General features: G+C 31.6%; 7 protein-coding genes across 17 annotated transcripts; 5 read left to right on the top strand and 2 right to left on the bottom strand.

Moving 5' to 3' along the window:
• The first annotated feature begins 6,147 nt into the window (after positions 1 to 6,147).
• LOC114389388 (receptor-like protein EIX2) lies at positions 6,148 to 9,497 on the top strand. 2 transcript variants are annotated; one of them, XM_028350050.1, is made up of 2 exons: positions 6,148 to 6,607; positions 7,403 to 9,497. In XM_028350050.1, exons 1-2 carry the CDS (start codon positions 6,220 to 6,222, stop codon positions 9,403 to 9,405), a joined length of 2,391 nt encoding a protein of 796 aa, XP_028205851.1. In that variant the 5' UTR covers positions 6,148 to 6,219; the 3' UTR covers positions 9,406 to 9,497. The 2 variants fall into 2 exon arrangements, with proteins under 2 accessions (XP_028205851.1, XP_028205852.1); XM_028350051.1 differs by lacking the exon at positions 6,148 to 6,607 and adding an exon at positions 6,701 to 6,808 and having other exon boundaries at positions 8,605 to 9,497.
• Positions 9,498 to 35,163: 25,666 nt separating this feature from the next.
• Positions 35,164 to 38,960, top strand: LOC114389101 (cytokinin hydroxylase-like). The gene is made up of 4 exons (XM_028349698.1): positions 35,164 to 35,502; positions 35,752 to 35,981; positions 36,536 to 37,150; positions 38,291 to 38,960. Exons 1-4 carry the CDS (start codon positions 35,235 to 35,237, stop codon positions 38,714 to 38,716), a joined length of 1,539 nt encoding a protein of 512 aa, XP_028205499.1. The 5' UTR covers positions 35,164 to 35,234; the 3' UTR covers positions 38,717 to 38,960.
• An 11,282-nt stretch (positions 38,961 to 50,242) lies between these two features.
• LOC114390579 (tripeptidyl-peptidase 2-like) lies at positions 50,243 to 70,499 on the bottom strand. Of its 2 annotated transcripts, none has more exons than XM_028351360.1 (34): positions 70,163 to 70,499; positions 69,060 to 69,138; positions 68,884 to 68,957; positions 67,994 to 68,103; positions 67,810 to 67,890; positions 67,155 to 67,241; positions 66,650 to 66,792; positions 65,750 to 65,900; positions 65,545 to 65,667; positions 65,281 to 65,364; positions 65,000 to 65,187; positions 64,705 to 64,879; positions 64,480 to 64,601; positions 64,306 to 64,385; positions 63,194 to 63,252; positions 61,443 to 61,597; positions 59,562 to 59,740; positions 59,015 to 59,127; positions 58,777 to 58,947; positions 58,227 to 58,355; positions 58,042 to 58,142; positions 57,848 to 57,965; positions 57,311 to 57,390; positions 56,357 to 56,429; positions 55,782 to 55,867; positions 55,652 to 55,703; positions 55,442 to 55,576; positions 55,185 to 55,256; positions 54,402 to 54,494; positions 54,095 to 54,190; positions 53,373 to 53,471; positions 51,983 to 52,075; positions 50,885 to 51,127; positions 50,243 to 50,653 (listed from the first exon to the last, which is right to left on the bottom strand). In XM_028351360.1, exons 1-34 carry the CDS (start codon positions 70,365 to 70,367, stop codon positions 50,495 to 50,497), a joined length of 4,008 nt encoding a protein of 1,335 aa, XP_028207161.1. In that variant the 5' UTR covers positions 70,368 to 70,499; the 3' UTR covers positions 50,243 to 50,494. The 2 variants fall into 2 exon arrangements, with proteins under 2 accessions (XP_028207161.1, XP_028207162.1); XM_028351361.1 differs by having other exon boundaries at positions 50,885 to 51,094.
• A 2,375-nt stretch (positions 70,500 to 72,874) lies between these two features.
• LOC114390855 (protein NLP7-like) lies at positions 72,875 to 77,544 on the top strand. 2 transcript variants are annotated; one of them, XM_028351762.1, is made up of 5 exons: positions 72,875 to 73,290; positions 74,025 to 74,596; positions 74,836 to 74,883; positions 75,020 to 75,956; positions 76,244 to 77,544. In XM_028351762.1, the coding sequence occupies exons 1-5, from the start codon at positions 73,050 to 73,052 to the stop codon at positions 77,407 to 77,409; spliced, it is 2,964 nt and encodes a 987-aa protein (XP_028207563.1). In that variant the 5' UTR covers positions 72,875 to 73,049; the 3' UTR covers positions 77,410 to 77,544. The 2 variants fall into 2 exon arrangements, with proteins under 2 accessions (XP_028207563.1, XP_028207564.1); XM_028351763.1 differs by having other exon boundaries at positions 73,151 to 73,290; positions 73,997 to 74,596.
• Positions 77,545 to 78,235: 691 nt separating this feature from the next.
• On the bottom strand, positions 78,236 to 90,545 carry LOC114391167 (cleavage and polyadenylation specificity factor subunit 2-like). The gene is made up of 18 exons (XM_028352178.1): positions 90,323 to 90,545; positions 89,643 to 89,811; positions 89,355 to 89,451; positions 88,295 to 88,421; positions 88,098 to 88,213; positions 87,775 to 87,869; positions 87,534 to 87,685; positions 87,156 to 87,213; positions 86,975 to 87,082; positions 83,332 to 83,581; positions 82,478 to 82,662; positions 81,723 to 81,812; positions 80,982 to 81,080; positions 79,810 to 79,941; positions 79,681 to 79,725; positions 79,374 to 79,541; positions 79,048 to 79,122; positions 78,236 to 78,921 (listed from the first exon to the last, which is right to left on the bottom strand). The coding sequence occupies exons 1-18, from the start codon at positions 90,469 to 90,471 to the stop codon at positions 78,820 to 78,822; spliced, it is 2,217 nt and encodes a 738-aa protein (XP_028207979.1). The 5' UTR covers positions 90,472 to 90,545; the 3' UTR covers positions 78,236 to 78,819.
• Positions 90,546 to 94,061: 3,516 nt separating this feature from the next.
• Positions 94,062 to 100,652, top strand: LOC114390415. Of its 8 annotated transcripts, XM_028351153.1 has the most exons (12): positions 94,063 to 94,435; positions 95,571 to 95,672; positions 95,822 to 95,953; positions 96,308 to 96,390; positions 96,580 to 96,885; positions 97,474 to 97,562; positions 97,659 to 97,762; positions 97,853 to 97,952; positions 98,196 to 98,271; positions 98,376 to 98,490; positions 98,679 to 99,210; positions 99,723 to 100,652. In XM_028351153.1, exons 1-12 carry the CDS (start codon positions 94,195 to 94,197, stop codon positions 100,225 to 100,227), a joined length of 2,385 nt encoding a protein of 794 aa, XP_028206954.1. In that variant the 5' UTR covers positions 94,063 to 94,194; the 3' UTR covers positions 100,228 to 100,652. The 8 variants fall into 8 exon arrangements, with proteins under 8 accessions (XP_028206949.1, XP_028206950.1, XP_028206948.1 ...); XM_028351148.1 differs by having other exon boundaries at positions 94,062 to 94,435; positions 96,041 to 96,885; XM_028351149.1 differs by having other exon boundaries at positions 94,062 to 94,435; positions 95,822 to 96,390.
• A 1,745-nt stretch (positions 100,653 to 102,397) lies between these two features.
• LOC114391120 lies at positions 102,398 to 107,814 on the top strand. The gene is made up of 5 exons (XM_028352111.1): positions 102,398 to 103,986; positions 105,577 to 105,635; positions 105,895 to 106,023; positions 106,241 to 106,376; positions 107,317 to 107,814. Exons 1-5 carry the CDS (start codon positions 103,282 to 103,284, stop codon positions 107,620 to 107,622), a joined length of 1,335 nt encoding a protein of 444 aa, XP_028207912.1. The 5' UTR covers positions 102,398 to 103,281; the 3' UTR covers positions 107,623 to 107,814.
• Positions 107,815 to 108,171: the final 357 nt, after the last annotated feature.

Below are 108,171 nucleotides of genomic sequence, written 5' to 3'. Positions count from 1 at the left end.
GATGGAGTGGCCTATGGTTCAAGTTGAAAAAGTGGGGACCTTGATATGGATTTGGTGGAGTTGTCTGTGGTTTGTCTAGAAGATAATTTTTTTTTCTTTTCTTTTATTTTGAATACTAAAAATTTGATCATTTAAAATTAGTTATAGGTTCAAATTGCATGTAATAGAAGACTTGAATTTAATAATGCAAGACTTTTTTTGTTGTTTATTTGGCACAAGAATAAATTATATTTTTTTGTAGATTATTTAAGTGATCTCCTGAATTATTTTTTTAAAATATTATATTGAACGTGAGTATTTTTATGATTGCTTAAATTTGGCACTTAAAATTATTTAAAAAGTAAAATGGAAATTAAAATTATGTTGCTCCTATTAGTATTTAAGTTGATAACTTGTAAAGAAAATAAAAAATATGATACTAATTTTTATGATAAAAAATTAAGATTCATTTTCAAATTAATTAGAAATAGACAATTAACACAACAAATATTTCCAAATAATGATAATATATAAACTGAAAAGCTTATGCATTAAGAATGCAAATCTTCATAAGTTAGATATTTCAATAAATTATATATTTATTTTTCTCTTATATCACTATTCTTAAAATATCACCACACAAGTAAATGAAATTCAGACAAAGACTTTAATATATGAAGACTTGTGGTCTAACAATAAAATAGCTAAGGCCATAGATAAATAATTTAAAAAAACATGCCACACTTCTTGGTATATCATATCCTCTAATTTACTTTTTAAGCTAAATATGATCTACAATATATGGAGAAATTTGGACCAAGACTTATAAAAGAAAAAAGTTATGATCTCAATAATTATGGTAGACCAAGTTAAACAAGCATTTTATACTTCTTTGTATCTTACTAATTAATTTTTAAAGAAAAAGAATATAATATTCAGGCTTAAATACAATTAGAAATAGACGACACAACAATCTTTCCGATTAATGACAATGAAAATTAGTTTTTTTTCACATATAAGAAGAATATTATTTTGTAAATTAAAAAATAGATCAAAATTAAATAGTTAGATTGAAACGAAAGAGTCTTTTTTTATATAGATTTTTTAACCGAAATAGTCTTTAAATTAGATCATTTTCCTATAATTGATGTATTCATCATTTATAATTTTTTTCCTTGCTTACTTAATTCTAAACATTTGTTGTCAATGATAAGGAACTTGATATGAAGGTAATGTAGTGACCTATGGTTCATGTTGAAGAAGATAGAGACCTAAATATGGTTGGCTGTGGAGTGTCCTAAGATTCAAGATGAAAAAATGAAGGACATTGACTTGGACTTGATGGAGTAGTCTATGGTTCAAGTGGGAAAAGTGGGGTCCTTGATATGAATTTGGTGGAGTGGGAAGTGGTTTGTCTAGGAGACTAGACAATTTTGTTTTCATTTCTTTTATTTGGAATAATAAAAAATTGATATTTTAAAATTAATTATGGGTTCAAACTGCAAGTAATAGAATATTTGAATTTTATAAGGCAAGACATTTTGTGATATGAAAGTGGTAATATATAGGTAGTATTTGAGTAATGCTCATGAAAGCCAAATTAGAAGCCCTGCAACTGCAACCAAACTTTCTAACAATCTCTTCCCGATATAAGATTCTCTATTCTTAGCTGTGGCCGTTTCATCTGTCCCTTGCTTTCTACCATTCTGGGAACTTCCTTCAACTGAATGCACAAAAGAACACCAATTGTCCACTAAAGAGTTATATATTATTTCTCGTGGTTATTTATTTATTTATTTATTTTTTTCTAGAGCTTAGTGTTCATGTGGAGAGCTTGAGACGGGTGGAAGACTAAGTTTCAAATGAAACTTTTTTTAGTAATTGTTTTACAAATCATTAGGTGATTTCTAATTAATTAACAATTTAAATTTTTACACTGTGTATCAAAATTAAACTCATGTATTAACAGCATCAAAGTTATTTTCGTTCTAATTTTGATACTTTTGTTTTAATTAAGTACTACGTACTAGTAGTTGGCATTCTCATTATTTTATTATACGTACATTCTACATTCTGCTTACAACTTGCAATGAATGGAAAAAGTGGAGCTTGGACATCATTTGTCTGCATGACATTCACACCACTCACAAAAAGTGATTGGAAATTTTTAGACAAAATAGATAAAGAATTATTAATGTTCAACCATCATTGGAAGTGGAAAGTTCATTATGAGAAAGAAAAAAGAAAGCTCAAGTTTTCAACTTCTAGACATTCCATGTAGAGATAAGAAATGACAGTTCATAGAAAAGAAAAAAAAAAATGATGGCTTAAAGATCTTTATCTTTGTGAGAGTGTTACCGCTTGCACCTCCATGCTTGCTATGCTATCATTTACTTAACAAAGGTGTAACGAAAGGATTGATTTAAATAATAGTTAAAATTTGAAGACTAATTAAACCAAATTTAATTACCTTTGATTTAAAGTATTAAAAAAATGATTAATATTTTCTTAAAATGAAATTTCATTGATTTAAGCAATTTTATATTGTGATCTAAAATATTTTTTTTCTTATTTTAGTATTCGATCTGCATAAGAATAAATCATATTTCTTAGTAGATTATTTAAGTCATCATATGAATATTTTTATTTTATTTTTAGAATATTATATTGAACATGAGAAATTTTATGATTGCTTAAATTTGGCAATTAAAATTATTTAAAAATTAAAATGGAAATTAAAATTATGTTTCTCCTATTATTTAAGTTGATGACGTGTAAAAATATACAAAATATGCTACTAATTTTTTTTAGAAAAAAATTAATATTCTTTTTCACACTTCTTTTTATATCACCAATTAATTTTTATATAATAAAGAAAATAATATTCATGTTTGAATACAATTAGAAATAGATCACACAACAACCATTCCAAATGACGATTAAATCTAGTCTAGCTTTTTCATATATAAGAGAATATTATTTTATGAATTAAAAAATTGATCAAAATTAAATAGCAAGATATGAACGAAATAATGTTTTTTTATATAGATTTTTTAACTGAAATAGTCTTTAAATTAGACCCTTTTCCTATAATTGATGTATTTATCATTAATATATTGTTTGTGGCCCAGGCTATGGTTCAAGTTGAAGCCAGAGACCATAACATGGCTGGACTTTGTGGAGTGTCCAAAGGTTCAAGATGAAAAAATACAGGACCTTGAGATAGACTTGATGGAGTCGGCTATGGTTTAATTAACAAAATAATATTTAAATTAATAAAAGTTGAACTTTTAATAAAAGGCTTGAATTAAATAATAGTTAAATTCAATACCAAATTTTGTAATAATTAACAAAAGTTGAATTAACAAAATTTTGTAAAAGACTTGAATTAACAAAAAGTTGGACTTTTAATAAAAGACTTGATGGAGTCCATGAAATAGAAGACTTGAATTTTTTTAATAAAATGTTGGACTTTTATTGTTTAATTAACAAAAGTTTAACGAAATGATAGATTAAATAATAGTTAAATTCAATATAAATTTTTTTTTATATAGGAATTTTAAAAAGGGAGATAGATAAAGTAAATTCAAAATTATTTCCTATTCTAAGAATTAACTCGGGAGAATTGGATAATAAAGTCAATAATTAAAAAAAGGAAACATCATAAAAAAAAAAAAGAAAAAAATCAAGAAAGACACTTGCAGCAGTATAAATAATAGAAGTTTTATGATTTATATGCAGAAGCAAGAAGCACTTATACAATTAAGTTGTTTTCTATATATGCGTTGCAGAAGTTGAAGAAGGCAGAGACCTTAATATGGGTGGACTTTGTGGAGTGTCCTAAGGTTGAAGTAGTCTATGGTTCAAGTTGGAAAAGTGGGGACCTTGAAATGGAGGACCTTGACATAGACGTGATGGGGACCTTGATATGGATTTGGTGGAGTGGCCAGCGGTTTCTCTAGGAGACAATTTTGTTTTCATTTCTTTTATTTTGAATAATTAAAGTTTGATAGTTTAAAATTAATTATGGGTTCAAACCACATGTCATAGAATGTTTGAATTTTATAAGACAAGACTTTTTGTTGTTTACTTAACACGTACAGGTTTAACGAAAGGATTGATATGAATAATAGTTAAAATTTGAAGACTAATTAAGTCAAATTTAATTATCTTTGATGTAAACTACTTAAAGTTTTAAAAAAATCATTAATATTTTCTTAAAATAAAAATTTCATTGATTTAAGCAATTCTATACGGTAAACTAAAATAAAAAATGTTTCTTGTTTTAGTATTTGGCACAAGAATAAATTATATTTCTTTATAGATTGTTTAAGTTATCGTATGGATTTTTTTTTTAGAATATTATATTGAACGTGAGTACTCTCATAATTATTTAAATTTGGCACTTGCAATTATTTAAAAAGTAAAATGGAAATTAAAATTATGTTTCTCCTCTTATTTAAGTTGATAACTTTTAAAAAATATAAAATATGATACTGATTTTTTTTTTGATAAAAAAAGTTAATATTCTTTTTACTTCTTTTATATAACTAATTAATTTTTATATGATAAATAAAATAATATTCAAGTTAGAATACAATTATAAATACATGACACAATTACTTTTCCAATTGATGATAATTAAATCTAGTGTTTTTTTCCTATATAAGAGAATATTATTTTGTGAACTGAAAAATTGATTAGAATTAAATAATTAGATTGGAAGGAAATAATTTTTTTATAGATTTTTTAATAGAAATAGTCTTTAAAGTACACCATTTTCCTATAATTGATGTATTCATCAATTAATTGAGTTAGATATTTCAATAAATTGAATATTTATTTTTGTCTTCTATCACTATTCTTAAACTATCACCATAAATGAAATTTAGACAAAAACTTTAATATATGAAAACTTGTGGTCTAACAATAAATAGCTAGGACCATAATTTTATAATTTAAAAAACATGTCACACTTCTTTGTAGATTTCTAATTTACTTTTTAAGTTAAATATGGTCTACAATACATGGAGAAATTTGGACCAAGACTTATAAAAGGAAAAACTATGATCTCAATAATTATGATAGATCAAGTTAAACTTCTTTGTATCTCACTAATTAATTTTTAATAAAAATAAAATAATATTATGATTAAAAAAATAATTAGAAATAGACAACACAACAATCATTAATGACAATGAAGATTAATTAGTGGTTTTCACATATAAGAAGAATATTATTTTGTGAATTGAAAAATTGATCAAAATTAAATAGCTAGCTTGGAATGAAATAATTTTTTTTATAGATTTTTTTAACCAAAATAGTCTTTAAAGTAAACTCTTTTCCTATAATTGATTTATTCATCAATAATATTTTTTTTTCCTTGCTTGACTTAACTCGCAACATTTGTTGTCAATGACAGGGAACTTGATATGAAGGTAATTAGTGCAGTGACCTATGGTTCAAGTTGAAGAAGTCAAACCTTAACATCATGGCTGGACTTTGTGAAGTGTCCAAAGGTTCAAGATGAAAAAATGGAAAACCTTGAGATTGACTTGATGGTGTAAGCTATGATTTAGAAGACAATTTTCTTTTACATTATTTTTAGTTTTGAATATTGAAAATTTGATAATTTAATATTAAATTTGATGAAATAAAAGACTTGATTTTTTCTTAAAAAAATGTTGGACTTTTGTACGTAACAAAAGTTTAACGGAAGGATTGATTAAATAATAGTTAAAATTTGAAGTTTAATGACACCAAATTTTCATTTAAGCAGTATTATAGAGTAAATTAAAATAAAATAATTCTTATTTATTTTTATAAAAAAAACTGTACCTAAAAGAATGTTTCTTATGTTAGTATTTAGTACAAGAATAAATCATATTTCTTTGTTATTAATTTTGATTTTTTTATGAATTTAGTGTATATAGGAATTTTAAAAAGGGAGATAGATACAGTAAATAAAAAAAATTCGTATTCTAAGAATTAATTCGGGAGAATTAGATAATTAAATGAATAATTTAAAGAGGCCAGCATAAAAAAAGAATGGAAGAATATTTTAGTATTTGGCACAACAATAAAAAAGGTAAAAAAAATAATGAAAGTGAAGAAAAAAACAGGCAGGGCAGCAGTATAAATAATAGAAGTATGATGATTTATATGCAGAACCAACAACTACACTTGTTTCGATCAGCTCTAAAAAAAAACACTCGTTTTCTATATTTGCCTTGTGTGATCATGAATTCCTCCATTTATATTCTTGTCTTTGTCCAGCTTTGGTTGTTGAGCTTACCATGCAGAGAGAGTGTGTGCATCCCAAGTGAGCGTGAGACACTTTTGAAGTTTAAGAATAATCTGAATGATCCTTCAAATAGGCTTTGGTCTTGGAATCATAATCATACCAACTGTTGCCACTGGTATGGAGTCCTCTGCCACAACGTCACTTCCCATCTTCTTCAGCTTCACCTACACACTTCAGATTCTGCTTTCTATCATGACTCTGACTACGGTGGTTTCTTTGATTGGGAAGCTTATAGGAGATGGAGCTTTGGTGGAGAGATAAGTCCTTGTTTGGCTGATTTAAAGCATTTGAATTACTTGGACTTGAGCGGCAATGATTTTGAAGGTATGTCAATTCCTTCTTTCCTTGGGACAATGACCTCCTTGACTCACCTCGACCTCTCTTATACTCAATTCATGGGGAAGATTCCATCTCAGATTGGGAATCTCTCCAATTTGGTCTATCTTGATTTGAGTTATACAAACCTATCCAAAGCATTTCATTGGCTACACACTCTCCAATCTCTTCCTTCTTTGACCCACCTATATTTGTCACACTGCACACTCCCTCACTATAATGAACCATCCTTGCTCAACTTCTCATCTCTGCAAACTCTCCATCTTTCCTTCACTAGTTATTCCCCTGCCATTTCTTTTGTCCCCAAGTGGATATTCAAATTGAAGAAACTTGTTTCTCTTCAATTAAGGGGAAATGAAATCCAAGGTCCGATTCCTTGTGGTATTCGAAACCTCACACATCTTCAAAATCTTGACTTGCCTTTCAATTCATTTTCATCTTCTATACCTAATTGCTTATACGGTCTTCATCGTCTCAAGTCTTTGGACCTAAGTTCCTGCGACTTGCATGGGACTATTTCTGATGCCTTGGGAAATTTGACTTCTCTTGTTGAACTTTATTTATCAGCTAATCAACTTGAAGGAACCATTCCAACTTCTTTGGGAAATTTGACTTCTCTTGTTGAACTTGATTTATCAGCTAATCAACTTGAAGGAACCATTCCAACTTCTTTGGGAAATTTGACTTCTCTTGTTGAACTTTATTTGTCAAACAATCAACTTGAAGGAACCATTCCAACTTCTTTGGGAAATTTGACTTCTCTTGTTGAACTTGATTTATCAGGTAATCAACTTGAAGGAAACATTCCAACTTCTTTGGGAAATCTCTGCAACTTAAGGGTGATAGATTTATCATATCTCAAACTCAACCAACAGGTTAATGAGCTTTTAGAAATTCTTGCTCCTTGTATTTCCCATGGACTCACAAGACTTGCAGTTCAGAGTTCACGACTTTCAGGCAATCTGACAGATCATATTGGGGCATTTAAAAATATTGAGCAGCTATATTTTTCCAACAACTCAATTGGTGGTGCTCTTCCTAGATCATTTGGAAAACTTTCATCATTAAGATATCTCGATCTCTCTATGAATAAATTCAGTGGAAATCCATTTGAAAGTCTTGGATCACTCTCTAAATTGTTATTTCTTCATATTGACGGCAATCTTTTTCACCGAGTTGTCAAGGAAGATGATCTTGCAAATCTTACAAGCTTGACGGAGTTTGGTGCATCGGGGAACAATTTCACTTTAAAAGTGGGTCCCAATTGGATTCCTCATTTTCAACTTACCTATTTGGAAGTGACATCATGGCAATTAGGTCCCAGCTTTCCATTGTGGATTCAATCACAAAACAAACTTAAATATGTTGGACTATCTAACACGGGGATTTTCGATTCTATTTCCACACAGATGTGGGAAGTACTTTCTCAGGTTTTGTATTTAAACCTCTCTCGTAATCATATCCATGGTGAGATTGGGACTACATTAAAGAATCCAATATCTATCCCAACTATTGATCTAAGCTCAAATCACTTGTGTGGTAAATTACCCTATCTTTCAAGTGATGTGTCTCAGTTAGATCTTTCAAGCAATTCATTCTCTGAATCCATGAATGACTTTTTATGCAATGATCAGGACAAGCCAATGCTATTACAATTTCTGAATCTTGCATCAAATAATTTGTCAGGAGAGATACCTGATTGCTGGATGAATTGGACATCTCTTGTGGATGTAAATTTACAAAGCAACCATTTTGTTGGGAACTTACCCCAATCCATGGGTTCCTTGGCAGACCTGCAGTCTTTACAAATTCGTAACAACACACTCTCAGGAATATTTCCATCCAGTTTGAAGAAGAATAACCAATTGATATCCTTGGACCTTGGGGAAAATAATCTTTCAGGAACTATTCCAACATGGGTTGGAGAAAACCTCTTAAATGTGAAAATCCTCCGCCTTCGATCAAACAGATTTGGCGGCCACATTCCAAATGAAATATGTCAGATGAGTCATCTTCAGGTTTTAGACCTTGCACAAAACAATCTGTCTGGCAATATACCCAGCTGTTTCAGTAACTTGATTGCCATGACAGTAAAGAATCAAAGTACAGATCCTCGTATCTATTCTGAAGCACATTATAGTACGTCTTACTCTTCGACGCAAAGTATAGTTAGTGTGCTACTATGGCTGAAAGGAAGAGGAGATGAGTACAGAAACATTCTGGGTTTGGTAACAAGCATTGATCTGTCAAGTAACAAATTATTAGGAGAAATACCAAGAGAAATCACAAGTCTAAATGGATTGAACTTTTTGAACTTATCCCACAACCACGTGATTGGTCATATTCCACAAGGCATTGGTAATATGGGATCATTACAGTCCATTGATTTTTCGAGGAATCAACTTTCTGGTGAAATCCCTCCAACCATTGCAAATTTGAGCTTTCTGAGCATGCTAGACTTGTCTTACAATCATTTGAAGGGAAATATTCCAACAGGAACTCAATTGCAAACCTTTGATGCCTCCAGCTTCATCGGCAACAATCTATGTGGTCCACCACTGCCCATAAACTGCAGCTCCAATGGGAAAACCCATTGTTATGAAGGAAGTGATGGGCATGGAGTGAATTGGTTTTTTGTCAGTATGACAATTGGATTTATTGTGGGATTCTGGATAGTGATTGCTCCTTTGCTGATTTGTAGATCATGGCGGTATGCCTATTTTGATTTCCTTGATCATGTGTGGTTCAAACTTCAATCTTTTCGCTTAGGTAGTATCACTGTTTAGTGTTGCTTAGAATACTCCGATGTTTTATCGTTGTATTGGCAGGTTGATCAATTTGTAGTCATTGCTATCTTCTTCTCTTTTTTTTTTTCAAATTTGAGAGCCTTATTTAAATTCAAATGCTTTGGTAGTCTCAATGGCATTTTTGGTAGTGACAATAGTAGCCCATATATATATAAATGATTATATGTGTGATACAACAAAATCCAGAATAGATAAAACAACCCATACCAACTATACAAATTACAAGTTAATTATTATTTTTACATATTTTGATGCACAATAAATAGCACCAACACAACAATGTTATATTTACTAATATATTTTTTAATATTAACTATTTTAATATAATTAATAATGTTATTTGAACAACATAGACATTATCTTCATTTTTTTTCCTTCACCGTCTTCACCCATCTCCCTTTGTTACTAAAAAATGTAACAATTACAGTAAAAGTTAATTTCTTATGAAACATGCTTCATTTAGCTTATTTTAAAAATTAATGTGATAACATTTTTAATAGATGAAAATAAAGAAGAGTAATTATTTTAAAAAGAATTATATAAACATACACTTATTAGTATCGGATATGATGACTTTACACTCCATATAAAACAAATTCAATAAACGATACCTGAATCTTTTGTTCATAAATTTAGGGACATGAAAGGTGCATACATTTTTCTAGTAGTGTCACAGTCCTACTATTGTACGTATCCCACTTTTTCTCTTTTTCAGAATGATAGATACCACCACGCATATTGTTTCTGGTTCTATACTCCTTTCAGGACAGATTCCTCCATGAACAGTGGTATTTGGCTAAAGAGTGTTGTGTAAGTACGTATAAAAAAACAATTCGACACGCAAATTTCCAAACAGAGCACTAAAATGGCAATTATTACATACCTGGATATAACTAAATTTGGGTTTATACAACTGACTAATAAGATTTTAAAAAACAGTTTGCCATTGCAATTTCTACTTGATCATGATTTACTAAACATATTCTTTGAGGAGTCTTTGTAATTGCAACATGACAATAATTAATTATGACTGTATCAATTATATTTTTCCATAGTATTTTCCAATACAAAAATCACGAGAAAACTATAACAACAACTGTGGTGGGTGAATGCATGCAAGTGATGCAAAACAAACCTTGGGGTGGGGTCGATCCAATTCAGATGGCTATGACTAGGAGGGATGATCTAGGCCCAAAATGTTTGAACTTTGAATCTACATTTGGGCATATATATGTGTACTCTGCCAATACAAAACAATTATTTTATATTTTTATCATTTAATATTCTGTCTCTCTTTTACACTATTAATACATATACCTTTAGTGAGTTTATCAGATGTGCATCAAGCATTTTTTTTTTCTGTGGCTGTGCAAGATCTTTTACAGTTGCTGATGTGTGTAATTATAACCACCGCCATGATTGGTATGAGCCTCTGTCTAATCTTAAATTAAAGTTTTTCTGCCTTTGATGAGTGTTAAATTGACTCAATATAATTGTTGTAGTTATAAACAATTGTACTTCATTATAAAGAGTTTTTATCTGCAATTTAAGTAACACGTTTAATCATAAAGTAATAGTATATACGTACTCCGAACAATGGTGGAAACAAAACTAACAATGATCGACATGATAGTTATCAGACTAATTTAATAGTATGAATAACACAACAATTAATTCTGGGGGAAATAAAATAAAGTGAAAAAAGTTGTGTAAAAGACAAATACACTTTGATAAAGGGGATCTAAATTGTTTTAAAAAACATGAAACCATATTCGACTTAGCTGGAATTATGGTTAGAGTAACATGCAAGTAACTTTGTTACTTTGATTTTAATGTTACTCCACACCGGAAAAATGATATAGTAACATAACAAGCATAATTAATTAGATTTCTTTATTTTACACAAAGAATCAAATTTTAATTTTCTTTATGATATCAAGAGTCTAATCCATTTGATTCAACAGACTATACGTGAGCTGTTAGAATCAAGAATTCAAAATTAATTTTATTCATTGAAAAATCGTTGAACCCTAATCAATAAGGTTTAATCGTGAGTGGAAGCAGAGAATGGAGAATGGAGACACATGAGATGATGCAAGGAACAAAAGTTTATGCAAGTGCTATCAAGCGACATGTTAGATTGATGGGCTTGTCCACTGGGCCACTCATGTTGGGGGTTGATGTCATAAAGATTTCGTACAACTCTTTCATCACATATGGACCCCTCCAAATACAATTTTTTTTTCACAGTAAAGGGTATCTGCCTTCAATTCAGTTCTCACTATCAGATTAAACTAAACCACTGCTCTAACGAGGCACGTATCATGTTAATAAATTTAGTATTTTTAATGAAAAATTCAAATAAAATATTTCAATAAATAATATACATGCACTTACATGTATAAAAATGTTATTTATAAAAAATTTATTAATATTTATAATAATTATCTTAAAAATTATAAATAAAAAAATATTTTTACTTAGTTAATTAAGAATATCAATAATAAATATAAAAATTGTAAATTATAGGATAATATATATGTGTGGAGACAATACTTATAAAGTTATTGACTTTTTATTTATTTTATTTTAAATTATAGGGACAGTTTGTATTCACATATATTATATTATGACAAGTTAATGAAAAGCTTGTGGGGTAATTGTCTCCGCACTATATAGTAACAGTGTGTTAACTAAAAACTCTATTTTTTTCTCTGTAAATCGAAAAAAACTCAATTTTTTTAAGTGAAATTAAAAATTGTAAACATATAATCATAAATAAGAAATTCATTTAAAAACGTCAAAATACTAAAATTATATATAGCGCCGTTATTTAACAACGATTTGACAATCGACGATTCCTAAGGATATACTGAAACCTGCGGCAAACAACTGAGGCAAACCACGTGAAATTAAGGAATATAATTCTCAAAGAATTAAGGAATTTCTGCTATGTAGCAGTAGTAATTAACTAGTTTTTTTATATATAAAAGGAGCAATTAACTAGTAGTTAAAAAGTTGTTTTGTGAGAGTTTTTGTATTAATATAAAATAAAATTGTATTAGAAAAATTAAATAAATAATGCTGTACATTCATACTGCATGGTCAATAATTTTTATATTAACTTGGCAATAGTAATGAATATTTTTAGCTAAATTTCACAATTTTCGAATTTCATCTTCTTCTACATAAAATGAATATATATACAAGACATTTAAAGCGTAGGTGCTTGTTAGTCCTTCGTGTGATTGTTAAAGCTCAGAAGTTAAAGCGAAAAGAAAAAGAAAATATATCGACAAAGTCCAAATAGTAGGGTCCCAACCATGCTCATCACTTTATTTCCTTATTAATTGTATGTACTGAAAGGCTTTATTAAAAGAGATAAAACTTATTTCAATATTCTGTATTTTGAAAATATTACCATTTAGCTGTTAAATAAGACACCATTATCTAAGAATAATTTGTGTATGTAATGATAGTATAATTTTTTTTACATTATTATCTAATTATAAATAATTAAGTAAGATAAAATTATTAACTTTTATAATTATAATTTTAAAAATTAATCTAATGATAATTTTGTATTGGTCAACGATGTAATTTTTTTATAATGACTTACAATTATATTCTTAATTTAATTATGTTTGCTAAAATTTTATAAAAAATAATAACACGAAATTTTTACAGTTTATCAAACAAAATGTTATCCTTTTCGTTTCTTTTGTTATTAATTTTTTTTTCATTGATTTCAAATGAACAAATAGAATGAAAACAATCCTTCAAGACGTGGGATTTTATTTATTTTTCTTATGGGATATCTATATGCCTGCAACATATAATGATATTGATCCTTTTCATATTAAATTCTTTTGTATGTACAGAACTACTTGCTATATTGGTTTTAGAAACATTTATTAATTTACTTATGTTTGCTAGTGGTATAGAAATACTCTTGGTGCTCACAAAATATTTTTCAACATAATATTTCAAATACATATTTTATTATTGACTAACATTAAAAATATCAAATTATATAAGTATTACACATTTAATTCAATGAACTTCTTCACTGATAATTTCATATTTTTTAAGAAATTTCAGTAAACTTTTAAAGTGTGTCAGATAAAGTATGTTTGGTGACACTCCTTTTGTAAATATTGTAGATGAATATTCCTTTTTCCACTTCTTCCCGACTCTAATGGAATGAAGAGACGATATTTTTTGTGAAATGATATAGTTTACTCCTTAGTTATGGACTGAACTAAAGAAAGAAAGTGAAATATAATATGGACAATTCCAATATGTTAATTTGTCTTATTTTACTTGAGCTCGGAAAATATCGAGATCTGGCAGTGAAAACTTCTGGACATTGAAATTATGGTAATTGGCTGTGATGCCATCAACAACAATCTATGGATTAAGAAAGAAGTACTTAAGAATATCAACCATTCATGACTACAACTGGAACAGAGTATATTTTTATGTCTCTAAAAAAGATTAATCAACTTGGCTGTTGTATTTCATTCTATAACATTTCGACATGAGCATAATATATAAACAAAGTATAGTATATGGGCTAATAATTGCTTTCAAACAAGTTTATTTTCAACAAAAATTTACTATAAGCAAAAAAGTAATAATCTTAAAAAGGCATAATTCTAAAAAACTAAATCAACAGGCAGACTAATTAAGACACAAACTGATACTTCAATGAGAGTCATTAATTAGCTATATGCATGTCTAAAAATCATACCAAGAAAATTAAAATCTACACAATTAATTTATGCAAGATGATAATATATACAATCATTACATAGAGTACCAAAAACTTTTTAACAAAACTAACAAACTAACATTTACCAATAAAAAAATAAGAAGATGAAAGACTCAAAGTAGAGTTTCACATATATATTAAAAGATTCAGTTTTACCTTAAATGGATCAAAGAAAATTTAAAATTGATGGAAAGTTCCTAAGGGATCGCATGATCCAATAACTGAACCCCTTAAAGCAAACCTAAATCCAGGAATTGCATGCAAGATTCAAGATTGCAAGTGCAGGCATCTACAAGAATTAGATCAATGCGATCCCTTTGGAACTCTCCACCCACAATAAGGCACCACTACTCATCCACCATTAAACAACTTTCTTCTTCTCCAAATTCAGGACCAGATGAGCTTGTATTGTGTATGTGGTGTGGTCCAAAAAGTAGTTGTGGGTTGGTTTCTGATTTATAGAATAACAAAGAGAAAGGGTGGGGGCTATTGGTGCCAAAGTTATGTCACTGTGAAGTTTGTTTCACTTCACATTCACTTGGTGTGACATGATGAAACGTAGATGAGTACGCAATGTGTGTGCTTGCTTGCCCTTGTGAAATTACTGAAGCAGCTTTCACTAGTATTTATTATGTGAACGTCAAACATTCTTCTACTGCGCGCTTTATCTTGTCTCTTCATAGTTGCGCTTAAATAGTAACACCTAGCAAGTGCGCACACGTACGTCTATACTTTATTATTATAATAGTGTTAATATATATATATATATATATATATATATATATATATATATATACACTTTCGATTTTATTTAATTTTTGGTTTATTGTGTGTGTAATCATGTGTACAATAGTCTAACATTAGTGTAGAATATTCTTTTGCTGAAAACCTTCTCAAGAAAACTTGTATTTAAGGCAATGATTCAACAACTTTTGATTTGTGTGGTGCATTCTTATGAGCAGTTGTGGAGGCATCAATCATGACATCCAGCTGATTAAATACATACTAAAGGTCTATTCGGCTTAATTAATACTTCAAGGAATAATCTTGTGATTTGTGAATAAAAACAAGAACATGTACACACTGGTATGGACCCGGCCAGGTGTAGTATTTAATTTATTTAAGGGAATTAATAAAAAAATATTAATCTTGGGTTAAAATATCCTACTACTAATCTTTTTCTTTATTTTTATATATAAGTATTAGTTGTGTTTTATATTTTTAAGATATTGTAGACATGATTTCGTATTTGACATTGTAGGTTCAGTTTTTATTTATTTATTTAGAATAAGATAAATGTAAGTATAGATATATTTTTTTAACTCTCAAGACATTTTTTTCTTGAACTGAAATAGCGTCCTATCTCTTTAAATTTTATCTACCAAAAAGAATGAAGATTTATAGAAAAATTAATAAAAAAAATTATAACTATTTTTTTTAAAGATAATATAACAATACTTTTAATAATTTATAAGTACGCATGAGAGAGAAGGGAAGAATTAGTCTTTTATTTAAACGTATTAATAGAAAATAAAAGATACTTTGTTTTTGTTTTTAGTAATATAATATTTAACTAGAAATAGCGCCCTTAAATGTACAGCATGTATAGTTTTTTTATTATCGGTTCAAGTTCCAATAATAATACCGCAAAAAAAATCAAGAACAAAAAAACCAATGCACAAATATATAGTTTTTTTTATTGTGGGGAAAATGCAGAAATATATAGTTGACATACGTCTCGAGGCTGGAAGTTTAATATATAGTGACGATGACTAAACTAGGAAATTACAACATTCCTTACTCCTTTATATGTAGGACCAAATCCACACTTAAATCTTAAATTAAAGTTGCCCTTTACTTAAAATCTATTTGTGGCTACTGGCTAATACTATTTTCACCCCAACAAAAAAATATATATTCACTCCTATTAATATCGATCACTTGATTGAGTGCGAAGATCTTTGTTGCTTTACTAACACAATTGAAACACTTGGCGTTTCTTGACCAAGGTAGACAGATCTATTAATGATACGGTTTAGGGTTCCACCTAATTATATATCTCTTCCCCACCAATGTTCATCATAGCCGACAAGAAGTTTTTGGCTCTCTACTCACGATATCCAAATCCTCTATCATTTTATTTAAACCTAGCTGACAAATCGTTTTACTGAGGATACCTCGGTTTAGTCAGATCATAGATTGATGTGGAAACCCCACCTAAGATTCGGTTCAATTTTTTGAATTTTCTTAACTCTAAGCTAGCTTCTATATATTGGTTGATGATATATTTAGTTTTAATTTGTAAATAAAAAAACAGTTGAGTTGATAATTTAAAATTTATATTTTCTTAAAAAAATCTTATGCAATCATGTGATTTTTATAGTGAAAATTATTATGTATACTTGTTTATTAGGCTAAAGCCTAATTAATAAATGTATATTTTTTTATCCATAAAAATTAAAAAAATTAAAAATAACTCACTTATGATACTAAATTAATTGAGCTAGAGATAGATTTCCTTTACTAATAAGTATTTGTATTTAGTTCTCTATCAAATTAATAGAATCTAAAAGATGTTTGTACCAGTGATAACACAAATTCTTTAAGTATATAGTGGTTGTGTGATTCCTAACATATTTGATTATGTGTTTTAGAAAAAATAGGCAAAATTATATTTTTGGTCCTCTAGTTTATCTCCGGATTTGGTCCCCCAGTAATTTAATTCACGAATTGAGTTCTCCTATCTTGTAAAATCGTGCAATGTTGATCCCACAAGTCGCAACTGGACGTTGACCGTTAGCAAGTGATGTTGACTGTAGCGTGTCACATTCTTATTATTCGATGATAACTGTCACGTGTCATGTTCTAATTGGTCGATGAGAATAACAATGCATTTTATCTTTCATGGAATTGACATCCAATAAAAGGACATGTGGCAGTCATCATCCAATAAGAACGTGACAAGTGACAGTCAACATCACTTGCTAACGGTCAACGCCCAATTGTGATTTAGGGGACCAACATTGCATAATTTTATAAAATAGGAAGACCCAATTCGTAAATTAAATTACAGGATGACCAAATCCAAAATTGGAGATAAACTGAGGGACCAAAAATACAATTTTACCAAAAAATATAATGTATGTAGTCCAATCCAGTTAAGCCATTAAAATACTTATAAAGCTATAAGATCATCTTAGAAAACTTCATTGTTACACTCCATTAGAAGAGTGTATCATAATTACACCAACAAAAGGTTACATCATGAGAAATATATATATATATATATATATATATATATATATATAATTATATATATATATATATATATATATATATATATATATATATATATATATATATATATATATCAGAATATTAATTAGAATCTCAGATTCAGAGTAAACTTTTGAAAGGGTCTAGTTAATCTCTTATACACACGCATAAACAATAGGTCCTTTAATATGCAGTGGAGTTTGTTATTAATTATGGGGACCAACAAGATAAAGGAAGATTATTTGCCTTTGATGGAAGATGAAGGTTGCGATCAAACATATAATGCTGCTTGGGAGAAGTTAGGCATAGTCTATTTTCGATGATGACATATTGCTATATGATTAACATTTTAATTCACTACACGGTTTTTTTTCCTTTATTCTCTAAATCATCAAATTTAAGACCCGTGGCCAATTGACATATTTTAACACCACAGACTTGTTGGAAGCTAAGTGCGTCTGACTGGTCTCCAAGTTTTTCTTATTGACTAACTTTATTTGATTTGGTGGTTTAAAAGTTAATCAAATGTTGCGTTCATTCATATAAGGACCAAGAAATGGATTGAGAGAGATGCCTGAAAATAGTGTTCATGTAAATATCAGGAATAATGATTTGTATGGACAATTTTATTTTTGGTGTCGAAAATTCGAAGCATGTATATCAATTGGATCTTTGTTGTACGATCTGTTTTGTTTTGTGGGCTCACATTGTTAGAGTTTAGTTAGATGGGTCCATTTTAAGGGATTGCTACTCTCGTCCATTTTTTGTTATTTCACCTCCAGATTTTCCAAAAAATATATAGACAATTTTACCCTCCCACCTTTTTCTACATCCCCTTTTCTTTCCCTTCTCCTTTGATCACCTTAGGTGCTCTTTCATGACACCCCACCCCCTTCTCCCTTTCTACTTTAACATCACACCTCATTCGGCAACCAACTTCCATGCTTTGAAAAGGATTCAACAAGGGGATTATCATTTTGTTCATTCATGGAGTGAGGTACATGCTTTTTTGAATTTGGATCCAACGGAATTATGATTTCATATTATTAAAGGAAAAAATGGAAACACAATTTATTTTTTGTTCGTAAAAATAACAAAAACAAGATTTTGTTATGTTGTCAACAAAAACATGTCAATAAAAATATAATGTGATGAAGATTGGCAATACAATGAAAATATGGTTCTGATGTATATAATATAGAATGGAATTGTATATTTACTGTAATATAAAGGATAAAAAACTAACAATAAAAATATGTTTCCTTTATATAAAATATACAAAGAAAATACAATTTTATTGTATATTTTACACAATAGAAAATTATTTATGCTAAAAGGGTATTTTGGAAGTAATTTTCAAAAAACACATGGCAACATAAAATTAGGGGTTAGAATAACAACTCCGCATTTTATAACGTGTGAAGAATTATGGATATGGCCTTTGTTTGGAAAAAAAAAAAGCAAGGTTTTCATATTTATTTAAGTTATGCAAACAATGGGTCATGGACCACAAACAGAAAAATAACGGTCCTTGTGTTAGTGGTCTAGCTTTGTTTTATTTGAGTAGATGCTTGTTAGTTCACCAGAGGTTAAAAGATCAATTAATTCAACAATTATAATCAGAGTTTGTTTCTGTTGTGAGTTCTTTTATGATGAGTATTTTGATCGTGGTCTCAGATTTGGTTCTGTTGTCTGGACTTTTCTTAGCTCAGTTTTGGTTACTAAGCTTTATTTTTATGGGTCACGTCTTTTTTGTGGCTTAATTTTTTAATGGTATAAATAGTTGAGGGAATTTTTTTAAGGAAGCAATAGTAGTTTTAAACCAGTTTTAAGCTTTGTAGCTGTATGCTGCTGGCTGGCTTTATCTTAGTATCACTCTTTGCTTTTGGCTAGCTAGGCGTCTTTGCACTACTTGTACGTTGTCACCAAGTTCTATTAATATATATTTTCATCTCTGCTTTTCAAAAATAGTTTTTGAAAATTGTCCTAATTAATTCAACTAATCAATTATTACATTCAATTTTGAATTCGTATACATTCATATCAACACATTTCTTAATTGGTTACCAAAAGTCGTTAAATATCCCAACACAAGAAACTAGCAATTATCCGTTCTTTCCAAAACTTTGGCAAAATATTGTATATTTGCATGTCAATGGTCATAATAATATTTTACCTTTAATTTAAATGTTTACTATATCACACTCATCGACATGTTGCATAATATCTCTGTGGTCCAAATCAAAACCGGAGCATCCTTGTTCACCACATAATCATCTGTTAGAAGGCCAACTTTATTGAAAATGCATAACCAAAACCTGCAATGACTTAACTCTCCCTCTCTCACTCCCAAAAACACAAAAAAAGCAAAAACAAATCAAATTCAGATTCTAATTGTTGCACACCGAAATTCATGAAACTTCTGATTGGATAATGCTGAGTGACACTGTAGAATATTCATTGTCCCCTAGACATTGTGGCCACCGCTACGCAACTTTTACAGTAAGTGTCTCGAGGCTGCTTGTTAGACTCAAAAAAACTGATATTGCTTTAAACTCAACCACACGTTTGAATCCGAGGAAGTTTAATTTCTCCAAACAAATACGAAACAAAGAGAAAACACTGAACGAAACTGAAACTTGCATTGTCGCTGTAGTTGATATAGAAGCTGAGAAAGGGAGACAGAGAAAGCCTTGTATTCGACAACAAAGTAAAACTCCTTGGCTAAACTACTGAAATTAATGCAAAATTTTCTTCTACTCTTTTCATTCCTCAATAAAGAGTAATTTTAAGTAAACATTTGAACGCAGAATCTATAGTTAATACTTATACGATTGTTAAATTCTGTACAAAAAGCTTTACTATATATCATTCTGAAAATATGTTATGAATTTTATATTTGTATTTGATGATGTGCTATCAAACGTATTATTTAATATAGTTTATATTTAATACAACTACTAATACAGTTAAGTTTAATTATCTTTTATTTGTAAAATTTTCACCATTACTTTGTTAATATTTATGGTAAATACATTTACTTTTATGACTGGAATAATCTGCACTACTGGCTGTAAACTTTCCACATTTTCAATTTTCTACCTCATCTGCCCTATTCCAAGATCATGGCCAACTACAACGTTTCCAAAGGTTAGAATATTAGTGTGAAGAGTGGTGGAGCTGAGAGGATTTACAAGCATTTGCATTGAATCCAAGCAAGATGGATCACGTTTTGCAAAGGGATCATCATTAGCCTTTGGCATTGGAAGACCGTGACGAAAAAGAGAGTGCACTAAGACCAAGAGCAAGAGGAGGAAGAAAACAAATGAGGCAATAGAAAAATGTATAAAATAAACAATTTATTGTGGAAGACTTAATTTTGGCCAGCCTCGCTATTGAATTTCACGACACCTCTCTCTCTCTCTCTCTCTCTCTCTCTTGGTGGTGGGGATTACATATCTTCCATGTGTATCTATTGCAAGTTTTGTTGGGTACCTTGGAGGGTTTTCCATATGATTCATATCTATTGCATGTTTTGTAGGGTACCTTAGGGGGCTTGCATATGATTTTCAAGCTTGTTTTGTAGGGTACCTTATGGAGTTTGCATAAAAAGGTATTTAAGCCTTGGATTTAAGGAACAGGTGTAACAACAACTTCAGGCCTTTTTTTTTTTACAAAACTATAAAATCATGAATGAAGTTCATTAAATTAATAAAAAATGAAATGAACAAAATTATTATTTCAATAAATTTCAGTCGGTAATAATAAATTTGTTCGTAAAAATGTTTTAATTAACTGTACTTTACTAATATTTCTCCTAATTCATTCAATATAATCATTGAAAAGAAATGTCAAATTTCGATCAACTATATCACATAGCATCTATTTTTTATTATATATTAGTATAAAAAGGGTTTTTTATTATTAGGAGTCTCAATCTATATATACTTTCAGAGTCATTCACCTTTAATCTAAATTATTTCTACTTTCTTTTATGAATTTTAATTTTTAAAACAAATAATAGTAAAATATTTAATTGAATGTACACATTGGAATTGCTGGGAAAAATACATAAGTGAATACTTATCCTAACGACATAAATGTGCACATACAAGCCAGCAGTGACATTTATAACTGTTGAAAACTATGCTTTTTATGCTAATGGCGTTAAAAGTCCTTGGAAAAAAAATCCTTTATGCTATAAGTGAAGACTTATCTCAACAACTGAAATTGTTGTGATTTATGCATGTAATTGCTCAGATTCATTGGCAGTTGGGACCAAATTGAAGAATTTGTGGAAGGGACTTTAAAATTATGACAAGATGAGCCCATGCAATCCTTAATTGTTGTGGCAGAGCTTGTGACCACGTTAAGTCGTTTACCATTGTTCTTGGAAAGTGGTATGGTATATATCATGTTTTAGGAAACTGACAAAACTTGAGAAACAATTACTGCATGTGTGATCTCAGTCTTTAATAGAATAAAGTTGGAGATTATTTTTAGGTTGTTTTTCTGTTTGCCTCTACAATTTTCCTCATGATTTAAGTGAAGTATATATGCCAGACACATGTTATTTATCTTCCTAGATCCTTACTCCATCGTTGATCATTGTATCACATGTGAAATTTAACCAAAAATGGTGGTTGTTGGTTCTGACTGAAACCAATTTATGATTGGCATATATGCAAAATATTAAAGTTTTATGTGTGGTTGTGGATTTTGTAGTTTATTTTATATCTGTTCAGAGTATTAAATGGTTGCTATGGAAATGTTGACCGGCCTTGCAAATTATTGTTCGAACATTTGATGTGGCATTTCTTATACAAGAATCATGTTTTTTATATAAAGAGCTTTGCTTAAATATATATTTTTAATCAATAAAAGAAGTACTTTCCAGCCAAAAATTAATTAAAAATTAGCTTAAACATTCATTTTAATCATCTTAGTATTAGAGTGTATTTTTATTTAGTATATACTTAAGAGTTTATTATTATTATTATTTCATTTAAAATTTTAATTCAATTAAATTAAAAAAAAATAAGTATACTAAATTGTAACATCTAAAAATTAAGTATACTAAATAAAATTAAATCAAAGTATTGTAACATCTAAATTACATAATAACAAAAATTGTTATAACATAAAGTTATTTAAAATGTTATCATAAAATATTTTAACTATGTGCATAAATTATATAATAAAAAATATTAATATGATTCATTTAATTATTCATTATTATTAAATTAGATTAAATTAAACTAATGATTAATTATTGTAAAGTTAAAATTTCAATTAATAGCTATTGATTTTCCACTTAACTTTATATATAACGGAGGAGTACGTGTTGATTAATTTTGTTGAACAAAAGGAAATTATGATGAATGAGAGGACTAATTAATGAGAAAGGGTCACGAGAGATTTTTAGTGAGGGACTACACATGATTAATGCATGAGAATTATTATTAGATTGAACCAAAATAGATAAATGAAATTTTGGTGCTAAAATTTAATTTGACACCTTGCTGTCAATTGATCATATATATATATATATATATTCTAAATGCAAGAGGAAAAAAAATGGAAGTCCCGTTTTTAAAGAATAGTTATTTAACATCAGATCTTAGTAGAATTTGTCCATGTTATGCTACTGCGTAAAGACAAATATGATGAAACTGCGTCTCCTGACTTTCTTATGTGTCATTTCAGGATAGGATAGTCAATAGTGTCGTGTGAAAACCTACGCATAGCATAGAATATGGATGCACTTTGCTATATTAATTGTTCTGCTTTCTGAAATGTTCACACCCGACAATATTTAAATTAAATGTCAATCCTTGCACGGAACATGTAATCTATTTTCAGAACAGGATGTCACTCACAAGTATATATTGTCACCAAAAGTGATAAATAGGAAGAAAAAAAAAAGAAAATGTGAATGCTGAGATCTTATTTTCGGAAACGCAATAAGGACCTCTTTAAAATTATGTTTGCTTTTAACGTTTGCTTTGACGATGGGAATGACCAATCTGAAGGCTGAGATCTTATTTTCTTAATGACAAATGTTAATCCATGTTCTAAGTAATTAACAAATAAAGAGTATAAAATATATTTTATATACATGTAAAGTTATATTTTTATAATTTTTTTATATATTTGAATGATTTTATTTGTGTTCTCTTATTATTTACATATTATTTTTTTTGTTCCTTAACTAATATAGTAAGAATACATCTTTGTCAAAGTCTTTCAGAAATGTAATGAAAGTTGAAAACTACTAGTGTTATTAGACAGAAACGTGGCAACAAATTGATTGGACAGGATTTAAACCAAGAGCAAGAGTGTAGTATTTTGTTTTCCTTTGATAATGATAATATAATATGTGGTATCATAAAATGAGAGGCAGAACCAATGGGGCCATAGCACCCGTCAACCCTTGAAATTTCTACAAACACTAGTGGAGTGAAAATGTTTATTCTTCAAAAAATACAATTTGACTCATTTAAAACTACGTGTTGACCAGCCGAAAACAAACATGTGTTGAAAAATATTAGCTAGCAATATACTTATTAACATATTTTTAATATTTTTGGTTGATTAAATTTATCAAAAACTACAAAATAAGATATAAAATTTATACAATTATATAAATTTTAAGAGAAATTAATTAATAATAAAAAATATATTAGAAAGTGTCTCGTAAAAGTGCTTTCACGTTTCCTGCAACGTGAAAAGAGGACCACATGCCATAAAAAGTGTCATTTATAGAAGCGTTGACATTTAGACACGCCTATAACTAGCACGAAAAAAATATCATATATATGATTTGACTTTAAATTTGTCTTTATTAGTATACTTTTTGTTAATGAAAAATAAAGTATTAATATTAAAATTATATATTTATATTATCGAAATAATACATCATGTTTACAAGTAATTTTGTTGATACAGAAAAGTTTTTTTTATATATAAACAAAGTTAATATATTCATAAAACGGTACCAGAAGTACCCACTTACAAAAGGCCATGATTCACAATGTGTAACTTAGTTACCGGCAAAGAAAGGAATTGTCATATTTCTCGATACAGAGAAAAGTATTATATATACATTAATTGTTAGTGCACTGTCAAGCTTTTGTATTCTAATTATCCTTGTAGAAAGAAAGAAAAAAAAAAGGCTTTTAAAGAATGTAATTGGACACTTCCTTTACTAATATATATTTAGATTTGGGACAAAGTTAGTTTGTAATTTTATAAGTCATATATATCGGATAAATTATCAAGCTTCAAAGAATTATAAAATTTGAATATATCGGATGAGTTATGAACAACTAGAGTTTACATTAATTGGTAATTATTGAATTAATTACTACCGTTATTTAATTTGTATATTGATATAATTTAAACTTCAAAAAAAAAATTTCTTTATAAGTAACAAGGAAGAAGGAATATAGCTCGTGACATCTCAAGGATTTGTATAGATGGCGTATATGGCGGGCTGTTACGTATTAAACATGCAGCAGCTAAGTTAATTATAGATCTCAAATTTGCTAAAAGATAATTGAGTTCTGGTACAAGAAGCTTTATCTCCTCTACACTAAACAAAAGAAGCAAGCAAAATTGAAAAGGAGAAGAATATGAGAAACAGAACCCCAAGCTAGACAACATTATTTGGTGCTTGTTCACCCCACCTATCATAACTATCAATTATTAGACTGTCTTTGAGATAACCTAAGTTCTAAGAGAGAGGGAAAGGCAAACATTTTGAGACGTATTGAAGGCTAATTTGATCAAATGTAGATAGAGAGAGAGGATAAGGTATAGGGGAAAAAAATTAATTAATGGGGTTGGTTTCATTCATTACTAACAGTGAAAAACTGAAAATAAAATCCCTAGTAGTTAGTTACTATGGTTTAACATATATAAACCACTGGAACTTTTTTTGAAGATAAAACCACTGGTACTTATTCACTATGACTAATTTCTAGTTTGACAGTTATAAACTGTGGCTAATGAATTGTGGTTAAAACCCTTTTCTTACCTTGGGTTAGGTGCCAAAAAAAGAGCGCTATCTTAGGCACTAGAAGCCTAGAAAGCTAGGTCAGTGGTTAAGCACCTAACGAATGCTTAGGTTCTACCCTGCTAGGTCTTCCAACACTTAAGCTAATTTTTATCGTACATCCGTACCAATATTAATGGATGTTCGAAGCCTTAAAACTTACCATAATCATAATCATAATATAAGCATTGAAAGAAGTTGTAACTTGTAAGGAGCATATACTTGGATACTCTAGATCTAAAGGTAGCAATGGACTGTATATATAGAGAGAGATTTTAATTAATCATGAAAAACTAAGTGTATACTAGAGAAGTTAAATTTAAATAATTGACCTTCCCCTTCCAATTTTAATGCATCTATCATTGACTGTGCTGTAGCAACTCCTCTTGATATAGCTACTAATCCCTCTCCTACTATATTTATACCTATAATTATTACCACTAACGTACATATACTCCTACCTCCTTGTGTTTTCCTTCTTGTGATGCTGTTCTGCCTAACACTACCACGAATGAGGTTCCTAATTCTTTACCTAACACTTCTCTTGGAGACACCATTAATTGGACCCGTGATCACAGTTCACAACTGCAGAACCTGTAGGTTGTAGCTACTTCATGAAGGAATTCAGCTGCTAGAACTCAATGCTCACTTCCATGCACGGTAAATAACCAAAGGGAACGATGAAATTAATACATAAACCTAAAGATAATAGTTTACAGCATGACAGTCAAGATGAGTGACCGCCTATAAAGCCTCATTTTTAGATGGATACCATTTTTTTTTATCTAGTTTATATAAATAAAAATTTATATAATTTTAAAATTATATAACTATTTTATTATAAAAAATTAAATATTTTTTTAGTAAATTTCTTATAGGGAGACAATTACTAGTAATTAGTCAACTAACAATGATGTTTCCACTTAACAAAAATCTATCCACAATTTTGGGAAGAAAAAGAATCGATAATTTAAGTATAGCGTTAGAATGTGAAAGATAAAGTATGATATATTATCTTGTTTCATTTATATTAGTGTTAACATAACTATGTAAACAAACATGTCGATAAAAAAATTATAATATTTATGATTCAAACTTTAACAATTGAACTGAAATCAAGCTCTAAGATATTAAATTATTTCAAAATACTTAATTGTTTTATTGTTGCATATGTAACTTAGAAAATAATATTAATTATTGTTTCTACTTTTGCATACACTAAAAGAAACTTATCAAATTTAAAATTGTTAAAATCCTATTTGAAATTTATTGTCACAAAGTAGGTTCCATAATTTTGCTTTGATTTCTATTGAATTTATTTTTTTAAATCTTACCTATGAATAAATTATTAATGATTTAAAAAAAACAAATATAAGGATAAAATTCAAATGATTACAAAGGTACAATTTTTTTCAATTTTCTCATAACATAAAAAATCTCATCAGCCCTGCAGCATCCATGTATTCTTATTTAATAATTTCTTTATTGGTTATAAAAAATGAAAAGAAATTGTAGGACATACCTCCATATGATTACTAATTGCATTTAGCTTACCTAAAGTGAGAGAATGCGTAGAAAGTAAGAATACTTTTACCATTGATTTAAAAATTTTAAATCAATGGTAGATATAATTTTAGTTTCTCAGTTTACACATCATCTCACTTTAAGTGCCAAATTCTTACTAATCGATATTTAGATTTATAGGTCACTCAAGTTTAACTTCGATAAATAAATAAAAAAATTAACATCATATAAGGTGATGGTGATCAACATAACTCGAAAGCCTTTTGATTTTATAGTTTTATTTATCATTGATTGTGTCCACCAATTGATTTGCCACCATATATAAGTCTTGAAATGTATATCTGATTGTAGAGAGAGCTTCAGACTTGTTAGCGAATGGATATAACCAAGTAAATTGAAGTAGGCATAAAAATTGATTTATTTCCGATTTTATTAGTCTCCCTATATTTTCCTTCCACAACTTTCAGTTGTGGGTTTTAGTTTGTAATTTCTTTTTTCTCATTAATTTTTTTTATAATTAAGCCCAACTAAAAATGGGGTTAAACAACAATATTTTAATCATTAATAAAATTTAGATAATTATCTTATTTTGAATTCAATCATTAATGTTATGTTTATTACATTTAATGTTTTATTTTAAATTTCTCTTTCATATCATATATATGAAAAATTATAATTTTATAATTGGTAATTAAAATTATACTAAAATACATAAATATATATGTAATAAAATTATAAAATATTGAAATATTAATAATTATTTATTAATCATTATATTCTTTATTAACCTTAGGAAAAATATATATGGCTGTAATTTTTTAATAATTATTTATCAATTAATTATTTATAATTTATAATTAAAAGCTATACTCTTTATCTATAATTTTTAATTAAAAATTATAATGAAAATGTTAGAAAATATTTAAAGTATTATACTTAGAAGCTTTAAAATATATAAATGAAAACTATTTATCTAAAGTTTATTTTTTAATGACTATTTACCTAAAGTGAATTAAAAAAATAATTATTAAGATTTTAATATTTTATAATTTTATTTTAATTTTAATTATTTACTTCTAATTAACAAATATAAAATTTTAATTTTAAAAGAAAAATTAAAGATGATGTATTAAATATGATAATCATAATATTAATGATAATGATAGTAATAAGATAATTATCTAAATTCTATTGGTTATTTAAAATGAAATTTTTTTAGTCCTATTTTTACCTAGGGTCATTTAGATAGACCCTTAAAAAAGGAAAAAGATTGAGGATTACTAAATTTCAAAATAACTCGTATGCAACATATAGATTCTATCCCTTGCATAAGGCGTCTTTCTTAAAAAAAAACTCCATGAAATATATTATTCTTTAGCTTGCTAGGGAAAAAAGAATTAATCTGACAACTTGAACCGATTCGCGCGAACAAGATTCTCGTTGATTATGTTTTGTTATTGAAAAGTTTTGTCAAACCCAATTCAATATATTCAAATCTCACTAGTTACTTCGCTTGAATTAAATTTTTCTTATACTCTTCGATTCATGTATGCAATCGCGCGTAACGATATAAAATTATTATTTTAATTATTTTATAAAGAATTGAAGATATAATGATGAGTAAATTAAAGTAAGAAAGAAAGAATGAATTTGGTTTCTAATTCAGATCAAAGTAATGGTTCTTTAACTAGCTTGATTTTCTTTACAAACTTTAGGCGACAGTGATGGCATTGTAGACAGAATAAAGTAATTTCACACTTTAAAGTTTAATTAAACAATTCAGAGAATGTTTAAGGTCCACTTTTTTATGAAATGAATAAGTTGAAAAAATTACAGAACAATTATGACTTTGTTAGGAAGAGAGAGAAAAATGCACCGTCAAAAGAGACATTCCATCCGCGGGCGCAGCCTCTAATTATATAGCTGAGTAGTATCTAATATCTAGAACGCAACAAATTAACCTTCCATTTAATTAATTACATGTAATTTTGTAACTCATCTTTGTTTACTTATATACAGTTTACTATTACAAGTGTAACTTTTATAATTAATACTCTGCACCAATGCATCGAACCAATTTCAATCATGTACAGCATGCAGCTTGTTACGAAACTCTATGGTACGTACCAAAATAATAAAGAATTGCTACCCCTCCCATGATCTGTGATATGAGAGACAGTGCTCCACCTAAAGTGTAGATTTGAATCAAAACCCAGCATAACATTTGTATAATTAACCTCCATTTTTAGCTATCTGCCACCAATTCCATAATCTAAGTTTGTTGAGATATGTAGGACAGCTCTCATGCATATATATCAAATGTGTTCCCTAGGAAAAACCATGTTTTTTTCTCACTAACCAAAGAGACCATGGTTGTCAAAACTCTGGAGTTAACTCTTTATTTATAGACATTTTTTATTTTACGATTCTAGCAAGGCAAAATAATTTTTTTTAAAAGGCAAAACATTTCGTTCAAACAAAGCATTAGAATAGCCACTAGAAGTGACCAAGCCAATCCAAAAGTTACATATCATGGTACTGTCCTGTATAACAGCACCCACAACCCAAAATATATAGCCTATACTTTCAATGAATTACATCACTATGTACCCACCAAAAATAAAACTTCAAAAAGACCAATTAAAATCTGATACAATATATAGCACTATAGCACAATGTTGCAAACAACTCTATTTTTTTTGGGGTAAACTCTGGTTTCGCTCTTGCAAAAAACAAGCTTGATGTATAACCAGATAATTAATCCCATTCAAGAGTATACGCGAGACCATACCAGGTGCTCAAGTAATTTAGTGTGTGTAGGACTGCATGCAATTTGTTTGAAACATGGCAAACTGACAATCACAAGCAAATCTTTTGTCTCAATTGAGTTAAACCTAAGTTAAGCTGAACCAGATCGACCTTTTAACATAAACACCCTTAATCTTCCAACATCCATTTCTTTCTCATTCTACTCATTGTTGTACTCTTCTCCTTAATTCCTTCTCATTGTCACCGCTGAGGGTGCATGATTCAATCCTGTAGTAGTTCAAGTTTTTAATGGTTTATGTTAAGTGTATTAGTTCAATAATCATTAAAGCACAAGGCAAATTTAATCACACCATTTCCTTAAAAAAAATTATCACGTCCTTTACAACCCCAATTATTGTGCTCATGAAATATTGAATTAGTTTATTGCGTTTTTCTAATAAATTTTACTAAAAGTTAACTATCCAAAATGTTTCATGAAATATTGAATTAGTTGATTATGTTATCAATTAAAAACAAATGTTATGAGAAATTAATTAAATGATTTGATAAGACTTACAAATATTCAAGGTTCTAGCTAGTTTCATTTGAAACATGTAGTTAGTCCAATAAATTTAGTTTTTAATTCCTACTTTTTAGTCCTTGAAAAATATATGATATTCATGTTTTTAGTCTCTACAAAACTATGGATACAAACATTGCAGGACCCCCCCCCCCCCCCCACACACACACACACACACATATATATATATATATATATATATATATATATATATATATATATATATATATATATATATATATATATTAAAAACAAAAACTATTATATTTGCAAGTAAAACATATATTTAAATCATTTGATAAATAATTTTACATTTTATAGCTAAAATATTAAAATAAATAAATAAAATATAACACTTTTTAAAAGTAGCAAAAAAACTTATTTTAAAATATACTTTAGTCCATTTTTTAATTGTGTTAGCCTTGAAGCATAATATATACATGTGTTGCATATATATATATATATATATATATATATATATATATATATATATATATATATATATATGAATCATAATGATTTTTTTTACGTCAAGGATATGATAATTCCTTGGAACTTCTTAAATTAAATTGACAACAAAATTACTGAATGATATTATTACGATTATCATATATATAAGTTTTAGTAAAAAAAATTGAGTTTAATTTTCATATACGCTTAATTTACAATATTTTACATTTTAATTAATCAGAAATTTAATTTTATATGATTTTTAAAGTAATTATTAAAATAATCAACTAATTTATTATACACGACAATACGTAATTAGATAATATATATTGATTTAAAAAGTATGGGCACAAACATTTTAAATAATTTAAAAATGCTCCCAAAGACTATTAATTTATATATATTGATAATATATTTTTCAATTTGAAGACAATTATAATTATAAAATATTTATATAGTTAATTTGTTTTTGTATAAGAAATATATGAAATAGAAAAAAAAACATAAATGAATATTTCTCTTTCTCTTTCACACATGCACATAAAATACTATTACCTATGTTCCTAAATATAAGACTTTTAAAAAAATTTATTTGTTCCTTTTTATGTTTTCTTCATGTTGTCTTTTAGATTAATTATCATAAATTAATAAGATAAAGTCATTATCTCTCTTATGAGAAATGAAAAAAAATCACTAACACATTAAATATTAATTATGTAGAAAGTATTGAGTTCTAATAATTTTAAGAGTAATTAAAAAAAATAATGTAAATTATTAATAAATTTAAGGCTACTAACTAAATTAATCAACTTTCTTAAAAATCTTGAATTAGTTAAAAGTCTTATAATTAAAAATGGATGTAGTATATTTTTTTCAATTTTATTCTAGATACGTTCTAGGGTGTATCACCCTCACATGTGATGTAAGGGCACCATTTTTTTATCATTATATTCATCTAATCTCACCAATCTTATCCTAGAATTTTCACATCAAATTCCTCCTCCTTCCTAGATCTCCTCCAACATTCGTTCTTAGAACGATTTTTAGCTCGCAACACCATCACCACCCACCTCTGGCATTCTTATCTTATCACTACTCACTTCGAAGAGTGGTCGCTAAAGATAATTTCTAACAATGACATTTCTCTCTCTGAAAAATGAAGACATTTTAACTGAATACTATGAGATATCTTCATATTTTAGAGAGAAGCATTGTCACTAAAAAGTTGCATGCGACGATAATGACTTATGGAGCAAATCTAGGGAGAGAAAGAAGATAAACAATAAAAGAAAAAAAATAGTGTCACCATTGGAAATTACCTTTGATCATAGCTCACAATGACTTGTGGTACGATGATAGATTGTCACAAGAGGGGAATGACAATGATGGGTGGTGAGGAAGTTGTAGCCAAAAATTACTTCTAGCAATGAGTGGAAAAAACATGGGAAGGGGAAGGAGAAATATAATATAATATTATATATATATATATATATATATATATATATATATATATATATATATATATGGTAAGAATGGTGAGATTAAATGAATCTAATGATGGATAAAAGTGGCGCATCCTACACCACGTGAGATGATGGTATACCTAAAACCATCTTTATTCCAAACTAGTTTTGGAGTCAAATCAAACTCATATCTATATGTTGTTTTGGATACGTATTCTTTAATACAAAATAAGGTAACAGAATTATATGCTTACAAAAAATGTGATATTAATTTAGTCTTAGTTTGGGCAATAGGAATGGGAGAATATTTCATGATCTGTCGTACCTTTTTTAGGTTGGGACAACTTGTGTGTGTGTAAAATGATAATGATCAATTACTTGAGTACAGCCTTTATGTGGTGTTGAACACTTCAAATTGCAAAGCATTGGACCATATATATGCTCGAGAAGATTAGATGGCCACAAACAAACCGAACCCTACATATGGAAGCCAATCATATATCATTCCTTTGGAAGTTGTGAGGCCAGCAAATCACTGACCACCCGGCAAAACAATTTGGATGGAAAAATGACAATTGCATATTCTAACGTCTCATGCATATCTGCCATTTTTAAGTTATATAATAGAATTGAACTACTGCATGCATGTGCGTGCATAGGTAATCTTGTAGACGCGTCTATATTTTACATTGATATCTTTTACTCATTTAACCCGTGCGTGTGAGTGTTTATGAATGGTGAAATTTGTTTTAAATAATTTTAATAACACAAGAAAAAAAATAAAATGTAGAAGACTTTTTCAAGTGATGAGATCATTTATTTTTTAATAAACTCACATGACTTACACGTTTTTAATTTACATAATTTTTTATTAAGATTTAATAGTTAATATTCATTCTTTTTGTATAACAATATTCATTAATATTCCTTTAATAAGATTATTTTATGTGATAGTGATGAAACTAAATAATTATTTTTCTTAAATTTCATGATGAATGGTTAGAATCAAAACATACAACGCATAAGTTATATAATTTTAAAACAAAATCATGTAACTTTTTAATTGATCATAAGATTTTAGAAAGTTTTAATTTTTATTATCAATGTATTGTTCTATGGCTTAAATTTACTCAACTCTCACGTATAAAATGACTCTCTTTCTCTAGGTTAATAACTTTCTCTCACACACAGATACACATATACTGATAGACAAATAAATAGTAGGGTTGTGCATGGTTAAGTTTTCTTATATATTAAAAAAAACAAATTATTTCAATGGACTGGTTTGGTTTATCAATGTTTTGAACTTTGACAAAATGGTTTGGTTTTTGGAGAACAAGTTCTAAACTGTTCTAAACCAATTTTCAATTGGTTTTCAAAGTTGAACCTTTTTCTTATTATTGAAAAACCAATTTTTTTTAACCATCTTAGACCAATTTCCTCACACTTACACATATAGATAGATAAAATAGTAGAGTTGTGCATTTTTTTATAAAGAAAATCAAATAAAACTAAACCAAACAGTTTTAATGAATTAATTAGTTTTTAATCTAAAGGTCCTGAACTAGTTTACAATTTAACAAAGTGGTTTGGTTTATGGTGAACCAATTCTAAACCAGTTTTGAACGAAGTTTATTTCAACCAATTTTTTATATTGTAAAGTTGATTTTAAAAAACCAATACACTTTATCTTAAATTTTAATATAGAAATGGTACATTATATCCAAATTCAAATAAGAGAAACATTATTTGTACAATAATTTCTACAATATTATTTTGTGTGTTTTTTTCTCTATTACATATTAACAATGGAGAGAGATAAACACAAAAATTGATATTGTATGAATTGTATGTTTGGTTTGAAAACCATTTTAAATGATTTGACTTTTTTTATTTTCATCGATTTAATTTTTTGTTTCATTTGATTTATGGTCTTTTTTACATAGCCCTGATAAATACATTGATAGATAAAGAAATAGATATGCATACATACATTTTGATTTGGACTAATGTTTTTCGAAAAATTGACAAAAAAAAAGTTGATGGTTTGAATGATATTTTGTAGGCTTAAATATATAATATTTTATTAAGATCGAATTACGGCAAAGGATTATTGACCACATTAAATTTAATATTCTTTTACGTGAATAATATTACATAAAATGTATTATTAAGGATTTAATATTTTAAAAATTTTCTCTTAAAAGATGAAAAGAATATTAAATTTTTTATTTAAGTAGCTATAGGATAAATTTTATTTAAGATTTAAATAAAGTTTTAGTTGTTATGATGCAGAGCTATTTCTGTTTGTCTTTTTAATTATTTTTATATTTGTGTTTTTATAACTGTTTTGGTATCATTTTGTTTATTATTCTTGTTAAGTGATGATAATGTGATTAAAGATTGGAAAAAATAATATTTCTTAAAAACTGAAGATTAAAATAAAAAATATTTCAATATGAAAAAGACTTATAACTAAAGCAAAATATATAGATAGGTTTTTTTGCTGTAAAAAAAAGTCCTAACAAACTAATTAAAATTAAAACAACTCTATATTAATAACAAAAGTTATTTATGCCTAGGAAATGAAATAGTATTTTACGGAAATGAAATGACATTATTCTAAAATATTTTGTACTCCGACCAAATTAGATGCGTCCAGAAAGGGGCAAAGAGTGAGAAACACAATATCAGTCTAAAAGGCCGAGCAACCTCAGAAAATGTTCAAACATTGGTTTGGTCTTCTTCATTGGTCAAAACTCAAAAGCCACGCATTTTTTGCTTCTGCTACCCAACCAAGTCACTCTATAAATAACCCCCATTTTGCACTTTGCTTTTGCATATCCAACACATAGAATTTGAGCTATTAGCATTTATTAACAGCTCCAATTCTGAAACCTTATAAGAGATATATAACCAAAAACTGTGATAGAGATCATGGAGTTCTCAGCACTTGCCCTCTTTTCTATTTTACCTCTTCTTTTGCTCTTGAAACTAACGTTTTCTTGGTGGGTTTCACCAATCATAAACCATCTTAAGCTTAAAAGATGTGGATTTGGAGGGCCACCCCCAAGCTTTCCTCTTGGAAACATTCAAGAGATGAAAAAGAAAACTAGCGTTAGTTCTTCATTGGGGTCCTCTAATCTCACCCATGATATACACTCCACTGTGTTCCCCTATTTTTTTCGGTGGCAAAACTCTCACGGTATGCTTATGCTTAATTTCCATAACATACATAACGTAAATTAGTTTCTAATATGTAAAATAAATTGGATTATTTTCTTTTAAAGCATCCCACCTTAACTAAGAATACCATAAATTATTGCATAAAGTTTAACGTTTTGTTAGAACTCAAATACACGTTTATTTATTTATATACACACAGACGTACTTTGTATGTATACTAGTGTGTATGTATGCATGTATGACTTGTTTTCTTATTTTTTTTCTACAGGAAAGGTGTTTATCTATTGGCTTGGTACAGAACCGTTTTTGTACATTGCAGATCCAGAATTCTTGAAAAAAATGTCCACAGAGGTCTTGGCCAAGAGATGGGGAAAACCTAGAGTGTTTAGACATGACAGAGATCCTATGTTTGGAAATGGTTTGGTTATGGTTGAAGGCAATGAATGGGTTCGTCACCGACATGTTATAGCACCAGCATTTTCTCCTCTTAATTTGAAGGTTCATCTCTTTCTCTCTCTAGCTAGACATATATACTACTAACCTAGAGAACATATTTAATCATGTTAATTAAGACCTAGTTTCAACTTACAATCGTTGCATGACTTTAATTTTCAACAATCAATTTAGACCATTGTGGCATCCTAGCGAAAATTGTCGACACGGCATCATGGTGAAGTTTGAAATGTTTTGTATACAATTTTAAATGCTGTTTGTCCTTGATACGATCTTCATGCTTTACATACTAAATATAGAAACATTACCCAATTTGTTGTTTAACTTTAAGACTCCTTTGCCACAAAAAAGTTAAATAAAGAAAGCCACCTAAGTAACAGCACCTTGTAGGAACCTACTATGACTAGCCCACTCCAAACAAATTCCATTTGATCAGAGAGTTCATCACAAAATTTCCTTCTTTAATTTAATCAAAAATTTTAAGGACAAATTTGTTTTCGTGATATTATCTTGAGTGTCACCAATTGTCAAGAAAAGAAAATTAGTTATCTTTTTATTTTTCTGACACGTGTATATTTTTATTGTGTAATATGATATAGGCAATGGCAAGCATGATGACTGAGTCTACAAATCAGATGATAGATAGGTGGATTGCACAAATCAACTCCGGAAACCCCGAAATCGATGTGGAAAGAGAGGTTGTAGAAACGGCCGGAGAAATTATTGCAAAAACAAGCTTTGGCATGAAGGGGAAAAATGCAAAGGAAGTGTCTGAAAAACTACGTGCCCTACAAATGACACTTTTCAAGACAACAAGATATGTGGGTGTTCCATTTGGCAAGTGTTTCAACGTCAAGAAAACCCTAGAGGCCAAGAAGCTTGGCAAAGAGATTGACAAGCTCTTGTTATCCGTCATAACATCTCGTATGAAATCAATCAAAAGACAAACTCAAGAAGACTTGTTGGGATTGTTGTTGCAAGGAAACAATCATCAAGGTGATGGCAAGTTAGGGAAGACATTCACCACTAGAGACTTGTTGGATGAGTGCAAGACTTTCTTCTTTGCTGGCCATGAAACAACGGCATTGGCTATCTCATGGACTTTGTTGCTTCTAGCTATAAATGAAGATTGGCAAATCCAGTTAAGAGATGAGATAAGAGAAGTGGTCGGTGATAAAGAACTTGATATCAACGTGCTTGCGGGGCTTAGAAAGGTAACACATACTTAATCTCATTTACTCATATGCATAGATCATAATTAAACACGTTATATATGTTCATAATTAATGGGAGGGAAGTATAGCGTTTGTTTGGTTAAATTTGTTTTGCGTTTTAAGATATATATCTTGGCAAAATTTCTACCACATATATATGAATATATGATCTTTGACCACCAAAATTATACTACTATGCCATTAAGTTTATTTAGACTGATAAATTATATATGTCCTTAATTAGGTTAGATGACCTATGCATGCAGAGAATGAGAAAGGGTCTAATTGACTTAATATGGATTCTCACCTTGACTATATACCGTTATTGACCACATATGTTTGAGACATGTAATTGAGTTTAACATTCCAGAATTCATACTACTGCTTTGTACGACTATGTTTAAAACATTAATGGCAAGGATGAGATCGTAGAATTCAAAATCTTGTATATATTAGAGGTTAATTGGTATATTAAATATGAAAATAAATTCAAACACAAGTAATGGAAAAATAAAATGATATGTTGTTATTTAAAAATTACTCAACAAAAATTACTATCAAATTAATAGCTATAGAATTTGAATTTGTGTTTTACCATTTACATTTAATTAGTACGTCTTTTGGTCTTTAGTAGAACACATTAACTACTTGGTCAATGTTCATATATAAGATTCTGAGGTGGGGTATATTGGTCGCTCAAGAAGATAAATAATAATTCAAATATCAAATGGCCCACAATACATTTATATTTGAAGTTTGCGTAAAGTCGGTGTTCTGTTGTGCATGTCATGCTTCAGCACTAAACCCGCACCACCACTTTATGGCTGCACGTATGAGTATGTAGCATGAAATTAACAAATTATCACTTTACACATGGCACTTGGTCAATGATTTGACTATGAATCTTCGTTGTTTCTTTTTATTCCTTTTATTTGTATCATAGCGCGAAGAGCAACCAAAGGTCTAATCAAATTTTGTTAGCCGACTAAACATAAACACGAGGAAAAAGTACAAAAGAGAAGCATGAAACGATAATTAAATTGTAAAATCAAGGGAAAAATTTTAATATTCCAAAATTAGGTAATTAATTAATTACTTCTGTATATAATAAAAATTAACATGAGCTCGTGTGCCATGCAGATGAAGTGGGTGATGAATGAAGTTCTAAGACTCTACCCAACGGCACCAAATGTGCAAAGGCAAGCAAGGGAAGACATTAAAGTTGATAACTTAACAGTGCCTAATGGGACCAACATGTGGATCGATGTTGTGGCGATGCACCATGACCCGGCATTGTGGGGAAAAGATGTCAACGACTTTAGACCAGAGAGATTCATGAATGACGTCAATGGTGGATGTAACCACAAAATGGGGTACTTGCCTTTTGGTTTTGGAGGGAGAATGTGTGTTGGTAGGAACTTGAGCTTTATGGAGTATAAGATAGTGTTAACCCTACTCCTGTCTAGATTTAGTTTCAAAGTTTCACCAGGTTATAACCATGCACCCTCTATCATGCTCTCCCTTAGGCCCACCTATGGACTTCATCTCATAGTTCAGCCACTTTAGTTGAAAGGAAAAGTAATTATGGACACCCAATGTGCTATTATACATTTAATGAGAGAAGATAAAATAAATAAATAAATAACATGGGTATTATAAATATTATGATGGGCCATGATTAGAGAGATAAAGAAAAATTATGGATATTGATTAGGAATTTTAAAAAATATAAATGTTTATATGTGTATTATTACTCTGGTTGTAAAAGTATTTTGTATTTTTTATGTATTTGGGAATTCTATCCTCAAGAGTCAAGTCCATATGTATGAAATAACTCTTTTAGAAGAAAAGTTTCTCTTAAATAAATTTAAGTATTTTGAGAAATTTGAAGATATCTGGATTCATCCAATAATCATATACAAGTATTTTTGTGGGATTTTGTCAATCTTTTTTGTTCTTGGACAATTGACGTAATTAAGAATGAAATTGCCTATGATCTTTTGGACTTGATTTCTTTATTTCACACATGGGTTGTCTCATATATAATCAAAATCTTGCACCTTTCTAATACAAGATTTTGAATTTGACAATCTGCATATCCAAAATGAGTAAGCTAGCTAGCAATGAGTGGAACTTGAAGCCAAATAAACAGTTCTCTTCGGTGTTCTTTGTCACATTTGTCAAGATCTAACTTCAAAAGATGTAAAACATTCAGTGTGAATAAGAAAAATGGAACTGTGTAATTCACCTATTGTTAGTCTTCATTCACGTGATGGGTAATTTTGGCTAACCAAGAGTGAGATATTGACAATGTTGCGCTATCTTCAACACCATTATCAAAATGGCTATTGCTGTTAGTGGCACACCCTAGAATTAGATCTATACATTCATTTTCAATGTATTTATCATTACGAAGAAAATTTTGCAAAAGATATATAATAAAATAAATTTAATGACTGTAACAATTAATGATTACCAAAGTAGATCTTGAAAGGACAAGGGGCCTTTTATACAAATAACATCAACTTCTTGTTCTTTAATTTGTGGAGGATTATGGAACCTAAAGAGAATATAACTGGGTAGGTATATACTATTAATTCATTCTTATTTTATACAAACAAAAACTTATATTTGCTTTTTCACGTTTTGTTAGATTTTTTAAGCATGTGATTGATATAAATTTTTCATTCACTTTGATGACTAATATTTATTAAGAAATTTAACTAATCATTTTTAATAAAATCTCATCTTATAATTGTGTTTTTTATTTATTTATAAGATTTAAACTCAAAATTTTATTTAAGAAATTTAAATTTAATTTCAGTTAAATCAAGATGTATTAATATTTTTGTTAACATATGATAAGTGTAATTAATTATATATTGCATAAAAGGTAAAATTATTTGTAATCTAATTATCTTTCCCCATTTCTGAATTTATATTTTAATTTCATGTTATTTTATGTTTTTCACTACATAACCCGAAACTATAAATAAATATAGCATCTTGCATTTGCAATAGCATTTGTTTCTACCTAAACCCATATATATAATTTCAATTATAATACTAAAATTATGATATTAATCTTTCTAATAGTTTTTCCATTGTGTTGAGTTTATGAGATCGAATTATACCAATGAGTAGGCCGATGAAATGATGTGTTGAGTTATTTCAGTTTAATTAATAGTCTTAAACTTTAGTAAAAAAATATACAACTATACTCAGAATTATCTCTAATAGAGAAAATGCAGTGATCCTAATCACTCAAATAGAATTATTTCTAATGAAAATAAATATAGATTAAAAAAATATGTTTGAGGTCTTTTTTTTTGTCTCAATCTCTTCTTAATTAGTGACTTTTTATGTCTCGAGCTTTATTCACAAACACTTGTTTCATTGTGCATCCATACTATGATTTCAATAATAATGTTTATAAGAAGATTGGCTCCAATATTTCCCCTCCTTTTATTTACACAAATTACCCTACTACCACGTGCCTTTCCATGCACAGACTCAGTCTCAAAATTGAATAAACCCTAAATCCGAAATATATATAACTCGTCTTCAATTCAATTTTCAATTTCAATTCTAAATGGAACTTGGCCCATCTTCAATTCACAAATGTAATTTCTTTTGGTAGGTTGTTTATTCGGACCCACAAAATGCAATCCCTGTCTCCAATCCTATGTATACAATGTCTGTATAATGTCTCTCTATATATAATCCCAAACTCAATCTTTCAGTCTTCAGATTCACACAAAATTTGCCCCACCTGATCCCTAATGTTGATATTTTTTTTTTGTATCTCAAATGAAAGCTTCAAGAGTTTATATCATCCCTTGTTTACCTCAACCTCACAAATCACCGGGTAGATTTGGCCCTACGCGTTTTCATACACTGATTTCCTAATTCAAGTTAGAACTCTGGGCACCCAATTGACTTTGAGAGGAGGTTAAGGGAAGTCATTCCGCATTCTAATCCCATCAATAATAGGGTGCAGTCCTTTCAATTGGGTCACTATGCTTTTATTCTCTACAATTACTCTATAAAAAATATTATCCTTCACTTCAGTAGTGTTAAATAAGCATTCATCCTCATCTCAATTATAAGAAAAAAAAATGTTATACTTATTTAAAAAATTAACTATTTTCATTAAATTAAATCATGTGAGTTTCAATAAAAAATGAACTTTTTGTATATTATTTTTTTATTGAAATTTGATATCAAATATAAAAGTAAAACTTTGACTTTATTAAATGAAAAGTATATTTTAAAGATAATCTTATTATATAAAACAAAATTAGTTGAATTTTAATTATATTTGATATAACAAATATAAAAAAAATTGTTACTTATATTCGGGACAAAGAGAAAGTACTATTTTATAAATTCTCGTCCACTGAATAGTAACAGTACCACTGATCATGAAAGAATTTGTTCAGAATCAAGAGTTTGAATGGATAAATTATCGTATATATCTAAGATGGGTACGATAAGTATATATATATATATATATATATATATATATATATATATATATATATATATATATATATATGCTCAACATTTTGAAGTACATATCCCTACTTAGATCAACTATACAAGCTACTTACGTGGTATACTGGTACATATATAGCATACCGATATACTAATTGTCAAGCTTTACAGCCCACAAGTTTTTGTTTATTCCACGAATTAGTGTGATAAAGCTTTTGCGGTGGTCGTTGATGTCGGAAAGAAACCTAATATCCTGTCAACATCATCAATGCCTGTTACCAAAACAACATTGCATGGTCTGATAGATGGTCTCATCCTATTAACATAAACATTTATCTATCTCTATATTCGTTTTTGAGTAACTTAATAGCTATCTAATCCCTTCGACCCATTAGGTAACTTTATTTCATTTGCAAGGAATTAAGTTTTTAATTTACGAAAAATAGTTAATATTTAATTATGTGTGTAGTAGAAATTAGTTGGGACCATGAACCAATTAGTAATCCAAGATTACTTAAGTAATTTCTTGTGAAATTAGGTTCTGGCATTCTACTTTTATGATGTTAGTCCAATAATCCGGTCCACGATACTTGGATGTAATCTATTCAAAAGCCGAATGCAATATAGTCCATGTGTGGAAGGGAAACTGCAACACTAGGGTACACATTCTACGTACGTGATTTATGTTTTTTTTTCTTTGTTTCATATTGATGTCATATATAGCTAAACAATATATAAAGTTATCTAAAGTAATCCTTATATATATGGGGTAAAAAATAAAGAAAGAAGAGAAATCAAGAACCCCTCTCCCTAACTTCAAACCTTCGTTAACCGTGTTTCAAAGACGTGATGCACATAATAAGAACTTAGAAAGTTAATTTTGAAATGGTTGTTTCCTTTTTGGACCATGGAAACAATCATTCAAACCCTAAGAACAATCGTATGATGGTGTTTCGTATAAACTTTGCTTTTTAGTTTTTATTATTAAATATATGAGAATAATGGTCTTAAAATAACATTGTTTATAGCTTACTTTGTTTACTTTAGACAAGTAAGTATAATGTAGAAATTTATATTAGTATTTTATATCTATATCTATTCTATATGTCAATATAAAGGACAGTACAAAAATATAATTATATATATATATATATATATATATATATATATATATATATATATATATATATATTATAAAACATAGTTATTAATTGTGTATGTTAACACATCAAATTCTAATAAAAGAATGTCCCATTTTTTCTCAAAGTTTAAAAAAGGAAACATAATATTTTCAATTTATGCCTATTACATTAATATATCATTTATATAACTAAAAACAATAACAAAACTTAAATGTGTATTTGTGATAATTGTGTATAAAAAATTCAAACACAAAATTTTAAATTACATCTGATTATTTATAAAAGCTTTATTTTATTATAATTTAATTTTCTACTTTATTTTGTGTGAAAATTTTCTATAATTTTGTTTTAGAAAAATTAAATTACATGTACATGACCGTCATTATGAACTTTTTAGAGTTTATGTAAGTTTCAAATATTATGCACATATCACACATTAACTTGAAAGTTGCAAAAATTATGCAAATTTATTATTGGGAGAAATGTAACATTTCAAAAATAATTCAATAATTATTTAAATAAAAATATCTAAATACATCTTTTGGTAAAAGAAAAGATAAAAGATAGATTAAATTATTTTAATATGTATATTAGATTGTTATTTCTATTTTTAAAAGATGTTAATATATTAGATTGGTTAAAGATAATAGAAATAATAGATAAGGAAAAATCAATTAAACAAATTTTAAATTATGTATAATTATTATTATATAAAGGGTAGACAATTTCTTTACTTAGAATCACATACATAAACGATCTCTTTTGATATTAGTGAGTTGTTCAACGATTGAGAAAAAAAAAATTGGAGAAATTCTTTCGACGTAATTAGTTGAAAAAAATAAATAACAAACAATATGAATTTCTTACTTCAAGAGGTGAGGAAAATAACATGTGTGTGTGTGCGTGTTGACATTATCTAAAAGTTTTATCATTGAATTAATCAATATATAATTTAACTTTATGATCACAATCAATTTGTAATTATTATATTACATGCATAATTGGTGTTATATATGTAGTTTCATTTTTATTAATTTATTTTATTATTGTTGTGGTGTAATTTTGAGAATTATTATTGGATACATGAAATTAGAGAGTCTGTTGGTAAGAATGATATTCTTGTAATTTTGTGAGTTGGTTATCATCTTTTGGGAGGGAATTATAATATATATTTTATTACGAGATTATAATGTTACATATCTTCATACGATAAGAATGATACTTGTTTGTAGATACTCCATGTGAGGTGAGGAAAAGACTTTGAATACTTTCATTTATGATGGAAAAGACACTGAGATATTATTGTATGAAATATAAATTCATAAATCTTATATGAAGAATATAAGATCCACACTGATTTGAAGAACTAAAGAATTGAATCTTATAATTATGAAAATAGCTAAATTGTGTCTATTATATTTATTTGGATGCACTGAGGTGTTTCCGTTTATTTAAATATTTCATTTATTCAAAATTTCATGAATTATGATTATTTTAATATGAATTTTATTGGTGTGTAAATACATACATATATAATCTTATTTTAAATTTATTACAGATATTATGGTTGATTTTTTTGAATTACTGTATAAGTTGATGACAATACTATTTGTGAACTCTTGTTAAGTGTTATTTTTAGAGCACGATAAATAAATGGATGAGTTTGAAGGAACTTGAAGACATAATTTTTTTATTATATTTATTTTAACTTGATTAGTACTTAAGAATAATTTGTCGGATGCGATTACTTTCATTATATTTTTAGTGTTCATTTAGTTTAAATGTTCATATTTTGAGGATAATATTTTTACTCATATAAAAACTTATTTATTTGAATTTATGTATTATACATGAAGTATTTTCAAACTATTATAATTTTGAGATTTTATATTCTTCTAGTATGAGTTGTTAAGTGTTTTACATGTCTAATAAATAGAGTAAACAATAAATTAAAAATTTTAAAAATATTTAACTCTGAATAAATTTAAAAACTAATCATTATTACTTATAATGATAAAAAAAATATTATTTGTTATAAGATGTAATAATCTTTTGAAACCTATGTGTATATAAAAATATAGTTAAATATTTATTGACATATCTAATAACATATATTTATTAAAATTTTAATTAAATAATTAATAATATGTTAAAAATTACTCATATAAATTATAAAAATAAATTTAATACCCATATAAATCTCGAAACACTAAATTAATTTATTAAATAAAAACATTGTACAGAAAAAATGCATTGTCTACATTTTCGGCACTAAAGCGAGAGCAGCCGCACGGATTAGAGCGTGCACACTGCACACACACAGGTCAAAGGGAAAAAGTTAGATGTAAGTCGGTGCTTCAGCCAAGGAAACAGATCGGTCAATTATTTTCTACTTTTACGTGTCAAAACTCAAAACTACATTCAATGGAGTGAGCAACTCGTGGATCTTATGATGAGTCTTTCGTCTCCTATAACAGAATCCAGAGAAACCATGTTTGTTTACTTTTTTTAATCAGCAAAAATATCATCATAGGTACCAATTCAAACCCATTTACAAAAACAGTTTTTCCAAGCCAAAGAAGTATTCCCAGTTTAGTTTTTGTTTTTAATAACTAAAAGTTTAGATAAATTGAATATTTGAAGTTAATATCATTGGAATCAATAAGTATTTATAAAGATTCTCACATCTAAAGCATAAACGACGCATGCTTATAAAATATGACTTTATTATTTACCAATTATACCAATCTTGTTTACTTTCACTAAACAAAACAAAAGATTATTGTGTGTAGCACACACAGCTAGCCTTCAAAGGCTAATAATTCAATGTTTTAATTACTTATTTAATGTTTATAGCTTTTAAATTTATTCATTTTAATCCTTATAGTTAATAAGTAATTTTTTTAATTACTGAAATTTACATTTTAATTTTCAAAAAATCTCTATTGTTAAACTATTTTTTAATATATGCACAAAATTTTAAATAATAAAAAAAGGAAAAAATAAGATTTCTCTATATATTTTATGTTAATTTTATTTTGATCATTTAATTTAAAATTAGTTTTATAAGTCTTAATTTGTCATAATAATTATTTTCTTTATTTTCTAATATTTTTATTCATTTTAAATATATTTGGATAAAAATATTGTAAGAAAGTGTTTTTGGATATAAGAAAATTAGATGAGTATGACATAACCCAAAATATTTACTTTCACCTTTTCCATATTTATTTATATACATGGGTGGTCATGTGTTGAGTTTTGTCTCTTCTTAATCAATGACAATATCGTAATCATCTTTCTTTTTATGACTTGTCAACAATATTCAATTGGAAAATTAATACGGAGGAAATATTAGTAATAAAAAATAGGGCAAAAAGTTATGTTGAATCTCATAGATACACGTGTACTTTTTCTTCTTTCCAAGTTTACCTTCACCAAATAATACTAATCGCGGAGAAATAAATGAAAACGAGGTTACACCTAAGGCCGAAATGAAGGAAAACCACAATAAAATGGAAATATTAGAGATCTATATTTGCGGCACCTAGGTTTATTTTATTAGCAAAATGATTGAAATTAACTAGTAAAGTAGTAATTCTCATTATCGTGAAAACTGTGGTTTGAAGAGATCATATCTTCAGAAGACACGTGAAAATTTTAGGTACCGTCCGTAGAAACATAACCGGAAAATTAGAAGAAAAAAACAGAAGACGAATTTTACATATTAGAAGAAAATGACTAAATTAATGAGTGTTGTGAAAAAAAAAATAAGGGAAAAAAGTAACATATAATGTTTAATTTAAATTACTATTGATATCAAGTTAGAGTTTTAGATGCATAGTTATATTAAATATTCTAAAAATAAAATTAACGCCCATAAGAACTGTATTCGACTTAAATATTTCCTGTAATATGTAGCCTTCTACTAGAAAAATAGGAAAAAGATAAACATGAATGCAAGATAAGTGTAAAATATGAAGAAAAAAAATATGATTAATTTTAAAATTGGTTTATTCTCCATGTTTCTCTCACCTAGTCAACTGTTCTTTATATTTCACAAATGATCTGAATAAGATATGATATACGTAGACTGAGCAGCAATTGACCCCAAGCCTTTTGTTTTCTTTGGTGGCTAAAAAAAATTATGAAAAGGAAGTTGACCTGTATGCAAAAATCAAAATTCGTTTTTTGAATTATAAGACAGTTCATACTTTTAATATGTTGTTATGTAGCATAATCCAAAATTAATTTTCCAACATCTACATCAAACACAATTTTAAAAAGTGAATGTTAATTAAATTTGTTTGTTAGCATATCATTCAATTGTATCAATGAGACACAACTCTAGTTAAATACTTGTATGTCTTTCTCTTGCATGGCCCCCGTACGAGAGCATTAGTATATGATCCTTTTCAATTATTGCGCCCTTATTTTTGTCTCTCTATCTTTTCTATGCATTACACGCCACATATATAATTTTTTGTCCGTTTCCTTTTTTCTTTTTCTTTTTTACATACCCATGATAAGTTTGAAACAATCTTTATAACCAATACATTATTTTCCTCATTTATTATTTAATATTTGTCATCTACTTCAAGGACAGTATTCCTTGCGCGTTGACATTTGAAACAATCTTTATATCCAATACATTATTTTCCTCATTTATTATTTAATATTTGTCATCTACTTCAAGGACAATATTCCTTGCGCGTTGACATTTGAAACAAGCTTTATATCCAATACATTATTTTCCTCATTTATTATTTAATATTTGTCATCTACTTCAAGGACAATACTCCTTGCGCGTTGCAATGTCAACGTGCACTGTTATTTTAATTTTAAAAATGTTTATATTGTTTTGACTTTTTAATACATTTTATATTATTAAATGAAATCTCGTACTGATCACATTTTTTATTAGCGAGGTTGGTATATAGTGATAATTAATAAAACATAAAAATATGTATGGGTTAGGGTGATGTTGCTTTCTAAATTCAGTACTGCACAGCTATCACAGTTGTAATCTAAACAGTAATACTATTCCAAAAGAAGAAAAAATATTTGTACGTTGCTGCGGCGTTGAAGAAAGCACATATATATATATGCATGAAAAGCTTGAATTTGATCAAAATCTAGTGCGTGAAAACTTTGCTGACTAGATTGCTACGCTTACCACGTGGGAAACAGGAAACCAGCCACTTTGTATATATCTCCCATCATGCTTCAAAATGTACAATGTAAACATGCATGCAGACTTTCTAAAACATAAGATGATAGACAGAATAAAAATATTAATCAAAATGTACACACAACATAAATTAAATTTAGTCTTTATAATATATATATATATATATATATATATATATATATATATATATATATATATATATATATATATATATATATCATCATTCAATGTCATATCGGTATAAATAAAAGAGAAAAAATTGTCGACTTCCCAAAACATCTAAAAAAAAGTTTTCATCACAAATCAAAGACGAAAAAAGTATTGGAATATAATCTCTTCTGATCCGTATGAATCAAACTCCAACTGTAACTCCAATGCTCAAGTCAGTACTTATGGAAAGATGTTAGGAATATAGAAGTTAGAGAGTACCTGATATATTTATGTCCATTTATATTTTTTTTTCTAAAAGTTATGTGATAATTATTTTTACATGCATGTTGAGGCACGGGAAACATTTATGTGAATTTGATGATTTTTGTTGAGTGTTGCTTCATGAATTGGTGTCAGATATTGTATTTTGTGACTATATTAGACTTGGTGGAGTGAGCTAAGAGCAGTTTCATCCCTTATATTTGAGTCTTATGGACCGACCATGGAACTTGATAGTATTTCTTTCACTCATTGTAATTTGCGTGTAAGAAAAAAAATATTATTTTAAAATAATTATTATTTTAATTTTTAATATAATATTAGTTATCTTTTTCACGTGGACAATAAAATTTATAAATAAATTAATGATGATACAAGATTAATTTTATAAAATTATTATTCTCTTATTTATTTATTATTATTATTTCAGTATGTATAAAACAATCTGGGACAGGAATTATTTTGGAATAGGGGAAGTATAAGACTCTGTGTGCAGCTATATATATTATTCTGGTTCAATGCCATTCACGAAGCTAGCATTAACCTGACGCCGTTTTTAGTAGAGACCCTCGTACCATTAGGGATATGCAAACTCTTTTACAACAATTGAGGTCGAAGCTCTGTTGTTGATTACAATAGACAACATTTAAGATTTCAAGAACTAACAAAGGGAGCCATATAAAATAAAATTGCAAGTTGGTTTGAAACGAATATAAGGATGCTTTTAAAATTGAGTTGGTCATTAAAACGACCGTTTATCATCCAATAGTGATTAAATTAGTATTAATAATTTATAATGTAATATTTTTTGTAATACTAAAAGCTATAAATATAACATTTTTTTAATTCGTTAACATTCAAAACACATAAAATCCAAATTAAATATTATAACAATTTTGCATCTAAAATAAAAAAATAAAATGACAAATACTCTAAATTAAATTTTGATTTTTTGAAAATCAAAATGATATCATATTAAACATTTCTTTTACTAAAAAGAGCATTTTTTTCTAAGAACAAACTGGTATTTTAACAATTTATGAATGAATTTTTTTATTCTTTTACCATTTTTCTCAAGACCAGTTCAATGATTTATTTAAACCGGACACTAAAACTGGTCGTTTACTCGGATCCCGAGTCCGATATTCAAAACAGTTATATAGGCGTGCAAATTAAATACCCTCCATCTTATTATAATTGTTATCCTATACTACTTTTCATAAACAAAAATAATAATAAATTAATGAAAGAGAATAACAATTTATAAAATTAATCTTATCATTATTATTTTACTTTTAATTTTTGTTGTTCATTATTAACCTTATTATTATTAATTTATTTTTAATTTTTGTTGTTCATTATTAACCTTATAAGAAATATAAGTAAAAAAATTAATTCACTACATTGAAAACTAAAATGATCGACTATCGAATACAAAGTAAATTCACTAAGCATATGCTAGACCTACCTGTAATAAGATCACAAATTCACTTGTTCTTCTACATAAAGCATGAAGCTATTCAAACTATCAACCCATGCCAACAACCTCCAAAGTTTCAACTATTCCTTAGAGCTACAATCTACACCAGCGGCTTCATGGAAGTACTTGTTCAGTGGGACAAACTTCCGAGATATGAAAATTCTTGGGAAACTTTTGAGGACATTCAAACAATTTTCGAATTTCAAACAGGCGATATCAGATTTTACTCGAGTGAAGAATGATAGAATATCAAAGTAAACTATTCGATAGTTATCAGAATCACTTTCGAATCACTGACCTCTAAATTTTATTTTTTTATAAAAGAAAAAGGTACAGAGAACAAAAATCAACAAAAGACAAGTGAAAAACTCTTTATTTTGTTATTATTAAATTAATATAAATGGGATTGACGAAGCCACTGATGTGGCAGCCACACTGAAGGCATGGCAAAGTTCCCATGCCATGTTCGAAATACCAAGGCCAAGATGTTCACAAAAAGAAAGGATAGGTCACGTAAAGGGTCTAGTGTTACATAAATATTGAGGAAAAGGACATGGTTCCAAAGTCCTAACATTGCTGTCCAGCATCTTCCCGATGGGCAGGTCCTAGAAAAGAGGTAAGCTTGGAGGGAAACGCACATGCATCCATTGTCTCTCATATGCAGCCAAATGTGTCCATCCAATCTCATCAAGCAAAGAGAGCTTAAGGTCATAGAATTTCTTCTTGGCAGGCTCTGCGTCATCTTGAATTATGTCACACAGTACCTGAATCAAGTGAGAAGAGGTTCAGAAGTAAGTAGTTTGGTGGTTTATCTACTATAAGCTGAGTGAATACTTCAAGGCAAATCTCACTGAGGATCAAAGAATATTATCGACTATCGAGTCCACATACTCAAGTAGACTCCAGTGTCATATGATATTTTATTAGTAAATTAGTAATAAATAAATAGATGAGTTACATGCAGCAACCAGTGCAAGACTTGTAAAACAAAATACCTTCAACGCAGTCCCAAGCCTTTGAGCTCGCCTCTCACGAGTTACTAAAAGGATCCCATATTTAGTTGACTTCACATTAACCCATTTCTTCAGTTCTTTAAAATTCTCTTCAAACAAATCTCCTTGACTGCGACCATCCGTAGATTTTTTATTTTCTATGTCTTCTTTTGCCCCTTCTGTGGCAGCCAAAGTCGGGGACTTATCTACGTCCTTTGACAATATACACCAAGTCAAGTCTGCCAACTTTTATTGGTAAAAAAATAATTAAATGTTACCACTATCATTATGGAAATGTGACTCAGTTAAGGAGGGTCTCTGCATTTTCTTCAGAAGAATAATGCAGATGACTCAACTCAACTAACCAAGGGAGACTGTAAGTGAGGCGGGTAACAAAATCCATAAATATCATGCTCGTGAGAATTGTAGTTTCACAAAAGATTATGAATTTAATTTATTTTATGCACTGTTAGTGAAAAAAATTGCAGACATTCAATGAGGTTTAGTCATTTTACCACACCACCCTATTCATTATGATGTGGCAACACAGGGAAATTCCTATTGGATGACTCTCAAAATATTTTACATTAACAGTACCTATAAATTAAACTCAAGATTATTACAGCATGATACCTGTGGTTTGTGCACAAGAGAAAAACACTTAAATGTCACCTCACTTTACAGGGATATTTCCCACTCTTGGATATATTTTTTATAACTTTACAAGATCAAGCACTACTAGAATAAAAACAAGTTCTCTATTAACCTAATATAACAAAAGGGAGCAGACTTTTGTAACATCATCTGCATGATTTTTCACTTTGTTTAGCATGTATTTAAATAAGAGAGAAAGGGTCATACACCAACGATGTAAAATAGTTTTATTCAATCATCCATCCAATCACAAACTACCATGCATGATAAGTTTGTTGACTTTTACAATAATTATATTGAAAGTCATATAAACAATGGTTTGTGAATAAATGACAGTGTTTTACATTGTCAGTGCATAATCATTTAACTTTATAAACAATTGATGAAAATGTACAATAATTGCTTTAAAGAGCCTGATCAGAAAAAAATTAAAATAAAAGCTCAAACCTTTAAAGACTCAATCTCTGCCAGCGCAAGCCCCTTTTGGTACAGTGCATCTGCCAATTGGTCTCGGGTTAACTCCATCTTTTTCCTGATATTCTACAGTGAGAATGAAGGATCATTAAATGCCAACAAATTACAAATAACCACCGATAGAAATGATAACAATATATAGCTTTGGAAACATAGGAATTTTTGAAGCATTGGGAACACAAGACTGATAGAAAAGAGTCCAATTCTTTTTTATTCTTGTAAATATAAGCTATATTATTTTTTCACTCATGCAAATAACAGCATGCTGAATGCACTTGAGTAATTCACAGAAATCTCTTGAAATTTATTCAGGAGTACCACAATGCAGTGTGAAAGTAGTACAGAACTTATCAACATATAGATAGAATTAACTTCTATAATAAATTTAGCCAAGAACAATGTTAACATTTGATACAGTCAGTGTATAAAAATATTTACACCACAATCCTTTTTACAATGTTTACACTTAAACAACTGTTAAAAGGTTAAATTAATCTATAGCACTGTAACTATTTGAGACTTTTCAACAAATTCCCTATACTATTTGAGAAATTCCAAGTGTGTCCACATAATTCATAATGTGCAAATAGATCCCTATGGTTTATATCCATACTTGATTAAACAGATAACACGGGTAAGTGTATGATAGATGTATCCATGAGTACTTTTGCAGATCTCACAAATACAACCGAAGTGTAACTGTTAGATTTAGCATTAATATTTAGTTTTAGAACATGCTAATTAAGTAGCTGTAGGACAACTGTCCTCAAGACATAAGCTGTGATTAGTTGATAAGCTACAATTAGTTCATTAATATCTGTAGTTGCTTCCCTAATTTACTGTACCAACTGTATTAATAGATTACATGCATACTGTTAGAAAGAAATTCTAGTAGATATCTTAGTAGGAGGGCTGGGTGGTGGATTGCATTATCTATCACAATCTGGCAGCATAGGAATTCTTTGCTGTTTCATGATACTCCTTTTCAACCGCAGAAGGTGATGGATGATGCTTTAATCCTAGCCTGGTCGTGGTTAAAATATGGAGAGAAAGGTTTCAATACAACATTTAACCATTGGTCTGCTAATCTTATGATGGCCTTTGGTTAAATTCTGTTTAGTTGTATTGGGGTCCTGTGTTGGGTTTGTTGGATGCTTTTACTTTTTGGAAGGTCACACTTTTGTGCTTTGTATCAACCTTCAGTACCTCTGGTACTGTTCCAGTTTTAATATTAATATATATATTTTTGCCTTCCAAAAAAAAAAGTAACATAAAGGATTCCTGCATATCTTCTGTTTCTTTAGTAACCATTTCAGAATGGGCAATGGAAATAAGTACTAGTATTGAAGACAAGATTGAGTACCTCCGCTTCCTCATCTTCTGGATCATTTTTTAGAGCAAAAAATTTTGCTAGCTCTTCTCTGTCAATACTGTTAATCACCTCACTGGCTGCACCAACCACCTGCAAATTGCAATCATGATATTCATAGTTTTATCGACACCAAACTAGTACAAACTTCTATAGGATAAACTTTTCATATAAATCTGTTAGGACTCAAACAATTACTAAGATAACTAAGGAAGCAAGGATGGGATTATTAAGCGACTGAGAATTGAGATGGAAATTCAAGCTGAAACCAATCTGCATATGTGGCAAGTAGGAATAAGGTTGGAACTGAGGCGTGCATATCTGCTGGGGTAAATGATAAAAAGGGCAGGACCATGGGAGTGAGAAAAAGTTTAGCCAGTTATTTAGTAACGAATTGAGGTATTATTAGGGCAGGGAGAAAGCAGACCCATGAAGATCTGCAATATTTCTATCTTTTTGTTATCTTGTTTTATAGAGTGAGGAACCTGTAATTGTGACCACTCTGTCAGGGTAAAAAAAAAATAGAAATTGATGACACAAATTGAGAATCCGAAAGAATAATGAAACACCAAAACTCCACAAGTAAACCTTAATCGCATTCAAGTTTTTGAACATGTATGTGTGATATATATTGGGGGGGTTAAATGATGGAAAATCACAGAGATGAGGTGAAAAGTATAAAAATCAAAAACATTTACTTCCACCAAAAAATGTACCTCTTCATCATGATGGATTTTGTCTTTGATATTACTCCAAGAAACTAAACCTTCCAAAATCGTTGCAAGTAATGGAGTGTACTTTGGATATTCTGACTGCAAGGAAATATAGCATACGTTTATTTAATTAATAAATAATAATATGGAGAATAGACAGCTGAATACATTTATCAGAAAATATACAGCCAATTAATATTATGAAAAACATCAAAAAAAAATGTTGCAAAAGAATATAAATCAATTATTATGGTAATAGAAAATAAAATGAAGGCAAAAGACAAATTCGGAGTAAATTTTCTGTACTGACTTTAAGCAAGGCAGATAGCTCTTTCCACTCCAAACGCTCTTCATCAGTTTCTTGTTTTAGGCTTGCTAGAACTTTTATTTTTGCATCTCTTACCTGATGGACAAGTAAAATTAAAGAACCAGGAAGACATAAGGGAAACATTCTAAAATCCATAGAATGGAATCTACATCATGATGACAGATTTGAGGCATAATTATAGTACATAAGATATTTACAATCATTTGTTTCCTAACTTGTATACTACACAATATACATACATGCTCTGTTTAAATGTTAAAGGCATTAAAACACACATGAATCACTTTACCAAAAACAAATATACACCATTCACTCGTATCAGCAAAGACTCATCCTTTTTATAATTATTAAGAAAAAATATGGCTAATAACCAATTTACAATTTAATATTGAAGATAAAGGAATATTCTAGAAGACAAGTTTTGAAATACAGAATCAACAGATAGAAAATGTTCCATAAAATACCATTGATTTGAACCAAGAAAGGTAATTAACTTCAATGATAAAATAAATTCACTATAAGGTGTACTAACAAACTTCACCTCTACGTAATTAACCTTGTTTCAGACATCCTCCTTCACAGTTATTTACCAATGTTTCAAATAACGCAATTTTTGAAGTATAACAATGTGAACATGGATAATAATACAATTGCCTCGAGAAGAAAAAAGATGCAGAAAGAGCATAAATTGAACCATAAATAAAACAGGAAATAGGATAAAAACCAAAAGGAAGCTCTTTTACTGATGTATAACTAGCATAGTACCTCTTCTTTTAAACGTTCTGAAACATTCTTCTTGGAAGATAAGGAAGAACCTTTTCCCTTGTCCTCATCAATCTTTCAAAAGATACATAATTAGACATTAACATCAGTCATATATTATATGATAGTTGATTCAACTACAGCACAGCCCAGTGCTAGCTAGCTCAAAACAGCCACTTAGGAGTATGGGATGTGCAATTAATTTCATAAAGCATACAACAAGAAATGAAGGCAGGTAACTTTATGAGGCAGAGAGTAACCTTATTTGGGGGAACTATATAAGAAATCTGATATGATGCAGGGTGCTTTTCGGGACTTTTATTCTCTCCCTGACCAACAAAGGACAGCTTCCCATATGAAATTGCCCCTAGCAAAACAGATCCTTGTGGAGAATTCTGCAGAAATTTTACAATTGTCGTCATTACTGTCAGTGGAAATATCTGAAACGTTGACAATGGATAGCAATGTACCTTGGGAAGCTTTTCTTTTGGTGGTGGACCGAGATATATTCCTTCTTTTATACTACCAATAAGTAAAAGTCAACACAACAACACAAGGAGACATTTAAACCATGTTAGGACTACAAACATACTCACATACCCTGGAACTAGTGATGAGGACTTAAAGGAACCATTTCCCATCAGCGGGCCATCGGGTTGAGAGAAAAAGCTTAGCCGAATGACATCCTCGAAACAAACAAAAACATAAATAAGAAAATGAATAAATAGATAGAAAGAATACTTATTATCTAATTTTAGTAGTGTGTACAGAATTTTTATAGCTAGACAGCAGAGGCACTGCTAGATGGAGGCATGTATAACTCAATTACAAATTATTTTCAAACATAATGATCAATTTTCGGGAGAACTACAAATACTTTTGGTTTTTGAAAATTCCAGGCAAAAGGTTCTTCAATTTGGGCATGTCTAACCCAACAGCATTATCTGATCTTTGTAGCTGCCATGTGATTATACTAGTAGACTAGTAAAATACCATTTAATCATATTTTCAAAACTCTCCCCTTGTTAAGATTTATGGTGACTCATGACCCGATCTTTATCGTGAGTCACATAATCAATGCTAATTCAAAAACCTTCAATCATAGTGGAAAAGCTCTTCTAGACTTCAGCAGCAATTGACCATTGTGAATACATAAAATTGATGAGATAAACTACCTTCTCTTCCAAATTTCGCTCAATGAATAACACCAAATGCCTCATCTTTTCCAAAATCTGCACATTGTCATGCCTGAAACAAAAAAATATAAACTATGAATGCAAATTATGGGAACCAATAACAACTGTCATGAGCAGTTGTGTATTATTAGATATAAGTGTAATAATAACTATCATGTTGGCAGTTTTTGGTAGAGTAGGAGCTAATTTATTATCAGAAAGTCTGTAATAATAAATGTCAATAGCAGTTATTTATCATTAGAATATGTTCAACTATAACTGTCATGTTGACAATTTTAGGCAGACATATATTATTAAATGTGTGTAAAAGGGGGAATATGATGTCTTGTCTCCTTGTACTTTGGACAGAGACTAATATCTGTAAGAGTCTATGATTGTGGGATAACAAATACTGCTGTACTCTATATATTTTGTGTGATTTAATAATTCTGCTCAATTGGTGTTCTATCAATGAGGGACTACAATGAATGCACTTTTATGTATAAATATTTTATGAACCTAGAAATATTCCACTTGTGATATGCTAGCTTTGTTATTACAAGTATAGATAACTAAATTAAGCTTCCAAGTCCTCTTAACAATATCAGTTCACTAGTAGCATTCAACCAATACCTATGAATTGAAATATGATTCAAAATTTGCAAAGTCACCGTAATGTCATCAGATCTATAGAAAGCTGCCAGTGTTATTAATGGCAGTTGGTGGAACATGGCAGAATGCCAAAATCCCCCCATATAAACACATCATTGCGCCTTATGGCGCCACCATGGCGGGACTCCCTTCACAAATTGCCCATGGCAGTTGGCAAAAAATCTGCCACACCATTCTGTGAAGGCAGCGCCATGGCCACTATTTAACAACACTAAGCTACAATGGGAACAAACAAGTATGCGCACTCTCATCCAGGGTTTATGCTCAGAAAGAGACATATACCTCAAATATAACTGTAAAATATATTCTCCTTTGGGAAGATTAGAAGAGCTTGGATAGACATCTCCACTTGAATATACGCGCTATAATCAGAACAGAAAAAGCATGAGATAAAATATATGAAGCAAACGAAGTACATGTTAATTTTAGAGATAGTCGTTTTATTTTTTTTCCCTGCTTCCTACAAGAGCTTTAAAAATATGGGATTATTTCCTTGGAAAAAACATGTACAAAGAGCTAACAAAATAGAAAAGATGTTGGAATACACAAAAGAAACAGATATCTTCTGGCAAATGCCCATTACTGATTAACACGTGCATTCTCACCCAACAGGTTATAAATCCCACTACTTTGTGACTACTAGTGCATTACAATCAGTCAGGCGAAAAATTGGAAAAAAAACAGCAAATATAAAACTCAGCATTTATATATATGAGCACAACTTACATGCAACTTATTATTCATAGGATTGAGAAAGCGAATCTCTAACATAAACTATTTGATTCATTTTTAGTAGAAGGAAATGAAATATTAATATACCTTATTTGAGTCAGAAATCATATAAAATTGAGACTCAAATTTAGTGTCATATATCCGGTCATTTAGCAAAGGTATGTGAGGTTTTATTTGAGCTCCATCTTCCAATTTGATCTTGTAGCTGCAAAATCAGAATACTGAGAAAAGGCCATCCAAATTATCGAAAGACAAATGACACAATAAAATTTATAACTCACGTCAGAGTCAGTGCCAGAATCTGTTTTCCAGAAGGAAGTTTGTCACGATCTGCTGTAAGTGCAATAATCTTAGAATCTATTGGTCGATATGGGACCCTAATCTGCAAGTTTAATATACATTAGGAGAACAGGTAAATCTCATTGGTTTCCAAATTAGGGAAAAATAGGAGCTTTAAAAAGATAACCTTGTTTAGAATTGCCACAGGTGCAAGTTCCTCAGATGCCAGTAGAGTTTCAGCATCAATCCTGACTGGTGCGTCACTACCATCAAGTAAAACCTCTTCTTGATTGACCTTTATCCCGTGAAACACAACCTGAAATTTTATGTAGACGGCAGGATTGTATATTCAATGTAGAATGAAATAACACATCATATCCCACATCATAAAAGAGATCATACATGAAGCCAAAAAAAATTCAGAGAAAATGATCCAATTATAGCTTCAGAGGCAGCAATATATGAAAGGACAACTACAAAATTACTGGACCAAGCGGAAGAAAAAAATCATATGTTTATTCCTCATGAGATTTATCTACAGCCTTCACCTTTTAACATTTGCTATTTAAGTTCCTGATCTGTTATATAGATATAAAAATAGCAAATTATCAACAATTATCACACAATACAAGCAAGGTGATATAAAGGAATTGAGATGCATTTAACAAAAAGAAAAGGCAAAATCTTTCCAAATATTTGGGAGGGGGGAAAGTTCATCTAAATAAGAATTCAAGTACCTCAAAATCCACACTCGCGGTCTCATGACTCCCTATGCCGCTTGACCAAAACTGAGAAATGACTAGTTCCAATGTCTGGCCGCTTACTACCCTAAAGGCAAAGCTTTTGGCAGCAGGAGAAGGAAAATTTACAGAACTCTCCCATTTCAAAGGTCTTCGCAGTGGGCACAGCTGGGCATAGAAAACATGTCAACAAGACTGCCCACAATCTGACAAAGTTTCAAGCATCAAGTCGTACCTGAACAGCATCCACATAAAATCTCCGTGCTGTGTCAAAACCTGATGTTTTCATCGTTACTTCGGCCCAAGATGCACCATGCGGCACTTCTATGTATCTCCTTTCTATATGGCCTAGTGAAGCAACAAACAAAAAGAAAATAACTGAAAGTGTTAAACTCATTAAGTATATCCACTTCACTTGTTGGGCTAGGATTAGTATATGGACTGGGCCAATGCTACACTAGCACTTACAAACATGAAAGAGATCTGTATAAAGATAGCCTAACTAAATAAGTTGGAGCATCTCCATCATAAGTCTCAAAGTAAGCATTGAACTTAGGGCTACAAACACATAAATACAGAAGAATTGTGAATTCAATGTGAATATGGGATAAGTAATTTAAGACAAATCCAATACTAGGTGTATTAGGCAAACAGAATAAGACTACAGGGCAATAGCTTAAAGTTTTGGTTGCTATGTGTTACATGTAGATACCAGATTTAAAACCTTAGTAGGACACCAGCAAAAAGAAGTATGAAGATAAATTTAATCAACTAGTGCACACCTGGCTGGAACAACATCTTTGAAAATGAAATTTGTGGAGGCTGGTTAGTTATGGCCTTGGGCTTTGTTATGGTGATTGGAATTCTGAACAGAGGACCACGCCATGGAGCTTTGCAGTCAATACCATAGACCTCAAAATAATGAAGACCATCAGAAAGATTGGAAGGATCCACCACTACACTGCAAGTGGAAGAAAACAAGTTGTGTAAGTAATAAAATAGAACTACAAATTAACATTATTTAACAGAAACTCGATCAAAATAACCAATAAAAAAAGAGCTGTATGCTAAGTCTGTTTTAGTCCTATCTAGTGAATTTTCCTTAAGGATGAAGTTGTAATCATGATATTGTCTTGTTGGAGTTGTTGTAAACTACTTTTGCTAGACTGTTTATTTTATAGTTTAATGGGATTTCTATTGGTTTGGTTTAGACCGTTTCACTTGAAGAATTAGTTATTTGCCAATAACGCTTACACATCACTTGTCCTGTGTCAATTACAGCAGTTAGAAACTCATAACTACTCAGTCACAAGCTCACCCAAATTGTGGATATATGTTTGTTAATGATGGCAAAGAGTTGTCTTAGTGTTCTACTCCAGCAATTCTGATATTGTTTTATTGGTGAGCCCAATACAATGCTCGAATGGGAAATTTCAATACTTCTGTTTTGTTAATATTTAGAAGTCTGATAAGCTAGTAATTTAAAGTATACCATTATTTTAGACAAGGTGAAAAATCAATGAAGCTTCATTGAAAGGGGAAATGCTAGCAACACACTATTATCAAGAATCACAAAATTGTGTACATCTCACTCCATATTTAATGAGTCCCCACTCATAGTTTTGTAGTTTCTTATAAATTTTAACCAATGTTACTAGGAATCTTGTTGAAATTCTAGGAAATTTCACTTGGACTGTATTTTAAGTTAGCCCTTGTTTTCACTCTCTGGATAGTTGGGTGTTATTTATTGATAAGTTTGAGGCTCGCATGACTTGGATGAGCCTGTGGTCATCTTGGTTAGGTGACAGTCACAATTTAGGTCTTGCAAGATTGCAATGTGTCTACTTCAAAATTATTATATAAGTAACAGTGTACCATGAAAAGGTTTACAAATGCAATGGAAGTGTTTTGACTTTTGACTCAAGCAGGAAGGATTGACATTACACAGGCAAGGCAAACACAATCATTTCAATTCCCCATAGAAGTCATGCATCTAATTATTAACATTAAGAGATAAACTCAGAAGAAAAAAAGGTGTTTGCATCTTGTTCAGAAAAGTTTGCTATCAATTTTATTCAGAAATCAGAAACCTGGTTTCACAAGCTTTTACAGCTGTACAAAATTAAAATATTAACACAAAGCAAAAGACACAACTATAACAATTAGATTAACAGAAACATCCCTATATGTCTAACAAATTAATGTTGAAGTAACAAGTTGCTGGAGGATGCTGTGTTTTTGCACTGGACGTGGATTAGAGCTATGGAGAAAGATTTTTCTATGCACTATAACCAGTGGTCTAGCAACATAATAGATGGTTTTTGTAATTAGGAAACAAAAACCTGTGGGGCAAGCTGTTGTACTTGTTGTTGGGAATTCTGGATTGAGCAGTCTGTTACACAGCCTGACTCCTTATATCCAGTAGCCTATTTATACCTATAATGTATCTTTAGTACCTCTGGTACTTTTATCTAATAAAAACTACTTTCGCTGTCCAAAAAAAAATGTTGAAGTAACAAAAATCAGGAGCATAATAATTTCAGTTTATCACAAACAAACAAAAAACTAGATAAAAGCAAAGACTATTTTGGTAACACATTCAATGTAAACTTATGGCAATATATGCAAACAATGAAAATAATGGTGAAGTAAAGCACACTAACTTGAAGGTGCGACCATTATAAGTGAGCAGTAGATAGTCAGGGGCCTTGACAACTGTTTCTTCTGTAGAATGTAATTCAATGCACTCCTCAAATGGAACCAAATCCTTGAAGTTGTCAGCATCTTCATGAAAATTTGGATTAACTTGCACTGTCCACTGTGAATATGTGTGACCAAAAGTTAGAAAAGAATTACTAACTAAAATCACAAAGGACCCGACCGCAATAAAATTTAGAAGTAGCTGATGAAAAGATTAGAATTTTGAAAAGTACAAGCAACCAGAGAAGCCATATGGGTCAAAACTTATTCCATGATAAGTCAAGCAAATCAATTGGGTGATTGGTTATAATTGACATATGGCTGTTAACTTGAAATTCAATAAAACAATTCACTTTTGTATAATCTTCCTTCCAGCTATGCATTATACCACTAAAATATTTTTGGAGTCAACCACTATGCACCACTATCACAGATTGACAACTACCTACTTGATGAGATTGGATTCATGGGCCAACTATGTATGAAACTTTGGTGTGATAATCAAGTTACCATTCACATTGCCTCAAACCCAGAGTATTGTGAAAAAAGAACAGAACACATAAATGTCAATTGCCACTTTATTCAAGAAGAGTTAGAAAAAAATGAAGAATTTATCATGATAGAAAAGTACAAGCACAAGAGAATAAGAAATCCCTAAGAACTAACAAAATCAAAACCAAAATAAAAGGGGGAAAAGGAAAACTGAGAACAAGAAACATCCAAAACAGCATGTCAATCTCTCCATAGACCAGACATCAACCCCCAAAAGACCATGAGAAGAATACCACAATGAACATAGAAAAAATACTTCATTCTAAATGACCACAAGACAACCAACACCAATAAAGATTTTAGCATTTTTTGCACCAACCAAATATGCCAAAGCAATACAAATTGAGAAAAAGATTTAGCTAAGACTTATGCCATTGCCTACTGCATGTTAGAACTGGAAAACAAAATTAACAAGTAGCTGATATCTTCAAGAGGGCATTTGATGGGAGTAAGGCTAATTATCATTGTTTCCTAATTATATGTTGAACACTTGAATATATCAGGAATCAGGCCATTCAATGTAAATAATTAGACTTCCTAATTAATGTAGGTTGAATTAGGGGTTAGAATTACTGTGTCATTAACAACTGTAAATACTAATAAGTCATTATTATTGTTTTCAAAAATATTTTCTAAAATGTTAGTCCCTTTACTACATGCGAAAGTGTTTGTCCCTAGAGAACATTTATATTTTCTAAAAATTTGTACCCTGAGCACTTGAACAAAGCATTTGAAGAAAATAGAAAAAGAGAATGACAAAACATCTCCCAGTTCTTTCTGTTCTTTATTTATTTTAAAACACTAGTTTTCGAGACAACTTTCAAAACTTAATAGATTTTAAATAAGAAATTGATTGCAACATATTGTAGAATTGTTTTAGAAAATTGTTTTCCAAACAAAAAAGTGAGACAGGAATCAAACAGACCCACAATTCCTCACCAATTTATTACTAACAGAATAGCTACGGACTCTAATTTATGTTCTTTCCTTAAGGATGTTAACTAGTGTAAGCATATTTAACTCTTCAATTTCTCATCATTTTTATAAGATTACAAGTCATCATTAATAGGTTTTCCCATCTTAAATTCATTCTACAAGTTTCAAAAGACCTGACTCAATCATTGTGATCAACAATGCACAACAAATTTATCAATGATCTCACCTCCGTAGATTGTTGGCAAGCACTAGCTTCCCTAAGGTAGATGCCCCTTGATGAAGGACCTGTCATTAGCAATCATACAAAAGCATCAGATATTACTCTACAATCTAGCTTTTCCTCCTAGACAAGTTGCACATAAACTTTCCTAATTTCAATTTTAATGTATAAAAACATTTGTGCACCAAGTCATCTAATTAATTAGATTGTTTATCCATGGGCAATGCAACAATATTTCAAAGATGAAAATAATATTGACCTCCTCAGAAATCAATGCTACTCTATTTTTCAGCCATGAAACATTTTATGTACATGTTAAAACTTGTATATTAATCATTGGAAAAAATTTCTATATATTGGGAATTGCTGTCTAGGATAGATGAATAGTCACATTTGCGTATAGTGCTAACCATTATTCTTAGGGAGTTGCATTTTTATTTATTGCTATTAAATGTAATTTATTCTGAAATGAGTATAAATATAGATGTCACTGAGTGCTTTTTCACTCCAGCAATTTACCAAAATCTCAATCTCTAACTGCAATTCTTTTTGCCACCATTAGAATTTTCTCTCACAGATAAGTTGTGATGTTTTGTATGCCAATGTAACTCCACCATCAACTTTAGACAGGAGCAAGGAAGTTGAGAAACAATTCTAGGCAAGAAAAAAGCTTTTTCATACAAATTCATATTATTAGACAAAATCTTCACTATATATAAAAGATGTCTGCCGACCTATTTCCCCCAAGTAACTTAGTTGTATATATGGTCATGAACTAACTATCTTTTAGGTGAAGTCACATGAATGATTTTATATCTAACACACCCCTCATGCAAAAGCCCTTAGTAGCACAAGGTAGGGTGGACTATTGCATTGCCCGCACTCTTATTAGAACTGTTAAATTGGGCTTTGATATCATTTAATGTGCCAACTTCCAACTATCCCAAAATCATAAGCCATTAGGTAAAGGCTCGAGCATAATTTTAATCTCACATATAGTAATAACATTCTACACTTTCTACTGTTACAAATATAAGGGAAAGCCAAAAGATAACATGTTTCGTGTCTTTGTCCACATAAGGGGAAGGTAAAATGTACATGGTAGAATGTAAACTCACTTGTTTTTCCGCATTGCTGGATTTTTATTTGATACCAAACACATGGAACATTTTGGCACTTCTGTATATATTCAAAAGCCCTGTCAACGAGTATATGATTTAAGTCAATAAATGTCACAAAACTACCATTTACTAAAATTTTCATGAAAGTAAAAACTGGGAAGATTATTTAACTTGTCAACTTGCATAAGCCCTTGTCCAGTGGATAATTTATCCTCAGGTAAATCACCTATGGGAATTGCGGTATTTTCAAGCGCCTTCCTCACACTGTATGGACTCACAGTGATTCCCTCAGCCTGAATGCAGATCATACAGACGTAACACATCACAAAAATCAGAGATGTGTGCAAGTAAATACCACTAAATGAGATAAGCTACAAAAGAACCACATGCAAGAACCTTCATTGCACTTATGAGCAACGCAGTTCCTCCACAAGCTGATGGTGATGCCATTGATGTCCCATTCATGAGCATACGTCGTTGAAGAGTCCATGTGGGGACAGGAGCAACAGCACCACCAGGAGCACTCACACAAACACCAAGGTCTCCATCAGCTGTTGGTCCCCGGCTAGACCTGCAAAATTATTTGCATAAATCATGCAATGATAATGATGCAAAAAAAGAGAGAATAAAGAAGTAACAAAATTAAGACACAAGGATATAAAAAGTCATCCAATGAGGGAAGTGAATATACCAAGTGTATTCAAGCCCATCAGATGGAGGTTCAACAACACAATGAGCACCAGCAGCCATAGCAGGAGATACATATGCGCCAATACCTATGATACTGGAAGATGTACCACCAGGTGCACCAACAGTGCTCAATCCTGGCCCGCTATTACCAGCACTGCTCACAAATATCAGACGATGTTTGTTCACCACCTAGAAGTAAACCAACCAAAATAACAACTAAGAATAGAGAATGGCAAATAAATGATATAAGTGCTCCGCTAAAATGAAAGTCTAAGAAAATACCTCATTCACAAGATCAACAAAGCGCCCATAGTCTGGCAGTAATGTTGCTTCGCCATAACTCATGTTGATAAGGTCACACTTATGCTGAAAAAGAAATATTGCACGCCCATCATTAAAAGTCCTACTTATGCAGGATGTTATAAGATCCTAAAACAAACTCAGTTGATCAAACACACAAAAATCAAAGGCAAATCATATTTCACTTGTCAAAATATCCAGAATAATCAGCTAAAGAGGAGGAAAAAGGAGAAAAATTTGCAGCACCTCCACAGCTGCTATGAGTGCCCGAATCAAACCCGTTCCTGTTTCCATTGAACCTAAGCGAGAATCCCCAATTTTACAAGATATTATTTGTGCGCCAGGTGCAACTCCATTCAACAAGGGCTCCTAACAACAATATTGTTTGTCAAAAGGTATACTATTCCTCGCAAGAATGTTGCACTGTATAGATAAAATTATATATCAGTACCTTTGGGTGGAAAGCAGTAGCTATACCAGCAACATGGGTGGCATGTGCAGAACAGTCTGTTACAATACTTAAGACATTCCCATCACTGAAGACATTAACAACAAAAGTACAAGCATCTAATTTGCTGAAGATGCCATACTTCCTCTCTTTCCTGAAAGAACAGGCAGTCACAGTTAGCATTGAAACCACTCACGATTTTAATACAATTTAATAGAAAGGAAAAAAAAAAGTAACAACAATTGCTTCAATAGCTAAACCACATAAATTATTTTCTTTGTGGCAAAGTAAATTAATTCAGAAACATCAACAATAGTAAAGGTGCAAACCAAGCTCTTACTAACTCAATCGTTAAGTTGCTCCTTTTCCAGGAAAAAAAGTTATATATTTGATTTTTTTTCTGTGATACATAAACCAGAAAGAAACACATAAACCCTGAGTGGAGAAACCAAATATATTGAGAAGTACAGTTTGCAGAATGTCAACTAAACTGTTTTGTTGTATCCAAAAAAAAATGAACAATATGATAACATAAAAATCAAGTGCCGAGTTGTTTCAAAAGAAATTTTCAAAAACACAAGAACAACACACTGAAGATTCAATCCCATTCAACTCATTCACATTTTACTTTATATTTAAAATATATGACATATATTTTCATATATACAACATTTACAGTAGCATTTTGTTGTGGTAGAAATAACTATGGAAAACAAGGTGGGAATCAAATACTCAACAGAACATGGTTTTCAAACTAAGGCTGTAAGCAGTGACAATCAAACAAAAGGTTCATTGCAGTAGAAAAACAAGAGTATCTTCCAATTTCACAATGCATCTCCAGACACAGGCTATCAACTAAGATTAACAGTTATAATAAATATTAACACCAGGAACTAAATGTACCTATAATTAGTTAAAGGCATAAAATTAGCAAGCTTCCCACAATTTGGATCATCTTCCAGACTCTGTGTGTCAAGGGCAGCCCTCCAAACCTCTCCATCATGCCAGACAACAGCATCTATGACAGGCCCTTTATCATCATAGCTCTAAAACATAAAACAGCATTTCCTTTTATAAGTAAGGAATTTCAGTTGACAAAATTCACAGAGGGAGCGCAAACACAAGTATACATATCTCTTTTAGTTTGAATCTTTGAGACGAGTCAGAGGGAGAAAAAACAAGAATTTAATTGTTTATGTGTGGCCAGGTGGAAAAGATTTTTTCAACATTATTTCATACAGAGACAATCATTCTATCAATATCCTTGTTCCACCACTTATGAGTGTCCTATAATGATATAAATTCAAATCAATTATTCATTTCCTATTTCAAGGACAAGAAAATACACAAATATGCAAAGAGCAATAAAGGAAGATGACATGGTTTATGCTTAGCAGTTAGCACTCACCTCAGATTGCCTTCTCAAAATATCAAGTCTATTCTGGAGATCTTCCCGGAACATTTTAAGTTTTACATCCTCTACCTTGATTTGTTGCTAGAAAATGTATCATGGTTTGAGTTATATGGAACAAGAATGATAAATAAAAAAATAAAATAAAAAAAAACCACATCATATCTATATAAGCATGATAGCTATTCATAAAATAAAGAGTATTATCTGCAATTTGATCTGGTAATTAAATTTAAAAAATCAACAGGCAATCATATCAGTAAATGAGCATCCAGAAGGAAAAATAGCACATTACACACTAACATATTCATGGGCTATGTTGAATCTTTAAAAAAAATCTCATATGTTCATAATAGCATAATGCGCTACTGATGAGTAATTCCAGAAAGAATGTTAGGAAAATACAGCAGAAAAAGCAGGCTGAAATATGAAAGGATAAGTTTCTTTATCTTGTCTCAAACACAGTACTAATCAATGTATCAACTACACACAAGATAGGAAAATGCAATAACAAAAAGAGAACATGTGAACAGCTTGCCCCTGCAAACTGCCATGCCTACTAAACAAAATGTTGAAGTGTTGAGTATATCATATGTAATTTACTGTTCTACCATTCTAGCATATGCATGAATCAATAAAATTTCCTATGAACCTGATCAAAGTCAGCAAGTTGTTTTACAGCCCTAGCAATTTCCTCCTGGTTTTTCTCATCCCACTTTTTTTTTCTTTCTTTCTGCCAATGAACATTTCAAAAGGAGAAAACAGAAATTAGATCAAATAGCCAGAGGTATGAAGCCTAGAGAAACTAAAATATTTCAACAAAACTGTAATACCACCTTCAAACGAGATATCACACCTTCGGTGAATAGCTCATAAACTAATTTATAACCAACACGCCATTCACCAGAAGGATTTTTCCACGAAGTATTGATAACCAGTGATGCCCCTGTACAATATTTTTCAGGAAGACCAAAGCAAAGACAAAAGCTTAATAATTCAATTTCCATTTACTATAAATTACTCTAATAGACAGAAAACAGAAAAAAAAGAAAAACAAATACTTTGTCAGACTTGTTGGAGGAGGAAATTTTACCTGTTTGGTTTCTGTTTTCAATAAGAGCTTTTGGTTTTTAATAATAAAGAATCATTGAAACCTCATTTAAGAGTGTTTCCTTATCTTAATTTTTCAAAACAATACAACAAGGTAGGAGTTTTAAAACCGAGAAAACAAAAACAGTTCAAATATATTTTTTTAATTTATTATTCTGTAAATAATAAAAAATTGAAACACAGCCTCATCAACCGAAGGGTTGTAATTTAACGAACAGGTTGATTTTGAAACTACTCTGGGAACAAATTATCTAAGATTTTTATTATTTTTGTTCTTCAAAACTGTTTTCGAATTATATTTTACAGAAATGATTTTTACAATAATAAAATAAAATCAAAACAAACCAGGCCATTGTATTCTTAATTTGTCACTTTATTAGGGTATATTAAAAATCACTTCTTTAATGTATATGTGATCAGGAGTACCAATTTGTTTACAAACTGCCCTACTCACTGTAATAATTGTCTAGTTTCATCCCTAAACAAGGTCACTAAGCTGTGCACGTAGTTTTCTTTTGCAAATACCTCCTGAGTTGCAAGCAATTACTACAATATACTGAAAAACATCTGAACATAATTATTTGTATCAACAAGCTATACCATTCCAAGCACTAACCTGATGCACCACAAATACGACCATCAGAATCGGCCTTCACCACCTTTGAGGTATCAATATCACCACTCCCTGTGCTGAGGAAAGGAAAAGTACCATATATTAATTGGGAAACCAGTACACACTCAGAAAGAAATATCAGCTAAATATCCAAAATAAAGTCCTTTCAATCTATTTACCAATCAATGACATCGAGAACTTTTGGTTTCCCATCTGAGGTAATCTGTAATCCATCAGCAGCGGGGTCTACACCAGAATCTGCAAACATGCCGATCTAATGATTTAACAAATTTTTCATATGAACCATTAACAAATGCAATCACAGTATAAGAAAAACATACTTAAGAACACAAGCAACATAATCATTAAAAGACATTTTAGTAGCGGCAAATTAAATTAGCACATAGCCAATGAAAGAAAAGAGGGAAGGTTACAACTTACAATCATTACTCTACGTTCTAGTGAGAACAACAAACAAACACACTTTCTACAAGAAAAAGTGATTCAGATTAAAAACAGAAGCCTAAAAATGCAAACAGCTAGTAATGAACACAGCACACTCGTATCTTCATCACTAAATTGAAACAAAAAAAAACTAAAAATTCAAAATACAATAAATCCCAAACATTTGAATACAGACAGTCAGACACAACACAAAAACTTAATCCCCAACACTCTTTACAAAAAAGCTTTCTAAAGCAATAAAAAACACTTCATTAGCGAAGCCAATCCAACAAGGTCACTATAACAGGTTCTCTCTTCTTAATTCCATCTCTCATTCGTTCACGTCAAAATCCAAACCACACAAATGAACATGACTAAATCACTTTCCATTCCAACAACCGAACTCCAATAATTTCAGCACTTCTTCAATTTCTTTTCATCAAATTCACAATAAATCTCCACACACTCCACTAAATTCGCACGTGCAAAGCAAACACACAACTAATCCGAACACAAAGAGACAACAAAACGCATCTTATTTTTGATTGATTCCACTCTCCAAACTCCACAACAAACCTCCACACAGTCCACTGGTTCAACGCATGCAAAGGAAACACACAATTAATCTGAAAAGACAGATAAAAACGTCTTAATTTCGATCAATTCCACACTCGAAACCATATTATAATAAAATACATCTTAATAAAACAACAAATTAACTCGAACACAATCCTGAAATCGAGATCATTTCCAATTTATCACTTGAGAACATTTCCACAAGCTAAAAAATAAAGAAAAAAGAGGAAATTGAAGGTGAGAGTCAGCGGTGCAGGAGTACCGAAGATAGCGATGAGAGCGCCGCGACCGTCGTATTCGGGATGAGCGTCGAAGAAGCGATCGACGCCAATCTCTTTCTTAGGCATGAGCGAAGCTAAGAAGGTTGATTCGTTCAGCTTGAACTCGCGGAGAGAAGAACCATCCTTCTTCTTGTTGCTGCTGCTGCTGCTGTTATCGCCAGTGGAAGTGAGGGAAGAGCAAGGCATTGGCTTGTGAGCAATACGGTGGCGTTTTGATGAGATGCCAGTGGAAGGTGGAAGCTCTTTGAAAGTGTGTGCGCGATCACTGTGTTGTGGTGTGAGACCCTCGGGAGTGATGAAAGAGAGGAACGTGCGTGTCGGGTTTTGGTTACCTTGTGTAGAGGTGAGTCAAGGGAGGGTGTTTTGGTAATTTCAAGAGGAGGAGCTGATGTGACACTACGTTTTGGGTTTACATGTGGCCTTAATTATCAATTTCATCCTCGGATAATATGAAAAATGTTTGATTTAGTTCATAAATTTTTATAAGGTTGAATTTAATTTCCAAATTATTTTAAATCTATTAATTTAGTTCTTTCCGTTCAATTAAGTTGATGATGTTAAAATAGTAAATTTCAATGACTTTTTTGTTTATGAATAGTGGTAATTTTTAATTGCACTATATGTGTTACTTTTTTAAATTCTCAAATTTGGTTCCAACACCTTCACCATGAAAATCCCCTATGAAAAACCACTCAAATCATTGCTAGGAGCCTCAACATGACAGACTGGACCTTGTATGCATCATTTCAATGGTGGTGGAAGCTTTTGCTCTCAACACCTCTAGCAGCATCGTTTTGTTGAGTTTGTCTCCCAATAATTTGTTCAATTGGATAGTTAATTTAAAAAATATTAATTTGATTAGAAATATAAGTTCATAAAATTGTGAAAACATATGATTTAATAAAAAAAAGGATAAAAATTTGTCTTAGTGAATTGTTAAAGTTAACTTTGGGAGTAATCTTTCTTTGTGTGTGTTTATAAAATAATAGCAATGAAATTTGAACTTAAGACTCATGCAAACTATCCAAACTTTGTAGTCATGTAGTGCGTTCTTTGTGAATATATGATTGACTTTTTTAAAGTAAACTGAAGGGAGAACAATAAGGGAAAATAGGTTCCAACATGTTCTTCTTTTTTTCCAAAAAAAGAAACGCATCTTTTTATGTTTAATTTTGACATAACACGTAACTTGAGAATTAGTTAACAATTCTGTGGAAAAGATTTATCTTCGATTTTGCAGAATACTTAATACTTTTTTGATAGGGATAAGGAATTTAAAGTATAATTAAATACTGAATCAATAATTAATCTCATAAGCTTGTAAAAATATATACTTAGGGATCTCACTATAGCTAGATCCTAATTATAGTGATAAAAAAAAAGCTATAACTTTTTATATGTCAACCAATAAATGATTGATCATAAACCAGAATCTAATCTTTGACTTGCAACAATCTATGAATCACATACACTCAGCTATGTCCTGTCAAATGATAGAGGAACAGTTAGTTATCCACTCCACCATACAGAAAAGCAATGGAGGATGTATCACTGTTTATATTTGTGGACCAGGATTCCTTTCTTGTTGAAGAAAGATTCCAGTCAATTTTATCTACATAGTTACATTTGATATTCATCAATCACCACCTTAATATCCATATCTTAGTCCAACTATTAATTTCCATATCTTTAGTCCAACAGTTAACAAGGTGAAGTCCACTCCTTGGAGAATGAGATTCCTAAAGAAAGTCTCTTACTATTTATTGTTTAATTTAGACTTTAATTTCTTTTTGGGTGCATAAAATTTGATTTCAGATACCCTATATAGATTTTATAATGTTTGCATTCACATGAAATTTATTAAATTCCCGGACTGTGGGCATCCCCAACTTCCTTGGATGCCCGCATGATAAATAATGCATGGTTGGCAAAAAAAAAGCTGAGAAACAATATGGCTGAAAATAAAAAAGAAAAGAAAAAAGCTGTCCAAGTTCGGCTTTGACAAGATCAAAGCCCTTCTTATATTCAAATGTTTTAAATTTTGATTGGATTTTGGCCTGGTAGTTCTGAAATGTCATTTATAAATACTAAGTCTTTTTTAGGACTAGTAGAATTAGAATATGGTGATTTTGGATATGCATAATCTCACTTTCCTTTATTATTTCATAAAACAAAATTAAAAAGGGGCAGATTTTGACAGAAAAGTATTTTATTTCATCGACAATAGTACAACTACAAGACAAAAAAATTACTAGTTACACAGTTACTCAGCAACACAGGACGATTATCTTAACTTTTTTTATGTCAGTATCTTCTTTAGTAATGTAGCATAATTATTTGTTTTGTTATTTTCTCTCACATAATTTGTCTTATTGTAACATGACAAAAAATAACAATAAATTTGGCACATGTAACCTTCAACTAACCTCACATTGATAAATATCTAGATCTGATACAATACACCATTTTTATTTTCTTAACCCCAGCATGTTTTCCCTCATTCCCTGTGCATAAGTAGTAAAAAAGTGTTGAAAATAATATCAAAGATAAAGAGAAGTACCTAGTGGCCATCTTTTTATTTTTTGGCAACTGGCATTTAGTCCCAACAATGAATTTTTGTTGTCCTTTTATAACATTATTTATCCAACATTCAATCAACTTTAGTCTCAACAAGCAAGTGGCATAATATCCATAGTAAAAATTTTATTTTGTTACATATTCTGATATTCTCCACCTTCTGCAATTTTACTCAACCATCATTTTCAATTGTATAGTAGTTCTCAAGTCTCTCTTCATCATCATTACAAGGTTCCAAACTTAATCACTCTGTACAAACCAATTTCCAAGAAAAAAGCATCCTTGTGAAAAATGTCAGAATCCAAGGAAGAAAATCCTGACCTTCTTCTCAAGTCAAAGGCACAGGAGGAACATGGGTTTGTCATGGATTTTGGCATTGGCCTGGAAATTCTGTGGCCCTTGGATCATATATCTTTGGTCTCTAACCCCATGCCTCCTTTTCTCTTTTCCACTATCTCTGAACAACCTTTTTCTCCTGTCTGGGCTTTTTCTGATGCTGAAGATGAGAGGCAAATCAGGATTGCAGCTTCAGGTATCTCTTTGTTAATTGCCACAGTTTCCAATTTTGTTATTGCATGTCTTGGTTTGTTTCAGTTTGCATGTTGAATTGGATTTTGGAGTTTTCTTCAACTTTTAGGACTTGCTTGATTTCAAGTTGACTGTAACTTGAATAGCAGCCACTGTTGTTGATTGTGAAATTTAACAGGGTTTAGATTATTCAATAGTGTTCATTTGGAGTTTGTTTATCTATTTCTTAGCTTATATAGTTTATTCAAATTGAAGGAATTTTAACTTTTTTTATAATTATTTTCCTTACTGTTCTTGAACCTCTATATTGTTGGGAATATTGATTAAAAGGCAAATGAAATGTGGATGAACTTCGCGACATGTATCTGCCACCTTGGTTTAAAGATGAATTTTCTTTTTATCTCCATCGTATAAATTAAATAGTTAAACTATAAGGCTTCATTTGTGTGTACTCATTTCTTTTTACCTTTCATTTTCTTTCAAGCTATCTCTTATTTAGAGGCCATAGTTTTGTGAATAATTCCTACTTTCTTGGGATGTTGACTGTTGCCTGCATCAGATGTATTTGTGGCATTTGTAGTTGTTTATAAACTTAGAAGTGTTAGATATAATATGATATTGAGCTGAAACATAACTGTGCAAATTTTCATAGTCTATTCCAATGACATCTGATGCTAAACATGAGCTTTATGTTTTTTTATGACCTGCAGTTGTTCTGACTGAAGTTACTGCTTTCAGGTAATACAAATACAACAACTGAAAATCCAATTGAAAATGATGACAACAAAAAAACTGTGCCACCCCTTGTAGCCATGACAGCTTCAGAAAATCCAGATGGTTATTGTCTGATCAAGGAAAGAATGACACAAGCGCTTCGCCACTTCAAAGAGTTGACTGAACAGAATGTTCTTGCTCAGGTTTGGGCACCTGTGAGGAATGGAAATCGGTATGCACTTACAACTTCAGGCCAACCATTTGTTCTTGATCCACATAGTAATGGACTCCATCAGTATAGAACAGCTTCCCTGATGTATATGTTCTCTGTGGATGGAGAGAATGATGAGATCCTGGGACTTCCCGGCCGAGTTTTTCAGCATAAAATTCCAGAATGGACTCCCAATGTTCAGTTTTATTCTAGTAAAGAGTATCAGCGCCTAAATCACGCTCAACATTACAATGTCCGCGGAACCTTGGCCCTGCCTGTGTTTGAGCTTGCAGGACAGTCATGTGTGGCTGTAGTGGAGCTGATAATGACTTCACAGAAGATTAACTATGCTCCTGAGGTTGATAAAATCTGCAAAGCCCTTGAGGTTGGATTTCTTTACCGTACTATTTATTATAAGTTGCATGCTTTGCTCATGTTGGTGAGTTCGGTGTGATGGTTAAAAGGTATTTATTATCATATGTACTACTATTAATATTAATATATCCTTAAAGATTGATCTTGACAAAGGTAACTGCCATGAGATTATTGGACTCGGGTTAAATGTATCTGATTGCAAACATTTTTTTTACATTCCTGAGTTACCGGCTGTCAGTTTCCTTGCAGACAGTAAAGTTGAGGAGTTCAGAAATTTTGGAGCATCCATACAATCAGGTCGTTTTCTACTATCATGCATGATGCATCCCTATCTTGTTTATTTTCTCAAAAGATAAGATATATATGTTGTTCTGTGACTTCTATCGTACCCCTCTATTGTCACAGATATAACTTGGCAATTCTTTTAAACCAGATTTGTAATGAATACCGTCAGTACGCATTAGCCGAGATTTTGGAGATACTGACAGCTGTGTGTGAAACTCATAGTTTGCCTCTGGCACAAACATGGGTTCCATGTAAGCATCGGAGTGTCTTGGCACATGGTGGCGGTCTTAAGAAAATTTGCTCAAGTTTTAATGGTTGTTGCATGGGGCAAGTTTGCATGTCTATAACTGAGGTAGCATTCTATGTAATAGATGCTCATAAATGGGGTTTCCATGAGGCCTGTGTTGAGCATCACCTACAACAAGGTCAAGGAGTTGCTGGGAGGGCATTTTTGTCCCACAACATGTGCTTCTGTGGAAACAATACCCAGTTCTGCAAAACCGAATATCCCTTAGTACATTATGCTCTCATGTTTCATTTAAACAGCTGTTTTGCAGTATGCTTACAAAGCTCTCATACAGGAAATGATGATTATGTACTAGAGTTTTTTCTGCCTCCTGGGATCACTGACTTTAATGAACAAAAAAGATTGCTGGGATCCATATTGGCAACAATGAAGCCACATTTTCAGAGTCTTAAGATTGCTTCTGGTGTTGAACTTGAGGGGAATGCTTCAATTGAAATTATAGACGCAAGAAATGAAAGAGTTCATTTGAGATTTGAGTCCATTCCAATTACACAATCTTCTAAGTCACCACCTAGACATACCTCACCAAATATGGGGGAGGGGCTGCCACTGGAGCCATCAGAACCGAAAATAATGGCATACTTTGATGGTATAAATGATGGAGGGAGTCTTGGTGATAATGCAGGCGGACACATTGATCAGAACACTTCCTTAGAGATCAAAACCAAAAAGAAACCCTCAGATAGAAAACGTGGAAAAGCTGAGATATCAATTAGTCTTAATGTTTTGCAACATTACTTCACAGGAAGCCTTAAGGATGCTGCAAAGAGCCTTGGTGGTATGCTATGTTTCATTCTCTGATTTACAGTTAAATGAAATGTTTTTTGTTATCTCTACCAAGGTGCTAGTTTGCTCTACTACAATAAAGTGTTCATAAAATATATAACTACCAACAATGCTGCTCTTATCATATTTAAGTTTGCTACTTTTTGAGAAACATATGGTTATAAAGAATATATTTATCATCAGAAAACACAAAATTGGTCATTATCTATTACTAGTAGCTTTCGTTTTTATTAGTAGCAGCTCATACATGATATTCTTGGATATATTCTTGCTGTACAGTTTGCCCTACTACAATGAAGCGCATCTGTAGGCAGCATGGGATATCACGTTGGCCATCTCGAAAGATAAAAAAGGTTAACCATTCCCTGTCCAAGCTCAAGTGTGTTATTGAATCGGTCCATGGTGCTGAAGGAGCATTTGGTTTGAATTCTCTAAGTACTGGTTCACTTCCCATTGCTGCTGGTTCCTTTTCTGACCCTTTCACTTCAAACAAGTTCCACCGCCAAACCACCTTGACCATTAGGCCATCAGAACCTAAGATCAACGAAAATGATTTTGATGCTTCTGGAGCATCAGAAACAAAAAGACAGGTTGCGATGGAAGATCAATTCCTTGGACTTGAAGCAAGGACACGAAGTCCTGAGAAAGTGATTAATGATAAAGGAGTGTCCATTCAGGAGATTGGCACTAAAGGCACAAACAAGTTTAGAACTGGGAGTGGCTCAAGTGGCAGTGGAAATCCTACTCATGCTTCATGCCATGGTAGTCCCCCAAATGAATTCTCACCTCCAAAAGATACATTTGTAACAGGCAACAGTGAGCAATGTCTTGTGTTAAGAGGATCACTGGGGTCAACAACACTGCACTCAACTAGTACACCAAACCGTGCAACTGCATACCCTATGCTTCACATTGTGGAAACAACAGAACCTCAAGAACCATTTGGAGGACAGCTACTTGAGGTTGCTGGTAGTTCTAAAGACTTGAGAAATCTATGCCCTTCAGCAGATGCTGTTTTGGAGGATCAGGTTCCAGAAGCTTACAAGATGAATCCTCAATGTTCTGATTTGCCTCAAATGCAACACATGGATACCCTTAATAAAACTATGACACCTTTTGCAGTTAGAAAAGAGGTGAACAGTGTGACCATTAAGGCAACATATAAAGAAGATATCATCAGGTTTAAGATCTCTATGGACTGTGGTATTGTGGAATTGAAAGAGGAAATTGCCAAAAGATTGAAACTAGAGGTGGGAACATTTCATAACAAGTATCTGGATGATGATCATGAATGGGTTTTGATAGCCTGTGATGCAGACCTACAGGAGTGCATAGACATCTCAAGATCATCAGGCGGCAACATAATCAGGCTTGTGGTGCATGATATACTGCCCATTCTTGGAAGCTCTTGTGAGAGCTCAAGAGATTGGAAAGGTTGTATATAGTTTGGCTTGTATTCAATTATTTAGATTCTTGTAGTTATAAGTAATAGCTTTTTATTGTGATAAAGTAATGACCTTTTATCAAAAAAAGAAAAAAAGTTTCATATATGTGCAAAATGCAAGAAACATACTTTTGGATTTTAAGTCCAAGTTTTTACAATTACTATCATCCAACATTAAACTGTGTTGTTTATGACGTTTAAAAATGTAGAGATAGCGTTGCAGGTATAGTTATTTTGCAACCAGGATGTGTAATTTAGCATCAATTTTAACAAATTGAGGACATGATTCTAACCGTTAAATTTTTTCAACATCAATCGGAGATCAGCAAGTCAACTCATCTGGACTACTTTAACAGTGCATTACCGTTCTTTTTATATATAAAAAAAAAGTGTAAATTGTATGCATGAAAAAATTTACAGTTAGCCAATAATAAATCACAAGTTCATAACCTTTCAAGATAATCATTAAAAAATTTAACAAAATTATCATACATAATTTCCAATTAGATAACAAAATTCTAATTAGATAAAATTATCATACATAATAATTTACGGATAGTTTGCTCTTTAAATTTAGAGTAAAAACTATTTACTCTAAATTTAAAGAGATGTCATGACATTTGGCTGAAGAAAGAGTAGATGTCATGGCATTTGGCTGAAGAGCAAGTATCTAAGGAAACTTTGACTCGGTCCAACAAAATATATTTCTACAAACTAATTCAAAGGAGCAAAAATATTCAGTCAGTGCCACTAGACATTGTACAAGTATATTTTCTTGTCACACAGCATGGCGTTGAACAAATAAACCAAAGTTCAGAACAAAAGTAGAGACATTAAAAATAATATAACAGTTTTGATTAAACTAGATTGTTCTGTTCAATTATATTAGCCAAATTAAAAAGGATAATCCCTACAGAGATTCATTTTATGTCAGTCTAATTTCACCTTTAGTGTGGAAACTGCATGTGGAGATAGATGACAACAGACACACATGAATACCCTTTCAAAATCTGAAGCCTACACAAGAACAAATTACATTTCCTTTTCTATAATTCTACAAAGATTAAACACACTTCAAGTTCACATCCACCAAAAGCTATGGTGGTTGATATAAATTAGAGGCACAAAGACTCCACAAAAATGATGCAACACGATTCTTCATTGAAAACATCGAAGTGAGAGCCCCTGTGAATCTTGTTCAAATGGCAACCCAAATTAACCCATTTTGCAACTGTCCCAGCACTGCTACTCGGAACTATTTAGTCTTGAATCCTTATAAGCATGTATTTACCAAGGCAATTTTGCATTCTCTACCTTATAAGAAAACCAGGTCCAGAGTGTGATGTGTCACACAAAACAGTGCAGAGAAGGAAAGAAGTTCATGTTTAGCCATTGCACTGTCCAACCAAATCTAAAGCAAATAAAACTGCGAATACAGATAGTCACGAATTTTATAGTAATCTTCACACAGAGGACCCTCAATAACTATTTGTTGAGCACCAGAACCACCACCCTATTAGAAAAAGAAATCATCTTAATAGATCAGAATGTTGATCCAAAACCTGGACAATCAGTCTTGTCTAGATTAAAAAAACAATTTCAAGTGCAAAATTAACAAATGTTCAGAAGAAGCACTCACCTTCTGACTTGCATCCCCAACTTTCCGTAGAGTTACATATTCACCACAACGCAAAGCCCCACCAGCAAATTCCACCTATAAAGTTAATTATGTTATGATACATATTCTCATAAAGTAGAAATTCAGCATTCCACTAATTTTTTCACTCAAGTTTTGGTTAAAGAACACATGGAAAACAGCATTTTCAACAATTTTCATCAGCTTCAACATTATCAGTTAAGGAGTACAATGATCAGCTGTCTACTTCGGAAATGAAGTGGAAATCACTTCATGTACCAACAGACAATCAGAGCAAGGAAGAATGGTGACTATAACTGAACAAGTACCTGAACACCCTTGCTGGAGAGAAACTGTTTGATATCCGCCAATTTCAAATCACCAACAAGAACAGATTTATGCGGAGGAGCGGCTCCAGAAACAGGGAGCAGCGAAAGCGGGTCATTTTCTGTCTTCCCTACTACAGCATCAACCCAAGCTAATTCATAATCTCCTAGCTGCAGTTGAATTTATATTCATTATTCAAAATTATGAATTCCCCACCCTAGTGGGATAAGTTTGGTTGTTGCTATTCAACATGATAAATAACATGCAAGTATATAGAATGAACAGTTCGTTCAGACATCTATTTTTCACCTTTTTGAAGAGTACATTACTCATGAGCTTCTCGGACAGTAGAACCTATACTCAGAAAAGCATAACATGATTAATTTTGACATCTTGCAAAGCCTTTTCAGAAATGTATGAAATTTGACAACATTGTACCTTGTAAGCACATAAATCAGAGGTGACATCAATTGTCTCTTCCAATTGGGGAGCATAAACATGTGGACAAACATGCTTCAGGCAGTGCTGCTTCAGATGCTCTGTAGCTTCAGCTGATCCATGCACCAAAACCTTTCGGAAAAATCATTATGTATTCATTTATCAGAGTCAGCTGGCCCATAAAAGTTACAACACTAAATACTGTGAAAGCCATTAGAAAAATGCAACCATAATAGTTATAATGCTTCCACAGAAAATCGTGCAGCAGTCTGTGAGGTTTGCTTCTGTGGCATTCAGATGGCCATGTGGCTAACCTCAAGCAGCTACGTGATTTTCTCACACAGCCATGAGTTTCCCATGATCAAGGGATGATAATACACAATCATGCCTTAAGGAGAAGCCTCTTCTGTTTAATCTACAGTACACAGCCATAATATGATTGAAGTTGAACACAGCCATCTGAACCCCTAATATACTCTGTTTTCTCTGTTTCACCCATGTTTTTATACACAAGAGAAAGAAACAGGCAAGTATGAAATGACACCACCAACAAGCAAAGACATTTAAGAAGTGGTTTTAAGTTTTAACATTTATACTAATAATATTAACGACAAATTTCATCTAAGGGGGGGAAGGCTATGGATTGAAGTTCTGAAGGTTAAGTGTAACAAAGGGAGTTGGACGACTCACCTATGGCCAAAAAGGGAGACTCAAATTCAAGGTTTTTAGAAGGCAATCAATGGAACCTGGGCTACGTTGGAAATAAACTCTTATTTGATTGTTCTTCACACTTGTCTCAAAACGGTTCAACCTCAAACCATGAAATTGCCTTTGATACCTACCCTTCCAAACATTACAACAGCCTTGAGTTTATTCAGCTTTCCCACCCACAAAAACCCATCAAGTAAGCCCACAATTTACATATATATTTTCCAGCTCCTTTACCTATCCAACATAACATTAACCAGCTAATATCCAAATTCCTTGCCACAACTCAATTGTAGCCCTGGTCAAAGTATTGCTTTGTTAAGATACCATGGTATTAAAAGGTGGCAAGATGAACTACCTAATTGAAGCTGTTCCATTTGAAAAATGATGAACATCCAAATATAATTAACAGAAGATTTAATGATGTGCTTCAATTAACTGAAAAGCACCAATGAGATCCATACCAGCTTCAAGGGAGCCACATGAGATAGAATATTTTTAATGGATCTTCCATCTGAACGTCCTTCAAAATCCATGTAAACCAATGAGCACCTGACTTGCACCTGTACAAAAATAATGTCAACACCTTACACCATGATATGTAAATTCAGCAGATTTAAGATTTATACAAGTAGACTGATGAACACTAGATATTTAGAAACACAAGAAATGCATCTGTACATCAGTAATTAAAAGAAGATTCCACATCCACAATAATGCTCCCTATCTGATGCGTTTCACAGCCAAATTAAGAGGGGTGAATCACAAGAGCTGAAGAGCATGATAAAATTCAAAATGCATACAAGAAAGTGGTACCAACTCTAACCAATTACATCTATATTTTGCTTGATTTATTATAGGAAAAAAAACATAAGATGCCTGTGAGACAAACTTAGAACAAAGACACATACAAGTATCTAAGGAATAAATAATAGGTTTGAGGAACAATTCAGTAGCAGGATTACTATGACTGCAGCAAAAACAGACATAATATCATCTTTTGTAAAATTTCAAGAAAAGATAGATTTAAAATCTTTGGTAAAATCATGAAATTTAATGGCATTCAACGTGCAAAAATGGAAAAGGTAACAAATAAAAAAATTAACCTTGGTTCCTCTAATCAATTTCTGAAACACAATTATATAAATTTACTATTCAGAAGAAGCAGAAACATTAAAATATAATAAATAAATACTGCTACTTACAGTCCTTTCGTCAGATACAACTTTTGATGGCTTTGTATCGAGTATCAAACTTGCAGCACCTTCATCTAGTTTTCCATTTATATCACCTCCCTGATAGAAAATAGGAAAAATGATAATCAAGGATTATTATTAATAACATAGAGTTGAAGTATAGATGCCAGCAAAATTCTCCATTCCTCTAAATCAGAACTCTTAAATGACATGTAAGAAAATATTTCACTTAGAAGCAGGATCTGTTACATGCCATCCAAATGTTAATGAAAGAAGAGTTAAAAACATAGAAGTAACCAAGCCAAATGTAAAATAAACCACAAGTTACTAAGCTTAATATTCTTGTATCATAGCTTTTCCTTTATAAAGTTTCTTTCTGTTTTGTGATCCATTAATATAATTGACTTTATGTTTGGCAAGTATGAACATACTTTCGAATAAGTAAATTCGTTATATTGCATCCATTGAAACTTATAAGTTCTAATTCAGAATGCAAACCTGATATAAACACTAAGGTAGATTTTTTGAAAAAAGAAAGGTATTTTTTTTTTTGCTCAGCAAACATAGATAATATATATTAATAATGAGTACCAGTGGTACTAAAGTTACAGTATTTTAGGGGCCAGCTGGTTCCTATGGTTATTGGTAGGAACAGAGCTAGCACCACAGCACCCTGCTACCTAACCCGTGCTACAAAAACCATCCCCCAAACTACCAAACTAAGTACAGAAACCTAGTGATAGGTTGGAGAAAAAGAAACTTACATGCATTGCTGTCTGGTCCATGTCTTCATCCTTAATTACATAATCATCTGGATTTATGACCTCTCCAAAATCATCCCACTCTGATGTATTCTCATAACAGGGAAACATTGGAGCAACACTTGTCAAAGGGGGAACAAATCCATCAATAAATATGTCCCGGTATCCTCCGCCTCTGGGACCAGACACTGCAAGTGCAAGTCGAATTAGTGAAGGAACTTTATCAAAATTGTAAAAACTAATAAAACATGGAAAAAAGATTCTAAGATATGCATATCCACAGACAAACCCATACTCCTGATCTGTTTATTTAAGGTAAATATGACATGATTTATATTAAATACAAATTAAATAGTAATGTCATATTAGAAAGTTCATCAAAAGATGAATAATGTTCCAAAGACAATCCAATGTTGTTTGATGTGGTTGAAATGGTAGCCTTTTATTTTAAAACTCAGATAAGGGTATGGTTTTGTCTGTGAATATGCATATCTTGAAAGAAAAAAAACATCATGTTTTAAGGTAAATAGGACATGATTTATATTAAATAGTAATGTCACATTAGAAAGTTCATAAAAAGATGAATGATGTTCCAAAGACAGTTCAATGTTGTTTGATGTGGTTGAAATGGTAGTCTTTTATTTTAAAACTCAAAATGTCCAGTACTTCTCAAGACACAAAACCAGTTGAAGACAAAATGTCCATTTCTATAATTTTAGAAATTTTCAAATATACATGACACAACTCAAAATGAGAAAGTTATGGAGAAAAGGTATTTATAACACGAATCTGAAATGGATAATTCTGATTACCTAATTATATTTAACAAAACAGTACTAAATTTATACAACTCATACCTTCAGGTGGTACATGATTATTGCCAGAATCAATGACCATTGAATCACTAGTATTATTATCAGCCCCATGAGATGTTTTAAATTCTTCCTCCTTCATAAGACTAGCTTTTAAAGCTTCTTTTTTTATTCGATTTTGCTCTTCTTCATAGGCTATTAGCTCTTCACCAACCAAAGCAACACGCTTGGACACAACGACTTTGACAGCTTTTGGAGGTGGATCAGCTTGAAGCATACGAGCTAGTGTGGCAAACTACGTATCCAAACACATGAGGATCAGTTGAAACAAATGATAGCAAACATCAAATTTAAGCAGTTAAAGAAAATACGCCATAGATAAAAATATTACATGACCAATGATCTTTTGTCCATTCTCATTGCTCAAAAAAGAAATCAAGCATTATTAGCACAAACATAGAGCATATTTTTATGAAAATAAATTTGAAACAATATTCTGTAAGGCTAATAGGAGAGAAGATACAACAGTCTAAGCTAGAATTTAAAAAACACAACAATAACAAAAGACAAACGATTGAAAATTAGCAGCATTAAATGCTATAATGAAAAGATATATCCAAACGGGTACAAAGAAAGGGATGTTTTGGTTACTATTGGATTATTGTAAAGGACCTGCAGTTATTCTACTGCAGTCCTGGGTAGTTTATGACCTGAGTTAGGTTAGCTTGGTTAGTTTAGTGTTGGTTAAGAGTTAGTCAGTCAGTTAAAGTTAGTTGGCTGTTTTAACTAACTAGTCTATAAATACAGGATTGTAACCATTGATTCATTGGGTTAATGAAACTAATTCTTCTCCCCTTTCTTTTCCCTTCTATCTTTTCTATTATGGTATCAAAGTTCGATCCAACAATGGCAGATTCACATAATCCTTTTCCCTCCTCTTCTGCATTCCCTAATTCGATTGGGGAAAAACTTGATGATTCAAATTTTTTGCTGTGGCGACAGCAAATTGAACCAGTGATGAAATCACACCAGCTTCAACGTTTCGTAGTGAATCTGATGATTCCGCCAAGGTTCCCCTCTGATGTTGATCGATGAAGTCAGACATGAGAATCCGACAGATGAGCCGTGGGAGCAACAGGTCAAATCCTTCTCACATGGCTACAATCGATGCTCTCGAAGTCAATCCTGTCGCGTTGTTTGGGAAGAGTCCACTCGTATCAAGAATGGGACAACATTCATAAATATTTCACCAAACAAACACGAGCTCAAGCACGGCAACTACATACTGAGTTGCGATCTGTTTCACTAAAGGATAGATCGATGCATGCCTTTCTTCTCAAGGTTCAAGAGATCGCAAATGCATTAGCATCAGTTGGAATCCCGATTTCTCCTCAAGAACACATGGATGCTTTGCTCGAAGGTCTTCCTTGAGGTTCAGTTCAGTCATCTTTGTAATTGAAAGCAAATTCAAACTGCTTCCTATTGCAGAAGTTGAGGCACTTCTCTTAGCTCACGAAGCTCAACTTCACAAGTTTGATGAATGGTTTGATCCACCATCTGTCAATTTAACTCATGCGTATGGAGCTGATTCATACCCTGCTCAAAACAAGTTTCAGCAACCAGAATCAGAAAATTTTGCATTGCGAGGTGGTTTTGGTCGTGGAGGTGACCACAGTCACGGTGGCCGGCACGGTAGTGCTCGTGGCGGTAGCGGTCACTTTGCAAACTTTCAGTGTCAGGTTTGCTTCAAGTATGGACATACTGTTTCTCATTGCCACTATCGATATAATCAAAAATATTAACCAAACCCTAATCTGACACTTATGATCCTTTTACCCCACCTCCAAACCAATCAACTCAGAGTTATTAGTCATCATCTCAGAATTATTCTGGTTTGAATGTTAGTTCCAAACAGAACACTACCAGTCCTCATCCCTCAAATGTTTGGGTAAATCCTAACAGCTATAAAGCCTCCAATTCTCATCAACCTAGTGCTATGTTGACAAACACGGATTCTCGGTCCAACAATTCTAATTGGATTCCTGACTCTGGAACATCTTTTCATGTTACAGGAGAATCTCAAAATATCCAGCAACTAGCCCCTTTTGATGGTCTTGAGTCCAGACTAAATTTTCATTGGAAATGGTCAATGTTTGAACTTTCAGTCTATTGGTTCTTCTTATCTCATTTCTCCTCATAATTCTAATTAATGTTTCTCTATCTCTTGATCAGCTTTTACATGTGCCCTCTATTACTAAGAATCTCACAAGTGTAAGTAAATTTGCAAGAAATAATCAAGTTTACTTCGAGTTTCACTCACATTTTTGTGTTGTTAAATCTCAGGTTTCCAATGAGATCCTGCTTCAAGGCTCTATTGGACCTGATGGACTCTACTCCTTTCCCACTTTAAAGCTTCAAAGCTTCCCAGTCAAGTCTTCAGCTTCATGTTTTGTTTCTAATTCTAGCAATTCTAATTCTGTTTTTCCTAATTGTTCTATTTCTGTTGCATCTATGGAACCCAAGTCCAGCAACCTATGGCATGCTAGACTTGGCCATCCAAATTTCTATGTAATGAAACTTGTACTACAGCAATGTAATATACCTCTTTTCAATCAAAATGCTGTGGATTTCTGTGCATCTTGCTGTGTAGATAAGTCTCATAGACTTCCTTCTCTGTCCAATACTGTCTATTCTGCTCCTTTAGAGTTGATTTTTGGTGACCTTTGGGGTCCCTCTCATGTTATTTCTACCAATGGCTACTTGTATTACATAACATTTGTTGATGCTTTCTCTAAATACACTTGGATTTATCTCTTAAAAGAGCAAATCTGAAACTTTTAGTATTTTTCAACAGTTCAAAGCTATGGTAGAACTTCAGTTTAATGCCAAAATTAAGAGTCTTCAAACTGATTGGGGAGGAGAGTTCAGACCTATTGCCCCTTTTCTAGCTAAACTTGGCATAAATCATAGGTTGATATGTCCACATACTCATCACCAAAATGGAGTGGTGGAGAGGAAGCATAGACATACAGTAGAATAACTGCAGGTCCTTTACAATACTCCAATAGTCACAAATGTTATATTAGCAAAGACGAGAGAGAACAAGCCAAGGTATATTACAATTTACAAGTAGGTAAGACTAAGAATTAAACTCGAGCACTATCCTTGTAATCACGGTACCTCTGGTACTTAGATTCTTGTCTAATATATATATTTATCTTTGCTGACCAAAAAAAAAACTCGAGCACTATCCAATAACCAACAGAAGAAGCTCCATTCCAAAAGTTTGAATTCGCTGTGCTATTTTCACAACAGAAAAATCAATGCCCATGCCACATTACTTTAGAAACAACTTATAAACAACATTACGTTATATTCACAAGGACCAGTATCAAAGTAGGTCATCAATAAATGCAAAGGTGAATATTTTATTGAAGAATACAGTAACTAGCAACTGCAAACATAAGCACATCCATTCCCTCACTCATTTAATCTTTGGTGCCTCAGGAAAAGCTAAAACAATGTTCATATTGAAACTCGAAATGCAAATGCAACTGTGGCATCAACACTAAAAAAGAAGACATTAATAACTTAGCAGATTAACGTAGAGAAGTGTGCTATAATTTATACTGATTCACATGAATACTGAAAGACAGAAAGGAAAAAGAAATTTTTCTAAAGAATATACCTGGCCTCTTTCAGTAAAAAGGACAAGATTTTTTACATCATTGGCCCACTCAACAAATATCTCATGAGAAAAGCCTGCTTCCAAACTTGCCATAGATGCTAGAACAACCTATGAAAGGTACATGTGTCAGAATCAGTAAGGAAGTTAGTCTGATGAAAAATAAGCATACAAATTATTCAACCTTTGGACCATCTGGAGCATTGTCAAGCTCAGTCTTGTTAATAAGAAGGGTGACATACCTACAGGTAAAAGCATTGCAGTCGAGTTTTAGACACAAGATAACATTAGCAATCATAATCATAACAAGATATTATTGATTTGTTTGCTAACTTAAACCGTGACAAACGATAGGCTTTGAAAGCTCATTTTTCAATTTTTACTCATTATTGAACAAAACCTTTACTATAGATATCTCAAGAAACCTAAAGTAATCATAGGTTTAACATGCCAACAGTAAGTAGGTGTTAATAGCATTCCTGAGAACCAAAACAACATATAAATAAACAATTGGCATATGAATATCTTACTCCAACTGTAAGTTAAGGATGAGACCACTTACTTCAAAAGAAATATATTTTCACGAGTTTTTTCGAAAGACTTTGCTATGGTATCACTCATCCACTCAAGGAAACTCTTCACATAATCAATTGTGCTGGATGCAACATATGTAAGAAAGTATATAGGATAGTTCAAGTTTTCATCAGTCCAATACTGCAAAAAACAAGATCTGATATTAACTCACGCATATACTGTACGGAAAAAAGGGAGAACGAGAATATAAACATATTTCTTGTACTGACCGATTCCAACATCAGAATAAGTTCCAACACTCGTCCAACAGTGTCAACAGGTAATAATACATTGCCACCTTCCCTTAGAGTCTTCTTTAAGATATCTAAATAATCAACAAAATATATGATCAGAATAGCCAAAGCACATAAATCCTAAACAGTTTATTTTTCATTTCTTGATTAAGATTAAAGTATATGCTTGCCTCATCAGTGAATGTACTAAGCATAAAATATTTCAGTTTTCTCTTAACAGCTATTAAGAAGCAAAAACTGAGAAAACCCATCTTAGTTATGTGACAGTGCTGCAATTACAAGATTAAAAAGATGGTTACCTCCAAATTCTTTGTCATTTTGACGTCTGTAAGGCTGATTGTTCAAAGCATTGTAAGCATCAGTTATTAGAACAGCTGGACGCACAAAAGAACCTAGAACAGTTCCATTCAAATGCCTAATAAAAATTAGATTGATAAGTAGTTTCCTTTTTGGTCTCTAAAGATATATAAGATAAATTTAGCCATGGGCAATTTACCTTTCTTTCCTATGATTAAAATCAACAGCATATATGACATCCTCGCCATCCTTTGTAATTTTCCAAATAGTACCTCCCAAAAGATGTCCAGCAACATGAGGTGCAATCACGATTCCTTCTCCCTTGCCTAAAAGTGGTTAAAAATTAAAATTCCAATTAAAATAACACAACCAAAATGAGGGGATATTAAGTAGTGAAACATGAAGGCATATCAGAATCAGATAGGTACTCTAAAAAATTAAACAACATTGGTTGAGAAGATTACATGGGAGGTTGGGGTGACGATGCCCTATTTCATACAAGTGTTGTCAATTTTTTGTCTCACATCAAAACTTTAATTTTATGAATTGATAATGCATACTTTAATTTTGTATCATCAATTACCGTATATTCTAACTTCTGCAATATGGATAAATACTTCACATAGTGTAAATCAGTAAACTTTTACTACAAAAATGTGTATTCATTTTCTGAAAATAAAATTTTAAACAGCATACTATCAATTAGTGGATTCAAAATTTATTTCAATTCAAAGCTCCAAAATATTTGAAATTGAGGTGCATTCAAAAATCAACTAAAATTTCAAATCATTTTTTTCTAGTCGTTAACAAAAATCTTCTATTGCTCATGCAAAATATTATAGACACTAGACACTGATAATATGTGAAGTTGTTATTATTCAGGGCCCTTTCTATTTACCAAATAACCATGAAAGGCGATAAGAGAATACGGAGGTAAACATAAAAGATTACGCTAACAACAGCTTCATCATTGATCATTTTTGGCTCCCTTATGAGAAATACCCCTAACTTCAAAGTGAGCTGCTGCCCAGTTAAAGGGTTTCAGTTTGCAGGGAACTTTGGATTTCCTAATGGCCTTTAATTTCATTTCAACAAATAAAGGTTTGAATGGGATTATGGTTCAGAAACTAGCCTATATTATATAAAAAGAGAACGGTGGGACGAAAGAAGAGAGAATACGGAGGTGACAGAGTGGAGTTAAACAAAATGCGTACCACCACTTCAATGCATCACATTACAACAATTGTTCAAAGGCCTACCTGAGAAATGATGATTCTGAGAATATGTTAGCCTCGTTACACTCTGGAAAGAAGAATCAATATCATCCAGCGTGAACAGATCGAACTCCGACACTTGCTACAAAAGAACAAGATACCTCAACCTAACCATCCAGTTATATAACACCCTTTTTTTTCAAATTCTATCTAGCCAAATAAAAGGCAAGCACACAGATAAGGATATGGGATATCCAACATCCTATAAACCAATAATCACAAAAATTTATTCCTCCTAACAACAAAACCAAATAAACCAGCATGGAATTTCACCTTTCTTGAGAGGTACTGGTCATACATAGTGAGAAGGCCCAATCTGTAGACAGGCTCCGTTGAATAAACCGGGGCAGAGAGTCCAAGCTGCTTCATGGCATATGGAAGGGCACCAAGATGAAGTGTATCCGCATGTGAAAGCAAAACAGCATCTATGGTTGATGCTACCCTACATGCCAGCCACACAACCTCAATATGAAATCAAAGGTAACAAAACAAAACATTCCTAACAGGCTAAAACACAAGCTTCATTGAAATTCACAATTATAAGTTTATAACTCCACCCCACAAAAACAAATTTATAATTTTCTTCTTCTTTCTAGTTCTACTGCCTCAACAACAAACAGGGAGTTTAGGAAAAGACCTCATAGAAATCAATACCCGTGCTGAAAATCACATTTTGTTATGAAGCAATGAAGAAGGGCGGGGTGAAACAAAGATACACACATAAAAAAGTTCACCAGAAACATGCCTAGAACCTCAATTCCATTGTTATTCACAATTATAACCCCACCCCACAAAAAAAATCTTCTTCTTTCTAGTTCCAATGCCTCAAACGAGGAGGGGTTTGAAACGAAGATACCCACATACAAAAATTCAAATTTTTTTTTTTGCTACCTAAAAAGGGTAGGTCCTAAAATGCGAGAGAGAGAGACAGACAGACAGACAGAGACAGAGACCTGGCGAGGGGTTGAAGGAGGGAAGGGTCGAAGTGGTCGTTCCAGCCACAGTCGACGAGGAAGTTGAAGCCATCAATGGAAACCAAATACGAGAGAGGGTTCTCATTGTACACTCCACACAGTGGCGTTACCTGCACCGATGTTCCCATTTTGCTGCCTCGAAATTGTTCTTCCCCACGCACACTCCTGCCTAGTAACAATGGAGTTTTAGAGGGAACAAGAGGAAAAGAAAATAAAAATGGTTTTCTAACATAAAAATAAGGGTAAATTATTAACTTTGTTTGACAGCAGTAAAAAAATAGTTTTTGTCTTTTTAAAATAAGTGTTTCATAACATTAAAAAATAACTTATATAATAGATTTTTCATAACATTAAAAAAATTTCATATTAGATGTTACATAAAAATAAAAAATAACTTTCGGAATAGGTATTTTATAACAATAAAAAATAACTTACACCTTTTCAAAATAGGTGTTTCATAACAGTAAAAAAATAATTTTCGCCTTCCAAAATAAGTGTTTCACAACTGTAAAAAAAAAATAGCTTATATAATAGGTGTTTCATAACATTAAAAAACAACTTTTCAAATTAGTTGTTACATAACAATAAAAAATAACTTCCAAAATAGGTATGCTACAACAGTAAAAAAAAGCTCCCACCGTTTTGAAATAGGTGTTTCATATCAATAAAAAATTATTTATGAAATAGGTGTTCCATACCAGTACAAAAATAACTTTCGCCTTCTAGAATAAGTGTTCCACAACAGAAGAAAAAAAAGTTTATATAATAGGTGTTTCGTAACAATAAAAAATAATGGTTGAGAATAAAAAATAAAAAACATTTTACGTATTTTGGAAAGCCTATTCTAGAACAACCTATGTTCTACAATGATTATTCTATAAGGCTACTATATAGCTTTTAGAATCGTGTCTCCACAATAATGGTTGAATTTTTTTTAAAGAAAACATTATGGAATTTTTCGTTTCAGGAGACGAAATACCATATTCAAAATCGTATTTTTACCTTCAATGACTATATGTAAAGGAAGGAGGAAGGGGAGGACATTTTGTGGCATCGTGACTCGTGAGGATGTCGAGAAGAAGATGGAGTCATAGGAGAAAAAGTTGTCGTCACAGGTAAAGGAGATGTCATCGCGAGAGTAGTTCACACAAAGAGGAAGGTGTTAGTGTTGGAAAACGATGGTTTGATATTTTCAAACCGAAATGGGGGTTGCACGATACACATATGGGAGTGCAACAATGTAGTTAAGCTTGCATGTGATAATTTAATACTAATAATTAGGCATTTATTTCTTGCACCCCTTATTTGAATCATACACTTTCATTGTATTTTGGAATGCAATGGGAGGTTTAAGATTCAAATAAAGGAGCGTAAGATTTAATTGCATAGTAATTAATGGAGATTGCTATTGGCCTCATTTCATTAGCCATTGGCCCTTTCATAGGGAGCTTATCCTTTTTTATTCCAAAATTACCCTTCATATGAAATTATGATTTTGCTTAATAGAATGCGAAATGGAATCACGATTCTATAGTGCATTAATCTTTGCACCCATGCAACACAACAAAATCACAATTATGTTGTATAGTGTACAATTGAATCACAATTTTATAGGATGAAGTTGAATTTTTGAAATGGAATAAAATAAAGTTTTCACAAATTGGTATGGGTCCAATAGTCATGCATGGAAATTTAAATCCAAAATCTTTTATATCAAATTTTGTACCTTCCAAACTTTTAAGAATTTCAAACTATCTTTTTCATATTATATTTTTTTAAAATAGATGCTCCACAATAGTAGAAAAATAGTTTTCATAATAGGTATTTCACAACAATAAAAAATAGTTTTATCTCGTAAAATAGGTGTTTCATAACATTAAAAAATAACTTTTCATATTAGGTATTATATAACAATAAAAAATAATTTTCAAAATAGGTATTCTATAACAGTACAAAAGCTTCTACCTTTTCAAAATAGATGTTCCATAATAATAAAAAATAGTTTACGAAATAGGTGTTCAGTAAAAAAAATAGCTTTTGCCTTCTAGAATAAGTGTTCAACAACAGTAAAAAAATAGTTTCCAAAATATATGTTTCATAATAATAAAAATTAATGGTTGAAAATAAAAAAAAAAACATTTTAGGTATTTTGGAAAGCCTATTATAAAACAATTTTATGTTCTAGAATGATTATTCTCTAAGGCTACTATATAGCCTCTAGAATCGTGACTCTAGAATAATGGTTGAAATTGTTTTAAAGAAAACATTATAGAATTTTTCGTTTCAGGAGATGAAATACCATGTTCTAGATCGCATTTTTACCTTCAATGACGACATGTAAAGGAAGGAGGAGGGGGGAGGACGTTTTGTGGCGTCGTGACTTGTGAGGATGTCATGAAGAAGGTGAAGTCGTAGGAGAAGAAGTTGTCGTCATAGGTGAAGGAGATGTCGTCCCGAGAGTAGTTCATACCAAGAGGAAGGTGTTAGTGTTGGAAAACGATAGTTTGATATTTTCAAACAAAAATGGGGGTATAGGATACACATATGGGAGTGCAGAAATATAGTTAAGCTTGCATGTGATAATTTAAATGATATAAATGATAGAATTTGAAAATCATTATTAATATATTAGTTGGCGACTTATAAATAAGACAAAGTATTCATTCTAGAATATGACCAATATATAGGACTAGAGGGAGTAATAATTATGCATTTATTTCTTGCACCCCTTATTTGAATCATACACTTTCATTGTATTTTGGAATGCAATGGTAGGTTTGAGATTCAAATAAGGGAGTGTAAGATTTAAATGCCTAGTAATTAATGGAGACGACTATTGACCTTATTTCATTAGCCATTGGCCCTTTCATAGGAATCTAATCCTTTTTTTATTCCAAAATTATCCTTCATATGAAATTATGATTTTGTTGAATAGAATGCATAATGGAATTACCATTCTATAATGCATTCATCTTCGCACCCGTAAAACACAACAAAATTACAATTTTATTGTATAATGTACAATCGAATCACAATTTAATAGGATAAAGTTGAATTTTTGAAATGGAATAAAATGAAGTTTTCACAGATTGGTAGAATCAAAAGTAAAAATAGAAGGATCAATAGTAGTCCCTTAATTAATAATTTTTTTAGTTTAAATTTAACTGTATTAAATAAAAAAATAAATTACAACAATTTTACCCCACTTTAATTTTAAATAGCATTTTGCAAAAGATATAAAATAAAATATACATATTTTTTCCACCGTTATGATTTTATCATAGAGCCTTTTCTTTTAAGAAATTTCACCTATTTTATTATTTTTCCCCGTTGTCTCGCCATACTTTCAGTGGGCCAGATACATTGGCCACTCGAAACAACAAACCCCTCCTTAAAAAACCATTAACTTTTTCAAAGCCATTTATTATTAACAACGAACCCCTCATTAAAAAAATACACTTACTTTTTCAAAGCCATTATTATTACTTTCCAAACTTGAAAATCAATACTAAAAGGTACACGCATTAACTAACATGAATTATTTCAGTTTAATTTAGAAGAAATATTTTCTTATTCATAATAAATTCATTTTATAATTATATTATATCCAATAAAAAACACATGTGATATACGTAAAAAAAAAAACTCAACAAATTAATTAATCAAAGAAATGAAATTTTCCATCACATTCATTACTAATTTACTAGTAAAAGACACAACACAAAGCAGAGCAAAAGGATGAGAATCAAAAAGTGACAACATCCAATCCAACGTTGTTATTCTGTTTCAACACCCTCGTTATACCCTCCTCCATTTATCCCCTTCATTTCTCTCTCTCTCTGCAACGAAAAATGGCTTCCCTCACGTGCTCCCCCACCTCGCTACAGCTCCGATTGGCCTTAGCCGCCCCTAAATTCCCACACACCCCGCAACTGCGAATGCGCGACTTCAAGCTCAACCGAGTTCGCCCTCTACGCGCCGCGCAAGACGGCGGGCCCGGGCCCGGGCCCAAACTCGACGGCTTCTCGGGCTGGTCCGACACCGACGCCGAGCAGCGGCCCAACAACGCCCCAAAGAAGGAGTCATATGGAGGTGAGTGCGGTTCTCCAAAATTCTAGTTACTGGTTAGTTATTATAATTTCTCACAATTCAATTAATATTTCTGTTTTATTCAATTTTGCAACAAATAAAGAAGGAAAATTGTGAAATAGCTTTAGTATTCCAATTGAGAATTGTTAAGTAAAAAATGTACTGTTCAAGCTCGTGATGCATGGATGTTTCAAATACCGATATGCATGTCTTGACGGCTTTATGTTAAAATCTCTTGAGATAACCTAAATATAACATTTGTATTCAATTTTGTTACTATTGTGCTTAATTTTTTCAAGACATCAAAGACGAGTGGAAGTGATAGTTCGATGATAACGATGATGGCAAACTAATATAAGCATTTGCTATATTGAAGAAATTAAAGAATTCATGTAAAAATAAATAGAATATGAATAGTTTATAAGTATATAATTTAATTAGAATACACTGATGCTGTAAAAGTTTTGTACAGTGTCATTCCGATCATGAATTGTCATTTATATGATAAGATTATTGAATTTTGTAATAACTACTCATCCATATTTAGGATGGTTTCTAATTTTCTATTTGGTTGGCTGGCAGTGTAGATTATCAATATTAAACTTTTGTTTCGTATCCAATACTTGTATCCATATCCATTCAACATAGGTTGAAGCTATTATTATTAGAGTAGATAGTGTATGAACTAACAATATAAAAGGTTTTTTTTTTATGGATTTTATATTGTCACCCAATTATGAATTTAATCACAGAGAAACCAACCATGTATAGTAAATTTATTGACTTTTTATAACAATTAACTTAAAAGTCATATTAACAATAATTTATGTTTGATTTACAGTGTAATTTTTTTTGTTACATTGATAGTATATAGAAATTAAACTCATATATTATTTGGTAGTTGTTGGTGTGGAAACTTTGAAACTAGGTCTGGTTGTTGCTACGTAATAAACTTGATAGGCTTTTTCATTGATGAATGAACTTGATTTTGATTGGGTTATTGACTTAATGGATTTGGATTGCATGCTAGTATTAATAAACATGGTTGGGAAATTGAGATAATGGGATGTGAATTACTGAAAATGTTGTGTTTTTTGAAGTTTTAGCAATTCCACGTTACTTAATAACACTTTTGAAGGTAGCTTGCTTTCAGGAGTTGTGGGAGTAGGAGTGGCTGGAGTGCTTCTACTTTCAGGGCTTACCTTTGCTGCCTTATCTCTTGGCAAACAAACTGGTTCCAGTAAGTAATCTTCATTTTCTTGTTTCATGTGATAATCACCAAGTTGGATGTAACAGATTTCCTGCTTTTTAGTAAATTGATTTTGTCTTCTGTATTGTTTAACCTCAAAATTTCCGTATTGAAAATTGAAAATGTGTCACTGAATGCAGGACCTGAGCAACACATGAAGCCCTTGACTTCACAGCAGGAGGAACTTTTGTCTTCTGATGACCATAATGATGAAATAACTGAACAAGGGAATGTTGACAACACGGTCGAACAAGGAAATGGTAAAATGGAAGGTCAGATACATATATCTGGGGATTATTCTTCTGCTGAGTCTAGTAATTTTTACAGTGACAATAGCATTGTTGATGATTCTGACATAGGATCCCAGTTGATATATGATAGCAAAAACCCCTCCGATGGTGTTGACGATGCCACTAAACATATATCTGTTCAAGAAGATTTACAGGATGTGTCAGCTTTTGATAACAAGTTAGTTTTTGCTAGTGAAAGCCCAGTGCCACTTGAATCTGAAAATACTGTCGATTCTTTTAATGCTTATGGATTTAGAGATTTTGATAGCAACCCTAATGTAGATACAGTGGAATCTACTCCCAATCTTAAAGAAAACCTATTCAATGTTGATCCAGGAGACATGCCCAACTATGATGATGCTAAGCCATTACACCTTAATACTGAGCAACATGATGAAATAACCAGTTCAAGTGGAAGTGTAAGTTTTGGTTTTCCTGAAACCTATTCTAGTTCGGGTGCTGATAATGAGACTGGAATTGTTAGTGTTGTGGTCATTTCTGAGCTAAATAACATGATTTCAGATCCTAAGTTTTTCAATGAAGCTGGTCAAGAGAATATTCTGTCAGCTTTAAAGAATGAAAACCTTGACCTGAACAAAATTCCACAGGTCTCCGCTGAGGGAAATGAGCCTTCCTTTGAAGAGCGGAGCATTCCTGGAAATGACCTGTTTGAAAAATCATCTATTTCAACATCAGCCAATACATTGGTAGATGAGCAGGTTAGAAATGATAATTATGAGGTTGATGAAGTTAAATCTGAATCTTCAAATTCTGGATCCTTTTTCTCTGTTCCCGGCATTCCCGCTCCATTAGTAGTTTCTACAGCTGTACAAGTGCTTCCGGGAAAGATTTTGGTTCCTGCAGCTGTTGATCAAGTTCAGGGCCAAGCACTAGCTGCATTGCAAGTTTTAAAGGTAGTTATTTGTTCTTATTCTCATGTATCAAGGTGACTATAATGCTCTGTGCATTTATAGTTTAATTCTAGTTTTTACGTATATATTTACACTGGTTATTTCTTAAATCTATTTAATTACTCACAATAAAAGAAGATGACCCGGAGTACAAGGTTCCTGGGAAGGGTAGAGCCTATTTCCAGGATTTGAACCCATGACCTCTAGGTCACAAGATAGCAATGTCACTGTTGCACCAAGGCTCCCCCCCCCCCAGTGGGTGGGCATACTAGCTTAAACTTCAGCCATCTTGATTCACTGTGATTTGTACTAAGCCATACTCTAACCTATTGCCAAAGATTTTCTACAAGGAACAATCTATCTTACTGTTGAAGTAACTAAAATAAATAATTTCTGCTAGCCTTATGCTTGTTCCCAGGTCAACTATTTGCAAAGCAAGATACATGTAATTAAAGAACTACTGAAAGATACACATGAAAACATATTCTTCATAAACATATCTCTGATTTAGTGTGGATATTTGTTAATATATATTATTCTGATCATAAGTAAAGGTTGCTATTGTTCACTTGGACATTATTACATCCTTAGGTCATTGAGCCTGATGTTCAACCTAGTGATTTATGTACACGTCGTGAATATGCTCGCTGGTTGGTTTCTGCTAGCAGTGCTCTTTCAAGGTAGTAATTTGTTTCTACCTTCTGCATATGTGAATAACAAAATGTGTTACATGTGTAATATTTGGCATTACATGTGCCTTTCTGGTAACTTGTTAGGAGCACAGTTTCAAAAGTGTATCCTGCCATGTACATAGACAATGCTACTGAGCTTGCATTTGATGATGTCACTCCCGAGGACCCTGATTTTTCTTCCATTCAAGGTCAGTACAGGACATCATAATAATTTTTAACAATACAACTTGTTGCTATACTCATATTCTGTCTAAATAATATCAAATATTGATTTTCAGGCTTGGCAGAAGCTGGACTTATTGAAAGCAGGCTTTCAAGACGTGATATACAGTTGTTTGGTGATGGAGATGATAGCCCATTTCACTTCTCCCCTGAAAGGTATGTTTTGTCTGAATTTGGATATCTAATTTGTGGCTACATTTTTTTAACCTCTGCAGTTGTGCATTTGTTGTTCAAAATTTTTGCAATTCTCCTTTTTTTATATAGAAAAATAGACTTAATATTTCATCTCATTTTTCTCAGTGCACAGTTGCACTACCTTCTGTTTGAGATGTGCTTTTAACTTTGTATGGCGTAGGCTACAATTGTGATCTCCCTTCTCTCCTATATTAATTTCTGCAGTCCTTTATCACGTCAAGATCTTGTCAGCTGGAAAATGGCCCTGCAGAAAAGACAGCTTCCGGAAGCTGACAGAAAGGTTGCTCAACCTGTTTCTTTGTCTGATATGTTTCAGCTATCTTATTTATTCCAACCACATTGAACTGATGAATGTGTTTATCAAATCCAATGATTGATGAACAGGTGCTGTATCAACTTTCTGGTTTTATAGACACTGATAAGATACATCCTAATGCATGCCCTGCCTTAGTAGCTGATCTGTCTGCTGGGGAGCAGGGAATAATAGCTCTTGCATTTGGTAAGCCATATTCTCTTTGTAATTCTAAAAAAATATTTAATCATGTGCTTCATAGTGAATTTTCATTTCTATTCATAATAATTTCTTTGTTGTTTCTTTTATCCTAGTTATTTCTAATCTGATTTTGGTTTTCGGTTTTCACTTATGCTTATATTTTTGGGGTTGTGCATGGGGTTGGGATATTCAAGGTTATACAAGATTGTTCCAGCCAGATAAACCAGTAACAAAAGCCCAAGCAGCTATGGCTCTTGCTACTGGAGATGCTTCTGAAATAGTTAGTGAAGAGCTTGCACGCATTGAAGCAGAATCTATTGCTGAAAATGCTGTTGCTGCGCATAGTGCTTTAGTAGCTCAAGTAGAGAAGGATATCAATGCAAGTTTTGAGCAGGAGCTTTTCATAGAGAGGGAAAAGATCAGTGCTGTTGAAAGAATGGCTGAGGAGGCAAGACTTGAGTTGGAAAGGTTAAGAGCTGAGAGAGAAGAAGATAACCTTGCATTGACTAAGGAGCGAGCTGCTATTGAATCGGAAATGGAGGTTTTTTCAAAGTTAAGGCATGAGGTTGAGGATCAATTACAAAGCCTAATGAGTGACAAGGTAGAAATAGCGCATGAAAAAGAGAGGATTAGCAAGCTTCGGGAAAAAGTAGAAGTTGAAAACAATGAGATTGGCCGTTTACAATATGAGCTAGAGGTTGAAAGAAAAGCCCTGTCCATGGCCAGGTAAAATCATGAAACTTTTTTAGGCAACGAAATTATGTTTGATCAGTTTTCAATTTTGGTTTCATAGAATTGGCCAAAGCAGATGTGATGTGGGGTGAGAAGCATTGGCAAATATATTTTCCTGTCCTTCTATTTTAGTCCAAATCAAACAAATTACATAACTTCCTATCACTGATATGTTAATTAGACGAATGATCACCATACATTTGTTACTTTCTGCCATTGCGTTCATTTATTTTGCGACAGTTATTTTCTGTATTAACTACTTCCAATTGTATTTGTACTACACATTGTATCTAGATCTACTTGAATTTGTTATACTGACGTGGTCGGCACTACTGAGATAGCTAGTCCTTCTGTGAGACTAATGCCTTATTGACAATTGTTGCTTATCATAGTTAAATGAAACAGTTAAGAGAAAGTCATTTTTGACACATATATTGTCCAGTCCTAAAATAATAGCTGTTAGCCTATTACATCCTTAATAAATGGTTATGTTGATTCTCGGACAGGGCTTGGGCAGAGGACGAGGCCAAACGAGTGAGAGAGCAAGCAATAGCCTTAGAGGAGGCTAGAGATCGTTGGGAGAGGCATGGAATCAAAGTGGTAGTTGATGATGACCTCCGCAAGGAGGCCTCGGCTGGAGTGACATGGCTCAATGCCTCAGAGCAGGTGTCGGTTCAAGGAACAGTTGACAGGGCAGAGAGCTTATTGGACAAGCTCAAACAAATGGCTGCAGATATCAGAGGAAAATCTAGAGATACCCTTCACAAAATCATTCACGTGGTTTCCCAATTTATATCAAAATTGAGGGAATGGGCATGCAAAACAGGAAAACTGGCTGAAGAATTTGGAGAAGCTGCCATCTCAAAGGTAGGCAAGTCAGTCAGTGAGTTGCAGCAAAATGCTCTTGAAGTTGGAATTGGTATCAAAGAAGGTGCAAAGCGAGTTGCTGGTGATTGTAGAGAAGGGGTTGAGAAAATCACCCAAAAATTCACACAGAAGTTCAAGACCTGACCTTTTCTACCCTCAACATTTTTTCAAGCTTATTGGCTGTTGAGTGGCCAGAGATGGAGTTTGCTTTGATTTTCTTTTTGCAGTCCTTCAATAAAGACGTGCACCAGACACCGACGCAGGGATGTTGGCAGTTACTAACTTCTTATAACTGCCTTTCGGAGATCACAACATATTCATGTGAAGGCATGCTTGTATAATTGATACTAGTAAGAAATTCAGTTAAGGAATAACCAGTTGTAATTCAACATGTTGCCATGTCTGCAGCACATCTTAGAGTAAAGATAGGCAGCATGCTGATTATAAATTGTCATGATGATTACTCTCTCAAACCCTCTTTAATAAGGAGCATTTCAATAAGGGTGTTAGTATAATAAGTTTTTTTTTTATTTAAAAAAATAACTGGATAAAGATATTGGTTTGTGGTTGATTATTACCCTCGTTAAATTGTGGCTGAATTATTAATATATTGTTGGTCTGAATAGAATTAAATAAGTTTTTTATGCAAGGTCTTAAGTTTGAATCAAGAGGAAAATAATATGTAGTTGAAAAGAAAATTTTAACTATAGGTGATCAATTAAGTTTTTTTTATATATATTAATTATTGATAAATTTGGTGGATATTTTGTAACAATAAACATGAATTTTAATTAGTCTTATTAAAAATTCTTTTGAAGTCATCGGTCTCATAATAACAAGACAATTTCGTAACATATAGAATAATAAATTGGAGTAATTTTTAATTCTTAATTTAAAAGTTACATATTCTTCTTGCTTATTTTAATGGTGTTGTTATTGTCATTACCACACATGTTCGACATGCACCACAAATTAAATCCATATAGAATAATAAACTTGAGTAATTTTTAATTCTTAATTTTTCATATTCGATTATTGTCATGAACAATGATTGAATATGAAAAAAGGAAGAAAAAAACATGAAGAATGTCCACTTGAAAAAAAACCCACACCTGAACGCTTGCTTGCCGTTGGCGAACGCAGGGACTACAAAGCCTTTCATGATGGCTTGAAAACTTGGCACGGTGGAGGAGACTCCTAGGGGGAGCAACACGAGACAGTAGCAAAAGAAGAGTTCGAGTTCTGCAAAGTGTATAAAACACGACCAAGGTCTCTGTCACAAGTACTTCGCTAAACACAAGAAATCCCTCTCCATCTCCCTCTCTCGCTTTTGCGAAAAACTCTTCGGCGTTCACTTCTTCCTCAATGCCCCTATCCCTCTCAATCCCTAACTCGCTTATTGCAATCGCTTCTCATGCGTCTTTTGTGACCAAAACATTGATGAACAAACAATTCCTTTTTGTTTTCAGGTCCCTATGAAATTGTTGCACCGATCCCTCTTTACTAGGATTTTTTCACAAAATTTTTGAAATTTCATGTATCCAAAGAAAAATAAATTTTTTCAAAAATTAATTATAAAATTTGGATATAGTTCAGAAGATTCCAATATATTTAATCCTTTCGTTATCATCTACATGACTACTACATCCTTAAGGCCAATGCTGTCACGAGAGAAGTTTTTTGTCAAATACAACCAAATTTGATCCCTAATTAAATAAATACATTTCATTTATTAGCATTTGATAGACAATTGAATCTCTCACATTTCATTTATTCTACATACAATCATATATCCAAATCAATATTTAATAATTTTTGAATTTCAAATACATGAATTAAATTATTATTTAAATCAGAATAATAATATCGAATTACAATCTCTAATAATATAATTTTGTTTTGTTAAAGAATAATGATGTTATTTTGTGAGATACTTAATGTAAGTTTGGTATATATTATTATTGTTATTTTTATCAGAAAATTTATAAAAATTGATTATTCTTTTTCAAAAAAATATAAAATAAACGTGCATTTAGATACAGTGTCAAGATACTAGTAATTTTAATATGTTTGGTTAAACTTTGAAAAATAATTACTTATTTTTTTCAAAAATATTTTAAAGAAATCCAAAGAAGTAAATGTCATTTCTCCCATATAAGAAAACAGTATTTACATAAGGATATAAAGTGAAATAATTATTGCTTGGTCAAATTCTTTTAACGGAAAATTTGACAATTTTATAATTTGAATTTATTTATGGGTCATAGTGATTAATGTTATTAGGACATCACTATGACCCACCTCCAATGGTCCGAGGTTGTGACTTTTCCATAGTGCCATCACCCACCTCCAATGGTGCAAAATGTAAAAGCCAATCTCCACGTGCTTTATCAGACTTCGACTCGTAGTTCTGACTCTGGCCCTTTGCTTCGAAACAGTTACATCCACAATTCTGCAATAATATTATAGTACCAATCCAATAATAAACCTCAGAAGCTCTTTTGAGGACTCTTTTTCACACTATTACAATCTATGACTCTGTCCCATTAATCAAAATGTCTTTTTTGGAGTTTTGGCTTCATTAATCCTTAATCCCCGTTGAATTTCGGTACTGGGTGTCTTTCCTTTTCCCCTTTCTTTCCTTGTTCCGTGTGGGTCCTTTGACCAATGCAAAATTTGTGATCTGGATCAATGATCACCTTTCAGTCACAATTTTGATGTTTTTTTTTAGTTCCAGTGCATGTAATTTTTTGTGAGTTCACTGGATTCTCCATTTTGTGTACTAATTTCTACCATCCCCTCTTGATATGCCTCCGTTTTTTCTAGAAGATTCAACTGTTCTAGCTAGGAAGTTGCAGTTTTTGTTTATTTCCACTAGGTTCTTTGTTGGTCACCGTGGTTATGGTAGTTACTAGTTAGTTAATTGTGGGTATTTGCAGTCATCTATCCAAAATTGTATATCTGCTGCTACAATAAGTCAACACTAGATCCATGATTGTTTACAATCTGTATATTGATAATCTGCTTGTTGTACAAGGAAGAGATTGTACCCCTTTTTAAGTTTAAGCTTCAATTTTCCACTCTGTGTTCATATTTGTTGCTACTGTATAAGAAAGTCATTGTCCTTGAGAGGAAATTTGTGCAAAACTTATATTGGTTTGCGGCCTATACTGCTTAGCAGCATAGGCTGTAGACACAATGTCAATCCTGTGTGGCCTTCCTCTTGTGGAGTGCGTGTACTGTCTGGCTTGTGCTCGTTGGGCTTGGAAAAGATGTCTTCATACTGCAGGCCATGACAGTGAGAATTGGGGCTTTGCCACGGCGGAAGAATTTGAGCCTATACCACGCCTTTGTCGCTATATTTTAGCTGTGTATGAAGATGATCTTCGCCACCCCCTTTGGGCACCTCCTGGCGGCTATGGAATTAGCCCTGATTTGTTACTTCTCAAAAAGACATACGAAGATACCCGTGGTAGGGCGCCACCCTATATACTGTATCTTGACCATGAGCATGAAGATATAGTTTTTGCCATCAGGGGTCTAAATTTGGCAAAGGAGAGTGATTATGCGGTTCTGTTGGACAATAAATTGGGGAAGAAAAAGTATGATGGGGGCTATGTTCACAATGGGTTGTTGAAAGCTGCTGGATGGGTTTTGGATTCGGAATGTGAAGTTTTGAGGGAGTTGGTGGCGAAGCATCCAAATTACACTCTGACTTTTGTTGGACATTCCCTTGGAGCTGGTGTAGCAGCTATGCTGACAATGGTGGTGGTGCAGAATCGAGATAGACTAGGAAATATTGATAGGAAGAGGGTTAGGTGTTACGCCATTGCACCTGCTAGGTGCATGTCACTGAATCTGGCTGTCAGATATGCAGATGTCATCAACTCTGTTGTGCTGCAGGCAAGTTATTGATTTTTCTATTTATTTGGTTGATGATGAATGTTGAAATCCTGTGCAAATCCTTGATTAATTCCTTAACAAATCTTGAACACTTAAAGCATGTATAAAATAACTGGGAACAAGTTACTAATAAAAAATTATCAGGCCTTTAGATTACAATGTAAGTATCCTACCCATTCTATAAACCAAACTCCATCCAGTGGCAGCCCCACAGGCAAACATAAATATGTGAATGCCTCTATTCTTCTCTATTGCTCTATTTTCTGATGCATTTTTTGCCATGAACAAAGCAGCACCATTTTTGTATTGCTGCCCCTGATTGCAGATCATGGGTCGTGGTATCATAATGACAACTATTCCCTTGATACCCATTGTCCTCCTCGCAAAAAACTTGGTCTAGCAGTTGAATAGTGGGGGCCAGGACAGCCCAAATCTTGGAATCATCTTTCCATTAAATTTTGAAATCATTTTCAGCTATTCACTACCCCAAATCTCCATGATTGGAGCTCTGATACCAGTTGATAGAAACTAGATTAGAAATGGAAGAAAAACAAAATTTCTTTATCGATTATGTGTATCTTTACAAAGAATTCCCTGGATATTCAAAAGATCTAGGCCTCTCTCTACTTCCACTTCTTTTCTAGCCACACTACAGCTTCTTCTCCTCAACTTCTCTTCCTATTTACAGGCAGCTACTGGTTTGCTAACATAAACCCACCTTTTATGGGGGTAACTATTTGCAGGCCCATCAACACAACCCCTTGTATTTCTCGGACTTACTATCCCAACTAACTGATTAATAATACACTAACTAACTGACCTAACAGGTTTGCTTTAAAGTAGCTTCTTTTGATGTATGTTTATATGAATTTTTTGCGTTGTGTATAGAAATTCAGTAAAGAGTAGTGAAATTTTATAGACAAAAGATTCAGCAAAGAGTTGTAAGAAATCTATGAATGCCTTATAGTGATACTTACAAACAGGTTAAAGGGATGAAAAATGAATACAGTGTCCCATTCTAATCCAATAACCTCTAATTAAAGTATATAACTTGCACTTATTTTTCTCTTTTGGAGAATTTTTTTTCAGTTTATCTCAGAGTCAGAGCTACAGATTTCTGTACATAAAATTATCTGGTTTTCTGAATGATGACTCACCTTCACATTTCATAGTTTAACGTCCATTCAGCTAACTTCACACGTGGGAGGTTATGTGCTTGTTAGTGTCTCTATATATTGAAAACCATTATATCCATAGTAACAATTTTTCAGTCAGAGAGATGAATGGACACATTTAAATGCTAAGAAAGAAATAATTTATGGAGATCTTGCATGAGTATTAGTCTGCTCAATAGAGGTCAAATATTTGGATAAAGACTGTTTCATATGGAACATAATGAATTAGTAGTTGATTTATTCTTATAATTAGTATATTGCTTAAACATACTGTATACATTATGATAGTTTAGAATTGTAGCCTAGTTGCTTTGAGCATAAGCTGCATTACAAATCTAGTCTTTCTTCATGCTTCGTTTTACTTGATGCCACTGAATCTGTTATTTCGAAGTTGACCACTCTTTACCTTGATCAGGATGATTTCTTACCAAGGACAGCCACTCCATTGGAAGATATATTCAAGTCTCTTTTCTGGTATGTCTTAAGGACTTATGAAATTATGGAATTCTTACTATCAATACAAGGATGGAATGTTCAGTCCTCTTTGTCCCCACTTCAAATTTCAAAATGAATTACTGCCCCCCTCCCCTTTAGAAAAAGTTCTATGCTTGGAAAGACTCCATCATTAATTGGCATACTGTAAAAAAGGGTTGCTAACAATTAGTGAAACCAATATTTGTGTAATTTTCATGTGTTCATGTTGATATAATTTGTTTTTTGCTGTGGCTGGCAGTTTGCCATGCCTATTGTGCTTGAGGTGCATGAGGGATACATGTATTCCAGAGGAGAAGATGCTCAGAGATCCCAGGAGACTCTATGCACCCGGTCGCCTTTATCACATTGTTGAGAGGAAGCCTTTTAGGTATGGTTAAGAAAACAAAACAGAGTCTTGCCTTATGCTGAATTCTAACAGTGGTGTGGGAAGTTTCATTTTTACTTTACTTTCTTCTTATTTGTCTGACCGTGTTTATTCTCTTGTTTCTTGCACAATAAAATATGTTAACATGGTCATGTAAAAAGGATGTCTATACAGCCTTTTCTTTAGGCCTCGCCTGAACATTTAAACGTCTTATATGCAGAATGGGAAGGTTTCCCCCAGTAGTGAGGACAGCAGTGCCAGTAGATGGAAGGTTTGAGCATATAGTCCTTTCTTGTAATGCCACATCTGATCATGCCATCATTTGGATAGAGAAAGAAGCCCAAAGAGCTCTGGATGTAAGTGTAATTGTTTATTGGGATAAGTTAAGTTTTATTCTATGTCTTTCTTTTTTTTGTGATTTCCATAATTACTGTGGTTGTGAATGCAATATCGTGCTCTGTTATAGTTCCCGTTTATCCAATACCCCTCAAATTGGAAATGTGTTGAGATTCCACATTGGCTAGAGATATGACTAATGTAGACCGTATAAGGCTTGGGCAGTCCTTACCTTACAAGGTGGTTGAGGTTGAGTTACGCCCTAAGCTCAAATTCTAAAAGAGCCTATCTTAGATCTATTATTGGGTCACCCATATTTTTTTACGTTGTAGATGTTTATTCCTAGGCGAAAGGGGATGTTGTTATTGGGTCACCCACATTGGTTTACACTCCAGATGTCTAGTCCCAGGCATGAGGAGGGGTGTTGAGATCTAACATTTACTAGAGATATGAGTTATGTAGTCCATTATAGACTTGAACAATCCTCATTTTACAAGTCAATTTTTTTGGATCGAGGCCTTAGCCCAAACTTTAAGAAAATGATTGGAAGACATGTTTATAAATTGTGACGGATCTGTAATTTGATATCAATAACAATTTGTACACCTCCGGTATATCTCCCTATGGTGGAATAGCAAGAATTAAGCAAATATCTTTTAATTGTTTTTCCTCCTTGAGAAATGCTAACAACGCACTCAAATATTCTCTTCTTGACACACTCTCCTATTGGATTAAATTCATGTTGGTCTCACTAAATAAGTAGATGCAATTTCGAAACTAGTGGGACTCATGCATGGATTTCAACTCAGAAGTATATTGAAAAGAGCATGTTACTGGCACTCTTTGATGTAAGAAAAACATAGATAAGTGTTCAAGTATAAGGAATCCGATTCCACTAATTTGGCATGCTTTTTAATGAACCAAAGTTAATCTTTCTCTTGTGTTTTACATCAATTGCAGTTGATGATGGAGAAAGATCAACCCATGGAACCCCCTGCCAAGCAAAAGATGGAGCGTCAGGAAACGCTAACTAGACACAATGACGAATATAAAGCTGCATTACAAAGGGCCAAAACATTAGATGTTCCACATGCTTATACACCGCCATCAGAGTATGGCACTTTTGATGATGAGGGAGATGAGAACTCAACAAGATCTCAGGGTGAGTCTTCTAATAAAAGTTCAGTGGATGAAAGCTGGGATGCATTGATTGAGCGTCATTTTGATAAGGACGAGCATGGCCACACTGTGCTCAAGAAAGAATGATTAAATAACTAGTTTTTGCAGACTTGAGGATATATATACACTGTAAAAAGCAAAATTCGTTCATTCTTATTGTAACCCAGATGGAACTTGAAATGGGGAAGGATAAATTGTTCCATGTTAATGGGAACCAGGATTGATTCTTATAATGAAATAAATAATCAACATTTAAAAATGGCTTAACAATCCATTAAATTTTACACTTTACACTTGTTTCGTTTGATGCATTAAATTTGCAATGTTTAATTTTAGTTTTCTATGTTTTCGAAAGTTTTATTTATAGTATTTTTATTTTCATTTTTTCGTCAAAAATATTATTATTTGGTTAACTTTTAAATTTTGAATTAATTAATTTAAAGTAGTGATAATTAATCGTTACTACCTGAAAATAAAAAATAGAACAACCAAACAAAACTGAATGAAACAGCAACATCATTGCTCTTACTTCTTCCTTCAATGGCGGCAATTGCGGTTCCTGCGCAATCTCTCTCATCCTTCAACACCCAAACATAAAATGGCATGCTTCCCTCCTCGGTCCCTTCCACATGGTCC

Source organism: Glycine soja, chromosome 16, assembly GCF_004193775.1.
Source record: "Glycine soja cultivar W05 chromosome 16, ASM419377v2, whole genome shotgun sequence".
Lineage (NCBI taxonomy): Eukaryota > Viridiplantae > Streptophyta > Magnoliopsida > Fabales > Fabaceae > Glycine > Glycine soja.
This window is presented reverse-complemented; position numbering and strand designations above follow the sequence as displayed.

What these genes read in the sequence shown, in the direction of transcription:
- LOC114389388 (XM_028350050.1), top strand. Translation starts at nt 6,220, where the DNA reads ATGAATTCCTCCATTTATATTCTTGTCTTTGTCCAGCTTTGGTTGTTG. An exon ending in GAGCGGCAATGATTTTGAAG is followed by an intron (nt 6,608 to 7,402) that starts GTATGTCAATTC and finishes TTGATTTATCAG; the next exon opens with GTAATCAACTTGAAGGAAAC.
- LOC114389101 (XM_028349698.1), top strand. Translation starts at nt 35,235, where the DNA reads ATGGAGTTCTCAGCACTTGCCCTCTTTTCTATTTTACCTCTTCTTTTG. An exon ending in TCGGTGGCAAAACTCTCACG is followed by an intron (nt 35,503 to 35,751) that starts GTATGCTTATGC and finishes TTTTTTCTACAG; the next exon opens with GAAAGGTGTTTATCTATTGG. An exon ending in TTTCTCCTCTTAATTTGAAG is followed by an intron (nt 35,982 to 36,535) that starts GTTCATCTCTTT and finishes AATATGATATAG; the next exon opens with GCAATGGCAAGCATGATGAC.
- LOC114390579 (XM_028351360.1), bottom strand. Translation starts at nt 70,367, where the DNA reads ATGCCTTGCTCTTCCCTCACTTCCACTGGCGATAACAGCAGCAGCAGC. An exon ending in TCCTCATCACTAGTTCCAGG is followed by an intron (nt 55,704 to 55,781) that starts GTATGTGAGTAT and finishes ACTTATTGGTAG; the next exon opens with TATAAAAGAAGGAATATATC. An exon ending in CAAAAGAAAAGCTTCCCAAG is followed by an intron (nt 55,577 to 55,651) that starts GTACATTGCTAT and finishes AAATTTCTGCAG; the next exon opens with AATTCTCCACAAGGATCTGT.
- LOC114390855 (XM_028351762.1), top strand. Translation starts at nt 73,050, where the DNA reads ATGTCAGAATCCAAGGAAGAAAATCCTGACCTTCTTCTCAAGTCAAAG. An exon ending in AAATCTGCAAAGCCCTTGAG is followed by an intron (nt 74,597 to 74,835) that starts GTTGGATTTCTT and finishes GTTTCCTTGCAG; the next exon opens with ACAGTAAAGTTGAGGAGTTC. An exon ending in TGCTGCAAAGAGCCTTGGTG is followed by an intron (nt 75,957 to 76,243) that starts GTATGCTATGTT and finishes CTTGCTGTACAG; the next exon opens with TTTGCCCTACTACAATGAAG.
- LOC114391167 (XM_028352178.1), bottom strand. Translation starts at nt 90,471, where the DNA reads ATGGGAACATCGGTGCAGGTAACGCCACTGTGTGGAGTGTACAATGAG. An exon ending in ATGTGGCTCCCTTGAAGCTG is followed by an intron (nt 79,942 to 80,981) that starts GTATGGATCTCA and finishes TTTTTCCGAAAG; the next exon opens with GTTTTGGTGCATGGATCAGC. An exon ending in TCTCCAGCAAGGGTGTTCAG is followed by an intron (nt 79,123 to 79,373) that starts GTACTTGTTCAG and finishes TTAACTTTATAG; the next exon opens with GTGGAATTTGCTGGTGGGGC.
- LOC114390415 (XM_028351146.1), top strand. Translation starts at nt 94,195, where the DNA reads ATGGCTTCCCTCACGTGCTCCCCCACCTCGCTACAGCTCCGATTGGCC. An exon ending in GCTAGCAGTGCTCTTTCAAG is followed by an intron (nt 97,563 to 97,658) that starts GTAGTAATTTGT and finishes GTAACTTGTTAG; the next exon opens with GAGCACAGTTTCAAAAGTGT. An exon ending in TTTCACTTCTCCCCTGAAAG is followed by an intron (nt 97,953 to 98,195) that starts GTATGTTTTGTC and finishes TAATTTCTGCAG; the next exon opens with TCCTTTATCACGTCAAGATC.
- LOC114391120 (XM_028352111.1), top strand. Translation starts at nt 103,282, where the DNA reads ATGTCAATCCTGTGTGGCCTTCCTCTTGTGGAGTGCGTGTACTGTCTG. An exon ending in TCAACTCTGTTGTGCTGCAG is followed by an intron (nt 103,987 to 105,576) that starts GCAAGTTATTGA and finishes TACCTTGATCAG; the next exon opens with GATGATTTCTTACCAAGGAC. An exon ending in GTTGAGAGGAAGCCTTTTAG is followed by an intron (nt 106,024 to 106,240) that starts GTATGGTTAAGA and finishes TCTTATATGCAG; the next exon opens with AATGGGAAGGTTTCCCCCAG.